Source organism: Ricinus communis, chromosome 3, assembly GCF_019578655.1.
Source record: "Ricinus communis isolate WT05 ecotype wild-type chromosome 3, ASM1957865v1, whole genome shotgun sequence".
In the NCBI taxonomy this organism is placed as follows: domain Eukaryota; kingdom Viridiplantae; phylum Streptophyta; class Magnoliopsida; order Malpighiales; family Euphorbiaceae; genus Ricinus; species Ricinus communis.
In genome coordinates this window covers 26,596,627-26,718,522 of record NC_063258.1, presented here as the reverse complement: position 1 = coordinate 26,718,522, position 121,896 = coordinate 26,596,627, and the positions used below count along the sequence as shown (strand labels likewise).

The 121,896-nt window shown below is 32.0% G+C and overlaps 9 protein-coding genes, 2 long non-coding RNA genes and 1 other non-coding gene across 21 annotated transcripts; 6 read left to right on the top strand and 6 right to left on the bottom strand.

Moving 5' to 3' along the window:
- The first annotated feature begins 12,257 nt into the window (after positions 1-12,257).
- Positions 12,258-16,047, top strand: LOC8276226 (probable inactive receptor kinase At2g26730). Its single transcript, XM_002529297.4, has 2 exons — positions 12,258-13,877; positions 15,021-16,047. Exons 1-2 carry the CDS (start codon positions 12,569-12,571, stop codon positions 15,683-15,685), a joined length of 1,974 nt encoding a protein of 657 aa, XP_002529343.2. The 5' UTR covers positions 12,258-12,568; the 3' UTR covers positions 15,686-16,047.
- A 6,487-nt stretch (positions 16,048-22,534) lies between these two features.
- On the bottom strand, positions 22,535-25,133 carry LOC8276196 (pentatricopeptide repeat-containing protein At5g55740, chloroplastic). The gene has a single exon (XM_015725486.3). The coding sequence runs from the start codon at positions 25,057-25,059 to the stop codon at positions 23,113-23,115; it is 1,947 nt and encodes a 648-aa protein (XP_015580972.3). The 5' UTR covers positions 25,060-25,133; the 3' UTR covers positions 22,535-23,112.
- Positions 25,134-25,718: 585 nt separating this feature from the next.
- Positions 25,719-25,790, top strand: TRNAG-UCC. The gene has a single exon. It is a non-coding gene; the product is annotated as a tRNA-Gly (tRNA).
- Positions 25,791-40,714: 14,924 nt separating this feature from the next.
- On the top strand, positions 40,715-44,149 carry LOC8276198 (myb family transcription factor EFM). Its single transcript, XM_002529300.4, has 4 exons — positions 40,715-41,853; positions 42,222-42,857; positions 43,057-43,133; positions 43,359-44,149. Exons 1-4 carry the CDS (start codon positions 41,664-41,666, stop codon positions 43,878-43,880), a joined length of 1,425 nt encoding a protein of 474 aa, XP_002529346.1. The 5' UTR covers positions 40,715-41,663; the 3' UTR covers positions 43,881-44,149.
- An 824-nt stretch (positions 44,150-44,973) lies between these two features.
- Positions 44,974-50,047, bottom strand: LOC8276199 (zinc finger CCCH domain-containing protein 25). The gene is made up of 9 exons (XM_002529301.3): positions 49,831-50,047; positions 49,372-49,470; positions 48,799-49,241; positions 47,712-47,778; positions 47,561-47,614; positions 47,177-47,245; positions 46,989-47,054; positions 46,817-46,885; positions 44,974-45,271 (listed from the first exon to the last, which is right to left on the bottom strand). The coding sequence occupies exons 1-9, from the start codon at positions 49,939-49,941 to the stop codon at positions 45,185-45,187; spliced, it is 1,065 nt and encodes a 354-aa protein (XP_002529347.3). The 5' UTR covers positions 49,942-50,047; the 3' UTR covers positions 44,974-45,184.
- A 6,292-nt stretch (positions 50,048-56,339) lies between these two features.
- LOC112536417 lies at positions 56,340-60,422 on the top strand. Of its 2 annotated transcripts, XR_007215172.1 has the most exons (5): positions 56,340-56,820; positions 57,888-58,042; positions 58,939-59,290; positions 59,406-59,469; positions 60,195-60,422. It is a non-coding gene; the product is annotated as an uncharacterized LOC112536417 (long non-coding RNA). The 2 variants fall into 2 exon arrangements; XR_003080442.2 differs by lacking the exon at positions 56,340-56,820 and having other exon boundaries at positions 57,672-58,042.
- Positions 60,423-64,488: 4,066 nt separating this feature from the next.
- Positions 64,489-67,595, top strand: LOC8276201. Of its 3 annotated transcripts, XM_048371615.1 has the most exons (5): positions 64,489-64,734; positions 64,867-65,097; positions 66,286-66,640; positions 67,029-67,104; positions 67,429-67,595. In XM_048371615.1, exons 3-5 carry the CDS (start codon positions 66,309-66,311, stop codon positions 67,462-67,464), a joined length of 444 nt encoding a protein of 147 aa, XP_048227572.1. In that variant the 5' UTR covers positions 64,489-64,734; positions 64,867-65,097; positions 66,286-66,308; the 3' UTR covers positions 67,465-67,595. The 3 variants fall into 3 exon arrangements, with proteins under 3 accessions (XP_048227572.1, XP_048227573.1, XP_015580975.2); XM_048371616.1 differs by lacking the exon at positions 64,489-64,734 and having other exon boundaries at positions 64,777-65,097; XM_015725489.3 differs by lacking the exons at positions 64,489-64,734; positions 64,867-65,097 and adding an exon at positions 65,104-65,720.
- Positions 67,596-73,052: 5,457 nt separating this feature from the next.
- LOC8276203 (protein argonaute PNH1) lies at positions 73,053-83,825 on the top strand. Of its 7 annotated transcripts, none has more exons than XM_048372426.1 (25): positions 73,053-73,291; positions 73,642-73,747; positions 74,988-75,077; positions 77,632-78,005; positions 78,119-78,327; positions 78,440-78,586; positions 78,708-78,841; positions 78,927-79,036; positions 79,326-79,432; positions 79,520-79,658; positions 79,748-79,864; positions 80,112-80,219; positions 80,307-80,378; positions 80,485-80,607; positions 80,689-80,848; positions 80,982-81,103; positions 81,206-81,343; positions 81,419-81,561; positions 81,738-81,800; positions 81,945-82,008; positions 82,087-82,222; positions 82,460-82,533; positions 82,691-82,785; positions 82,877-82,908; positions 83,404-83,825. In XM_048372426.1, exons 4-25 carry the CDS (start codon positions 77,634-77,636, stop codon positions 83,571-83,573), a joined length of 2,835 nt encoding a protein of 944 aa, XP_048228383.1. In that variant the 5' UTR covers positions 73,053-73,291; positions 73,642-73,747; positions 74,988-75,077; positions 77,632-77,633; the 3' UTR covers positions 83,574-83,825. The 7 variants fall into 7 exon arrangements, with proteins under 7 accessions (XP_048228383.1, XP_015580984.2, XP_015580985.2 ...); XM_015725498.3 differs by having other exon boundaries at positions 74,981-75,077; XM_015725499.3 differs by lacking the exon at positions 73,642-73,747 and having other exon boundaries at positions 74,981-75,077.
- A 1,194-nt stretch (positions 83,826-85,019) lies between these two features.
- LOC112536416 lies at positions 85,020-87,014 on the bottom strand. The gene is made up of 2 exons (XR_003080441.2): positions 86,436-87,014; positions 85,020-85,809 (listed from the first exon to the last, which is right to left on the bottom strand). It is a non-coding gene; the product is annotated as an uncharacterized LOC112536416 (long non-coding RNA).
- A 6,791-nt stretch (positions 87,015-93,805) lies between these two features.
- On the bottom strand, positions 93,806-95,823 carry LOC8276206 (DELLA protein SLN1). Its single transcript, XM_002529308.4, has one exon. The coding sequence runs from the start codon at positions 95,527-95,529 to the stop codon at positions 93,919-93,921; it is 1,611 nt and encodes a 536-aa protein (XP_002529354.2). The 5' UTR covers positions 95,530-95,823; the 3' UTR covers positions 93,806-93,918.
- Positions 95,824-103,364: 7,541 nt separating this feature from the next.
- Positions 103,365-104,726, bottom strand: LOC8276207. The gene has a single exon (XM_002529309.3). It carries the CDS (start codon positions 104,661-104,663, stop codon positions 103,476-103,478), a length of 1,188 nt encoding a protein of 395 aa, XP_002529355.1. The 5' UTR covers positions 104,664-104,726; the 3' UTR covers positions 103,365-103,475.
- Positions 104,727-108,984: 4,258 nt separating this feature from the next.
- LOC8276209 (GDP-fucose transporter 1) lies at positions 108,985-110,694 on the bottom strand. Its single transcript, XM_002529311.4, has one exon. It carries the CDS (start codon positions 110,245-110,247, stop codon positions 109,225-109,227), a length of 1,023 nt encoding a protein of 340 aa, XP_002529357.1. The 5' UTR covers positions 110,248-110,694; the 3' UTR covers positions 108,985-109,224.
- Positions 110,695-121,896: the final 11,202 nt, after the last annotated feature.

Sequence of the window (121,896 nt, the reverse complement as noted above, 5' to 3'; positions counted from 1 at the left end):
ATGGTGCTCTATAATAAAAAGTATCTTAAGAAATACTCAAATGTAAATGATAAAATATTTTGTTTAAGTCTAATAGAGTCTTTATATTTTATTTTTATAAGTATTAAAGGTTTTAATTTCTCTTTAATTTTTTTCTTATTTTTTACTAATAAAAAAATTACAAATTACAAATAACAATTAATCATGTGCATTAAAAATTGTGGTGCATTTATTAAATGTAAAGTATAAACTAAAGTTTGGCTCTTTATATTTAAAAAATAAGTATATTAAAGCATTTACCATGCATTCTTTATATATGTCAAACTCTATATTTTAAAGAGTCATATTATAATCTAACACTTCAATGCACTCTTTATTTTTTTTAATATAAGAGCCAAACTTCACTCTGTTGGAAAAAACACACATATAGTGGCGCAGCGAAAACTCTAAACATTTCACATCTAATGGAAATTAAGGTTACAAGTTGTAGTTGAAGATTTAATTTAAAAAAGAAAATAACTTTTTTATGAACATGAAGAATACAAAGAAAAAGACTACAACCTTTGAAGAGTATAATTTAATTTTTAATTGTTGATGATGTTTATGTTAGAGAATCAAATAGAGATTTGCAATTGCAAAGTTTCTAGATTATCTCACATAACCAATCACAAGTAAAGTTATTCAATCCTTGAATATGAATAACTACTCCTCTTTCAAGTTTTCTACTATGATAACCTTGTTATGATAGTAAATATGTCAAATTGTCACTCTTATAATAGGAGCAAGAAACTCTCTTATGTAGTGTTAAGGATTCATAATCCTTAATACAGTTGTGTAAACACATGTCATTACAAAACTTTTTTGTGATGACATGTGTCAAGCGCTATTGGCACATATCTTCATGAAACTCTTTTGTGATGGCACGTGTCAAGTTATACTAACACCACGTGTCAAGCTATTTTTCTAACACATATCATCATAAAACCCTTTTGGTGATAACACGTGTCAAGTCGCTTTCATAACACATGTCATCATAAAACACTCTTTGTGATGACACGTGTCGATATTCTCTCTCCATACATGTCATCATAAACTCTTTTATGATGACATGTGTCAAGCTACTTTCTCAACACATGTCATCATAAACCTTTTTGTGATGATACGTGTCAAGCTACTGTATAAATACATATAATGATAAATTTTTTTGTGATGACGTGTGTCAAGCTCTTTCAATATATAATACTTATATATTATATATTATCATAACATTTACGGACTTTAACTTCGGAAGATGCTAGTATTGCTATTCGAGGTACTAGTCAAGTCTATCGCCGTGCTTGAGTTGATCTTAACGTGTGTGGCTTTCTAAGTTCATTATTAATTAGCAATAGAAATTTAATTAAGACACTTTAATCAACTAAGGGAATAATTAATCAATTGTCCCTTAATCATTCCCATAAATTATAAATAACGTCTCAAAAAAATTATAATTTACCTAATTAATAATAAAGGTATTGATTTCATGAATTCTTTATTTATGATTACTGTATAATCTAATTCTTCTATTGAAGAATATCCCGATCAAGTAAGGATCATGGAATAGTTAAATCTACTAACTTGATTCTATGACTAAATCCAGGATACATTTCGACTAAATATGATTAATGCAAAAACTCTTTTTCCATTAATCATAATTACATCGGCTAAGAATTTTCTAGTCAAGATGCTATCAGATCGCATAGGATTTTCCCTTTATTTACTCAAGGTAATAGACTCTTTGTTGATGAACACCTGCCTCCATGCATATGCAGAAGCCACTATTTGCAAGTACCCATTATAGTTATGAACGGATATCTAAAGCATAAGCAAATTCCAATTACATATTCATGAGACAACTCTGGTACCTCGGATCTGATGATTAGTTACAATATCATAACTTAATAATGAATCAATAACTTAAGTAAATCATTCATGTGATTTATTATTTATTTAAGTCATGTTCAGTCCACTCATCTCACAAGTAACTCATAATAATTAACTTAAACATGTTATGTTGGTCTTCCGGATTAAAAATGTCCAATATTCAATCATACGACCAAGAACTATTTTATTATATTTATTCTAAGATCATTTGTCACTCATATTTTCAACTCTTGAAAATTAAGTTTTTAATAAATATTATTGGACTCATTCAATAATTATATTACTACAAAAATGAATAATAGACAACTATCATTAAATAAAAAGATATCCATTACATAATAATATCACAATGCATGAACCAAAAAGCAAAAAGTTTAATTAGTTTTTAGGACATACATCTAACACATTCTCCACTTTATATTTAATAAATACAATTAATTTTTGTAATTCTTATTTTCCTATTGATAAAAAAGAAAAGAAAAGAGAAATTAAAACTATTAATGTCTATAAATATAAATGCAAGATAAAAAAAATAAATATAAAACTCTATTAGACTTAAATAAAATATTTTAATTTATATATTTAAATATTTTTTAAAATACTTTTATTATAAAATTATATTTTTAAAAATTAAAAAGACTATTAAAATAAATATCACCATTCAAACGCTGAAATAGAAAAATGTTGCGTAATAGTTTAGGCATTGAGATGTAATTCTTGTATCCTGCAAAATGTTATGAATTTAAAAGCATACAGCTAATACTTTAACAACATGTTTTATTCTATTAGTGTTAAAATTTAAAAGATATGTAAATATCAGTTGGGGCAAATCACATATTGTCTCTTTCATTAAAACTATATTATATAGTCAACAGACTAACGTAATCATGTATACAATAAAATCATACCATACAAAACAAATTAAATGGACGAATTCCAACCAAATGTATTATGGAATGTTTTCTTGAATAATTATGCCATATTTTAAACCACATAGCCGGCAAGGCGGGCGAAACCAAACGAATTTATAGCATTTCTTTTCACATGGCCATTTATTTTTATTTGGTCTCCCAATTATTTTCTTCCAAGTAGGAATTTGAAAATTGGGTAACCAAACTTGGGTGTATAGTAGACCCTCCAATTATTTTTCTGAAAATTCAACTTCCTCAGGCTATATAAAAATGTTTTATTTTACATACATATTCTGATTCACGAGAATTTAATAACTCATTGTAACAGGTAATAATTTAAATTTACAAAAAAGATAAAAACCGCCATTTTGTGAACTAAGGGTGTTACTGAATAATTTACCGGAAGCAAAATAATATGTTACAGAGAAATGCAAATAATAAATGAAAGCCATTCCACAGTGCATGCGTACACATGCACTCATCAAAGTTTGTTTTGTCGGTCGTTCTTTTCTTTCCTTTCAAGTAACACTAACATTTCTCTGTTCTTTAAACTACAGAGCCTGTTGGATTATGGTAATTTTGCCCGCAACTCGCCCCGCTCGTGGCAGCAGGTTTAAAAGCCATCTTGCACTGACCCTGAGTATATATTTTTGTATTATGTTTTATGTATTAGTATAAACTATATTTCTTTGAATAATTTATCTTTTAGATTTAGTTTTAAATCTAAAATTATATCCAATAATTAAAATGTAATACGTTTATGTATAAAAGGAATACTTTATAAAATAAATAAAATATGATCTTTTAATTGCTATAAAAGAAAAATAAACGAGTAACATAATATATATAATGTCATTCCAATAATATTATGTGTTTATTCCGTACTTTTTCTTACTCTTAATTGGATAGTCATCTATACTCCAACTTTCTTATTTCTATTTCCATTTTTATCTTTATACAATTACTAGTCGCTTATTCATGCGTTGTACGACTGTTATTATAAAATTAAGTTGATAGAGATAATTTAATAAATTTTTTTAATATTTAACATTAATTTATAATATTCTAAAAAATTATAGCAAACTAACTATTTTTAAATATTCTTTTTAATCTTTTAAGATTTTAAAATTTTATTAGTGCAATAATATAAAAACTATTTTAAGAATATTAATGAATTAATTTTAATATTATATAAATTAATACTATCAAAATTGATATTATTTTCTTAAATTAACCATTTTTGTTGTATATCTAAAAAACTAATTTGTAATTTAATATAATATTAAAAATATAAGTTAAGATGTTATTTTCTAGAATTATAATTGTTATCTAATTAGAAAACTAATTTATTAATTAATATAATATTAAAATATAATTAATTTACTTTTTTAAAGATAGAATTAGTATAATTATCTTATTATAAAATTATTTATTAGTTAATACTATATTAAAATATAATTAATATATTATTTTTTAGAGTTAGAGTCAGTATTTAATTAGGAATGTAATTTATTAATTAATAATTTAATAGAAAAAGCTATAAAATTATATATAAGCTTGAATCTCGTATGTCAAAAATAAGTACACAAGTCAAAATAAAAATTCTATGTATAAAAAACTAAACATATATGTCAAAAAAAAATTAGGTTTCAGAAATTAATATATACTAGTTGTCTACCCATGCATTGCATGGCATTATTAATATTTCGATTATAAAATCGAATTTATAAATATAATTTAATCAATTGTTTAGTATTTAATATTAATTTATAATAATTTTAAAAAAACAATAGCAAACTAACTATTCTTTTAAATATTTTTAATTTTAATATTAACTTTATAATAATTTTAAAAATAATAACAAATTAAATTAATTATATAAATATAAATTATCAATTTATTCTCTTTCCTTTTTGCTCACTCAAATTTGATGTACATAATAAATAAAAAGAGTATCGAGTAATGACGAGATCGTTGGAGGTTTCGCAAAGTAATTACTTGATGCCAAGTTGGTTAGACATTACATAATAATTAACTTTCTTGCTTGAAGAAAACTCTCATTTAACACACTAATTGTTTTCCAGATTTCTATAATATAAAGAGTCTAAGCTTAATTATTTTTTGTAACTCCAAAGGTTAAATTGAATGATCAACATAGATAAATTGATCATTCATACTATTAAAAAAAAATATGATGTGTTTCAAATATTTATTGTCCGTGGCGTGCACATAAATCTTTTTAATTTTTTTAAAAATTATTTATTAAAAAGAAATTTAAAAGGAGAATATAAAGTGATATTTTAAGAAATAAATTTCGGTAAGAGTATTTTTCTCAAATGTAAAAAGACAATAATTTATCAATTCTTTTAAGGGTAGTTTTCAAAACTCCAAAAAGAATATTTAGAAAATATAATTTAAATTAAGAAAATAAAAATCTAAACTTGATTTTACAATAACCTACTCCCCCCTGTATTTTGACTTTTATCACCGGTAGGTAGCAAGCAGGAAAATTTAAATTCAAGAGTTGAAGTGGAGTAAGAAAAAAAGGGTATTCATATAATCACATGGGTTGAACTTAAATACAATTCAAGACATTTCATCCATGTAAGTCCTACCTTCCCAGCTTTTTAAATAGTATATATATATATTCAGACATTAGAAGAGAAAACAAAACAAAACAGAAAAAAGAAAAACTGAAGATCTGTATTGAAATCCGACCCTCCAATATTAATCTGGAATGAATTAATTAGTTCTTTCTGTTTTACAGACAAAACTGTTAATTAAGGTGATGGTCAAGGAAATTTATTAAGGTAACCTCATTTAACAAGTGAAGTTGCACTCAATTAATCGAGCAAAGTCTAAAGCATTCAAGACCGGTCATTAGAAAATATATTGAAATTAAATTATTGATATTGACCCATGAGGTATTGATGAAATGGATGCTCTACCACAACCTTTGAATTTCTCTTTTTCTCTTTTTCAACGGTATTACTTGTGTGATTCATCTAATTTTAAAACACTTTTTTTTTTTTAAATTCTACTTCTTTCTTTTTTTTCCCTTTTTAAATGTAAGTAGCGTATTTCAAGAATAAATTTCCTTTTGTCAAAACTACTTTAAAAGGAAAAAAAAAAAAGAACAGTTCATCTGCTTCTTTTAAAAAGCTATTTTCAGAGCTTAATTTTTTTTAAAAAAAAAAAACAAATCCGATTTAAAAAAATAGAACCTTAAATACAGATTATAAAAAAATTATATTATATTATATATATATATTAATTTCTGAGACTAGAATTCCTTTTGACATATATGCTTAATTTTTTATACAAAAAATTTGTGTTTTGACATATGTACTTATTTTTGACACATAAAATTTAAGTTTATGTGTAATTTTATAAATTAATAAGTTACATTTCTAATTAAATACTTATTTTAATCCTAATAAATAACATATTAATAATAAATCAAATTTCTATATTAGATAATAATTACTTCTCTAATTAGATGATAATTATTTTAAAAATAGCATATTAATTATATCTTAATATTATATTAACTAATAAATTAATTTTCTAATTAGATAATAATTCTAATTATAGAAATAATATTTTGAAATATATTATATAATAATTTCTCATTTTTAAAAAAATAGTAATATCAATTATGTTGATAGTATTAATTTATATAATATTATAATTAATAAATAAATATTTTAAAAATAATGTTTATATTATTGCGCTAATAATATTTTAGAAAAATTAAAGAGATTTAAAAATAGTTAGTTTGCTATTATTTTTAAAATATTATAAATTAATATTAAACATTGAACAATTTATTAAATATATTTATAAATTTAATTTTATAATCGAAATAATAATTATGGTCGTGCAACATACTAATAAACAACTAGTTAGACATTAATTGGTATAGATATCAGTATACCACGTCATCCGTAGACTAAATTAATTGCATGCTGACATGTGGCTTTATTTATTAATTGTAGCATTTTCATTGGTTGGTATACTTATTACCAATAATAATTTATGATTAAAATCCAACCAATGAAAAAATAATTTATTGTTGAATATAATAATAAAAATAGAATTTAAAATGTTATTTTTAGAATTAGAGTTATTATCTAATTACAAAACTAATTTATTAGTTAATATAATATTAAAATATAATTAACATATTATTTTTTAGGATAAAATTAGCATTATTATTTGATTAGAAAACTATTTATTAGTTAATGTAATATTACATTGTAAGTAATATGTTATTTCTTAGAATTATAGTCAGTATTTAATTAGGAATGTAACTTATAAATCAATAAATTAATAGAAAAAATTATAAAATTATACATAAACTTGAATATCATGTGTCGAAATAAGTACACATGAAAAAATAAAAATCTTATATATCAAAAATTAAATATATATATCAAAAAAATTTAAATCTCATAAATTGATATATATATATATATATATATATATATATATATATATATATATATATATATATATATAAATTAAAATGTGTACTTCTCATTGCTTATATGGTATCAAATCACTCCTTAATCAACTAGTCATACAGTAAATGCTAGTAATCCATGAAATAAAAGAGTTTCTTTTTTTTTTTTTATGAGAAAACAAATATTTTATTTAAGGATGGGAATTAAATTTGGATTAAATATTATTTATCCCTAAGTTTGATTTAATATATGACTCGGTTTCTGTATTTTTTTATTATATTATTTTTTTTAATTTTATATTTAGTTTAATATATGACTCAATTTCTATCTTTTTATTACATTAAAATCTCATTGATTTTTAATAAAACTAACTATTATCCTTTTTCTGTATTAGTCGAACGATTAAACTAGTTGTTTAAGAATACAATTTGATCATTAAATTTATTATCAAATATCAAACTCGTCCAAAATTAATTTTATTACCAAATTAGAATAAAATTTTATTTTTAACACAAATCAATTTAAGCGTTTAATTAAAATATTTAATTTTTTTAATTGTTATATATTTATGTACATAGTAATTTATTAATCTTAAAAAAATTTAAACATATTAAATTTATTTAATATTAATAAATTACTATATAGTTTAATTTGAAATTTTAAAACAAAATAATAGTTAAAAGTTATTATTTTCTTAGACACTAAGATTAAACTATATTAGAAATGAAAATCTTTCTCTATTAATTTCATTTGAACGATCGATAAGAAGTTTCATTTTTAAATTAAAACTCGATTGTTTAATTTAATTTTTATCTTTTTATATAGTTTAACTATAATATATGAAAAAAATAATAATAGAAGTATATTTTTTCAACTATAAATGTTTATTTTATATTAATAATTAAAATTAAATTATATATTAATTTAATAATACTATTATAAATATAAGTAGTTTTAAAATGTTTAAATTTGCTTGAATTAAATTGTATTAAAAATAAAAAAAAATTAGATGAAGAAAAAATATTAATCTTTTTAATTTAATTAGATATCGAAATTGATTTGTACTAAAAATAAGATTTTATTATAATTTAAAAATAAAATAAATTTTAAACTAATTTAATGCTTAATAATAAATTCAACAATGACAAATGTCTTTTATACGACTACCCTCCCTTCCCATTTCTGCACTTTCATTTCATTTCATGCCGTTGCCATTTGCTTAATGATCTGAGTTCTTATTTGAAAAATCATAGAAAGGGTTGTCACGCGATATCTTTTTTTCCAATTTCTCCATCTGTCTATATTAGAACCCATACGTTTAATAAATAAAGCTTTATATTATTTGATTCCAATGCATAAAATTTATATAATTTATTTATAAATTTAAAATTTATATATTTTAAATAAAATAAAAATTAATTTAGTATTTTTTATAATTAAATTTGCTTGAAAATTAATTTTAAATAAATTAAATCTTACCAAAATATATAAATTTTTTAAATGGAATTTATATTAGTAAGTTAATACATTCAATAATATTAAAATATTTTTTTAGTTTTATTATTATTTTATTATTAATTTTTTATAAATTTTAACAAATATAGCATTAAATAAATTGTAAATAACAAGTTAAATTTAAAGTTGCAACTTTTATTAAAACTGACAAGATATTATGAAATATATGATTATATTATTTTATTTATTAAAATCTAATAAAACTTAAACTGCATAATGAATTATAATAAAATATTTAAACTTGAAATATAATAATGTCAATAAATAAAAAGAAAAAAATATATATATCGTAATTTTTAAAAATTTAATTTTTTTCTGACATGTGTACTACTTTTAACACATAAGATTCAAATTTATGTGTAATTTTATAGTTTTTCTATTAATTTATTGATTAATAATTAAATTCTTAATTAAATACCAACTTTAATACTAAGAGATAGAATATTAATTATATTTTAATATTATATTAATTAATAAATATTTTCCTGATTAGATAATAATACTAATGTTATTATAGAAAATAATATATATTAATTATATTATAATTTTATATTAACTAATGAATAATTTTCTAATCACATAATAATATTAAATATATCTTAAAAAGTAGCATATTAATTATATTTTAATATTATATGAACTAATAAACTAATTTTATAATTAGATAATAAATATGAATAACATCTTAAAATATATTTTTAATATTATATTTTATAACAAATAAAACTTTTAATTATATAATAATTTTTAATCCTAAAAAATAGTAATATTAATTATTTTGATATATTAATTTATAATATTAAAATTAATTAATAAATAATTTTTATATTATTGCATTAACAAAATTTTAGAATTTTAAATGAATTAAAAATATTTAAAAATAGTTACTTTGTTATTATTTTTAAAATTTTACAACATTAAACATTGAAAATTTTATTAAATTGTATCTATAAACTTATTTTTATAATCAAAATAATAATAATGGTCGTATAACACACGGATAAACTACTAGTATTATAATAAATTTGTATTGAGAATTATAAAAGTTAACACTCCATCAGGGGTGTCAAAACGTGTTCACGAGTCTTATTCGTATTGGATTGATCTATTCAAAACACGATTAGAGTTAATACGAATACGGCTTATTTAGTAATCATATCAATTTATCTCAACCCTAACATAACACAAATTTTAATAGATGACATGAACACGACACGCATAACATGTTTATTTAAATGAATTGATAGGGGGTTATAAATCTGACACGACCCGCTTAACCTGATAGACAAAAGACATAGGATTTAATATTATTTAATATGTAAAAAAATTATATTTTTTCAAATCAATAGAGACAGACAAATTATAAATAAAATTTTCAGCTACTACAAAAGACATTTTTAAAATTCATATAAATAGTACGAATTATTTTATTAAGATTTTTTTTATGAGAGGATGTCACAAAAGTAAAAAAATAAATTTTTTTATTAGAATTGTCGTACTATTAGGATTGACACAGTCCAACACGACACGAAAAATTAAACAGTTTAAATCAACTCATTAAATGACTCGATTTAAATCGTATCATATATGAATTAATCCGCTTACTGATGCATATATGCTAAAACTCAACTCTAATTTATATATTTTTTTCATATTTAACAAATCGAATTCTTGTGTGATAATCTATTTTTACGCCATTGCACTCCACACGCTGTCTTCTCTCTCTCCACTCTCCAAGATTCCAACTGGGCATTGTCATGCCAGCTGTGTCCCTCTTCTGTCTTTGGCAAAGGACCTCTGTCCTATTGCCACATGTCAATACAGACCTTTTCTTTTTTCTAATATACGCTTAATAAACCACAATTGGCCCATTATTGAAAGGTCAAGTGTTTTTTTTTTTTTCCTGGGGTAACCTGCAAACGGTTAATTGTCTCCTCTCCACAACTTTCTATCAATCAAAGGGTTAAGAAAGAACTGTGCATTCACCAAGTCAATATGTGATATTTCTTTCTTTTCTTTTTTCTTTTTTCTTTTCCAAAAGATCATGAAAACTCCACAAAGGAAAAGAGCTTGATTTGCAACAGTCCACAGATCTACTTCACTGGGGGACCGTCTGATTAAGCTTGACCCCGCCTTTCGTTATCTGCTACAGATAGGACGTAACTGCATCATATAATATTACGCATAGGCTCTTCCATACGTACAATATAATTACAAAGACCTACCAATTCGGAGCTTTTTGTTACCTAAATGAAACCATGCTCATCGGTAATTATCCATTTGTCCAGTCTCACGCCCTTGTAGAGAGCGTGGTGTTTCAAAGGTATGTATTAGGATTTTGTCATCTGTGTTTATTTAATTTAAAATATTATATACAATTTATTAATTTTATATAATAAAATATATATCATTCGCTAAGAATTTAATCTTTTTTTTTTATAATTATTTTTCAACACTGTCAAAATATTTGCTTGAGCTCTTTTCTTCCTTTTTCTCCAAAAATAAATAGCTATTCATCCATCTAGTTAAAATTTTAAGAAATTATAAATGTCTCAAATATTAATGGAGGCAATGGTAATTAAGAGAAAGACAAAATAAACTGTGTAGTTATAAAGTGTAACTCATTTAAGTATGTTAGAGAAATCAAATTATATGAATTAATATTCATTAGCATTTTAAAAAAATTAACATAACTTTAATTCAATTAGGTGTTTGATTTAATTATTGAAACACAGTTGATAGCTATTCAAATCTTCAATAATTATAAATACTATATAAATACAATTCTAGCTCATATATTAATAAATAATTATTAATGAAAAGATAGAGAAATAAGAAATGTAAAAAATATGCAATAATAACCTCATTCATAAATGCATAAATGTGTTCTTATAAGTGCTCACATCTTTAGTATGCAATTAAATTTCTCTTCTCAATTTCTTATATGTTATGGCTAATAACAACTAAAAAGTAAATTAAAATAATATAATATATTTCATATTTTACATCAAAATTATTCTTTCAACAATACCCATTCAAAAAAAATTCAATATTTATTTATTGATCTCACTCAAAATATTAATAACAACCATTAATAATAAATATTCAAACACCAGATATGGGTACAATTAGATATTATAAATGGTTGGCCAAACAACACTATTTAACGTACTGAAATTATATATATTTTTAAACTAAATGCCATACAACATTTAGGTGAGTTTAGTATTAATTACATCTAATTCAGTTTAATTGATCTTAAAAAAGCTCACACTCTTTAGGAATATTAATAAATAAGAAATAAATCCAAAACAGTTATGCACTTTCTAATATAGAGAGTGAGGAAATTAAGAAAAAATACAATGGTAATACCCAAATAAATTAATACAGTAGTAATACAACAGGAGAAGTAGACTTAGAGAGTACAAAAGAAACAGAAAGAAAACGTTTGCATTGGTGCCAGCGAGTCACTCGGACTGCTTTTATTATAATTTCTTTTCTTCCCTCAGCTTTTACTTTTCTTTCTTTCACTTTTTGTGCCCTCGTGATACCCTTCTCTTCTACATAACCTCTCTCTTTCTCTCTCCCTCCGCACAGACACTGTTTTTAACTCTCTTTCCCTCGCTTTCTATCTTACATGGAATCTCACCGGAAAACCGCTTCTTGTTTTGTCCAAAACCGGCATCAAAGACCACCCATCAAACCCGCCTTATAAGGAGAACGTCATATTCAATCCTTTTGGCTCGTTTTATTTTCCTCGGGGGTGTTATTCCAATGGCGCTAGTTTTTGACTGTGTTTCTACTTTGTTAACTTTCCTTCTTCTATTGCTGAGTCACGGCCGAGTTAACTCAGAGCCCGTACAAGACAAGCAAGCCCTCCTTGCGTTTCTCTCCCAAGTTCCTCACGCTAATCGTCTCCAGTGGAACCAGTCTGACTCTGCTTGCAACTGGGTTGGTATCGTCTGCGACGCTAATCTCTCCTCTGTTTATGAGCTCCGCTTACCCGGTGTAGACCTTGTTGGCCCGATACCATCGAATACCCTTGGCCAATTATCTCAACTCCGAGTTTTAAGTCTCCGGTCGAATCGTCTTTCCGGTCAGATCCCTTCCGATTTCTCTAATTTAACTCTCCTCCGCAGCTTATACCTTCAAAACAACGAGTTTTCCGGTGAATTCCCGCCGAGTTTGGTTGGGCTAACTCGGTTAGCTCGTCTTGACCTTTCGTCAAACAACTTCACTGGGTCTATTCCATTTGGCGTCAACAACTTGACACATTTGACACGTCTTTATTTACAAAACAACAATTTTTCAGGCACATTACCCAGTATTAATCTGTCAAGTTTAAACGACTTTGATGTATCCAACAACAGCTTAAACGGTTCAATTCCGTCAGATTTAACTAGATTCCCAGCTGCTTCTTTCGTTGGAAATGTAAATCTCTGTGGTGGCCCATTGCCGCCGTGTTCTCCATTTTTTCCTTCACCGTCCCCAGCACCTTCAGAAAACACTTCACCGCCATCGCTAAATCATAAAAAGTCAAAAAAACTATCAACTGTTGCGATTGTCTTAATCTCAATAGGCGCTGCTATAATTGCATTTATACTCTTATTACTGCTGGTACTATGTCTAAGGAGGAGAAAAAGGCACCAGCCCCCAAAGCAACCAAAACCAGCGGCCGTCTCGACAGCAGCACGTGCAGTGCCAGTGGAGGCAGGAACATCGTCATCAAAAGACGACATAACCGGCGGTTCAACGGAGGCAGAGAGGAACAAGCTAGTGTTCTTCGAAGGGGGGATTTACAGTTTCGACTTGGAGGATTTGCTAAGAGCGTCAGCAGAAGTGCTGGGGAAAGGAAGTGTAGGAACATCATACAAGGCTGTTCTGGAAGAAGGGACTACCGTTGTTGTTAAAAGATTAAAAGATGTTGTTGTGAGTAAAAGAGAATTCGAAATGCAAATGGAGAATCTTGGGAAGATTAAGCATGATAATGTTGTTCCATTAAGAGCCTTCTATTATTCCAAGGATGAGAAGTTGCTCGTTTATGATTTCATGGCCGCTGGTAGCTTATCTGCTCTTCTTCACGGTAAGTAATTAGTTTTCTCTTTTTTCTTTTTCTTTTTTTGAATTATTGTGTTTGACTAAAATGGTGCTCCAGCTGTTATGGTAGTCTAGGAAACTGCATATTACATTTTTTTTATTGCTTTCCCAGAGAAGAAATAAATAAAATTAAAAATGCGTTTTTGTTTTTATGGAGAGAATAAATGTTTAGAACTTGGTTACGGTGTTGTTCACTGGTAGTATTTAATTTTCATGTGCGAAAACATTCTTAGAGTGGGAGCTACGCAACATGTAGCGCGCGTAATGTTCTTTTTATTGTTTAGAATTACGGTTTGCCACCAATCGCCAAGACACACTCTCATGATTTGTAGCATAAACTAGCCTCATGATTAAACAAGTGGAGCCACCGACATGTCACTCCTCTCCGGTCAATTTTCTTTTTGTTTAACAGTAAGAGGGAGGGTAGCTTGGATTCAGTGTTTACCTTTTCTTTTTACCTTATACATGACTAATGCCCCTATTGTGTCTTTCACGCCTTTTTTTTTTTTTTTTCATATGATTTACTGGAACCTTTTCCATTGGAAGGGTGGTTTAGACTATTCGCCTATGAATCAGTTCTCTAGTTATGGGGTTTCCTTAAGAAAAGAAAGAAAAAACTTGGGAACCTCGTGTATTTTGAGACAAGATATGGATTTTCATCCAAAGCCAATAAATACATCAAATAATTTCTTCTCAAATTGATATATACTCTACAGGGGAAAACTTGTAAATTTTGGATTATCTGATTTTAGAATGCTTGTGGCTGTCAATACCAATACATTGGATACGCATAGTCTACATATATTATTGGATTTTTATTGACTGCTGTAATTGGATGAGTAATATATTTATATTATATATTAGTTGTAAAGTTCAAATACTTTTTTTTTTATTGTCCAAGTATAAAATACGTACGAATCTAAGGAGTAGCCAAGATTTTTTATTTGTTACTATTCGAGCTTTCATGGGATAGTTTTAGTACGAGAGAGTCAAAACTCATTCCGGTTGTGTCAGTATTGTGTCAAAGTTCATGGCATTTTTTGTATTATAAGGCGTTAAGCAATTTGATTTGGTACAAACAATTACGCAAAAGCATCAACTGAATAATAGGAATGGTGGGTGGTTGCAGGGAGTAGAGGGTCAGGGAGGACGCCGCTTGACTGGGATAACCGCATGAGAATAGCAATGAGTGCAGCAAGAGGTTTAGCACATCTTCACGTGGTAGGAAAAGTGGTCCATGGGAACATCAAATCCTCCAACATCCTGCTCCGACCCGATCAGGACGCAGCCATATCAGACTTCGCGCTCAACCCCCTTTTTGGCACTGCAACTCCACCCAGTCGCGTTGCAGGGTACCGAGCACCAGAAGTAGTGGAAACCCGTAAAGTCACATTCAAATCAGATGTTTACAGTTTCGGGGTCTTACTACTAGAACTCTTGACAGGAAAAGCACCAAATCAAGCGTCATTAGGTGAAGAAGGCATTGACTTGCCTAGGTGGGTCCAATCTGTGGTTAGAGAAGAGTGGACAGCTGAGGTGTTTGATGTGGAGTTGATGAGGTATCATAATATTGAAGAAGAGATGGTGCAGCTGTTGCAGATAGCAATGGCTTGTGTTTCTACGGTGCCTGATCAGAGACCTGCAATGCAAGAGGTTGTTAGAATGATTGAGGATATCAATAGAGGAGAAACTGATGATGGGTTAAGGCAGTCTTCCGATGATCCATCTAAAGGATCAGACGGTCATACTCCTCCTCAGGAATCTAGGACCCCGCCTAGTGGTGTCACACCGTAAGGTAAAAAAAAAAAATAATAATAAGAAAGGCAATGTGGTGGTGGGTCTGTTCTTGAAATGTGCACATAGTGCGTAAGTAACAGTGGTAAAGTGCGCATTTGATCAAAGGGAAGAAATGTGTTGTAAGGGTTTTCTTTTTCTTTTTCATTTTTTTTTCTTGGGTTTATTTTTTTTATTCTGCAACATTTTTACAGGTGGGGAAATTTCAGAATTTGAATTGTTTCTAGAGAGGGTTGGGAATGGGGGCTAGTTCGATGGACTGATTGGAATTTGACCAATTGATGGATGTAGTTGAGTTTTATTTAATTCTTTACTTTGGTATATCTTTTTATTTATATATATAAAAAGAAGGGTACCCCACAGTCTACTGTCCTATTGGCTCTGTACAATTTGTTCTTAGTAGGTAATTTCAATCATCATTTCAGTATGGAGCTAGCTAGCTTGGAATTAGAAAGAAAACCTCCAATCTTGGAAAATTCGAGAGCTTGTTTTGTAGTAGAATTTATAATGCCAAAACAATTTGTTTTCATTTGCTAATTTTTAAAATTTTCTAATGTTCCGATAGGCCTGCCATTAGTGTGTTTTGAAACTACGCGTGCATTGTTTTATTCTACTGAGAAGGTACTGATCCCACATGGTCACGAAAGGGAGTTGTTGGTTCTTCTTGACATGCCCATGCCAGTTCTCGTTCTGAATGACTATATATATATATGTTTAATATTATCGTACAACCAGGTCCATGGTAAATCCCGTGGGTCTAGAGTCCTACTTGATTGACCGAGATCAGCGGTCTGGTGGAGTTGAGGAATGATGGAGGATGAGATGCCACGTGTTTTGATGAATAAACAAATGAAATTTAGATGGGAAACAGGCTGGCCGGTTCTTTTACTCTTTCTCTTCTCACAGTCAAGACTACTGCCCACGCGGACCCCTCTTTTAGGCTACATTGCGTCCGCTCCCTCGCCCTTCCATCACTAACATGGTTTTGGATTTTTATTTTATTTTATTTTCCTCAAGCCTCAAATGAGCATCTTTTATTCCAGTATTTAAATTTGAAAAGCTCTACCATAATAACAAGACCAAATGCTTCCCCACTTATCACATTTTTATGTTAAAACTCTCCTTTAATTACTTAATAAAATGATATAACGGATTAATTTTGTGAATATTGTTAAACTTACTACTTATTCATTTCAACATTACTTACAGATTACATAAATAAATAAATGAAATCATAAATCGAATATTCTTAAAATAACTAAATCAAATGAGGCCTAAACAAACTTAATTTCATATAAATTATTAGAGCATTAAATGAGTTAAAACCACTTGTGACCTATTTAGCTCGTTTTGGTAAAAATTGAATTGAGTTCATTTAATAAATCAGTTAAGCTCAAATTAGAAAAAAATATCAAATTATTATACTCGTAAACTACCTCGTTTGTGAACTCATAAGCTAGACTTTGTATTCAAGTATTAATAGCTTAATATTTAAATATATAATTTATTTTTCTTTTTATTTATAATAGTTGTGTAGAAACTTCAAATTTATTATTAGAATATAATTATAGATCTCATTGAATGTCCTATAATTTTTGTAATTATCTTTTAATGGATTACTAAATAATTTGAATTGGATAATAAGCGAGTAAAATTTGAATTAGCCAAAATTCAACCTAAAAATTGATTTCATTGCATCACTGAGTATAATATTTTTGTTGTTTTGTTCATTTATAATTTAATATTAGTGGATGATGAGCAAAATATTTAAAAGTATTATTGTTGTAATTTTTTCTGATTTTTTGAAATCATTTTTGTATTAAATGATAAAAGAAACTGCCTTTTCCATGCAAAAAGAAAAAAGAACAATCCCATCAAGAAAACAATATTCTCAAAATTTTCATGGCAATATAAGTAGGCAAGGACCCGAGAACCCTGGGTAAACGCCCCCGCACAACCTCTTTCTATTTATTTATTTTCATCGCCTCTTTCTTTTAGGTGATTGGGGATTGTGAACAACGCGCCGCTCTTTCCTCTGTCTCTAATTTTGGGGTGCCCTTTTGCTTTCGACACAGCCCATACGTAATCTGCCGCGTGTTAAATTCGACTTTGAATGACGAAAGTACCCTTTGAAATTGATATCCAGCGCACGAGCCACGCGGGAGAAAAGTACGCACATTTTCCTGGTTTGGTGCACCGAAAGCGGACGCTAGCAACACTATTATTTTATGTTCAGGTAGACTTACATTACAGTCTTACTTGCAAAGCTGGTTCTTTTTGCAGCAAATATCTACTTTCTTGTCTGCTTGTATTTATATCTAATCTGTCTTTACTCCTGATTTTTGTACTCGATTAAATTTAATCTCAATGAGAATATCTTAATGATTTGTTTGAACTTTGAACTGTCCCACAATGGATTTTCTAGGTTAGACTATGGTTTTACATAAAAGAATTTAAACCATTACATTAGCTTTCTTGCTTTGCTTTAGTCCCTTTGTTGGTAGAACTTTTGATGCAAGAAACAACTAAATGAAGTTTAGTTATAAGTCATAACTGCAAAGTTTAATTAGCTAGTTGTTGAAATTATGAAATTTGATAACAACTTAAGTTATCTCTCAAAAATAAAAAAGAGAAAAAGTGACATCAATTATAAACCATGATTAATTTGGTGACAGATGATCTGCATGTATGATAATATACATTAATAAGGGCAAATCATCAAAATGGTCCAAACTTTTTCCATTTTTTTTTTCAGAGATATAAAAATGGCCCACTTAATTACACTTACATCACTCAATAAGTATGCATTGCCCATTCACATCAAGCCTTTTGATACAAGACAGAAACAAACATGGAAAAACATAATTATCATGGAGTTTAGTGAAATCATATAGGAATATCAAATAAACAAATAGAAGTGAAAATATAGAATACAATAAAATAAATGAGAGAATTTCTGGAACGTGATTAAGTGACAGTGAGAAAGCTGAAGATGTCACAAGCATTATGAGGAAGTAGCAGGCAACTTAGTTTAATCATGTTGTGGTCCCTTGCACATAAAGAGTGTCTAATTACTAATTACTAATTAGTTATTAATTATGCAGACAATCTCACTCTTAATCCCTAACCCCAAGCAAAAAAAAAAAAAAAACTTTCACAAGCAGTTGATGCTCACTTTTGTTTTATTTTATTTTTTTTCTAAAATTAATATCACATTGTTGCGTTGTTATTTTGCTCTGGTAAAAGATCCGACTGTAAAATGTAAAATGCGAGCCACCATAATTTAGTGGGTGAGCCCACCGTGGGGAATTTAGCATTGATGCTCACAAGGTGCTGCTTTAGCCACCACCAGGCCGCTTGCTCCAATGCAAACATGGAATACTAGGTACATACTTTATGTCACTTTGTTTTACTTTTAATGTACAGTTAACCTAATTTCACACTCCAGCCATTACTCCTTTCATTTGAGTACAAGCTACAGTTGCTTTCATTTCCTTGTAGTTCACCTAATCGTTGTCCCTTTCCTGTAGTTAACCTAATTTTTTTCTTTAACCCTACAAGTAACTCTTTGCCAAAGCATATATATATATATATCTTAATTTAACATAATTATATCTTTTTTACCATAAGATAATATCAAAACTTTACTTGGTTGATAATCTCCTTGTTTAAATATTTATTTGCTAGACTTTATTAAACCGGGAGCTAACTTACGTAATATGTAATAGCTGTATCTTTACGATTAACACAATAGTAATTTACCTTATGGGATCGAGAAGACGACTTGGACTTAAGGACTAAATTCATCTCTTAATTTGGTATTGCCTAATATGAAATATATTTGTACAATTGATGATTTCTTTTACAGTATGAATTCTGAGTATTACAAATGAGTATGCTTTGTTATATACATGGTTGAGCTTTGTAACGGTCCTTAAGCTACCAGTTTAGCTCCTATGTCTATGTCAACGTTCATTTTTCTGATCTTGGATGGGTTGAAGCGACCTTGAATCTAAACCCCCCAGGTACGTATAAACAAGGTCTTGTTCCTCCCTTCGCTGTAATTCTTCGGGGTTGTTTGTTTGGGGTAAGTAACTCTGCAATTCTTCCCATCTTGTTAAGACTTCTGTTGCATATTCTGATGAATTTTTGATTCCTTATGTGATTTGAGAGAGCTCTTGTTTGAGCCTGAAAATATGAGCAAAATTATTTTGGTGCTCGTAGAGACCCTTCATCTTTTCCCAAATTGCTTGTGATGAATCCATTGAAATACAAAGTCGGGAAATTTGTGTTTCCATGGTGTTAGTGATCATTGACATGACCAGATGGTCAGTCGTTTGCCACTCCTCCATTTTTTCCGATTCTTCCTCTGTTGGATCCTCTGGATTTACTGGTCTTGGTTTCTTTTTACTTCCAGTGATGAAACCCAATTTCTTTCTACCGCTGAGACCGATGTAAATAGACTTTGACCACTCAAAATAATTTTGGCTACCTCTTAGCACAATATTGGTGATTTTTGTGGTGTCATTGTGAGCCATTTTGAATGCTTGATTCTGTGTTTAAGAGGGGGGTAGATGATGAGAGGTTAAACCTGCTCTGATACCATATGAAATATATTTGTACAATTATGATTTCTTTTACAGTATGAATTCTGAGTATTACAAATGAGTATGCTTTGTTATATACATGGTTGAGCTTTGTAACGGTCCTTAAGCTACCAGTTTAGCTCCTATGTCTATGTCAACGTTCATTTTTCTGATCTTGGATGGGTTGAAGCGACCTTTTTTCCTTAGGAAAGAAAGGTTGCTCCCTTTTCCTTCTCAGCTGTGATGAGTTATGCAGCTGGGGCTGTGCTAGTCCCTTTGCCCTTTAGTTCTTGTTTATTTAACTGGGTAACTCTTTCTTCTGTTGGTCTTTAACACCTAAGACAAATCATTCTACTAAGAGTTTTCAGTGCATAATAAATAAAAAAAGGGAAAAGAAAAATGAGAGAAACATCTCAATTATGATAAGGTATTAACGGTTCAAAAAGTAAATGATATAAAGAGGAAACTCATTGATAAAGTAATCCTTTCATGATAAATAATACATTGGGGTGCTTTGGTGCGTTTAGAAAGGTACTCTTTAAATTTATTGAACAAAGAATTCTATAGATGGAAAGTGAGTTTCCAGCGAAATGAACAATGATCTATATATGTATATATATGCTCATCGACCAAGTGCAAGCATGGGAAAATGCCAAAAGACAACCAACTGTTCCAACAAGTTAGCTGATAATGGATGCAAATTGTATGATCATATATATATATATATATATAGAGTGAAGCTCAAGAAATACAATTTCTTGCCTTCAAAGTTCATTCTTGAATATGTAAATGTGAGTGAGTGTTTTGGAATACGAAAAGATAAACCTCAATTTAAACTTTGGACACTTAGCAGGAGCTTTCTGCTTATAATAAATGTATAATCATACTAAACATTGAATTTTGGTTACTTTAAACTTTTGTTTAGTGTTAGTTGGATCAGTTTCATACAATTGAAAACTGTTTACAAACCTTAATTCAATAGATATGATGTCAAGTCTCAACAACCAAATGATCCAAGAACAATAATAGAGTAACTGATGATATATATGCTTTTAAAATCACATCAGAAGCAACCAATTTTATTAATAATGACAGGTGAGGTTGGGAGGAGTTTGTATACAGAACACTACTAATTAGAGAGAACAATTTTGCCTTAATAAAAATTGAGGCATAACTTTCAATTTGGTGCTGGAGGGTTCAATTGAAACAATACTTAATGGGTACTTCAATGTTTCAAAATCTTTTGAAAGTTCATATGTATGCATAGATGAGATATAATAGCGTGTTCGGCACAATCATATGATATTTGTTTGCTCTGGACATAAAAGATGTAAACCAAAAACAGTGGTGGCCATTAAAAGACTTTTTCCATGTGCTAAACCCTTCAAAAGAAGTAGTCTTGATAAATAGAAACTTAAGATAGCACGCCAGGTATTCAAACACTATATCTCCATTACACACATGCAATTCATTATCTGTTTTTGTTTTTCTTGTTTCAAAGATTTGAATCTGTTCCTTTTTATTTTCTTTTTTAAAATTGAAAGAGGCATATCAGAAATCATTGAATAGATGATGCTCATTTCTTGGACACCATGTCAAAAAAGATTTTCCTTTCTTTCTTTCTTCCTTCCTCTTCTTTATTTTTTCCATGGATAGCCTCTGTTTCTTTTAATGGCAGAGAACAATCTTAGGCACGACATGAATGGTCCCCATCCGAATTTTAGCCACAACATGTACTGCAGCTTTTTTTACATGTATGAAAAGCTTAAGGAAAGAAAGCTAATAATAATAAAATGAACAGAGGTTAGGCTTAGAGACGATGTTATAGCGATACTCGGGCTAGAGATCTTTTTATGGATATTATGTTGACAAAGACATGAAACTGAACATTTGTGCTGCCAATTCGCAGAGACCGTAGATTGTCGGCCATTTTCTTAATTGACAACTTAAGAGAGCTTAAATAGTTATGAGCATATCTTTTGTAGGATTTAAACATCCCAACTGAGAGTGACAAGTCTTGTTCAATTGGAACTCTTGGTTACTTGACAACAACGTATCTGCTAAACTCAGTTCAAGCTTGTAATCCAGTTTGAATGTCTTACTATTTTAAACTAGCCAACGCAACTCCAAAAGAAATCTAGATGCAAGTGATGCTGGGTGCTTTTATACAGATCTGGAATTGCACGACCTTGTTAATGTCAATCCTTGAAATTTAAACTAATGGGTTACAGTTTCACTCAAAACTAAAAGTTTTTTGACAGTGTGTATGTGTAAGCCAGAACTTAATGGCTTTTTTATTCAGGTAATCTTGTTTGTTCATACACATCATAGTTTGGGTTTCAAATTTCATGCATTTGATAAAGTTTTCGACTTTCTTTCCACTGCTAAAGTTATACAGACATTGCAGAAACTAGTTATTGTAGTCCTGCTGTGAAGACTTTTAGGCAAAAATGACCATCTCATACAGCTCTTGACCTTCGTTCTCACAACCACAAAGATTTGCTCAGGAGTGGTAAGGTCTCGATTAGAACATGTCTGGACTTCTCAAAAAGTCCAATCTCCATGAACTTCCATTAATTTCAGACGTGGTATGCAAGAAAGAAGGATTTTTCTTCTTTTTATGCGTCCAGATCCTTCTTTAGGTCCTTTGTTTCCTTCCAGTCCTTTTTTCATACCCGTCTTACCATCTTGACCTGCATACGCATTTTAAATGGGGTAAGAGTTCGAGTCTATATCCACGAGAAACTCCAGGCCTTCACTTGACAGCCCCTCAATCAACTTTGCAAGCAGAATATTCATCCGTGAAGGTTGTGCTATCTGGTTCTGTTTCTTCCTCCTCTACTAGCTTATGTCGGCCAGGGGTGTTTCTATACCTCCATCAGATAACGCATCTGTCTGTGATAGGCAGAGATAATTCGCATCACACATGGGTGATGCCTCACTCAGAATCATATCAAACACCCTTTTGGCTTGTCTTGTATTACCACATTTAGCATACATAGTCGCCAATGCATTTGCAACTGGAATTTGTGACCAAAGGTCATGCCTTAAGATATAGCCATGAATAGCTCTTCCGCACTGCAATGATGCTGGATCTGTGCAAGCTGAGATTGTGTTAATGATGCTTGTTATATTAGGTCTAATTCCATATTCTTGCATTTTCAGGAATATTGCGAGCGCTTCATTGCCCAAACCATTATGAATAAGACCAGAGATGAGAGTAGTCAGAGTAACCAGGTTAGGATGGATACCAACAGCCTGCATCTCTGCAAACAGCTCTTTGGCCTTGTTGACCTGGCCATTTCTTAGAAATCCCAAAATCACAGCATTCCACGATGTTACATTTGGTGGGACACTCTCCAACTGCATCTGATAGAAAAGCCTCAAGGTCTCACCAACTAGACCCAGCTGAGCATAAGCAGTCAATAGCATATTCCACAAGGTAAGATCTTTATTCATTGTGGAGTTGAAAACTTCTTTTGCATCATGGATACTTCCACATTTGGCATACATATTGACAATGGCATTTGCAACATCAACGTCAGATTCGAGATTGTTTCTAATACAGTAACAGTGCGCTTCTTTACCAAGCTGTATATTTTTCGTATTAGCACATGCAGATAGTATGGAGTCAAGGGTCACCGAGTCAAATTTCATATTTTGAAATCTCATTAGATGACACATATTGAGTGCCTTTTCAACTAGCTCACATTGAAGATAACTAGAAATGAGCAAATTCCATGTCACTACATCTTTTTCAGCCATATTACTAAATACTAACTCAGCATCCTCAATCAACCCAACCTTAGAATAGAAATTCAAAATTGAACTACCCAAGATATTGTCCAACTCATATCCACCTTTGACAGCAATTGCGTGCCCTTGTTTACCCTCTGTAACTGCACCCAAATTAGCAGCAGCAGATAGAAAACCCAACAAAGTAACTCTGCTATACTCAATGTCTTCCAACCTCATATTTGCAAACACCTTGATTGCTTCCAGATATAACCCATTTTGAACATAACCCATAATCATCGAATTCCATGTAACCACATTCTTCTGACGCATAGCATCAAACACTTTCCTTGCATCCATTAAAATCCCACATTTTCCATACATATCAATCAAACTACTAGAAACAAAAACACACCCGTCAAGGCCCATCTTCACCACATAACCATGAACTCCTTTCCCAAACCTAATCCAATACAGCGCACCGCAAGCTTTTAACGCGTTAGGCACGACAAAATTATCAGCTAAAAGACCACAATCTATCATTTCACAGAAACCCATTAAAGCAATTTCATTAAAACCCATTCTACCATTCAAACCAATAATAGCAGCCCAAGAAAACACATTTTTAACTAACAGTCTATCAAACAAATCATTTGCAATATCTAAGCAATTACATTTTGCATAAAAGATTACTAATTTAGTTTCTATATACTCGTTTCTTGAAAATAATTCACCATTTTTAATAATTCGAGCGTGAATTTGCTGACCCGTGATAAGATCTCGCTCATATACACATCCCTGGAGAAGATCACCATAAATATCTGGTCCTATAAAGAAATTTTTGAAGTCCATTTGAGTAAGTATGTTCAAAGCTAATTGAAGTTGGCCTTGTCTGCATAGAGAAGAAATGGTATGTATATAGAATTTGTATGGAAGTTTAGAGAAATGGGTTTGGTTTGTTTTGTGAAAAGTTGAATATTTTGTATGAGAAAGATTTGGACTTGGTATGGTATTAAATGAAAGAGAAGCCATGCGATAGGAGAAAAGGGACATGGTGATGGCCTCACAATGGTGTTTTCAGTTATCCAATTTTAACTGAATTTTTATCCTTTCGGCGCTAATTGCTAACCGATAATTTGAAGCCTTGGGTCTATTTCAAAAATAAATTGAAGTATTAGGCCTGGACTGTGCTGACCTTACAGACAAACATTTCCATTAACATGGGCCCATATGTTTTTGCACAATATCTTTATCAAACTATCACAATATGAGATATATATGCACGCACATATATGTATATACATCATCTTTCTCAAAGAAATATATATATATATATACATCATATTACGTTTATCTGTAATTTCTTTTACTTTGATGAATTTATCTCTTTTTTATTTTATTAATGATAATATGTTTATAAACAATTACGAAAAGATTATCCAATTTAGGATTCTGAATATCATATCTAATTTTCCCTTTTCGTTTATGTCATTGCCTTGGAAAATATACCATAAATCTTTTTTAGCTTCCTGCTTGCAGTTAAAAATTAAGAGTTGTATTTATATACATATTAAAATTTTAAGTCTTACTATTTCACCCTTTATATAAATAAAAAGATTATGAGGTTAAATGTTTAGAAAACAAGAATGATGTAAGCATATGCAGGTTGCGTGATCTTTGAAGTTTTATTCTAGGAAGTACGTACCATTCAAGCGTTTGTAGTCCAACGGTTAGGATAATTGCCTTCCAAGCAATAGACCCGGGTTCGACTCCCGGCAAACGCATTTTGTTTTCACCATTCAGGAATCCATTATTAAAATTGACCATTCCATTTATGGTTCCTTCAAGACTCATTGAATTACTTCTCCATTTATGGTTCCTTCAAGACTCATTGAATTACTTCTCGTGCAGTTTTGACTCGGAAAACTTAAGTTTGAACCTTCCTGATATGACTGAAAGGCTCAGCTTCCTGGTTTTCCAATTCTGCTGGATATGTAGCATTGCAGCTAGCATAACTATTATTGCTGCAGCTGAAATCTTGTTGAACTTGGTAGAAGCATTACCCGGACTTACATATTCAGAGTTAGAATAGGAATCCTTATACATATTGTCATAAAGACGGATAAGAAGCCTTAACAAAGTGAACCCAAGATAGTAGGTTTATCTCAGAGATTTAATATGCATCTGGCGAAACAAGTCGCTAAGAATTTGAGGAAGCCGAAAGAAATCTTCAACCATCACAGCAAACTCCTCCATGTTACTTATCTAAGAATCATCGACCATCATTTCTCTTCTTCTATATGCATTTTGAGGCTGAAGCTGTTGGCTATGTTTATTCTCAACTACTATCCATAAAAGAGACGCGAATGCGTATATAGTTAAAGAAGCTAATGGAACCAGCTTATCTTTAGACCTGTTGGCCGCCAAAAGATCTTAGATTACTTTTTGAATCTGATACTATCCTGAAAAACCTTGCAGTAAGAAGCAAGGCTGCCAACAAAGGCGTCCTTCCAATACTGTCGACGTTTTAAGTAACATTATATATCTTGGATTACTAGTACAGAGCTTATATACTTTCAATTTGAAGAGCATTTCAATACCACTCACTGATTAGTGGAAGGTTGTATCCAAGAACTTGAAGGTCAATCATGGCAGGGGATATGGAAGGAATGATATCTTCTTGTGCCCTCATGTATTTGACTTGGGTTGATATAAATCCAGTTGCTATGGCAAAATTAAAGTTCGAAGAATCCCTTCAAATGTTCTTCGATGAGCAGCAGTTTTTTTAAGAGTTGATATTTACTCATTCGAGCGTGAACACTGATTGAGCCAAAATATAAGGGATCATGTTCAATCCTGTGGCTGGTTGTTGGGTTTTTTTTTCTTTCTTTTTTTGTTTTTTTTGACCCATGAGGAAAGCCCAACCATTGAGCATATTAAAGTCTTATTTAGACTTTCTATTTTGGGAGCATATTATTATAAAAACGTCTAGGGCTAGGTTTTTTTTTTACCAAGACTTCATATATTAAAAGAAAAGAGAGAGGTGAAGAGAGGAGAATACACAGCAGCAGAAAAGTTCCGTTTCCCGTAGATTGAACCGTTGGATCGTCGTGATTTTTGGACAGCAGCTACACAGCATCTGGGCCAATATTTTGGACGGTGGAGATCGGTTTTTGAGGTCTGGAGGTCAGGTTTCGTTGGTCTGGACAGTAGCTAATTTTTTGGTGATATATTTCTTATCTTGGCTCTATTTTGATTCCATACACCTTGATGTGCTTACTTCCAAGGATATGATGATTTTGTATGCCTCTAGTATTATCTAGAGAAGACTTTGTATTGCTCCTTTGATGATGATAGTGGATTTAAGCGGCCAAAATGGTCCCGTGGTTTTTCCCTAGTTTATAGGTTTTCCACGCTAAAATTTCGGTGTCTTTGTGTTGTTGTGTGCTTACTGTTTTAGCTCAATATCTTGGTGCATAGCAGTGATATTGTGTGTGTTCTAATTGCATTAAGAACATCCTATTTGTTTGCATCCTCGGGGTTCATTCAAGTTGGAAAAGTTTAGACAAACAGAGATTAATTCGCATTTATTTGTTTCACTAGTTTGTGGCTGTTTTTCCCATCAAATTGGTATCAGAGCCTGGTTCTTCTATATTGGGTTAAACTTGTTTGAATGATGGAAGCTAACACAAGTAGGATGATTAATTTGAATGGTTCTAATTATCATATTTGGAAAGGCAAGATGGAAGACCTACTTTATATGAAGGATTATTATTTGCCTGTGTTTAATACTGATAAACCTGAGAGTAAAACAGATGCAGAGTGGAATATTTTGCATAGACAGGTTTGTGGGTATATTCGTCAATGGGTTGATGATAATGTTTTGAACCATATCAGCGGAGAGACTCATGCTCGCACTTTGTGGAACAAGCTTGAACAGTTGTATGCTAGAAATCACGGAAACAATAAATTGTTCTTAATAAAACAGGATGATGAGCTTGAAATACCATGATGGAACTCCGTCAACGATCATTTGAATTCTTTTCAGGGAATCATAAATCAACTTGCAGGAATGGGTATCAAGTTTGAAGATGAGATACAAGGCTTGTGGCTCCTGGGCACTTTACTCTGGGACTCATGGGAAACTTTTAGGACATCATTGTCCAACTCTGCAGCAGATGGTATTATCACCATGGAATTAGCTAAAGGCGGTGTTTTAAATGAAGAGATGAGAAGAAAGTCACAAGGTTCCTCTTCACATTCCGATGTCTTGAATTCTGAAGCGGGGGGAGAAGTCGGAGTAGAGGTCCAGTGTGAAAGGGAAGCATCAAAGTAAATCCAAAGGAAAGTTTGCTGATTTTGAATGCTATCATTGTGGTAGAAAAGGGCACACAATACGGTTCTGCAGGCAATTGAAAAAGGAGAAGAAGAAGAGCGATTACAGCAATCAAAAGAACCATAAGAAAGATGAGGTACATGTTATTAATCTAACTCCTTGTGTTCCTTTGTCTTTTGATGTACCTGACAGGGTTTGGAGTGGCAAAGATGTTTCTTACGGTCACTTAAGGGTCTTTGGATGCAAAGCTTTTGTGCACATTCCTAAAGATGAAAGATCAAAGCTTGATGTGAAGTCAAAACCATGTATTTTCTTGGGTTATGGCCAAGATGAGTTTGGTTGCAGATTATATGATCCTGTCCACAAAAAACTTATTCGAAGCCGAGATGTTGTGTTTGTTGAAGATCAGACCTTGAAAGATGTTGAGAAGAAAGAGACAGTTCCTCAACATAATGATGATATTACTGATTTGGATCCAGTGCCTCCTCAGCATGTAGACCCACCTCTTGACGATGATGTTCAGAATGATGAACAACATGATCGATGATATTGATGCTCCGAGCGGAGGTGGATGAAGAATTTCATTCGGAGATCTGCAGACGTGCCACCATTTGTCCCACTTAGGCGGTCTACAAGAGATCGTCATCCTTCCACTCGTTTTTCGAGCTAATGAGTATGTCTTACTCAATCGATGGGGGAGAGCCTGAGTGTTATGCAGAGGCCATGAAAGATGAGCACAAAAGGGAGTGGGTTGAAGCCATGCAAGATGAGATGAATTCCTTACATGAGAATAATACTTTTGAGTTGGTGAAGTTGCCTAAAGGCAAGAGAGCTTTGAAGAACAAGTGGGTCTACAAAGTGAAGATCAAGAGCACACCGCACAACCTAGGTACAAGGCTAGATTGGTGGTCAAAGGGTTCGGTCGGAGAAAGGGTATTGACTTTGATGAGATTTTCTCTCCGGTCGTGAAGATGGGATCTATTCGTGTTGTTCTTGGTTTGGCGGCCGACCTTGATCTTGAGGTTGAACAGATGGATGTCAAAACAGCTTTTCTTCATGGTGACTTGGATAAAGAAATCTACATGGAGCAACCTGAAGGTTTTCAAAGTTAAGGGAAAAGAAGGCTATGTGTGTAGACTTGAAAAGAGTCTTTATGGGTTGAAGCAAGCACCAAGAGCGGTGGTACAAGAAGTTTGAGTCAGTTATGGGGGAGCAAAATTACCGAAAGACTACTTTAGACCATTGTGTTTTCTTCCAGAGGTTTGGTGATGATGATTTCATCATTTTATTGTTATATGTTGATGACATGTTAATTGTTGGCAAGAATGCGGAAAGAATTACTCAATTTGAAGATACAATTGAGCAAGTCTTTTGCTATGAAAGACTTGGGGCCGTGAAACATATTCTTGGCATTCGGATCACTCGAGATAGAGCTTTGAAAAAGCTACACATGTCACAGGAGCAATACATCGAGAAGGTGCTTCGCAGATTCAACATGGATAAAGCTAAAGAGGTTAGTTCTCCTCTTACTACTAACTTCAGGTTGACAGATAAAGATTGTCCATCTTCTGAGAAGAAGATTGAAGAGATGGATAAAGTCCCTTATGCCTCAACTGTAGGGAGCTTGATGTATGCTATGGTGTGCACACGACCCGATATTGCTCATGCGGTAGGTGTTGTTAGTCGTTTTCCTCAAATCCGGTGTAAGAAGCATTGGGAAGCGTTGAAGTGGATTCTCAGATATCTACGTGGTACTTCAAAATTAGGTATAACATTTGGAAATGGAAAGCCGATACTTGTTGGTTATACTGATTCTGATATGGCAGGAAATAAGGACAACATGAAATCCACTTCTAGATATTTGATGACTTTTGCAGGGGGAGCTGTGTCATGGCAATCGAGACTGCAAAAGTGTGTGGTTTTATCCACCACCGAGGGCCGAGTATGTGGCTGCAATAGGCGTGTAAGGAGCTATTATGGCTCAAAAGATTTATGCAAGAGATTGGCTTTGTGCAACAGCGCTACGTGGTTCTTTGTGATAATCAAAGTACTATTCACCTTGCTAAAAATTCTATGTTTCACAAACGAACCAAGCATATTGATGTGAGGTATCATTGGATTAGAGATGCACTTGAAGATAAACTATTTGAACTTGATAAAGTTCATACTGATGATAATGGTGCCGATATGTTGACAAAGGTTCTAGCAAGGGAAAAGTTGAAGGTATGTTGCTCCATCGCCGGTATGGCGAACTCTTCCTCATAAGTCAAAAAGGGGGAGATTTGTTGGGTTTTTTTTTCTTTCTTTCTTTGTTTTTTTTGCCCCATGAGAAAAGCCCAACCATTGAGCATATTAAAGTCTTATTTAGACTTTCTATTTTGGGAGCATATTATTATAAAAACGTCTAGGGCTAGGGTTTTTTTTTACCAAGACTTCATATATTAAAAGAAAAGAGAGAGGTGAAGAGAGGAGAATACACAGCAGCAGAAAAGTTTCGTTTCCCGTAGATTGAACCGTTGGATCGTCGTGATTTTTGGACAGCAGCTACACAGCATCTGGGCCAATATTTTGGACGGTGGAGATCGGTTTTTGAGGTCCGGAGGTCGGGTTTCGTTGGTCTGGACAGTAGCTAATTTTCTGGTGATATATTTCTTATCTTGGCTCTATTTTGATTCCATACACCTTGATGTGCTTACTTCCAAGGATATGATGATTTTGTATGCCTCTAGTATTATCTAGAGAAGACTTTGTATTGCTCCTTTGATGATGATAGTGGATTTAAGCGGCCAAAATGGTCCCGTGGTTTTTCCCTAGTTTATAGGTTTTCCACGCTAAAATTTCGGTGTCTTTGTGTTGTTGTGTGCTTATTGTTTTAGCTCAATATCTTGGTGCATAGCAGTGATATTGTGTGTGTTCTAATTGCATTAAGAACATCCTATTTGTTTGCATCCTCGGGGTTCATTCAAGTTGGGAAAGTTTAGACAAACAGAGATTAATTTCGCATTTATTTGTTTACCATTTGTGGCTGTTTTTCCCATCACTGGTGATAATGGTTTTTACCATGGGATTCATTAATTAACCATTGCATATTATCAGATGGGTACTGAATTTTCACTTCAATCAAGGAATCTAGATCCCTTTCTGCATTAATACCGCAATTGTAATCTTCCTGCAACCAATAAGCTGCACCTCACCAACAATTAGATCACACAGACCTTCCGAGAACAACTGTGAGATGTTTTTGTAAGATGTTATGGTGCCTCCATAGGAATATGGTCAATTCTCTGAAAACAAGATGCGACGAGACATGCAATATATCCTTGTTGGTAGTCTTGCCTGTTGATTGAGTGCTATCTGGTTTGAGCTTTCTTTATAGAATCTTCAAAGCAATGGACTTAAAGACAACAACTCCATGTTGATAGAGATCCTCGACTTATAGCCATCTGGTAATTGATCAGGAACAACGTAGCCATTAACAAGAAGCTTCCCAGAGAGATGCTCTAGTTCAGCAATTGTTTCTTCTTTATCTTCCAGGATACTTCAAGAAGGAAAGCTTGAGATTGGTGAAGATATGAAATGGCTGGATTCTTCTTTTAAAGGCACTGGCCAGACTAAACATCCAATAATTGTACGACAAGTAACCAGCTATATTTCTCTATGCAAAGATTATTAACTTGAAATATGAATAATTGAAGAAACAAAGTTTCAGAAGAAGAACTTCAAGTTCAGAATTTTTCCTTATGCAGACCATTTAGTTAAAAAGACCATCAAACTAGTTTACTATTTCTGATTGACATTATGTAAGTTTGAGTAATTTGTCTAAAATTAACCATCTCTTTCCTTTTAGCAACTACAATCCTAACGTAACTGCATATTCTTTTCTGGAGTTATAAAATTACTCCTTTACGTAGAGGAGTTCTTTTAACATGAATGTTGCGTCCTCTATCTAGAACAACCATAGAAAGAATAAAGGAATTAAATCTGATATTTAGATAATTAGATTCATCAAAGGTGACTTATGAAGTCTATATATAGTTTATACCAAAGAAGATGTATTTTCGGTAAAATAATTATTTATTATTCTATCAATATGTTTAATGATTGTTTCAATGTAGTTTTTAATGTTTGATATATATTTTTATATTAAATTATACTCTTTATGTAAAAAAATGACCATAAAATTTAACTTTTTCTTTTCATATTATTATTAAGAATAAAAGAAAATTTTAGACAGTAGCCAGCAACAAATACTTTGGTTTACATGGTGTGGTATAAATGAATTCTATAAATATTTATAAAATGTGTTTCTAAAATTAATTTAATATATTAAATTATAAATGAAAATCTATTTTATTAAATTTATAAAATTTATTGTAATTAGATTAAATTAAATTCTATATAAAATTAATAAGTAAATAACTTTCCTTTCATTTTACCTCTTTTCCTTATTTTTTTGTCTTAGATATAAAGAGTTTGAATATTCGCAGGATTAAGTTGAATGTAAATGGATATTTCAATTTGAGAAATTAGACTTTCTCAGGCCTTCTTTATGGGTCAGCTGCTACAACGCTACAAAGTGCACGCCAGATGCCCATATTAATGACTATTTTTAACCTTTCAGGATTAGACCTATTATCTATTCTTAAATGCACAAGACGACCCTTAAAAAAGAATATCGGAGAGTTTTATCATTGAAAGAAACACAGAAATGTTACTTTATGGCTATAGCCTTAGTCTTTCAAGCACCTGTTGAACTGCAGTTTTGAACTTTCCTGAAAGGCACGGCACAGCTCAGCCTTGTTGGTCTTCCAATTCTGCTGATAACATAACTAATTAGCTGTTGCGACTGAATTAATCTTGCTGGAACCTCACTAGGCTTTACGAAATTCTCAAATACTTGAAACTTAAAATAGGAATCCTTATATCCAAATCTCCATTAGAATGAAACTTACATTTTTGTAAAAGGAACAAGGTTCATATATAATTTCTTCACTAGCTTTGCTGTTGCCGCTCACACTCACTGCAGGACTTGTTAGTGGACTGGACATATATTATTTTTATTGAGCAGCTTCAATTTTGGGCTAAAGCTAACCCTGTAGTTACTTTAGGCTTGTTTGTCTCAGCATCACCTCTTTCTTTCTAACATGACTTTCATTCTCATCATCTTATATACTATATATTCATCTTTGTCTTTATTGTATTCCCATTTCATCCATCTTTTCAAGCTATTGACTATTGCATCAACGACCGGACTTGGCTATGCGCAATGATTCGGATACGGCCTAACTATTCTATCCGTTTTGGATATTATTTATTCAGTAAGAATAACTTTAATAAAATAAGAAAAAAATGTTGAACATCCCACTTTTACTAAACTGTTTTTTAAGCTCAAAATATTAAAACGTAATTTAGTGAAAATATCATATGTAATATTAAATAGATAAAAATTAAAATAGACGAAGAAGATGAGCTATATAGCATTATTATTAAAATAAAAATATAAAATTAATATGTATAATACAACTCAAATACACCAAAACTGAGTTAGTAGGTAATTTTGATGCATAGTAAAATAGCAACTGGTTAATTTACAAAAATGATTACAAGTTGTGTAGTTTGCTTGGGTAGCTTCTAATATCATCTATTTGTTCTTTCATACAACTCTGTTAGAAGTTTTCTTGCATTGTATTTTGCATTCAAGGGTAGTTTTATGCAGTGAAAATAATAAAAAGAAAAATTTGATTAAATAACACTTCATATATATTATGATAATATTCCATGTGTGTGTCTATATATATATGTATATATATGCATTCTCTAATTGATATTGTGTTTGTGCATTCATCCAATGACATTATCACATAAAAGATATTTATTGCACATAATGGTTCTTTTCCAAAACAGAAGAAATTGAATTAGATAAAAAAGAATGAGAGGAGAGACTCATGCAAATACGCAAGTATAAGGGATTAAAAATAGAAAAATAGATAGATTATTTATAGATATAGAAGGGAAGAATTTACTTGATAGTGTACTTTTCTCTTGACATTAGTGTGATAACAACAGGTCAACAAATGTATGGAGCTTAAAAAATAAAAAGAAAAAACAATTATTTTCCCTAAAATTCCTCTCTTCATTGACACTACTCTAATTCCACCTTTTTGCTATTAGAAGTCATCTTTTTAGCTAAGAGGCCGACCAAAGTGATTCTAATTCCATTCTCCACTCTCTAATGCTTAGATGCTATTTCCCACATCCTTCTTATCTCTAGTCAAACACCCCTTAACCCCCAATTCCTTTTTTCAGTGTTTAATATATATTTTTGTATAATTTGTTATATATAAAGAAATGGACTGAATAATATATCCAGTTATTGTCCAAAAATTTAATAGGAGCAATCCTTATTGATAAAATACACACTATTATTTCTAAAAGTGATTCAAATGTATAAAATATTGTGTAGTTCTTTCCATAATTTGAACTATTATAATAGCTTAAATAACGGTGCATAACATAGAAAGTAATAAGGTGATGAAACATAGTATTAATTCTCTATTGCTTTACGCTGTGTTTGGTTGAAATTTATTAAAAAAGTTATTTCGTTTGAGAGAAAAGATATGAAAAAGAAAGTAAAATAAGAATAAATTTGAAAAGAATATTTTAGTGTTATAAAATATATTAACTTATTAATTAATATAAAATTTATTTGAAAAATATTACTATTTTTTTAAAATTTAATTTAACTATAAATAATTCTATAAATTTAATTATATAAAATTTTAAATTAATTTTTAATTTCAATTAAATCACATAAATTTTAAATTTATAAATACCGTATTATGATTATTATTAAGGGGGTGGGGGAGAGAAGAAAAGGGGATCAACCAAACATGGAGCTTATAAATTGCCATGGGTTCAAATACTTAAATCTTTCTGTGAGACATGATATATTCAATGTTGTCAATTGTGACACAATATAATATGGAAAATAATGGGATTAGTACTTAATTTTGTTATTGTTAAAGAAGATGCCACCACTTGTGGATTTAATTTGTTAGGTCTTTGTACCTCCTTTTGCTAAAAGAAGAAAAAGGTGAAGAAAGTGAATTCCTCTTCTTCAAGAGTTATTTCACACATTTGCTTCTCTTGCACTTTTAACATCATTCAAGCTCAGAGTAAATAGATTCTTTTTCTTAATAATGCAAATATATTGATTTATTTACTATATCATTCTTGAATAACTCTATCTTTTATGAAGGAGTTACGGTAAAAATTATATATAAATATATTATAATTTATTTATTTAAAAGTGATTTAAAATATTATCCTATCAAGTGATAAATCAATGCCCACTTTTCTCTCATAAAAATACTTAATATATATATATGAAGCATCAACACTATTAAAAAATACTAACAGCTAGCAATCAGCAATTAGGAAAAAAGAAAGAGAAAAAGAAATAATATTCAGATGCTGAAACGAGAATCAATATCCCAAATGAATTAACAAAGTAGGGAATTTAGTGAAACAGTCACTTAAGTTTATCATAAAAAAAAAAGAAAGAAAAAGCAGTGCTTAATGATTCTTATAAACACAACCCTTACACCCGTAAATGTATCCATCATTAACTTTCTATAAAGTTTTAAAGAATATTTCACATAATGCAACGTAAAGATCATTCTTTTTCTTTATTAAATTTCTTTGTTTCTTTCTCTTCTTCTGTGTACTGAATTGAACAAGAATTTCCAATTCTGAATCCTTCATCATCAATTCTTGGGATATATTATTGGTACATAATTGGATTCAGACGAATAGAATCCCCTTTTTTTTATTTTAATTTTTTAATTTTTTGGTTTTCTTGTAGAAGACTTTTTATTGATCATTCCAAGTATCCAAACCCTTTTACAAACCACACCAATATTACTATATATCAATTTACCTTTTCAAATATCCTTATGGTTGTGTTTATTTTATGCATAATAGTCTTAGCTAGTGAATGCCTGTGTGTCGACTTTACAAGAAGGCTGGACTTGAGCAACAAGATTCTAGAAGTAGACTTGAGATTAATTATTAATTAAAGCAAAAACAAATGATAATGTTGGGTTTTTTCTTTAACCTTCTTAAGATGATTTATTATTAGTATTAGTATTACTAATTTGGATGCTAAACAAGCCATTTGTTTTTGTTTGGCACAGAATATATTGCTGACTGATGTTGGTGAAGCATCTCTTAGTATGAGTTTACTTAAGAGTTGATTGATATACTATTATTAAACCTATTAATTAATCTATATGTAGATATATGAATCATCACCAACTAATAAAATCTCAGACTTTTTCTACCCTTTATATTTTTATTTCGATAATTGTTTATCATAAACTGTAAATAAAAACAGCCCTTTAATTTATATATATTATAAAAGAAAAAAAGAACGTGCATGTTGGTCTAATTTGGGCCTTTGAGGAGTGGTCCATGGTTGGGCTTTTGTACAAAAGGGTAATGTCAGGACCTGGAAAAAGTTTTACAGAGACTGTTTCCTGTAGGGATGCTTTTGCCTCATCTTATTTCTAAGGAACGAACCTCTCCGAGCAGAATCCAAAGATGGTACAACATGCATGAGTGGTCCAAATTATTATTACTATTATTATTATTATTATTATTATTATTATTATTATTATTATTATTATTATTATTATTTCTTTTTATGCTATGAAATTAAAAATAAAAATCTGTAGGACAAGATACAAAAGAAGGCAGAACAAAAACAATTTTTTTTTCTTTTTTAAAAAAAGAAAAAGAAAAGAAAAAGAAATTCAACAAAGAAAGAAAAGGTCTGCGATCTTTATGATATTTCGACCTTTATAGTATTGCAATTCGTATCTATAAGTCTGAAAAGAGGTAAAATTATACCTCTTATCAGAAGTTATTGGCTCTCTTGCAAATATATATATATATATTACGTTAGATTTTAGTTAATTATTAATTAATCTTATAATTCATGTACTATTTTGTACTTACTCAAAGATATTAATCGAATGCTTGAATTAATTAAAAAGTTTTCAAATCTAAATAATTTATACTTATTCTTAAAAATATCATACTCGATTTTCTTTCAATAAATAAGAATTATGTGTTCGAGAGTTATCACCTTATAGTGAATGAATATCACAACTCTTATTTCGTAAAAAAATTATAATTAAGTTCTTATATGATAATTTAATTTTATGGATATGAAATTTAGTTATTATAGATATTTTTCTCCTTCAGCTTGTTAACAACATTACATATTCATGTTATAATTTAGCAGGATTACTACATATGATTAGCTTTAACCTATTCTTAATTGGCTTTTAAGAGAAAATTATAATAATAATGAAATTAATTTGGATTCTAGCATCGCCTTATTATATTTTTGTGCACATTTGCTATTTGTTTCTTTTGGGTTTATATCATAAAAATAAAATTTAGTTGGTTAATACGTTTAGAAAATCTTTGTTTTTTCTTCTAAATCTATCTTCTTCCTCTTCTTCTTCTCCTTCCTATTGCGAAATTTTGATAATCAGAGTTCCTTAGTGGTATCCTTTTCTGAAAAATAAGAGATTGTCACAATTACATTTTCAGTTCAATAATATGTCTCTCTAATAATTTTTTTTTTTAAAAAAAACTAAATTTCTTCAAAGAAAAGAAAACATCTAAATTATTATTATTATTATAAAACTTTTTGCTTGGTCGGTATTTTGCATAATCGACACCTCGGTATCGATTTTCCACAAGTAAAACAGAAATGCAATAGAAGAAAAACAAATGGGAATATTCGGTCCATGTATTTAAGACCAGACAAAAGGAATATTCACAAGGGCTGATAATGAGGGAATATCAGGACACGTGTCACGAGAGAATCTTTTTCTCCTTTTCTGCTTTTTTGTTTTTGAGAATATGATTATTTTCTTACTTTCTTTCCTTTTTAAGATTTTCTCAATAGAATGTAATTTTCTCAGTCTTTTTGTTAGTTGAATGAGTGGCAATAGATTGTAATTATTATCATTACGATTTATACATAAAGCATTTAAAATTTATATATGTGTCTTCAACAATATGTATATATATAGTGAATAGTGAAATCATATGTAGAATAGAATCCGCCTGTAAATTTGACATGCAAAAACAGAAATGGAGATGGCGATACATTAGAGAAGGAAAAGAAAAGAAAAGAAAAGAAAAGAAGAAAGAAGAGAATCTGTGGAAAAAAGGCATGGGTTGGAGTCTTGTACCAGAAGACTGAGTTAGAAAGCGACCAACCATCATTATTGCCTTCTCTTTCATTCTTTCTTTCTTTCTTTCTGCTATGCCAAGGGAATTCGATGCACTTCTTTCTTTCTTGCTTGCTTTCTTTCTTTCATGGGAGATAGAAGAATGAAGGAAGGCAATGACTTGTACCTTTATCTTTCATGGGAAAGGCATTTCTAATTACTGCTGCCTGCGACTGCAATTGGGTCGGGGCTTACTGTTATGATAATTATATTTTATACATAATAAGGTCGTTGCTCATGCATGCATATTTATGTTATATACATACATATGTCTGTGTATGGAATATTCATGCCCCAGCCTACCACTTTTAATGTATTTACAGTACCCTACACACATTTATTGGTCTTGAAATACGAATTAAAGATTGCCACTGCCACATTATCTAAAGTCCTAATTTCTAAACATTCCACAATCTTTTTAATAAAAAGTTCAAGATTTGTTAACAATAACTATGCCTATGGAGTTCTCTGTAAAATAATTCATTTTTTTTACCTTATATACTAAAATCTAAAAAGATTTGAATTCTATGTATACTTTAATCAAACATGTACTTAGCATTCTTTTCTTTTATTTTGATTTAATTTCTTAATCAGTCTAAGAGTATAGTCGATAAAAAGGGCTACAAATATCATATAACAAGTAGTTTTTTATTAATAATATTTCAAAATTAAAATTTCATTATCTTTCAGATTTCCAACATTTTAATTTTTAGAATCAATTTTCTACTTATTTCTGTAGAGGCTTCCTCTATTTCAGAGAGAGAGAGTTATAGTATATATATATATATATATATAAGCTTTAATTTATATAAAAGAAATATGACTTCAGCCATGCATGCATAACTAAACAATCTTGTGGGTGCATATTTCTATTATTAGTGGGCATGAGGAAGACAATTTATAGAACATCCCAGTGAAGTAATGGAAAAATTCTTTCATATACGGTCTAGGTCAAGATAGACATGAATGAAAGACTTGGATATTATATAAACCTTAATATTGAATTATCCCAATATATTCTGACCCGGATCCGAGTTGTGTTAAGGAAGTAGAGAAAAAAAGAAAGAAAGAACTCTTGTAAATCTAGAGAGAGAGGGAGAGAATCTTCTTACCTTCCCACCCACTTCATTAAAGTTAGTAGCAGAAGAAGATTCCCAGCTCTTAGAGCTCCTTTATTATTCTTTTGGAGAAGGATTTTCCCTTTAATAAGCTGCTTTGTGGGTTGTTCTCCCTTATTAATTTAGAGTCGTAGAATTGGAACTAAGATATTCCTTTCTTAGAGGCAAATATTTTATTCTAAGATGATGAATTTTAACATTTGGATTAGATATTCCTCTCTTTCTTTTCTCTCTCTGAATGCACTCAAATTTAGAACAATTATGCAACTTTTGAAACCAAAAAGAAAGTTGCATGGTGGATTGATACTGAATGCCATTTGAATATGTTCTCTCTCTCCTATCTTAAATATTAATTAACTATTTACATTCTTTATTTGTGCTTTTCTTCTTCTCTCTAAGGGTTTGTTATATTAACTCATTCTATAAATAGTTGTACATTGATTTTTTTTTAAGAAAGAAATAGGTCATTGTGTTAGTTATTTTTATTTTATAAATATATTTTAACGGTTATTATTCAATCATTTTAATCAGTTATTCTCTTGTTTGTTTACTACTATTAATAAATTATAATTAAAAACCAACTAATATAAATATAATAATTAATAAATAATTAGTGTGGTTTACCGATGACTCCATATCTACTGCTTGCTGTATACATAATTAAATTGATCTTCATCTTAGGATCTATTCATTTTTTGGTAATGCGATTATATTAAAATTTTTGAGATAGTGTTTTACCATCTATAAAAATCTTATCCGACACGCTCTAAATTAGTCGGTCTAACTCTTAATACTAAATTAGAAAAGAATCCACCATTTTTTTTCTTAACTTCTTTAACCGTATCTAGCTATCCCTAATTGACAACTAAAACATGATATAAACGATAATGTAATGCTTCTAGTAAAGACATTTCTGATTCTATTAAAGATCTGTTCTAACCATTCGATGTGAGCCACATGTACCAAATTCACTAAAAAGATTATAGTTAACGATGTAGGAAAAAATTATAATTAGGATGCCGATGAATGGATATCTTATCTTTGATAAAAGCTCAAATGGGTGTTGATTTATAATGCATTTCGAAGCTATAAACATGCATATTGCTTAAAACCAAACCTATAATGATGAGACTTTACATGGGAAAGTTTAAAAGATTATACACAGTTGGTGAGAATTTAATTTAAAAGTAGAAGAAGAATCCTAGCATTATAGGCTAAGTTGATAAATGAAAAAGAAAAATGAAAAATTAAAAAAGGAAAAAAAAAAAAAAAAGAAGAAGAAAAGAAAAGGAGAATAACAGTGGGGAAGAAGAATCATCTTTTAAATTGATGTATTTGAATATCGTACAAAAAGACTCTTATACTACACCAAAGGTTCAAAAATCAGGCTCTAAGCACATGACCATTGTAGTGTCAGACTCTTGATTCCTTCTTTCAGAGAGAAAGAAAGAGAACCAGTTCTCTCTCTCTCTCTCTCTCATTTATTTTTATTTATTTATGTAGCTTTTTTCTGCCTTTGTTCTTTGCAAGAAGTTACCATCCCTCTTTAATAGCTTTTCCTTTTCTTCTCTCTCTAAACCCTACTTTATTCCTTCTTGAACTCACCTCTAAAAAAGGAAGACTATCCTTCACTCGATCCTCCTTGTGTTCACAAACAACAATTTCTTCCTTTCTCTCTCTCTCTCTAACTCACTTGAAACTTAAACCTAGAAAGCAAGAGGCCAGACAGACCCCATCTTTTGCTCTTGTTTGTTCCTACATATCCTATATTCTTGTTTTTAGCATGAACGTTGAAGACAAGACTGTGTTTTTTGAGTAGAGAGATCTTCTCTTTTCTTTATTTTTCTTTCTTTTGGTTTTCTTGCTGCTGTTTAATTTGTTAAAAGAAACGAAATGGCCTCTCCTTCTGAACTAACCCTTGATTGCAAACCTCATAGCTATTCTATGCTATTAAAATCTTTCGGAGATCAGAATGACCACACTCAAAAGCTTGAAGAATTTCTCTCCCGCCTGGAGGAAGAAAAACTCAAGATTGATGCTTTCAAGCGCGAGTTGCCTCTTTGCATGCAACTTCTCACCGACGGTATTGAATCTTCATTCTTCTTTCATGCATTTTGATAGGCCACAGAAACTAAAGCTTAAACAAGACAAACAAAGCTTGTGGTGATAATTTTAGAAGTAAGAAAAAAAATATTATTATACTAGAGAACAGTGGATATTCATGTGATCTGATTTTCTTAGTTCCAGACCTTTTTCTTTATCCTTTTTCATTTATAGAAGTTTGAGTTAGCTTTCTATCCGTGTGGCTTTATTTGTTAAGCCTCTTTGCTTTGGTTTTTAAAGTAGCTAGTTATTATTCATAAATTTCGTCTAAAAGAATTCAAGTCATCATGATTTAACAAAAGGAAGGTTTTGTATAGTAACATTTAATCACTATTTTCTTTTCCTCAGCTGTGGAAACTTCAAGACAGCAATTACAAGCCTATAGAGCAAATCAAGGGCCCAGGCGAATTCTTGAAGAATTCATGCCACTCAAGAACTCTACTTCCGAAACCTTAGATAAATCCTCAAACATGTCTGATAAGGCAAACTGGATGACAACAGCACAACTTTGGAGCCAAGAAAGCAATGAAATAAAGCCTCAAACAACGTTCAATTCCCCAAAAGAAACCAATATAGGATTCAATGTTAGTCCCAAGCTAGGTTTAGACACCAAGCAAAGAAATGGAGGAGCTTTCCTTCCATTCTCAAAGGAAAGAAACTTGTGCCCAAGCCCAACCCTAGCCCTTGCTTCTACTGATAAGGAATTAATGGAAGACAAGAAATGTTTAGAAACTGAAAATGGGCTTTCTTGTTCAAAAAGAGACAATTCTAGTAAGGTTAGCAATGGTGGGATCATGATTGAGCACGGAAAAGGAAATGGTAATCTAGCATCATGTGATGGGCAACCAACAAATACTGGCACTGGTAATAATAGCACAAATACTTCAACCACAACTCAAACTCATAGGAAGGCAAGGAGGTGTTGGTCCCCTGACTTGCATAGGAGATTTGTGAATGCTCTGCAAATGCTTGGAGGTTCGCAAGGTAAGGGAAAAAACCAATAAATATTATCTTAATGGCAGTGATCTTCAAAGATATAAGATTATGACTGGAGCTCAATTAGCAAAAGAAACATGATAATTAATGCATAGTCAAGTTTGTCATCACTCATTATGTCATTATTATATACTATTGTTTCTGTTATTCAGTGTTTGACTGATTTCTTTTTGCATGATGAAAACAGTTGCTACACCAAAACAAATAAGGGAGCTAATGAAGGTTGACGGTTTGACCAATGATGAAGTTAAAAGCCATCTGCAGGTTTATATTTTTACTTCAAATTCTCTCTCTACTGTAAATAAGGTGCAGCAGGCATGCATGAAAGTGGCTTTGTACAATTTTCTTTTGACCTGACAAATAAACTGGACAGTACTATATACTGTACAGTCTCTCTGCACTGCGCTGAACAATGCATATACTCTGAATATATTTTATCAATTACTCTGTAATGAACTAATGATGATATTTTTATTGATTGTGGCACAGAAATATAGGCTTCATACAAGGAGACCTAGTCCAAGCCCACAAGCACCTGGAGCCCCAACACCACAGCTCGTTGTTCTAGGAGGCATCTGGGTCCCACCAGAGTATGCCACTGCAGCTCACGGTGGGACCCCAACCCTCTACGGCACCCACCACCACCCAGTCTCCCATGCACCACCACCTCACTTTTGTGCGGCACCACCTGTGCCACAAGATTTTTACACTGCAGCAGCAGCAGCTGGAGCAACAACGCCGCCGCTGCCACCACCTCACCACCAGCTGCACCACCATACCCTCCACCACCAGCTTCATATGTATAATAAGGCCACATCACAGGCTCATAGCTCGCCGGAGTCTGATATAAGAGGCACTGGAGATCGGTCTGAGAGCATTGAAGATGGGAAGTCAGAAAGTAGCAGCTGGAAAGCTGAGAGTGGTGAGAATGGTGGAGAGAGAAAAGGGTTGGCTGCTTTCAGAGAAGATGGTGAAGAAAGCAATGGAAGTGAAATTACTCTCAAGTTTTAGGGCACTGGTAATATTAGGGTTAGGATTAGGATTTAGGTTAATTAAATTGCAAGTTTCTAATTTGTTATTATATGGTACGTATTAATTCTATTGTAATATTTTTCTGTCAAATATATTAGGGAGAGAGAGAGAGAGAGAGAGAGAGAGAGAGAGAGAGTAAAAAAGAAATAGAGAGAGAGTAAAAAGGGCACAATGAGAAATTGAGTGTTTTGTTTTGTCTTCATAACGAGCTTGACAAAGATTGAATGAAAACATTGGATTATTAGTTCTTTGGCGTCTTGTGCTATTATGGCTTTTTGGGTCTCATGGACGGATTTGCCCTTTATTTTCCTAGATAAGTTCTTTGGCGTCTTGTGCTATGTTGGCTTTCTGGACTCATTGACAGATTTGCCCTTATTTTCCTAGACAATGACTGGCGAGTGATGATGCTACTGCTAGCCCTCCTCCATTATCATACATATAATACGGTTAAGTAGATGGTAATTTTATTTAAAGATAAGCTTTTAATCCACTTATTAAGGGAGCCAACTAAAGATGGGTTTTAGAAAAGAAGAGACACCGAAAGTGGCTGCCTGATTTTCTTTCCAGCCAGATATCTTAACATGCTTTCTTATAAACGCATTACCAGCCTTTCTTTCTTTCTTTCCCGTGTTTTAATTTTAAACAATACAAAATTGCCTAAATTTGAACCGCAGCAAATCATGTTAGCAGCATTCGTACCATGTGTTTAGCTTTGCTTAAAGCAAACATTCCACTGGCACCCTTTTGGAAGGATGCAAATCGCCACATTGCCAAATGAACCACCTCCTTTATCTTTACCATTTTCTCTTTCTATATACCACGCTGATATCAGTAAAGAAGGTGTTTCTTTTATTATTATTATTTTCTGGAATGCCCTGTTTGGCACTACTGATGATAACCAACGCCTTTATTTTTGTTCATGCCTCCAGTCCAGCAAGTAAACTTGCGTAGAGTTCAAAGCAAGGAAATGTCTCAATTTGAGATGTAGGACATCATAAAAAATAAAGAAAACATTTAACACATGTATATATCAAGCACATGGATAGCAGTTGAGTTGATAAACACCCAAGTCTGAAAAGGAACGGAAATAATACTATAATCAACCATTTTAGTCGACAACAGCAAGAGATTAATAGTGGCAGGACAGATATCCTAAGTTGAGATGAACTAGATCTCCACTTAATTTCACATAAATATATACAAAAAATCAATACATCCAAACTACTGTTGCAGAGCAATTACGATATATACATGCACAAGCGAACTAAACTTCCGCACCAAAATCATGCATTGCTGTTGATGAGGAATCCATCCCATATGTCAACGTCATCAGCCAGATCGCTTTGTATCATTGCTGAATCAACAAGAGACTGCATAACAAAAGGTCTACCAGTTAGCATTAATTTAGTGTAGCACAGTGATTACCACCTCCATAGTCAGACAGATGTACCAGTGACTAGCACCTGGTCCTAGGAGTCCACTACCAAAGTCACAAAATAATCAAACTGAAACCTTATAACTTATAGGAACTTAGAGATGCACACCATACAAGCAGATATATCCTCATTTCTTAATATCAGATGCCTATCATCAACATCTCGCATCCTGGCCACTGTTGAACGTAGCTTGTACAGAGACCCATCAACAGGTTTTGCAGAAACCCGCATAAGAGTTTTGGTCAATTCATTGGCTGCTATTGACTATTTGACTCGTCAACTTAGGCAAGCAACCAAACAGATATATAACTACCTATCCCACTGCTTCTAGTTGGACTAATGAGCCCAAAGATATATGCTAAATATTATCAATGGGGTTTTCAGATTCATGAGAAAGTGATGTAGCAACTTTTGACCTCTCTATATAAGAACTTGAACTCAATTGTATAGTACTCGTCAACTTTTGACCGCTTTCACCCCAAACATTTTGACCTGATCTAGAGTTCTCAACCTTACTATCTTTCCATTTCGAAAATTGGTTGCATGCTAAATATTTGTTCCAGATTTCAGGTTGAAGAGTACAAATCTTGCATTTACTAAAAACTGTGGTTTGGAACCTTTTATCGGATAAACATTCATAATAGTCAAAGTGTTCAACTTTATTTCCAAAATTCCTTGCACACTATTAAAATAGTTGTTACTTTAACGAGACATCGTTTTAATATTCCAACAACTGGGGTTAGCCTTAGCTCAAAATGCTACACTTCCAAATATAAGAAGGTAGGGAGTCATCTGCTGCTGCTCCCAAGCCCTTCCTCAAAAAAGAATTACTTTAATGAGATGACGAATAAATATCACACAAAACTTTCTCTATCAATATGGTAGCTTGAAGAGGATATATGAAGCAGCACATAAATATGCTTCTAAATGCAGTAAAATCTCCAAGTTGCAGCAATATGTTGCTTGGTCTATAAATGCTGCAGCCATTAGGGGATTGAGGCATCTTATCAACCTTTAACAACACACATGCAATACATGATACATGTGTAGGAATATAAATGTATCCCAATGAAATTCTCTTAAAAGTACACGTGCAATTCAGGTATCACTTATTAATGCATAGCAAGAGATCAAATTGAAACAAGCTATCATGTCAAAAGATAATTGGAAATGAAGAAATCAACTCACAATTAGTGAGTGAGAAGAGAGGAGGAGTGGTCACAACAATACATAAGGAAATTAAGAAAATGAAAAAGAACCAATTACATAAGAAAGTAAGCCCAACTTCATAGTAAATTGTGATGGAAGAATTGTCCAAAATGCAAAAATGGTAAGAGTGTCACAAATAAAAAGGAATTAAATGGTCCCAGTAATTGATAAACATTACATATTTCAATTAAAATATTTAAACCCAACTATCTAGAATCTAATTTAAGTTCATTGCATGATCCAGTAACATAAAAGGTTTAGAAGCCTGACCTGAAGTTCCTTTTCACAACTCTCACGTCTTTCAGAGTACTCTTTCACTTGCAGAAAACATTTATGCAGCTGTAGAAAATCCCCAATATGCAATTATTGCATCTTATGTTGTGATAATCCCCAATATCCATTTCAAAATATCAAAAACCCAATTTCTAAATATCATAATTACCTTCATCAATAGCATATTATGCTGCGACGAGCGCTTCTTTGCCATAATCAAATCATCCTCCAGTATCTGCATTCAGCATCAAATTCTGAGCGAGGATGAAGAGCATGGTTCATTTGTAAAATTCTATATCGTTTGGAGTACGGTATAAACTAAGAAAGGTCTGCTTGTAATTTGGAAAACAGTCATACCCGAGTTCTTTTCTGCAATTTTGAAACAGATTGTTGTTTATCTTCTAATCTTTTTTCCATCTGAGAAACCTGACTAGGCACTAAAGTTGAGCTTTTTTTCTTGGCAAAATTTAAACAAAGATGTTTGACGTGAGAGATAACACAGATAACTGAATATGATGGCCCCTAAGAAAGGTTGCATGATCAGCATTTGAAAGTCTATACATCCCCTTTGGAAGTGAATCCATGAATCCAATTCCAGATATATGTATACCATCGCTGATATATGTGTGTGTGTGCACGTGTCTTCAACATTTCTGCTACATGAAATTGGACGTACACTTTTAGCCTCAAGTTAATGAGGCAAAGCGTGAAAGAATGGAAGAATCTATTTTTGTTTCAGACCTCTCGTTTAAGTTCATTGCGCCTCTGAATTGATATCTCCAATCTTTCTTCCACCTGATAACGAGAAAAGATGAGCGCTGACTGAAGTATCTCAAAATTAACATCGTGTATACTTATGCATGCATCCTTAACCAAATAACTGTGAGCGCACCTCATTATTGCCATCATCATTTGAATCTGAAGATATTTCCCTACTATGATGTTCAGTGTATCTAGAACTGTCAAAAGAAATATATGGCAGAGTAAATTTCAGCCCCAAAGTTGTAATCATGAAAAGCTTCCTTCAGTTTTCTTTTCCCCAGGAGATAGATAATTCCAATTTGCTTATCAGTCAACATAGCAGATAGCACATGCAAAGTCATAAAGCATGAGACATGTAAAAGCAGAGATCAACAGTTCTGATTTGCTTACACAATCAAACATGGAAGGTAGCAGCCAAGTTATACAGCATGATATATAGAAAAGCTACAAATATTCAGCTGCTATAACCATTTAAAATTGGATATGTATTATGTAGTGCAAGCATGATCAGGAATATTGAATTATGGCTAAGCAAACTACATCAAATCACATATAAGAATCTGATACTTTAGAATAAGCATATTCGTGGCCTAGCCATCACATATAACATCTCATAAACATGTCTATTCTGTGTCCATTTATGAACCAAATTCAAATGCGTTGCCAATCAAAGCTAAATACCAATCCTGCCTCTAGAACTCCGTGCAGGTGATTGGAAGTTGCGCACCTTCAGAATAGCAGCATCATATTGCAAATTTCAATTCCCTCTTAATCTCAAAGTGCCAAATTGAGAGGTTAGAAGCTATCTCAACCTCATAAGTTACAAACTTGCAATCAAGTTAATGAAACAAAGGCATATTATAGCATTAACTATTCAATAGTTTTTTGTTTTCACTTTTCCTTGAGGTAGCTTAAAAAGACATCAGTTTTGCAAGCATGTGACTTGCACTCGAATTTGATAGTATCATAATCACAATAATAGGGCTAACTTTTCAATTTTCTTTTCCTTTTTATAGGTGACAGTTGCCCTGATAGGAACAATGCAGGCAATTTGACATGATGAAAGACTAATTATGCTATATGTCCCATCCAGAAAACCAAGGTATGCCATGTATTATTCAATCTTGTTCTACAAACAGCACATAATTAACCTTGTACCAGTTTTTAATGAAAACAAGAACTGATAAAGAAATTGGTAAGGAACAGGGGGACCTTACTCATTCAGTTTCCTTGAATGCTGATCAGTCTCCATGTCAACAAATACACGATCACCATTGGTTCCATCATGCTCCCTTTCTTGATCCATGTGTAAATTGTGGCCTCTTTCCCAGCTCCGATCACCGTTCCTTCCTTCTACTGGTTCATTATCCACCATTACTCTGTCTTGGCTCTGATATACATCCCTAGCCCGATCATGATCATGTGCAAGTTCATGTCGTCTATCCCCATCTTCACCACGATCCAAAGACCGACCATGCTCTCTTGACCTATCACTGTATTGTTCTCGAAACCAGTCCCTATCACGATCATAATCCCTTTCTCGATCTCTACCCCTATCCAGACTCCTCTCAGTATTACATCGAAGTCGTTCTCGACTAAAATCTGTTCTCCCCCCTCTGGTTGTCACCCCATTTACTCTCACAACTCTGCCATCTATAGTCTATTTACAAGAGTCACAATGTTAAAACTTGTAACATTTAAAACTAAATATATGAAGGGAAATACAATCAGATTTACCCTGATAAACACCAGAAATTCAAAAGCCAGAAAGAAAGAAAGAAGATAAATACCTTGCCATTCATGTCATTGATGGCATCAGAGACAGATCTTGGATTTCTAAAAGTAACAAAGCAATAGCATTTTCCCCTTGTTCCATGGTCATTAATGATCTGCAGGCCAAAAGGCAATTAACAAAATCCATTTTGATTTATAGATAAACAAACTGCATACTGAATGAAAGTCACTATCACCTTATTTGATCAGTATAAAAATGCAAGAATTCAATTGTTAAATATAAACTTCTTTTCAAAGGCATCTCAGAAGAAATAAAACATGATTCGTTCCAAACAAGCACTTTAATTTACTAAGGAATTAGTAAGAGGGGTTAGAAAATCACACCGTTTTTGCCTTTCTTGTACATTGTTTTGAGGCTTTATTAATAAAGCAAAATGAAGAAGCAAATTCTAGAAAACCCTAAATGCATAATATGTATATATAGTGAAAAAAAAAAAGAAAAAAAAAAATAGTACCTTAACGGAGACGATGGAGCCGTAAGGACCGAAGACTCTGCGAATGGTGTCTTCGGTGGCAGAGTAAGGTAAGCTACCGACGTATATTGAGTTATCGTCGTCTACTCTCATTTTTCTTACTTTCACTGCTTTTCTTTTTGTTTTATTTTAACTCTTCGCCGAGGCTGTCCTTTTTTAATTCTCTGCTATATCGCGCCTGTTACTACGCCTCTGCTATTTTCTTCTTTCTCATATCTTCTACCACGTGCGAAAGCATATGGCACGTGCACGTACCGTGCGTATTCTGTTTCTTTGTCCATGCTCCATTCTTCGCCCAATTTTCATTCCTTCCTTTTTTTTAATAGAAAAGAGATAACCATTCCATAAAATTTTTAGGATTTTATGATCAAACTTTAATTTTTTTAATTGATTTCTAAAATCTGATCCTCAATTTTATTCATCAATTTTAAAAAATTAAATAATCTCCAGCATTTAAATTTTTCTTTCAATAGCAATTCTTAAGCTTTTAAATACTGTAATTCTTTTGGATTCTTTTTAATTTAACCTCCAAATTAACCTTATAATTCAATTAAATTACATTAACATTTAAAACAATATTCAATGAAAGGTAAAAAGTAAAATTTACTCAACATCTGAGTAGTAAAAAATATATTCTAAAACAGTGTTGAAGCGATTATAATTGGGTAAAAATTTATACAATTTCAATTGGACAAATGATTAATTTACTTCATGAAAGAACATTTATTTTAAACTTTTTCAGTAAACAGCCGCAAACTTATATCTAAAATCAAATATATCCAATTCAAAATTTTTAGTAAATTTTCCATGAACTTATATCAAAAAGTCAAATACATCTAATATAAATTTTTAAAAAATAAAATAATATTATATTTTTAGGTTTTAATAATTTATAAAAATTAAAAATAATATTTATTTCATTGATTTACTGATATAATATCTAGTGGTACATTATAAGGATCGTATTTGGTAAAAGATTTAAAAAAATTATTTAATTGATCCAAAAATAAAAAATATTAAATAAGTTAAATTTTAACTTTTTAAAAAATAGGCTTATACATTATCATTTTTTGGTCAATTAAATTCGAGTATTAAATTTTGTCAAATACGTTCTTATACAGCGTGTAATTAGATATTGTATCAATAAATTAATGAATTAAATATTACTTTTAGATTAGATGTATTTGATTATTTGATACAAATTTAATGAGTTATTTACTTAAAAAATTTTAAATGTATTTGATCCATCGATATAAATTCACGAGATTATTTATTAAAAAAATTAAATTAGGGGTATTTGACTATTTCACATTAGATGAAAGATTTCAATTCTTAAAACACATGATTATGCTTTCAAAACAATACTTTGTTTGAAACTAATCTTCAATTGTATCTTTTTTAAAATAGTTATGAGAATGCCTCTTACGTGACAATTAGTATTCAGGAATAGGGATGTTAGTCGGACGGATATCTTTGGATATCCGATCTGACTAAATTTTATTGAGACATATTTGAGTAATGATAAATGGGTTTGGGATTTAAATTTAATGTCCTTGTCGGGTTTGGGTTCTACCACACTGATACTCGCTACCCGAACCCGTTTATGTACACGAATATGGGTACAAAGTACCTTACCCTATTAGACCCGTTAAAAATTTCTTTTATCATTTTATTCTCCATATGTTTTGAATCTTAGACATTTTATAAAAGATAAAGTTATTTTACCATTAAGCCATTTAATATTTTTTTTATAAGAGAGACACATACATATTTATATACAAATACATATATATACATATGTACAAACATATATATATATATACATATACATATATTTACATGCACACACACATACATATATATATATATATATATATATATATATATATATATATATATATATATATATATATAATTTCTTTTATTAATCTCTTTTATAAAATCAATATTATTTCATCAATCATTATAACTGCTAACAGTGTATATATATAGTACTATTATACTAAGATATAAAAGAGCATTATACTAAATCACGTTAAAAAATTATTGTAATGCTCAACCTAATATATTAGCGTTATTAACTTATGATTATATAGTGCTAGTATGACGTTAATCATGTTTATTAAATAATCTTCATTAATTTTATATCTCTTAATTAATATGATATAAAAGAATCTTATATCAAATTATTATATAGTAGAATTTAAATTTTAATCTTAAGTTTTTAATTTTAATTAATAGATCTCACTTTTATTATTAAGATCTTATATTAATAAGTATATATATTGAGTTATTACGTCTAGAAATATAAGATAATTTTTTAAAATTTAGGTATAATATCAAAATTTAATATTTATATGAAAATAAAAATATCATATATGAATTTAATAATTTTTTATTAATAAATAAAAAAACATATTATATATAAATTAAAAATAAAACTATGTACTTTTGAGCAAAACTACGTAGTTTTAAGTAAAACTACATAGTTTCAAGTTATTCTACATAGTTTTAAACAAAATTACATAGTTTTAAGTAAAATTATGTAGCTTTGATGTACCAAATTAAAGAAAATCTAAATAAAACTACATTGTTTTGATATACCAAATTAGAAAAAAAAACTTAAATAAAATTATATAGTTTTGAGTAAACTATATTATTCTCAACTGTTGTCGTCGTTCTCAGTCGTTGCTCCGTCTCATGTAAGGTTTTTACAAAGGTTCTTGAGTAACGATTATGATTGGGGCTGTCATTTTGGATGATGTAAAAGAAGAGATTACCCAACTCTTTTTACTTTCACATACCTGATATAACTGCTTATTTCTTTCCACCTTTACACAAAAAAAGCAACCAAGAATAGAACAGATAGAAAGCATGTCATTTGAAATGCTACATGGTAACTGTACTAGGTGAAGAATACTGTGACAAAAAAAAAAAAAGATACTAGGTGAAGAATACAGTTAGCTTACATAGTGCAGAAGTGGCCCTTGTAAACTTATCACTGTCAAGATTATGTTAGAATTCTAATTAGCTGAAGAAATAATTTAGGTTTAGTTTTAGATTTTTATTTGTAAATTTTTATAAAATAAATGTTATTTAAATATTTCTTATAATAATAGTTATAAATAGATTTATTATTTAATATTTAATATGCTAATATGGTATTTCTTTTTCAAATGTGGTAGATAAGCAGTTTGAATATGGAGTTAAAGATCTACAAAGTGTAATAAATATTGTATTTACTTAGTTATTATTATTTACAACATTATTTTAAAATTTATTGAATTTATGCTTGATTTGTATTAATATATAGAACATTTAATATTGATTACTTAGACTTTATTAGTTTGTGTTTTGTTATTTTTTGTTTATTTTCATTAATTTAAATTATTGTAAATAGGTTCGGTAAATAGGTACCCATTTAATTACCCGTATATTCATATAAATGGATTTTAACGGGTAGGGTACCTGCTATCCTTTCCATAAAATTTATTTAATAATCATTTAATCTAAACAGACTTTAATCCAATCTAGATAGTTTGCGGATAATCCTATTAGGTTTTGGGACGAATTCGGGCTACAAGTGTCATTTCTTAAATAAATTTGGGACAGATTCGCACAAATATGGTTCAAACGGATTCGAGTTTGAATAGCATTAAATGGGCGGATATCCTACTCATTTCTTTCCACCTTTCCATTCTTAAAACACATTATTATGCCTTCAAAAATAATACTTTGTTTGAAACTAATCTTTAAATTGTATCATTTTTAGAGTAATTCTCAGAATGCCTCTTATGCGATAAGTAGTATTCAGGAATCATTTTTCAAAAAATAAATACTAACTTCTAATTTAATTATAGAAAAAATAAATAAAAATAATTTGCACTAAAACTAACCGGGGATGACTTTTTTATTATCAAACCATAACTTTTTTTTCTCACTTATTTGAAATTCCATTTCCGTGACTTTACTTTCTTTACCTTTTTAGATTCAATGAGAGGATTATGAAAAAGAAAAGAAAAAGAAGAGGAGTTTTGATTACTAATTAATAAAATCTTCAATAATATGAGTAAAAAATATCAATTAAGCTAAGAAAAAATTGTAAGAAATCTATACCAATCAAATAAAAAATATCAAAATCGCATACCAATCAAATAAGTACGGGTATTTGCTATCAAAATCGGATATTAAATAAAATTTAAATATAAATTTAAACTCTAGTCAAATCCGTTACTGAGTATAAAAAATTAAATTTACGTTTGTCTATATCTAATTATATTAGTTGAAAACTCATTTCATTAGAGTGGAATATCAAAACTCATAGTTCTACGGCTAATCCATTACAGGTGTTTGGTTTATAGACCATCACTAATCCATAATTAAATCTCAAAACATTTCACAATAATCAACTCGTTTTCAATCCATCGTTATTTTGTCACTCTTTAGTGATAAATTAATCCGTCACGAAAGATTTGTCACAATAGTCTGTTGCCCAAATAAATGAAAGTGAATGAAGATTAAGCTAACAATGCATGCATTTTATTTGATATCGATAGTGCTTTGAATCGCCACTCTTCCCCTTTTTGAGCTCCCGTGAGCTATTCAAAAAAAAGGTAGGATTGCATTTTTTGGTATAGTCGAAAATTGTAGAATCTTGATACTATATTAGATATTCTTTCATATAGTTTAATTAATTAATTTTGGCAATGTATGTTTATTTTTCTGAATTTTAGTCATTTAGAACCTTATATATATATAAGATTCGTGCTCGCATTGCCCCTTGAACAGCGAAAGAGAGAGAAAGCAAGATTGGACCTCCCACCGGAGAAGAAGCTCTCTTTTTTTCCGCGTCAGGCAACCATCGATTACCAGTTTGAAATGCTCATGAAGAAAAAGCGGAGTAGTGATGTGTATTTCATAAAAATATTAAATATTACTAAAAAAAAATTTAAATGTAAGATCAAATTAAAATAAAAGTATTTAAATATTAAAAAACTATACATATTAAGTTAAATCAAAAATTAAATTATAAACTACCTAATCTATATAATTTCAAAAGCATAAATATGTATTCAGTCATCCATTTTATGTTACTTGTGTTTGCCTTTAATTGATGGTCGTTCTTTAGAGATTGCACCTTTTGTATTGTTATATGGAGAGGAGCACGAAGAATAAAAACAAATCCTAATAAATGAGATCGATGGAATTGAAGTCATTCTACTATGGGAAGCATGGATAAAATAAGCCAATAGAATTAATTGCCTTTAATTTTTTTTTATATACATATATCTAAAATTAATATAGAACATATCAAATAGAATTCTTACAAGAGCAAAATATTCTCTTAAAATTTTTAACGCATCAAGATTTTAGTTAAGCTAAAAGAGACTCTTATTATATTAGCTGCATATCAAGAGCGCATAAATGAGATGGTAAGTGTTTATTCTAACTTAACTAAGGTCTCAAGTTCGAACTTTGGTATGCAGCTATATTCAAACTTTTTGAGTGAGTGTTTTACTATCCGTAAGGGTTCTATCCGACATGCTCTAGATGAGATTATAAAGATCTCTTCTAGCTCAACTAAAATTTCAAGTTCGAATTTTGGATATACAGTTGTGTTAAAACTCTTAAGATATTATTTTGTCACCTATAAGGGTACTATTCGACACACTTATATTAACTATAGATATATGTATACTAAAAAATAAATTCATCATATTATTAAAATTTTATTTTTCAAGCATATTAAATTTGTTATTTTCTTAGCTTCAGAGTTTTATTAATTTTATATGTTTAAACGATAACATTTTAGTTACGAGGATGTTAATTTAGTTTTTTTTTTCTTCTTTTCTTATCAAGGTTCATGTCCCATTAATAGATTTTATTAATAATTTTATTGAAGTTAAAATTAAAATTAATATAAAATAAATTATTAAAATCGAAATATTAAATACTATATATGTGCTAAATTCAATAATAAGTGCAAAATAAAAAAGTCGGCAATTAACTCTAGAAATAGTTTCATTGCTACTATTTTAATTATAAGTTGAATTTTTATTTAAAAATATTTATATATATATAATTTATCTGATATTAAATTGGATATATATAATAATAATTCAATGAAAGCTATATATGAAAAAAGAAAATTTAACTGATTTATTAGTTAATATATTTATTATATATAAAAAGTAAATATGTGTATCAAAAAGAATCTTATAGGTTGAATTCTTTTAGACCTTATAATTTACTTAATTAGGAAAATAATTTAATCATTTCATACAAATAAAAATAGATAAATACGAAACACAGGTCGGAAGGAAATAGAGAAAAAGGAAAAATCCAAAACAGGAGCAGCTGAAGATGAGATATGCATACACATTGTGCAGTTAGTGGGAAGACAGCTGGCAAATTGTGTTCTCACATTGTATTAATAGTAATAATATAGTAAGCCTGGACAAACTATGAATCTTAAAATCCCTAAAACCACAGTTGACTTGTACATGTGTAGTTCACTTTTACAATTCTATCATCTTCATCAGCTCACTCTCCTACGAAATTCTCTAATTTCCTCCCCCTCATTCCATGCAAAGACACCATTTTTATTTATTTTTCTGCAGCTGCTCTCTATTCTCTTTCACTAACTGGTATATTTTAATTATAATTCTTTTACTTAGCTTAATTACAAGATGTTAAAGCAAGTTTCGGAAAGTACTAAATCAAAGAAATAGTCTACACGGCAAAGGCCATTGCAACAACTCCATGTTTCAGATTGTACAAGGTTGTGCTGGGGCGAGTCTCTTTCGTTTCTTGTCTCTGGTATGGTTGACCAATTTGCCGTCACCCGACCCGACCAAATTTACCAATTTGTGGGCCTGTCTGCGATTCAGTGGCCCATCACCATTGGGCTACGTGGTTAATTATTAGCGACAAGAGAGCTGACATGACTAGCGAGGCGTAAATAAAAATAAAGTAAAGGTTTCTTCTTATCTTTTTTATTAATTTCTCTTTCTATTGAAATAAATATAACTGATCCATTCAGAAATTATTTTCCTAGAGTTGATTGCTACCTTAGCTCGAGTGCTATCATGACACGTGCATGTGCTGTTTGAAGCTATTTAATTAATATAACATAAGTAATTTTAGAACTAATTAACTCGAGCTCCTTCAGTAAGCCGCATTTTAGAATTCCTGTCAAGTAAATCAAATTAACGTTACAGAAAATGATATTACTTATGGAATGAAAGATTTGAACTTGACAATTCATCTGAAGTTGTAATTACTGTTCAATTTTTTTGTCTATGATACTAGTTTTCTGCATCCTTTTTGGTGCATTTCTACAAAACTACTCACTATTTCTTTTATCCAAAACCAATGGACTGAAAGAATTAAATTTATAATAAGTATATATTATAAATTTATCTAAAATTACTTTTTTTTTATCAAATTAAAAAATAATTAACTTTTCTATTAAATTAATTTTAGTGTATAATTTAATTTTAAATAATCAAAGTAAGATAAATATTTATAGCTAATAGTTCTTTTTTATTTTTATTTTGTTAGACAATAGAATTAAACTATAATAACAGGAGAAATTTATTCAGTTTTAATTAAAAAATTTATTTTAAATGAATTTGATACTTAATAGTTAGTTTATGAAAATGTAAGAGAGTATTAACAAAATAAAAACTCGTAGGAAGCAATCAATTTATTAGACCAGAAACGAGGATTAAATATTGATTACTCGGTTAATAATATACGCATTAACGAACTAAATTTGTAGAAGATTATGACAAGGTGAAAGAGAGAAACGCGGTGCAAACATGGACCGTTGACAAATAAACTCACCAGTTGGAAAGCTGGAATTGATTCGTACGAGCGAGTCGATGTCACTGCATCATGCATCCCTTTTTTATCCATTAGAATTGAACCCACATAAAATTCTTGAAATATGCAAAGATTAAAACTTTTTAAAACTGAGATTAAAGTTTTAATGAAGTTAATATAGCCCTTGTTTTTTCCAACTACGTTGGCCAAAGAGTTGCAGGATCGATCAGCTGTTAAAAAGGAGGCTGCCTTTAGTCTAGAAAGCAAGAAAACAAGAAAACTCAAAAATATTTTTCTAGAGATCCACTCAAGAAAGCAAGAAAACTCAAGGAAGGAGAAGGACTCTCCAAAGCTATTCCGTGAAAGGGTATTGCTATTTTTCTTCAATATCAGAACTTAATGCTTTTAACTTGATTTGTTTTTCTAAAATTCTATTTTTTCACTTTTTGGCTTGTTGCTGATGACGATGATCATGCTGTTGATGATATTCTTCTTCTTCTCCTGCTGCTCCTCTTCTTCTTCTTCTTCTTCTTCAAACAATAGCTAAATTAAGTGCTTAACAAGTGCATCGTATTAGTTTTGTGATTAAAGTGAAGTGACTGTCTGTTTACATGAACCGATTAGATAATCTATTCAAACGCCACTTGTTCTTGTTCTCACTCTCGGATGATCAGACACGCAGATACACACACACACACACACACACACACACACACCATTGTTTAGTATTGAGAGCGATTGCTGTTTGGTCTCTTTTTTACTAGTCTCTATAAGAGACCTCTCCCTACTTGAAACAGGTTTTCTTGTGGGTTCAAGTGTCCTTCAATCACTTTAATTACGGGTTTAATTGATCTTTAAGAATTTCTATAAATTCCTTAGACCTCCTTTTGGATTTCTATTACTATGGGTTTCCCTATGGATATAAGGTTTCATTGTCTCTCAATCAGTTTTTGCAAAACCTAACTATAGATTGTATCCAAGTTAAACAAATCCAGTTATAAGAAGTTAGATTTTCCTTTCTTATCTTTCCTTTTCTTTTTTCCTAAATCCTATCTACAAGTATCCCATATTATCATTTATCTTCCGCAACTAATTACTATGTGAATTGCATGGTAGGCTTAATGGAAATTGAGTTGTTAATAACAAAAGCTGTGATCTAATTGTGCAGAAATTCTTGTTTATATACATATGGATAGTGAATGATTTGGTAACAGATTGATCAACGTGCTTACTTAATTCTTTTGCTCTACTTTATGTACGTAGTCGGTCTTTTCTCAATGGCGTGTGGATTCCTGTCAATCATCACAGAGCTGGAAAATGGCTACGATCATCCTATGGTTCTGGAGGGAACTAGGCATTTGGGAATGTTTCCTATGGTTAGGATCACAGTCCCACCAGGCGAGGTAAAAGATATATGCTATGGCAATCTTTGCATTGAAGAGAATCCAGATCGTCCGATTCTGGTGTCTATTTTTCTGGACGGTGCCGCTGAAGAGGAGAAGAAGAAGTATATCCTCTCTACCCTTATAAGGGACAATGGCAAGCTGGTGCTCAATTACGAGAATAGTAATGTTACTTATATGCCTGTGGAGGGGAATATTATGACAAGGATTGGGTACATAAATCCACTTCATTTTCTTTTATTTTTGAAATTTCGTTGCTGCCTAGCTTCTTCATGTTTAATTAGTAATTAGCTTTTTCTTTCTTTTCTGTGGTTCACCATTTGATAGATGCATTGTCAATCTAAAGCGCTTTATGACAGGAATCTGGGAGAAACTCAACAACCATTGAAAGGTAAGAAACATATATATAGTCGTCCTATTTTCTTAGATATATGACATGATAAGGACATAAAAGTGATCCCATGACCAAGTCAAAGATAGAAATCTAAAGAAAAGTTTTAAGTCTTAGGCAAACCTCAAGATTTAAAGTCTTCTTACAATATCGAACTCTCATTAGGTTTGATTAAAATCCTTAACAAAAAAATAACATAAGCTTAAATTAAATCTCTAGAATAACGTCATTCATCTGTCATCAAGTAGAATGAACCACTTGCATTCTTTCCTCGAAGATTTATAAGAATCAAATTATGAGAATATACAGTTGAGAAAGTGCAGCTGCTGTTTGGCTCGATGGTCTCTGGTTTCTCTTTGCTTATATAATTTGCTACTTTCATCTGATTGCTGATTGTTCATGTGGTTTTGTCTGCGATGATTCTTGTTTCTTGTATTTTCTGAGTGTCATATATTGTACCATCTTTGCTCGGGAAATGCCAGCATCAGCATCTTGAAATTTATTTTTCCATTTTTCATTTTGACTCCAAACTAGACAATAATTGCGGCTCAGTTGTGTCTTGTTCTCTATGTTTCGTAAGAAAAGGAAGTGGTCATAATCTTAACCAATAAAAATGTCGAGATTTTAGGCTTAATCCATGGTGGGGAACATAATGATGCAATTTCTTTTTAAAGCTTCTAATAATTTAATTACTTGCTGACATATGTGTGTTAAATATTTCATAGGTTAATTATAAGGAGCATCATCACGGATGGGGCTTCCAGGCATACACAACTTTGTCGGAGAAAACATACGTTGGCTTGCTTCATAGTTAATTTGAGACTTTTATTTTACTCTTCTTTGCAATTGCATATTTCATTCAGCTAAAACTCCGTGGACTTCTGTATTTGCATCTTATCTTCTTGTTGTTGGCATTTGACAATTATTTACAATCATGGTTTTATTATTTGTTACTTTCATCGGATAAATTTTAGATAGACTAAATCTATCAATCTATATCACGTTGCCTATAAACAAAATCAATCTATATTTTATATATACTAATGTTTAAAAACTAAAAATATTTTGATAGATGCACTTATTTTTTACGTATAATCTTTAAATTTATGTATAATTTTATAATTTTTTATATTATTTTATTAATTAATATGTTATATTCATTATTAAATATTGATTTTAATTATAAAAATAGTATATTAATTATATTTTAATATTATATTAAATAATAAATTAATTTTTAATCGATAATAATTCTAATCTTAAAAAGCAAAATTTTTAATTATATTTTTAATATTATATTCATTAATAAATTAATTTTTAATAATATAATATTTTAATCCTGATAAATAATAATATCAATTATATTAATATTATTAATTCAGATAATATTAAAATCAATAACAATAAATATTTTTAAGATTTTTTTATATTATTGCATTAATAAATTCTTAAAAATTAAAAATTAAGAAAATATTTTAAAATATTTAATTTACTATTGTTAAAAAATATTATAGATAAAACATTAAATTTTATTTATATACTTAATTTTATAATTAAAATAATAACAACAGTTGTGTTAGCACTGATAAAGTCTTATATATTAATATATATAGCATTATTTATCAATTATTGTATTTATATTAATTAATTTTTAATTATGGTAGATAATAGGAATATTCTTAGATAAAATCTATTACATTATCTCCACATAATCAATTGCAGAATAATGAATGACATGAAATATTTACATTTATATTCATTAAATTTGAATTATAGACGGTCGATAATAATAAATGGTCTTTTATATCTTACACTAATATTGCCCTTTACAACTTTCTCTTTACAGAATTATTTTGCTTTAATTATTTTCCCTATCATTGGCTAATCTTGGAAATATCTTAATGTAGCTCCATCGAGGGAATTGGCAAAATCTTGATAACTTTATTCAGTATGTGTATGTAAATTGTGATTAGGTGAGATCTTAAATAGAATTAATTTTCAAGTTGGTTCCATTTTGAAGGTAAGATCATTCTTAAGAAAATTAAAATAAAACAGGCAAGATATCAATAGATCACATGAAATTCGATAATTCTAAATTGAAACTGGATAGACCTTTCCAATGGGTCCCTGGGCAGCAACAGTCCCCCTCGTTCTTTTCAAGTTAGTCTAGTTTCCTAGTTTTAGATATACATCTTTATGTTTATTTCTTTAGTAAGGATCTGTTTTCCTTTATTAATTTTTTTTTTCTTTAAGTTAATACTCTATTCTTAGAGGTTAGTTTTATTTGGGTCCTCTATTCATGGAAGCACATGATGTAAACCTTCTTGCATGGACCATCAATAGCTAATCAATACTATTCGAGCATAGGCGACCGGGTTTATGCTTGTATAGTAATATTTACAGACAAGATTGATCCATTCTCTGTTGTTCAGGGGAATCAGTTTGAAAAATATCCTAATAAAGTCAGAGGAATGAAAAACATATTCAAAAATTGCAAATAAATCCGCTGTTAAAAGATTATTCTTTACATTTGACGTCGTCTTTTTGCACGTGCAAACCACAGAGGATAAAGCAAAAGATCTGTGTTAGAAATTACTCGACGACTTTGTAAATTATTATATATTAATGGAGTAAAGTGCAATTTGACAACTAACTTTATTAGACGGATTTAATTTAATATTTTTTTTAATTTATAAATTTAAATTTAAATTTTTATATATTTTGTTCAAATTAATTTTACTTGAAAAAAATAAAATCACTTTCTCTTGAAAATAAAAAATTAATTAAAAAATTATAATATTATTTAAAAACTATGTTAAATGTTATTATAATTACTATTATTCTGGCTGAAACTGTTCTCATCTCCATTGTATTTGATACCACTGCTACTATAACTATATATCTTCATTGTCATTATTAAGAAAAAAATAGTAAGAACACTATAGTGATATTTATTTTTAATTTTTTTGTTTAAATATCAATGTATTTTTTAATTTAAATAATTTAAAATAAAATATTAATTTTTTTATTATATCCACTCTCTTTATAGGGAGTGTGACTCATTCTTTAATTTTTGTAATGAATAGAGCTAATTTGAGCTAAATATATAATAGTTTGGGTTAAAATATCTAAAAATTTAAAAAATAACTAAATTGAGTCCGAACAATAAAATTAATGGTCAGAAATGTCGGGATCGTGGACAATATGATGCCAGGGTTGCTGGTGTAACTTTTAGACAATATATATATATATATATATATATATATATATATATATATATATATATATATATATATATATTTATTACATTTCCGACATTTAAATTTTTTTTGATATGTGTATCTAGTTTTTGACACATAATATATTTATTTTGATATAAATATATTTTTATTTTAATATAAATATTATTTTTGACACATAGAATTTAAGATTATGTGTATTCTATAGATTTTTTATTAATTTATTAATCAATAAGTTATATTTCTAATTAAAAAATAATTCTAATCCTAAAAAATAGTATATTAATTATATTTTAAAATTATATTGACTAATAAATAAATAATTTCATAATCACACAGTGACACTAATTCTATCATAAAAAATAGCATATTAATAATATTTAAATATTATATTAACTAATAAATTAATTTCTTAATTAATAATAATTCTAATTTCAGAAAATGACATTTTAAATTATATTTTTAATATTATATTCAATAATAAATTAAATTATTAATTATATAATAAAATTTTAATTCTAAAAATTAATGCAATTATATTGATATATTAATTTATATAATATTAAAATTAATTAATAATAATTTTTATATTAATTAATTAATTAGAATTTCAGAATTTTAAAAAATTAAAAAATAGTTAGTTTGCTATTATATTTTAAAATATTATACATTAAATATTAAATAATAATTTTTTATTAAATAAAATCTATCAATTTAATTTTATAATTAAAATAATAATAACAGTGTATAAAATAAACTATAATTTAGAATTTATTTTTCCTGGCTTAGTTTTATTGGGATAGTTCATTGTTGGATTTTAAATACAATGTTCTAGGTTATTTGGGTTTTTCCTTCCAAAGTTATGTCATTGTAACTTTTCTTTTTCATGGTTCCCATTTAAAATAAATTTCAAGTTCTGATAACTAATATATGTATATATATATAGAATTCTTAAAATTAGTTTGTGCCAACATGTTGAATTGAGAATTAGCAACTAGCTTAGTCCGGTCTAATTAAATCGGTTAAATCGGCAGATTAAACTAAATTTTAGTATAAATATTATAAATTTTAATATTTTATTAGTTTAAAAAGCCCAACAGTCAAACTGATTATATATATATATATATATATATATATATATATATACTAGTATTGTTCGTCATGTATGTTATACATATAAATAATTATTATAAAAATTATTATATAAACATATTTGAAATAAAAAGTATATAAACATAATAGAATATCCTATTATAGTTAATATCTTTATATTTGAAATAAACATATTATAAACTATTAAAATATTTTAGTCAATTTAAAAATTTTTCTCTTCATATTTTTATATATATTATAAATATATTAAAATCTCTCGAGAGTAATACTCTATATAGTAATAATCTCTATATAATAATAAAGAATTACAATTCTAAATTAGGTAAATGGAATTAAACTCTCTATTAGAATAAATTATAAATTTTTTAAATCTTGTTTTAAAAAAAATACCTTATATAGTAATATTTAAAATATATAATTTTAAAAATATTATATATTATGTTATTTTTCATCTTACAGTAGTATTATTTTATGTTATTAATTTTGTTAATATAATATAATAAAAAATTAATATATTTTATCTTTGAATTTTATCATTTCATCTGGTCATCAATTTTTATTTTGTTATGTATGACTAAAGAGTATATATATATATATATATATACATGGAACCGAATGTAATTTCATTGAACTAAACAATGTTTAATAGATCAGACTTGCGCAAATCACCTAATACACTTTTCATCAAACAAAACCCATATACCACCAAAGGCACAACTATCATTATGCCATCTAAACACAGCTTATTCTATACCTTCCGTACACTTATCATTTCTGATTCTTGTTTCAATAACACCAGTTATGGCCTTTTTAGATTTAACTCTCAGATGCCATGCCTACCGCACAGCTCTTGGACTTTGCCATTACTCGTCTTCTTTTTAACATCATCATCAAATTCTCTCCCATAATATTGGTACCAATTTTTCTCCTTTTTTCTTTTTTACCCCATAAATTTCTTCTTGCTACTTGTATTCTCTTTACAGTTTCTAAGTTTTTTCCTCCTATTTCCTGACCTTGTTATCGTTCTTTCTGCCAATCCTCGTAGATCTGGGAGACTTTTTTTGGCGTTCAGTTGAGGACTGGTTAACCAAGTTCTTCTCTACAGTCTGTCTACCCCAGATCTTAGGGCCTCTAACATATATTGGCTTACCATAGCTCACGGCGCCGCCACTATCAGGCTGAATGGGCCCAAATGAGCACTGTCCGCCTCTCTAATTCACCGACGGAAGCATGACATATAACAAGTCCCCCTGGATGACGCAAATCAGGACATGAGGTGAGTTAATTTCTTTTCTTTTCTTTTCTTTTCTTGTCTTCTGGTGCATAAATTTAATCCTTTTTGACTAAACGATTCTGTAAAATTTAATGAAATAATATTCTTTATGTTGTCGAATAAATATTAAACTCGGTGATTAACAAGTTATCATTAAATAAAACTGGCATGCACAATATCGGTTAATTCTTTTTTATCGATAAGAGATTAGGACGGTGCATTGACAAGCACCTGAGCTTTGATTCGTACATATCATATAGTTATCCAAGTCAAATATGAATTGCGTCATTGCTTTATTAGTACCCCAAAAGTAGACATTCTAAATAAAGGTTCAAACCCCTTTGCAGAGACGTACACAAAGTTTAATGAATAATTTATAGGCTACTCTGTATTTTATATATATATATATATATATAGTGTGTGTGTGTGTTACTTATTATTATTGACGCATTTATAAAAAGGGTAATTAGATTATATCGCCGTTTTTAGCTAAAATTGAAGGTAAACGTCAAAACGAAAAAGTCAGCTCTATATAGATATATATATATATATAATTCCGCAAGCATCGTCTTAACGAAGCAAGAAAAGCCAAAAGGAAGGACTATCCAGGGCTATTCGACAAAAAGGTATTGCTCCCTACCTACGGAACTGAATGCTCTCTGCTTGGTTTGCGTTTTGTAAATTTAGTGCGAATTCTTTCTTTTGCTTACTTTGTTTTCTTGATATATATTTATATACATAGATCCTGTATTTTCTTGAGATGTATTGTTCTTTTCTTCTGGTTTGTGGCTGATGCTGATTTTGGTGATGATTAATTGATGATGATCACCTTCCCCTCCAAGTTAGCTATTCGTTTTTTCTTCTAGATAACAATATAGTGTATTACTAGCTTATCGAGTGCATGAGCATGAGACAATTGAAGTATATCTATTTCCAACAACTGGTTATTGCTTCTTGTTCTTGATCTTGACACTTCAACATATTTTTTTTGTTATTGAGTAGTTTCTCCTCTTTCTCTTTTCTTGAAGCAGGTTTCTAATGACCTCCAGTTAAATTCCTTTAAAGAATTAGTTTCATTTTGCGTTTCATTGATTTCCAATTTCCTCAGATTTCAATCATCTCTTGATAGTCATAGTGGATGATGATGTATGGAAACAGATTGATCAGAGTTTTCATTTTTTTCTTGCTCAGCTATTTATTTATATCCCAATTCAATGGCTAACGCAATTTCGATCAAGTCGGAGCTGGAAAACCGGCACACCGATACAATGATTCTGGAGGTAACCAAGCATTTGGGAACGGTGCCTTATGTTAGCATCAAAATCCCGCCCGGTGAAGTGAAAGATTTATGCTATGGCGATCTTCATATCGAAGACAATCCAGATCGTCCCCCTCTCGTGTCTGTTTTTGTAGAAGGCGCTGCTGAAGTAGAGAAGAAATACATCTTCTCTTCTTTTATAAGGGACCATGCCAAGCTGGTTCTCAACTTTGAAAATGGGAAGGTTACTGTTCTTCCTGTGAAGGGGAATGTTCTGGCAAGAATTGGGTAGGGGAAAGATCCGAACTAGGAATCGAACACTCTCCTCCATATTTGTTTAATTCTTTCATGGTGTATCCTATAATGGCTTCGTTGATTCCTTGTGCTCAGTAACCTTTTCTTTCTCTATGGTGGTTTGTGGTTGCCATTGCCAGGTGCCAATGGGGGACTTGGGGGGTTCAACTTTTTTTTTTTTTTTTATAAGATTTTTTGTCAATATCTTTTATATTTCAAATTTTACTCTATGAATTTTTAAAGTTTTTCAATGTATCGACATTGAAAAAATTTGTTTGATTTTTTTACTAATATTATTCATATTTCATTTTATATCTTATATCTCTTTTTAAAAATTTATAATCTCTCTCTCAAAATTTTAATGTTTGGCCCGCTATGACAGGTGCATTGTGAAGCTGAGGCGGACCATTTCAGAAATTGGGGAACAGATGGGGAAGAAACTCAACAAGTCCTCACAGGTAATCCTGCCGATCACTTTAATTAACTCAAAGAGGATTTCTTTATTTCACAATTTATGTATAGGTGAATCTTCATCTGCTCAAGGATATTATAGGAAAAAAAAGACTCAGAACATTAATTTATGAACCTTTTTCATTCTTGACTGTCCACTATTTTGACTCCTAGACTAGAGAATGGCGGCTCATTTTTATTGTCTTTCTCGGCCAATTCTATGCTCTAATGAATATATATACTCGTAAATTAACAAATTGAAGATAAAATAATCAATTTTTTTTGTTTTGTTTTATCTAGTATTATGATGCAAGTCTTTTATTGTTGCATAGGTAAGTTGCGGTCACGTGCCAGCTGTTCAGCCATGATTTGGAATATATGTGCCTGCGCCTACATAAATTTTGTCTATGTAATAAATAATGGAATATAGTTTTGGGAGTATGCTTGTGGTAAACATTCAGCTGAAGCTTCATTGACTCGTACAGTTTTCAGTGTTTCATTATCTTCTTATGTTGTGCTTTCTTTTACGTAATTAACTGTCCCACTGGTAAAAGGAAACAGTAAATTAAAATCAAAATGATGAATCGTAGGAGTGACCTGGACTTAAACTTGTATGTTCGCCTTAGGCCCAGTTGTCATCCCTAAAGCAGAATTAGTTTAGACCATCAATCGATTTATAGTCCTACTCTTCCTCCGGCATTTCTTTTTTGCACTGACATTTATTTGTTTTTGCCTATAGTTTTCTTAGCCATCTTTACATACTTGTAAAAACCACCTTAAACAACATAGTAAGTAATTCCAGTTATCTCTATCCGAAATACAAAGCTGGCTGAAGTTAATAATTACTAAGTAATAAATTATAATAAAATCACTTTATCAATGGCTGCAGTGGCAAATTGCCCCTTGGACTTGCACCCTAGGTCAAATTGAAAATCACGGCCTAGTTACCCCATACGGTTCGTGAAATGGCCACTATGCCCCATTTTTAGGATGTATTCCCATGCGTGACTATGACGCGCTCTTATAGACAAGTGGGTAGGAGATATATAAAACACTTCAAAAGCTTTTCCTCCCAAATTATAAATCCCTTTCTCTCTCATATCAATCATCTCTTCCTTAGCTCCACCAAACGCTAAATAATTTAAAAAGAATTCTAAAATTTCTAAAAACAATTATGAACCCCGAAATTGAATCAGGATTTTGCAAGTCCAAAAGGAAGGGTCTTCAGAAAAAAATTCCCCAGAAAAGCCAATCACTGGCATAAGACACCAACATCAACGGCAAATGATATTCAAGCATTCCAAACTCCAACAAAAAGATTTCAAGAACTCTATGAACAAGAAAAACAAGAATTTGAAGCCAAAGCCGAACGCCAATCCTCCTCCACTGCGAATGCAACTACAACCATAACAACCTCCACCTACTATGCCACTGCCACCGCATCGAAATCACTAACCGACAAACAAATAAAAACAACCTAATCCTCTCTAAACAAGAAGTAATCAGGCGTCTCTATTTGAAGGAGTCAAGAAAGCGGCAGAAGAGTGGAATAGTGAGTGAAAGGAAGAGAAATAATAGTCATAAAAAATTCATGTCAATTTCTTTTTTTTTTCTCTTTCACCTAATAGAGAGAAAAAGAGGGAAAATAGAAAGTAAGGAGAGAGAAATTGAGCATTAATGAAATTATATTATTAGAAGATATACAAATTAAGTAAGTAAGAAATTATTTTAATAATTTTTTATTCCATAAAAGAGCGCCTCATAGTCACCCCTCGGCATACATGCAGAAATGGGATATAATTGGCCATTTCATGAAATCTATGGGATAGTTGGGCCATGATTTTCAATTTAGAGTTAATTGGATATAGGGTGCAAGTTTAGGGGGCAATTTGCCACTTTAGCTCTTTATCAATCATACATAACCAAAAACTGTCTTCTCCTATGTTGAAATCCTTACTTTTTTTTCTTCAAGAAAAAAAGGTCAAAAATCATATACTCAAAAGTTAGAAATGGTCAAAATTTGGTATACGCCCACCCATCCAAAAATCTTTGAATTTGGACATATAATTCTTATCTTAAGCCCTTTTTTAATTCAAATCTAGATAAAACTTATTACTTTTTATACAAATTTTAAAATATTATTTCTTTAAAACTTGCTTGATATTGACATATTCAAACTATTTTAAAAAATCAAATATAATTATTTATGTTTCTTAAAGACAAATCAAATTTAGTTAAAATTTAAAATTTTAAACTCATAAAGACGACACAAGGTATTAAAAAAAATGTTAACCCGATTAAATTGAATTTGAGCTGCCTTTCGAATAGTTCTACTCAAAAGTATACAATAAGTCTTTTTTTTTTTTGCACAAAAAATAAACATGTGGCCAAAATTCCCACAATAACACAGTACATTTAATTAGGGTAAAATTTTGGATTAAGAATATAAGAAAGAAGCTGCAATTATTTAGAGTTTGAAAGCAACAACTCCTTAAAACTAGTTTGTCGACCACACACTGAAATAGTGCAATTTCCAGAGCGCCATCAGTCCTTATTAATCACAAACAAACAAAAGAGTAGCATGTATATGGAACCACCTCTGCCTTTCGGGTTCTCTTGTCTCCACTATATAAATAATCGTGACAAAAAGAAAAAAATCAACCTTTCATCAATCACCATATATTACCAAAGCACTTATCTTTGACGATGGCAAAAAGAATGTCAGTAAAAGCAAAAATAAAGAAGTGAAAGTTTCAAAAAAGTAATTGATGATAAGTATTGTAAATAGGTTTACTTATATCATTAGTCACTTTCTTTAGGACAGACAATTTAGATGTCAAACACCATATCTAATCACATTTTATATTTATGTAAAGTGAAATCTTTTCTTGTCTTGAGTTATATTTTGCAGATTATTTACTTTATGAGGGTTATCTGTATATTCATCCATTCGTTTTTCATGCTAAAGATAAATGATTAAAAACACAGTTTTACAATAAACAGCAAAATTATATGAGAGTGTAGCCCAATATGCAACCCTATAGATGTTCAGTTGTTTTAGCATATATTAATAGTTTAATAATTTTAAAGTTAACATTTTTATATATTTATTTAAAATATATTTATAAAATTTAAATTATATTTACATAAATTATTTTAATATGATTTTTAAATAAAATTACATGCTAAAATATTTTTATATAAATTATAATGTAAATTAATTTTTGTAATTTTCATTTAATAAATATATAAAAATATTATAAATTATATGATATTTTAAATTTTATATTTATATTTTTTACTGAATTGATTTTAAGGAATTTTTTATAGTGACTTGTTGCATTCTCGAACAAATTCCTGCAGGAGAAATGATTTGATTTGGAAAGAAAAAGGAAATACTCTCTTATCAAGTATGATAAGTAAACTTTTAAAGTAAATTTTTAAATAATTCTTATCTACTCTATTTCCATTATTGGAAAATACATTTCTTTCTTTATGGCTAAAATTATTGTTATAAAAATTATATATAACATACAATATGAATTTTAATCTAATTAATGTTCGCTGACATTTTCTTTGTATATAGTAATAAATAAATGAATTATATATATATAGATAACAAATAATTATAAAAATAGTGTGTAAATTTGTTAAAATTTAACAATTAAGTATTTAAATTTTTAAAATTATAATTTAGTGAGTGAAACAAAAAAATATTAATATTTAAGTGTATGGAACCGGTAACCTATATAAAAGAAGTTGGATAACTATAAAAAATTATATGTATATTTATTAAAATTTGACAATTAAATAATTAAAATTTTAAAAGTTACAATTTAGTATGTAAACTTAGAAAATATTTACAATTAAGTGTTTATAGTAAATCAATAATAACTACATACTTGTAATCTTAAAATATATATTATCAGTTTAGTAGATAAGAATAAAATGATAGTTTTTTTAAAAAATATCTACTTTTAATAGGTTAATACACCGTTCTTGCTACCATTATTATTATATTATTCTCACTAAATTTTTTAAAAAAAATCTCTATCTAACTTTGAGCAACTCGTCAGTACAAATACCTAAAACAAAATTGATAATTATTGAAAATTATAATATTGATTATAATATTAATTACTAATACATCTCGTTACAACATATATATTATTTATTTATATATTTTTATTTATCATTATAATTTTTATAATTTACACAAAAAATTTATCTTTTTTCATCTAAATATTTTATTTACTATAAAAATATAATAAAATCTGATTTATTTACATCATATTTGTTAACAAATTAGGATACCATTTTATAAGAAACCAATATGGACAATTTATAATTTATTATTGACTTGCTATATACACTTAATTATAGATATTTACTAAATTTATATATTAAATTTTAAATTTTAAATATTTAAACACTTATTAATTAAATTTCAACAATCCACGAACGTCTCTTTTTTGAAGTTTATAGTTTATCGATTTTTAATAAATAGAAAGAGAAGAATTTTTAATTGATCTTAATAAGTACCCATGTAATTATTGATCAAAAGAAATACCCATCTAATTAAAGAAAAAGAAAAGCACTCTAAATCTTTTTTGTCTTGCATTAACACTTTAAGCAATGACATGACATGACGAGGGGATGTGTAGGATTCTTTTGAGGGGAAAGGATATTTTCTTTTTGGTTCATGGGTTGTTGATGATATGTTTTATGCAAGAGATCAAGAACCAAATATTTGTGCCATCTAAAAATTGAGAAAAAAAGGGTAAGCTTTAATTTGGAAGGAACTTTCTAGTAGTACCATAGGGTACCTATAATATGCATCACAGGACGCAAAATTAATGTGTACTAATAAGAGTGAACATAAAATAATTGCTCAAACCACCACCAGCCAGCTTGAGGTTGTCTTCTCATTCTAGCCCCTTATACACTAATGGATTTCCAATTGAAAATGACAAGTATTTAATCAAACTAATTAAATACTACCGCTTATAATTTATCATAATGATAAAATGGTCGATTTTACTGTAATTTTTTTATTTTTTAATTTTTATCATTCTATTCTATAAAAGTAAAGAAACTTTATCATATTGATTGTGTTACCGTATATATTTTAAAAAATTATAATAATTTTTTTTATTTTAGATAAATTTACTATTTAAATTCTTCCGACAACTTAATTATTTAATGTTTATTGTGTGCATGATTATTGATACATAAGATACATAAAAATACATCTGCATAATATATATGATGCATATATACATAATATATATATTGATACATATGATGCATATATACACAATTCTATTCAATCTTAAACTGAAATGTTGGAATTATGGGCGCCGAATATATTATCAAAGTGATGTGATAAATTTTGTTTTGTGTTTGGTGAATTATGATTATTTTGTTTTTGAAACTAAATCGCGATGTACCTGAAAAATCACATTAGTAATTGCTAGCTATAAAAGGGATTCTCTTTTAGTTGGCAAGTAATGATTCTCTATATGATCATGTCAATGGTTCAGTACAATACATTTCATGAAAGGTTCATTTCTTGCACCAACCTTTTTCTTTAAAAAAGAAAAAATTGTTTTAAAGATTTTTTTTAATTTATTTTTTCATACATTGTTATTTCTTTATATTATAATTGATTTGCGCGTCTATAAAAATAATTTTGAAAAATAGTATAATTATTTATTATATAGCATAACACTATAATAATTAATTAAATATTTATAAAATATAAAAATAAAAGTAATAAAGTGGTAGCATAATTCAAAAAGATAATTATTTAACTAAATTAATTATTAAATACTCTATTTTCAAAGCTATTAAAGCTTCGTTTAATTCTTAGCCGTCGTCAACAAATTTTTGTACATAATAAACACCTCGAAGGCAGTGCCTGCCTCCTTTCTTTAAAGCCTGCTTTACACTGCCTTTAACCAACTCACTCCCTCTCCTAACTCTCTCGGTCTCGCCTCGCCGGAATCTCAATCTCCGGCCATATTTCCCTGAAGAGCGTGACATACGACTCTTTTTAGATTCTCAATTGTTTTAAAGAAAACTTGTCCGTCTAATATAGAGCTTTAGATCTTCAGAAAAGGGCAGAAAAAACCAGCTTGGAAATGCACTGAAAGCTTTGCAATATATTTGCGGTTGTGGCAGTCTATGTAACAAGTATGGAATCTCATCAGTCCCTTTATTGATTTCTTTATTCACGGCATTCATTCTTTTCATGGTTTTAGTTTCAAAAGTTCACTTGTTTTATCAAATGCACGCCTTCCGTTTCATGCTTAAAGGAACAAACTATGCAGTCTTCACAGTTCCTTTATAACATAACAACACACACTCTCTTTTCTCGTTTAAAGCTTCTTTTTCTTAAAGGTAGTGAACGTATGGTTTCTTGGTGGATGGATACGGAATTTGCATTTATATTATCCTAATGGTTATTTTAGACTCCCAATAATCATTTTATGCCTCCTCCTTGCTTTCTTGATACGTGAATTCGTGCTCTTCCTTGTCCACAGACATATTCTTTCCATCAAGATTTTCAAAAGGTTCTTTCGTTTAGGTGTACTCTTTTATCAATTCGAGCTCTCTAATTTCTTTCTTGCGTAAGGACAGATACCCGAGGTTCGTTTTCTTTTTTGCTTGCTTCTGATTAATTTGAAGTGTTCTATTGTTTTTCTTTCTTTAATATAAGTGCTTATCATATATGTTAGGCTTCTAATTAAGCATTTAAAACACTTTTTTCTTCTTCTCCTCATGCGACTCTCTTATGAAAGCAAATCTTGAAATTTACTACAACTCAACCCTAGATTTTATTCCTTTATCACTTATAACAGACAGCTTCTCTTTCTTGCATATCCCACGGTCCCGTTGCCTACGAGAAAAAATAAAAATAAAAATCTTACAGCTCTCAAAAACTAAGTTAGGGCATCTCTTATTTTTGTAGAAACTCTCGTCCACTAAATTGATAGTGGTACCTCCGATTCTTGTTTTTCTGGGATGTAAAAGTATATCTCCTCTCACCATGACCCGGCTATTCATAAGCAGTAGAAGAGCCATAATGAAAGCAATATCTACGGGCTAACCATTATGCTTTACTGTTATGACTTTTACGTTATGTTTGGGTATGGGTGCAAGGAGAGGGAGAGACAGGCAGCAGAAGTTAGATTATTTATTTATTTATTTATTTTTTGAAGAGCAGGAGAAAGGAAGGAGAGAATAAAAAGAGAGGTGAAGATTAATTAATTTATTATTTTAATCTTTAAAATATTAATATAAATTTTTTTTAAACCACTTATTTTGTTGAAGTAAAAAAACTTAAAATATATCAAATTTTCTGATTCTTCAAGTTACTTTCTCCTCATGTTACTCTCTAAATTCATACCTCTTTAGAAACAAAAATTAAGGTATATATTTTGTATTCCTTCATTTTCTCTACCCTCATTTTTCGCCCATCTGTCTCTCTCCCTGTTTTTTTTGGGTCCTAAACAAAGGGTTAATTTAATACAAGCAGCAGGAGATCTTTGAACAAGTTTTCCTTTGGATCTCCTTCTTAAATACGATCCTCGTATATTTCACCATTTGGTCATGTCCAAAATTTTCTCTCTGTGAAACCACCTAAATAGTCTATACCTCTTTTACCTGTCTGCCCCCTCCCCTCCCCATTAATCTCTAACCATCCGCATAAGTACGTGTTTCATAATTATAATATTCTTCTCCGAATCTCTTAGCCGCATTTGCAGTCAAGATTTGCGCCCCTATGTTCAGTAGCCCCAGTTACACTACACACATCCAAGCCTTTGATTTTCTTTGAAGTTTTTATAGAATAATACATTTCTGTACATAAATTTTGTTCAGATATCAGGTTTGGCGATCAGCTCCAGATACAGTTCGTGAGAAGACAAAGAACAGGAAGCATTAAATGTTAGACATAAAGAAATCGTACAAGAAAAAGGTTTGTTTTTAACTTCTTATTTTTTTTTCGTAAAAGTTCCTCTTTCAGTAGCTATATGGTTTTGGTTAAATATCAAAATTTTGATGAAGATTTAACTACAACTATGAAATGAAATTAAGTAAATAAGTGTGATCTTTTCTCGCAGTATGCAGAGAATTAAGGATAATCTTCTTTGTTACATTAATATCAAGACGTGATGGATGACTAGAAAAAAGAATAGTGTATGTAAATGCATGTCAATGTTTGGCTTTTCTTCTTTTTTCCATTATCACGAACCCTGTTTTATTTTGTTCCTGGCTTCCTGCTATGAGATCGAGATGTCTCGTGTATATATGTACTACTTGTTTCTCTTTCTTTTTGTATCTTCTAACTAAAATGATTTTGCAGTTTTCTGGATCAAATAATTTCTACAGTACCAAGCCAAACTACTTAAATTAAGTAATAATGTTGAAAATATTTTTTACAATAATGTGTTGCATATATACCTATGATTGGCAGAGAATACATGTCTACATAATATGGGTATACATATATAATCAGTTAGGCATTTTACATTCAATTCTTTTAGGAAAAAAGAAATGGCAAGATTGTAGACTGTGACAAGATGGGTACTTAACCAGTTAACCCTTTCCCATTCTACCCTAGGCACAGACCTGCCACACTAGTCGACCTCAATGCAGACGATGTGGATCATGTGGAAATCTCATCTTTGTTTTTTGGCTCTGCTTCGAATAGTGTACTGTTTCGTACCAAATCATCCGCACTCTCCAATAACCATACAATACTAATGCTCACAAATATGTGAATATCTTTGGGCTGGACTTCTGTCACCTGATTGACCATTTCTCCAACGGATCAGCCGCTAGTACAAACAGATTTTGGGTCCAAAATCCACGAAACTTTTGAAAAGAAAATTGAAACTGAATAGGGTTTTCCTTTTTATTTATTTATTTATAATTGAATATTGGATCATTTGATATTAAAAAAATAGAAATAGAAATAATTTCTCACAATGTTTTTCTAAATATTTCCCGAATATAAAGAAAAAGGTTGTTCCTCGTTGATCTTTTGGTGATTAATTAGAGAACACTGAAATGGAATAGGACAGATCACGTGATTATTCTCGATTGCCAAGTAATAAATCGTATTCGGATGAAGGCTATTACATTACCTTAGCTTCATGCATGAACTATAAATACACCCTGGTCAGGTCAGCGCAGATGTATAATATAAGGTACAACTGTCATTTTCTGCAGACAAGACCAAAGTTTATTAAACCGTGTCCGGTTCAAAGAGAACAAGAAGAACCAAATTACACTGTGAAATTTTGTATAGCACATGAGTTATCAACATCCACTTCTTTTAAAGCCTAAAATTGTTTAGTGCCCTGGCTCTGTAGCCCTAGGTAGTGCTGTTATATCTTCTTCCCTATCGCTTGAGTAATGTTGTCCAGTACTGTGGCTTTTGTGTTTTGTCACTGTTATGGAGTACATAGGGAGAGTATAGTAGTAGCTTTGGGATGAGTTAAAGCTCCTCTTTGTTCGCTGAAAAGACAGTTTATTTTGCCAAGCTCACAAGCTGTCCTGCAACCAAAGTTGGAGTAATCCAATTTACACCCCATTTGGGACCACACAATCCTAATGGGTATAGTATTGGATCTTCTCATTTTTAGCCCACTATAAATTCAGTGGTCCTTCTCCCCCCATCTTACCATTTTCTTAAAAGTTTAATGTTTTCTTTGATCATATATATTCTTGTCGAAAAGCAGCAATCTTTGTCATTTAGAGGTAAGTTAACTCAATACAAATTTTATAGGTCTTAGACTTTCTTTTATCAGCTGCTCATTAGGCAGGAAATCTTATTAATTTCATATGGCTCTAATAATAAAATCAAATTATATAAGAATAGCGACTCATTCAGACTTGAATTCGGGACTTCATACATTAATAAAATACATTACAGCTTATTAGTTAAGAATAATTAAATGGTAACTCTGAAAGTTTAATACATTCTTTAGTCTAATGATTGGATGGAAACTCGGGAAGAAAAGAAAGATGGGGAAAGAATTAATTATGTATTAATCATTGTTTATTTGGCTAGGGAAGGGGTTGGAGTTTTATGATGTGGAAGTGTCAGGGGGCAGTGGATTGTTTTACTTTATTTGCATGTATGCACGTCTTCTTTGTTGAATACTTTTCAGAGAATATACAGCGCTTTGAAAGTAAAAACACTGTCAAGATCGGATGCTATGCTAATGCTATCCTTCTCTGAACCCTGTTTTTTTAGCTTCTTTTTAGCCTAGCAGCCGTTACAATGCTGCGTGTCAACCCTATGTTCATTTCAACTTTATAACCTTCAATTATATTCTCAGGAAAACGTGGAAAATGTTAAGCCCATTGCCTAGCTCTCTCTCTCTCTCTACTCTTTTCATTATCTGTCATCATCTCTCTTGTAAATGCTTTGTTGTTGAACTTGGTTTCCAGAGCTTATGTACATGTATATACTATAATATGTTCTTGAAATTCCCTAATGTAGAAGTTTTATTTTCCTGCAGATATGCCTCTCATGCAAATGAAGGACTTTGAAGAAAGCTATATGGTGGTATCTATGCAATCTCTTCAAACTTGCAAAAATCTTGAGATTCCCTTTAGTAATGGAGATGATAACTCGGAAACTGCAAAAGAAAGCTTAGGTAGGAAAAGAGCTAATGGAAGGAGATCAAGAGGAGGCAAAGGACTCAAAGTTGAGTCCAAGAAAATATTATTTCAAGATTATAAGCTTGATTCAAGTGAAGAGTCTTCTCCTTCTTCATGCAAGAGCCTTATGTTTCATCGTAGGCCTGGACATGGACAATTGGGTACCAAGTGCATAGTTAAAGCTAACCATTTTCTAGCTCAGATGCCTGATTCAGACTTGAGCCACTATAGTGTAAGTTTTTTAACTTCAAATTCCTGTTTAAACAGCTTTACTTTACTAGTACATTCTTTTTCAGCGTTTTGTGTGGTTTTGGATTTTGGTTCTGAGGCTTGTTGTTGCTGCAGGTTGAAATAAAACCAGAAGTAACATCTCGCAAATTAAGCAAAGCCATCATGACACAGTTGGTTAAAATGCATAGGGAAACTGATTTAGGAACGAGACTGCCTGTTTATGATGGAGGCAGAAACCTTTACACAGCAAGATCACTTCCTTTTACCTCAAAAGACTTTACTATAACCTTGGTTCATGAAGATGAGGCAACAGGCAATATCAAGTAATCAATCAACATCCTCCCATTTTTATTTTTCAGTCTTGGAACATAACCATGTAAGATTTGCACCATGCACTATTACTACTTGCGTTTTGGTTAATTGCATGTATTACAGGAAGAGAGATTTTGAAGTGACAATAAAATTTGAAGCACTTGCTGGTATGCTGCAATTACGTGAGCTTCTTTCTGGAAAACCAGTTGATACCCCTCAAGAAGCAATTACTGTTATTGACATTGTACTGAGAGAACTTGCAGCTCAAAGGTGGGATTCTTACTTCGATTATGAATAAAAAGGATCAGAAAAAAATAGGTCCCATTCTCTTGATTTCTTTGTGAGTTTTTATTTTTGGGTAATTGACTGTTGCTCTTGCATATATTATTAGATATGTATCAATTGGAAGGTCATTCTATTCTCCTGATATCAAGAAACCGCAGCAGCTCGAAGGAGGATTAGAATCATGGAGAGGTTTCTACCAAAGTATAAGACCGACTCAGATGGGACTGTCACTAAATATTGGTAAAGGGCTCTGCTATAATTACGTAGAACTGGACGAAATTTTTGATTTTTAGATTTTTTTATGTTCATTTTTCCCATTGCTCAGACATGTCAGCAACGGCTTTCATTGAACCTCTCCTTGTCATCGAATTTGTTGCTCAAATTTTGAATAAAGATGTGTATTCGAGGCCATTGTCAGACGCAGATCGTGTCAAGGTATTCATATAGTGCAGAAAGTAAACAATCATTTTCTTTTACACAAGTACAAGGGTCTCAATTTATTCTGTAGATATGCATGTGTAATAAATTACTTTTTCGGAGAACATAGGAAGCCAAGAGATGTAACCCTATATGTTACGGTTTGCACACGTGCAGATTTGGTTTCATGCAGATTCAAAGTGGATCACTTATTAATCTGTCAACTCGCTGCGCTTTATAATTTCAACATTAATTAGCTCACCTAAAAAAGAAATCATTAAATTGGTATGGTGTGTTAATATTGCAGGTAAAGAAAGCACTCAGGGGTGTAAAAGTTGAAGTCACTCACAGAAGAAATGTACGGAGAAAGTATAGAATTTCAGGATTGACGACACAGCCTACAAGAGAGCTAATGTACAATTATCTTCTCCTATGTGTTATTGTTTGTAAGCTTATGTTAGAAGTTACACATCTTGATTACCTTTCCCTTCTAATTAACAGCTTCCCGCTTGATGAGCATATGAACATGAAATCAGTTGTTGAGTACTTTCAAGAAATGTATGACTATACCATTCAATATCCCCATCTACCTTGCCTGCAAGTTGGAAACCAGAGGAAGGTTAACTATTTGCCGATGGAGGTACTGTGATCACTTGACATTTGTTAATGCATTTTGTACGATGCCTACGAGATTTCTGTAATCTAATTTTCATGCGAATGTATTTCCAGGCTTGCAAGATAGTCAGGGGGCAAAGATATACCAAAGGCCTCAATGAGAAGCAAATAACTTCTTTGCTAAAAGTTTCATGTCAAAGGCCGCGTGATCAAGAAATGGACATTTTGCAGGTCAGCATCAACAATCCTCTAATTGTCTGCGACTTTCTTGATCAATACAAAAATTAGAAAGTGACTGTATACATATACTAAGATACGGTTTATATCATGGCGTCCTTCGAGACCTACTTATTCAGCTTAGGAAGCTAGAGTTTTTATGTTCTTGCATTGAAATGAAAGATAAATGTGTCTCGCTAAGTATAAAGATAGAATATACACAAGTCAATCTTAAATTTAATTCCGTGGTCCACTGCTGCAGACAATTCACCAAAATGGTTATGAACATGATCCCTATGCAAAGGAGTTCGGCATCAGCATAGACAGCAAGCTTGCATCGATTGATGCTCGTGTTTTGCCTGCTCCGTGGGTACTATTCCTAATCATTGTTCGCAATTTACGTCCAGCCTTGTCCTGCTAGCAGCATAATTCATTTTATCTCTTTCCCAATTAATAGCTGAAGTACAGCGATACTGGCAAAGTGAAAGAATATCTGCCTCAAGTTGGTCAGTGGAATATGATGAATAAGGTCAGTTCGTGAACACACAAATGTATTTAGACTTTAATTTAAGTTTTGTGAAGATGCTGATTATTGGCGTCGAGAGGAATAAGAAGTCTCTGTTGTTCTGACGCAGAAAGTGATAAATGGAAGCATTGTAAGATATTGGGCTTGCATCAACTTCTCACGAAGCGTTCAAGAAACCACTGCTCGCAGTTTTTGCCAACAGCTGGTCCAGATGTGCCGAATTTCTGGCATGGTAAAAATTCTTAACCTTTTAGTAATTCCAGGACTGGATTACTTGAATGCTTGATTTGATGCCTGTTATTTTCTATTACAGGATTTTAACGGTGAACCTGTAATTCCAATATATGCAGCAAGACCTGATCAGGTAAAGAAGGCCTTGAAATATGTATACCACGCTGCTGCAAAGAAACTTGAAGGAAAAGAATTAGAGTTACTCATTGCCATTCTTCCAGACAACAATGGTTCATTGTATGGTATGTAACTCTTTGCATTCTGTACTCATTCCTACCATATGAAGTTAGATCATAGACGGACCATAAGAAATATTTAAAATAATTGATTAGCAAACCATGGATTCTTACAGTAAGTGGGTGCTCTGCATTTCAGGTGATTTAAAACGCATTTGTGAAACTGATCTCGGGTTAATTTCTCAATGCTGCCTTACCAAGCATGTCTTCAAGATTAACAGACAGTATTTGGCAAATGTGTCATTAAAAATCAATGTTAAGGTACCTTGTATATATGTGATGCTTTTATGACTTAACAATACCAAAACTCTGAATCTAAGACAAATTTGTTGATCTTTTTCCTCTTTTGTCTGCTTTCTTCAGATGGGAGGAAGAAATACTGTGCTTTTAGATGCTATATGTTGGAGGATTCCCTTGGTTAGTGACATTCCAACCATAATTTTTGGAGCTGATGTAACACATCCAGAGTCTGGAGAGGACATCAGTCCGTCTATAGCTGCTGTAAGCCAATTGAAATTGTCTCCTGGAAAGCATACAAGTGAAATCTATGTTTCAACTTTGATGCATTTTGTGCAGGTTGTAGCCTCCCAAGACTGGCCAGAAGTTACAAAATATGCTGGGTTGGTTTGCGCTCAGCCTCATCGGCAAGAGCTTATTCAAGATTTATTCAAAACCTGGCAAGACCCTCAGCAGGGAACAGTTGCTGGTGGGATGATCAGGTAAACATTAAATTCCCCATTAAATATTAAAACAAAATAGAAGAGTATAAGTCTATATCAGAAGCTCCATAAGTGAAAAATTCTGGGATACACTTTTGGTTTTGAAATCTTGTTCTGTATCATAATTATGTTGAAACTTGCCAATGTGAAAGAATTTACAAGTCATTATATTGCAGGGAGCTCCTACTTTCATTCAAGAAGGCCACCGGGCAAAAGCCATTGAGGATCATATTTTACAGGTACTTTTCATGTTACAATTTTTCTCCTTTATAAGTTTAGTTGAGGTCAGGATTTAAATCAAAAGGTTAATATTTGACTAAAAGAAATGGTTAATTAATAATTCAATGATCTAAATTTTCTAATGCCATATTGAAAACTTTCAGGGATGGTGTCAGTGAAGGTCAATTCTATCAGGTTCTACTGTATGAACTGGATGCAATTCGAAAGGTTGGTCAACTCAACCGCCTGGTTCCATTCTTTAATCAAAGTGAACTTTCTTGTGCTTATACTTTAAGCAACGTCCAGGCTTGCGCATCACTTGAACCTAGTTACCAACCTCCGGTAACATTTGTTGTTGTCCAAAAGCGGCATCATACTAGACTTTTCGCAAGCAATCACAATGATAGAAGTAGCATTGACAGGAGTGGAAATATTTTACCTGGTAATTCTTTTAATTTATAACCATACTCTGATACGATAATGTAGCCAAAAATCCTAGTCAGTTTATGCATGAATCATGAGAATATTAACGAATGCAGTAATAAGTTTTGTGAATAAGGCGGCTGTATTTCTTACTTAGATGGTGATGTTATCACATTCCTTAATTAGAATCCAAGATTCGTTTCAGGATTAATAGATTGGAAGGTAATATGCTACAACTGTTACATTTCCAATGTAGGTACTGTTGTGGACACTAAAATATGCCATCCGACTGAATTTGACTTCTATTTATGTAGTCATGCAGGAATTCAGGTACACAGTTGATAAGACTCGTATTAAAAATTTACTAACACAGTTTATATTTATCCATTTCATAGAAACTTTGAGATAGCAGACTGCAAATAAGTTCTCGAAGTTTGAATTTAAATATATACGCGTTTGCATTGGAAATGAAAAAACAAATTGACAGGGGACTAGCCGACCTGCACATTACCACGTGCTGTGGGATGAAAACAACTTCACCGCCGATGAGATTCAATCTCTGACGAACAACCTTTGCTATACGTAAGAAGTTCGGTTCTCATGCTGTTCCAATGATCCGAATCAATAATATTTATTCACACTTCTGTAATCATATTCATCGTCATTTTGGCAGGTATGCTAGGTGTACGCGGTCGGTTTCTGTAGGTAATCTCTAAATTGCGGTCTTTTAACCTTGTTGAGAAATTACGTATATAAATTTAAAAAAATAAAGAAAACGGAGCTATATATAGACCAAATGGATATTTACGCCAATGTACTTTTATGTATTAGTCAATTTATATTTAATTTAATAGATATTTAAATTTTATTTTGATAAATATTTAAATATATTTCGAGTAATATATATTGACATATTGATCGAATATATATGTCAAAAATGTTAATATATTATAAAAATAAAATAAATTCAGATATCTATTAAATTATATTAAAAATTAAAGTGTTAAACTGATTAAAAAAATTAAAATTTATGAACATAAATATATGTATTTATTCTATATCAATATATACGAGTCATCATAGATGACAAAACCTCAACGAATAGTCTCATGAGATGAATATCTCAAGCGGCATAAGTTGTCTACTATACGGTACTAGTTAGTACCTGGGCATAATATTTTTGTTTATAAATTTGTGCAGTTCCTCCTGCGTATTATGCTCATCTGGCAGCTTATCGAGCTCGATTTTACATGGAACCTGACGCATCAGAAAATCCTAAAATTTGCCGCACGCTCACAGCTAATGGATCGTGTGTCCGCCCGCTGCCTGCATTGAAAGAGAAGGTGAAGAATGTGATGTTTTATTGCTAGAGTGGAAAAATGAAGGAGCACAGAAGAAATAGCAACAGAAGATATTAACCATTTTCTACACCCAAGTTGTAGAGAATTTCCGCTGAAAGTTTTGACCACTAATTCAGCGTTAATGACATGGGTTATATTAGCATAATTACACTAGTGTATTAATTATTTCTACTAGAGGTCAAAAATATCATAAAAAATGTACATCTTCTGAAATATACGCCAACAAATATGAATCAGAAGTCCCTGGACTGCATTCTTTTATTTGTATTTTTTTATTTCTTTGGTAAAGGCTATAGTGCTCTAATAATTGTTTGCTTAGATACTTTAATCATTTCCTTTCCTGTATAAAAGGAAATAATCCTATGCAAAAATTTACCAACGTAATCAAGCTAATTGTAATATTATAGCTATGATCAGTTAATCACTCCTAACATTACCCCTAATCCAGTTACCTTACGTTATTCGCATTTTTATCAAACAGAAAACTAGAGGGGTTAAGTTATTCTAATTTAGAATGAAGAAATACTAGAGGTCCTTAAATTTTAAAAGGCACAAAAGTAATTTGAAGTTTTTTCTTAATTAGTATGAATTATTTTTTAATATCATCAGACTCTGAAATGCTCCAGAAACTTTATAAAGCTTCAGGTAAGAGTATCACATCATAATTTTAGGAGTAGGAGCAGTCTGAATAATGAAATACATTAGACAGGGAGTCTAAAAGGTTGAACAACAGAAACAGGCAGGAAGATGCGTTAACTAAATTTTATGACGGAATTGACATGTTTGAGTACTAATGGTGTATGCCACGTCAAATTACCCACATGCTGCTAATGGTGTATGCCACTTTGGCTACAGTTGAAAACGATAATTGAAACTTTTCCATGTAATTTAATAATACAAAATAGGTAATTATCCAGATCTTAACTTTTATATGATCTATAAAATGGCTGTAAATTCGTTAACCACAATAAACAGATTCCATTTTCTGGTGTGGATGCTACATAAAAATATTAACAATTAAAATAACTAAAAAGAATTATAATTCTCAAATACCCTCTCATAAAAAGAATTACAATAATGTATATGTTCTTATATATATTTTTATTTTTCTTTTGGAGTCCAATAATGTAAGATAAGACAATCATTAATATTTTTTTTTTGTCATAAGACTATTAGTGGTTGGTTATACGTCTGCCCTCGAGAAAGCTAAATTATTGGAATTCAAAAAAATAATAATAATTAGGGGAGTGAGTAGCATCGAGTATCAATCAACCTATACTATCACTAGTGGTCATATATTATTAATCCATGTATTGAATATATGTTGAATCTTAAATGAGGTAGTTTGGTTAGTGGACAGGTTAAAAATGTTTTACATATATGTATCACAAGGGGGATTAAGATATTCAATTTTTCATGCAAAACTTATTGAGAGAACATAAAATTTCAACATGCTTAAATTCAACAAAAGGAAAAGGCAGATCTACTTATTGTTTGCCTGAAAAAAGGCAAAATAACCCCATGATACTCTTAACAAGTAATTAAAACGTGAAAAGAATAAAAATATGGCTTAACTAAATCACTTGGTCATGTCTCTGTTACTTGTGAATACTCGGCCGGCTTTGGTGCACAGGAGCGACTGAGCTGGCAGTGTAGATTTCCTGCCTTTTCTTAGAACCATATTCTTTCTTTCTTTCTTTCTTTCTTTTTAACCTCGATCTCCAATGTAGGATGGAGTGCGGCAACTCCATCCAAAAGCCTTGTATTCCGCCTTCATTGCCATATTCAACCTTTATATTGTGCACGATAACAACATGCTCTGGAGATAGGAGGCAGTTGGCTATGGCTTTGTCAATGTTTGTGAGCCTAAACCCTTCTCCTCCACTTTGCTTTGCCTCTATTCGTGTCTTTTCTGAGTCTCCTTCTCCAGCTTCAGATTTTCCAGCCGCCCATGCAGCCTAACTCTAACGAATGCTTCGAGTCCAACATCTCTATTTTGAGACAATCAATATCTCTACTTTATACAATTGGGAGGTCACCTTTCTCTTTGCACTAGGGTCTTAGCTGGTTGCGGAGCTTTGTGGTAGTTTTTCCAACTTGCTCGCACGATTCTCCTTGGTAGCTAAATCCCTTTCAAACTTACCAGACCTAACAGCCATTTTCTCTTTGGCTTAAAAAAGTGTTCTTGGTAAGTTTTCCTCTCCAATCCATATTGCCTTGCGCACTCCCAAATGAAGAAGAACCCCTGTAAGAACATGCAAATGCAAGTCAAGAATGCTAGAAACCGGCAACCTGAAAGAAAGCTGAATGTCAAATACTTGGGCCTACTTAATAGAGGATCAAAATCAAGAATATTAAGCTTTTATATTTATAGAAATCAGTTAGTTTGTTAGAGTAAGTTAGATAGTTATAAACGGAACTCTAAGTAGTTAAGACACTGTTATAACAGAGTTAATACTCTGTTAACTTAGCTTAGCTGCCAATATAGCCATTAAATTAGTGAAGGGGCTGTCTTTTCTTGTTGCTAAGCTATGATACCAAAAAAGAATTGAGAAGATGAAGAAGGGAACTGTTGCTATGAAAAAAGAGTAAATTCTTATTAAAAAACTTAATAAATTCTTACAATCCTTTTATACAAGAAAAGATAGCTCCTTCACTAATCTAACGGCTATATTGGCAGCTAAGCTAAGTTAACACAGTATTAACTCTGTTATAACAGTATCTTAACTACTTAGAATTCTGTTTATAACTATTTAACTTACTCTAACAAACTAACTGATTTATATAAACATAAAAGCTTAATATTCTTGATTGTGATCCTCTATTACTACGGCTTTAGCAGGCTCTACAGAAATGATTATCATCTTTTACCTTTTTGATAAATAAAAGAAGCTTTTATGCACTTCGCAACCTAATGAAGCCTAGGGATAGGATAGGATAATATCTCCTACCTTCTCCTAGTGAGACTCGTGAATCAGCTCCATTCTTTATCAGAGCTTTAATAAGGTTCTCTTGGCCTCTCCCCCAGGCTCTTTTCAAGCACAGCTCGATTCTGCATGTATGTATTCACACGCCTGTTCTTTGCCTTTTTTCCATCCAAGGGTAACCCCGCAAACCAGCTATTGCTCTCGGAACCCGAAAGTAGAGCAATATAGGATTCTGACGTCCTCAATTGAGTGGTGGAATCCAGCACCCCCAAGTTGAGAATTTCATTAATTTTCCTACGTAGGACCTGCGATAGGAACATTAAATTATATAAGAAATGAAATATCCTAGTCAACATTGAAATATTGTGCAACTCTAAGGACTTGAGGCGTAATAATGAGACCAGTTCCTCCCTTTCAATTTTTGAATGGGAATTTGGTCATCAGAAGCCCCTCCAAAGATACAGCAATTTCTTGCACAAAGCAGCCTATAATTCTTTACTTTTTTTACTTTTTATAAATTGGGACTTAGTTACTTACTTGCAAGTGGTTCTTTTTCATCGTGCTTTGTCCTAAAATGTTGAAAAATCAATTGAGCATCTTTATGTTTTCTTTTTTCGTTTGAGATATTAAATGTTCCTCATGAGATCATTCTGAATAAAATTACCGCTGGAGATCCAGTAAATTTGCTGTGATAAATTGGTTAGCTTTAGCGATTTTCTTTTCATAAAAAAATGAAAAAGGATATAGACAGGTAGTAGGGACCATACAAGAAAAGTGGGACCCAAGAGATTAATGGGTTTGATTTTATGGAAATCTTTTAATTAAAGATAGGTCACACTCATAGAAAATTGACCCAAGAAAAAAAAAATATTATCAAAAAGGGTGAAAAGAAAATTAGAAAAAAATGTTGATATGTCACTTTCGAAACGTGGTACTCAACATGCTCATAGCAGTCTACCGCTACTACATGGTCCCCAATGTTCTGCCTGCTGCCCACATACTTCATCTAACATCATGTGAAGCTGCTTATCAAAAAATAAAGTAAAATAAATTATAATTAATAATTATAATTTCTTTTATAGTGTAGAAATTAAAAATATTTGCACCCATTGAAGGAAATTTAATAAGGGAACATTACTGGAATTCTTCCACTTAATGAAGATTTCTCTTTGATAATCTTTTTCTCCTGACAGTTGCAATTAAGAACAGATCTTTTTATTTTGTGAAATCTTTTATTTGAAAAACCTTTTGAAGTGAAAGGAAATTCTAACATCAGATTTGTTATATTAGTTGTCACATCATCTAGAAATTTTTCAGAAAAGCAAAAGGAAACTCTAACATCAGATTTGGTTGATTAATTTTAAAATTTCTTTCTTTTAGTTTAACAGAATTAGCACATTACAAACTCCAATTACTAGCTCAATCCACGAGAGATTTAATTTGTTATTTCTATTTGTTGATCAAATTTTTCATTTCGAAATCAGAGTCTGGAAGAATTATATCCTGATTGGAAAAAATAATATATTGAAAGATTATAATAATAATAACCCAATTAAAATGAAAAACAAAAATAAAAGTGTAAGTACATGTAATTAAGTTTGTTGGATCATGTCAAGGTGTGTGTTATGAAATATTTGCAAAAAGGTAGTTCAATAAAGGCAGTGAGAGTGAGTGGTGAGTGAAGAGAAAGACAGGAGAGGGACAGCTACAGTTTGCAGGGGAGCTGCAAACTGGCGAGACAGATCCTTTGCCCTGCCCCCATCATGTGACCGCCTTCCCTACCTAAGCTGCCTCTGCCCACATTATCACGGGGTAGCTGCCTCAATCTATTTACAACTGCCGCTTTATAACTCCCTAGAGAATGAACTCTGAATTCATATGTTTATATAGGATTCAGTTTATAATTAAGGCTTATTCCAGAAAAAGAAGAAGTTTATGATTAAGGGTCTAAGTTCTAGGCTAATTTATAGGTGCGGTTCATTACAGTTCTAAAGTCTGTTTCTGAATAGAGAATTAAAATGTTAATCATGAACTAGACCGCGATTAATTGCGGTCCAAATCATAATTTGAACTGGGACCGATTCTAGTCCGATTCACAATTGGTTTAGCTAGATCTAGCCTTTCTTTTATATACAAACCCATATGCAGATGTCCTTTAATTTTCTTATTTTAAGAAATCAGAATAAAATTATTGGAATTAAGGTATGCATCAATAGTTCATTTTTATGTATGCACGAGATACCTGATTTTATATTTTTTGTATGTTTACTTGAGGAAAAATGATTATCAAGTTTAAATTGTTACCACCCATAAAATTGTTTGTTTGGTCACACGTAATAGTTGTACTTGAGGATTTTTTATTATTATTTATTATCATACAAATCAAGGTTAGAAATATCGATATGTATGCCGATCTCTAAATGAGCGAACTAGTTATAATATGAAATCTGCAAAATAAAGATCAGGTGAAGAATCTCATGTGTGGTGGCCTAGAATACTACTCCAACGGTCAAGTTAGTATTTGTCTAAGGATTTAAGGAAAGGTGTTCAAAGGATACAAATTGTCTTACCTTACTGATATCTTTCCTGTGATATTTATAGTGTGGGAAGCTTTGGTGTCTATCATCTGATAGGTAGTGCTTAGTAGTGCCGTAGTGATAGGAAGAGTGGATTCCTATATTCACAAAGGAAGTGCTAGTCGTGGATGTAATCAAGTACACTGTGGAGATCCAGTTATCCTGACCTTTCCGCACTCACTGCCCCATCCACATGCATTTCCCATACTTTCATCTCATCCTCCTGTTGCTTCCCTGCCAAAGGAGTTAACACCCCCACAAAGTTTGCCAAAACCCGAGCCTTCATTGACTTCTAGGGCTTGTATTGGATGCCAATACTCCCAATTCTCACAGCCCACTCGGCAATTCTGCAGGTTGTCTCGGCTTTCTGCATGATCTTTTTTAGAGGGAGGTCGGTCCGCACCGTGACTTGATGTGCTTCACATTAATGCTTGAGCTTTTGGCAGGCGACATATAAGGCCAATGCTTGCTTTTCCAAAGTGGAGTATCTTAACTCGGCATCGTGCAACACTTTGCTCAGGTAGTATATGGATAACTGTTCTCTACCTTCTTCTCTTAAAGTACTGCTGCAACGGTCTCAGGTATCGTAAATGGGTATATGTAAAGTGTTTCTCCTGAAATTGGGTGAGGAGATGTGAAGTCCTGAAATTGGGCGAGGAGGCGAGGTCAAAAATCGTTTCAACACGATTATTGACATTCCACGCTAAACTCAAAATCCCTAAGTTTTTAAGAGCTATGAAGAAGGGTTGACATCGCTTGGCAGAGCAAAAGATGAATCTTCCCAGCGCAGTTACTCTTCCATTCACTTTTTTGACATTTACCGAAGGATTCATCTTCAGGATGGCATTAATTTTGTCGAAGTTGGCTTCTATCCCCCTCTGCGAGACCATGTAGCCTAGAAACTTCCTCGCAGGGACTCCAAACACACATTTCCCTGGGTTGAGATTTAAGTTGTAAGCGGCGAGCATCTTCAGCACCATCGCTATATCTTCTGGGTGATCCTATTCTTTGTCACTTTTTATTATCATATCATCCATGTATACTTCTACGTTTTCTCCGATCATGTCCCTGAAGATTCGATTGACTAGGCGCTGGTATGTTGCTCCTGCATTCTTGAGTCCAAATGGCATCATTCGGTAATAAAAGGTGCTTTGATCTGTAATAAAAGATGTTTTTTCCTCGTCGAACTTGTGCATCCTTATTTTGTGATATCCTGCCTCGGGATTTAAGAACACATATAACTTGTGTCCCGCTGTAGAATCTACCAGCTGATCAATACTCGGTAATGGATAATTATCCTTCAAGCATGTTCTGTTAAGGTTAATAAAATCCACGTACATCTTATACTAACCATTAGGCTTCTTTACCAGCACCACATTCGCGACCCACTCAGGGTAATGTACTTCTCTAATCACATTTCCTCTTAGTAATTTGTTGATCTCTTCTGCAATGGCTATCTGCTTTTATTGTGCTTTCTCCTTTTCTGCACCACTAGTTTGATAGAAGGATCAATGCTCAGCTTGTGAGTGATGACGTCACGACTCACCCCTTTCAGATCCTATGTCTCCCAAGAAAAAGAATTCATGTTGCCTTCAAGGATTTTAGTGATTTCCCGAGCCAAGTTCTTTGCCATCGATGCCTCTATCTACACTTTCTTTCCTTTCTTTAGTTTTACCTCAACTGTTCCGCAAGCAGGCGTCTGTTTGCTTAGTGTCTTCTAGAGCTACCAGTAAAGTTGGAAAGACTCCCTTAAGAGCATTATAATAAGTTTTTCTAGCAGCCTCCTACGATCCCTTTACTATTGCCACTCCTTTCGAGGTTGGGATTTTCATGCTCAAGTAGGTAATGCATACTGAAGCACAAATATCCATTAAGATTAGTCTCCTAATAATGGCATTGAAAGCAAAAGGGATATCAGCCACCATGAATTTTGCCATGATCTCCTTCGTGACCTCTCCTTCCCCTAGCTCGACCTCCAATATTACAAAGCGCTCAAGAGGTACAGTTTTCCCACCTAGGCCAACTAGTGGAATTGATATAGGTTTCACTGAGTTTCTTTCAAATCCCATCTTTTGAAGACCTCTAGGGTGATTATATTGACGAAAGTCCGGTCATTAACCAGCATGCGCCAGAACTTACAATTATTCAAGTATCCAGAAATAACCAAGGCATCATTATATGGAGTAATTACGTTTGTCTTCCTCCAAAAATGTGGCTGATCCAAAATACTGAGGTGGTGGTGGTATTTGTTGGACCGAGTACACTTCCCGGAGTGCCAATTTTCGTTTAGATGAGTTGTCACCTCCCGAACTTCCCCTGAAAATGACACCAATGAACAATCCTTCCCTTTGGGCTGTCTTCTAGTTAGTTCCTCCATGTTCCTCCTTTCATTAGCGATCCTACTCTTTCTGCATGAACCGCCTGATCCCTGCTACTCACTTTCGAATCAACTTCTCAATTTCTTTCTTAAGGTGCCAACAATCCTCTATATCATGGCCTTTATCCCGATGGAACTGACAATAACGATTATTATTTCTTCTTCCAGCTGAAGAAGCAGTCAGTTTGTTCGACCATTGAACTCGTCCCCTCGAGTCCTTAATCCACATAAGGACATGAGTCCTTGGTACAGCTAAGGGAGTGAAGGTGTTACGGAGCTTACCTGAATCAAATTCCCTCTGAACCTTACCACCATTAAAGGATCAGTTAGTTGAGTGATTTGTTGCACCATGGTCCCGCAACAAATGCATCCTCGAAGGGGCTCCAATGTGACATTCCTTCATCCCATCATCTTTTTTTATATGCATTTTTATTATGGCTATCAAAACAGGAATGGATTGAGGTGGGTTGGATAATAGCTCCTTTAAATCAGGATTGGTGGTGCCTTTTAACATTTCCGTGTAGCTAATGTTACGACTCAGATCCTCAATTTGAATTGCTTCCTGATTGAAGCGCTGCACATATCTTCGCAAAGTTTCCCCTTCTCTTTGCACCACCGTTAGCAGATTGGTGGAAATCTTTTTTGGTGCAATCGAAGCAATAAACCAAGCTTGAAATAAACTAGATAGTTGGCTAAATGAAGTAATTGACTTTGGGGGTAGAGTTTGATACCAGTCTTAGGCGAGACCCTTAAGGGTGGTGGGGAAGAGCTTGCAAAGGACATGGTCCAAATGGCTCTGGGCATTAATGATGGTTCGATACTTATGAACGCGACTCTTGGGGTAGGAAGAGCCATCATAGAGATCCATGTTGGTCGAAATCTGAAACTTTTCTAGGTATGTAGCCATTATTATAGTGTCACTCAAAGAAATGAAAAATCCATTTCATTCATCCATACACCGATTTTGGACATTACCTCTCGAACTCTTCTTTCCAAATCGGAACAATAAGTCGCCTAATCTCGCTCTACATCAGACCAAGGTGAATCATGGTAAATCAGAATAACTTTATCTGCATTAGATGGTGCTCCTAGGCTTATAGAGTCCTTTACATTACCTGAAAACATTGGTTGCTTTCCATTATCCAAGGCTCTAGGATCCTCAAGCAGCGTCGGAGGATGTTGAGTGGGTCACTGAGTGATGGTTCGGGCCAGTTTCTTAAGCTGGGTGGTAAATTTAGAAAAAAAAGTTGCGAGGTTGGCATTATTATTGAGACCTCGATGGTTCAGGTTGATTTTGGGGTTCTGGTTTAGTTGTGGTTGAGAATTTTGGATATAGCTGTTAGGATAATGAGTGGGGTTAATAAGGATTTCTTTATTCTCAGAATGAGAAGGAAATAGGTTCAATCCTAATCCTCCAGAACTAGAAGAAGGGTCCATTAGAAAAATTTCTACATAGTGAATGTTATGAAGACACAAGAAATCCACGCTCACTGCACCAATTGATACAGACCAAAGTTAAAAATATCTATCTGTATGCTGATATCCAAATGGATGAACTAGTTATGATACGAAACCTGCAAAACAAAGATCATGTGAAGAATCTCAGGCGTGTTGGCCTGGAAAACTACTTCGACGGTGAAGTTAGTATTTATTTAAAGGTTTCAGGAAAAGTGTTTAAAGGCTGCAAATTGTCTTACCTCACTGGTGTCTTTCTTGTGATATTTATAGTGTGGAAAGTTTTAGTACCTATCGCCTGATAAATAGTATTTAGTAGTGCCGCAGTGATGGAGAGAGTGGGTTTCGATATTCACAGAGGAAATGCTAAGCATAGCCTTGGAGCGACCTTTTTATTCCGAATTGTATCAATTATTATTATTATTATTATTATTTTAGACAAAATGAAAGTGAAAAAATATTAGGGCAATAAAGCAATTCCCTATACGGAAAGTGCGAGGATAGCAGCATGTCCTCATTTTACCAATATTGCGAATGCTGTCAAAGGAGCACACTACTCAAAGTGACATATATCCTGTGACCAGCTGCTCAGCATTAACTCCGTTTTCTAGATTCTCTCTAGTCTACGCTCCACTGTACGCTTGCTTAATTAGATAAAAATTGCCATTTTCACAATATTAGACAAGCTTTCTTCTCAACATTTCTTTTTTAATTTTATTTTCACTCCTAATTCCTCAATCTACACCTACCCTTATTATTAGAGACTAAAGTGGACCTCAATTTTATTTTTTTTTTAATTTTTTTGAAAAAAAGACCTTCTCTTAATTTCTCTGACTAAGCCCTCGGGTTGGAAGTCCTAATCATATACATCAATTATCATTTTTCTTTTTAATATCATAAGCAAAATGATAGAATAATATATCTACTTTAAGTAAAAAGCTTCACTCATGATACAAGCAAAGAAGTGAAAAGAAAAAAAGCTCTATAACCCCAAAAATACCCCCACCAAAATCTAAAATTTACATTCCAACCCCATCGGTGATATTACCACTGATGATCCCAAGTGGCGAGCCAATATCGGGCACAGCTTGCCAAGCTGATGCTGCAATCAAAGGTCGGCTATGCCAGCCGAGAGTAAGACAGCCATCATTCTCCTCTACACAGTATCCTTCAGAGGAGAACAGAGTCAATAACATACTGGCTTGCTTAAACGCATTAGACCCCAAATGCAACGGCATAAACCCAGCAGCCGTAAGCCGCGATTTCCACTTAGCCAAAGGCTCATGTCGCTCGAGGCGAGCCGATCCTTCACAGCTCACAACGTTGCATATTTCTCTTTGTATATACATCTCGGCTACAACTTTCTCTGGCTGGAGCGCACAAGCCCCAAGCGAATCAAACATTGTTGAGTAATAATATAACGCTTCAGTGAACCGATCTAAGAAACCGGGTTGGTTATGGTTCGCTTCTTGCTCAACAACTGTCATGATTTTCGGGTTCAAATTTCGGATCCAATTAAGAACCATATCTATTGAGGGATTTCTATTCGGGTCGGATCCTAACAGTTTATGTAACTGCATAATTGAATTAACGGCAATAGCTTCTTTAGGATTTACCTGTAACATCCAAGGTTTCACGTCTTCAAGACGTGAAGCTGCAACTCCACGGAAAGCGAAACGGACGTTTACAGAGCGAGCTAACTCAGCGAGTTTTACGCCAATTTCACGGAGAGAATCACGGCCGTCGGGTGACGGAGGACCAATGCCTGTTAGCCTAAGTAAAGGGGGCCCGCCTGGACGTAAAGCTAAAGCTTGTATCAGCGCAGGCCATTGTAATCCGTGCATCAAATTGAAATCAACCACGTGGACACAATCATGACCGTCAAACGCTTCAAGTATAGCTTGATTAGCTGTGAAATGAGCAAATTTCAAGTACGGACACGCCTCATAAAAGTGATGATACAAGAACTCGTTTTCATAGGCAGAAGCACCGACGCCGACGCCGACGCCGTTGACCGGAGAGAAAATCCGGAGGCTTAAAGCATCAATAAAGCAGCCGGCGACCTTTCCAATACCGGAATTAGTATTGACGCGAGTCAACAAAGCTTGCATATCTTCAACTAAAGAGCCAGCCAATGACAGGTCACCTCGTTGGATGGACTCAGCACATGTCATCAACAAATGAACAAGTCTTATAGCTGAATCTTCCTCCGTGGCAGTCACAACTCGCAATTGGTTCTGCGGGGATAAGTTTTGATGTTCTAAGTTCCAAGAGTTATTATCGACCGTTGGATTAGGAACGATGAGATCGGAGAGATCCGGCGGTAGAGAAGGGAGAGGCTGAGATTGGTTAAATTCGGTAAGGAGAGAGTCTACCCATGAAGAAAGATCAGATGGGTTGTATAAAACGGTGTCGGATGCGAGGACTGAAAGATGGGAAGAAGGAGAGTTGAGCATGGCGGTTTCGAGGCGTTCCAGACGCTGGGCAACATGGCGGAGATCTGAGGAGCGGACTTTATAGCCGGCGCCGGCGAGGAGGTTGTCAATTTCGGGAGGTTTGTTGGTGATAGAGGAAGATGAGGAGCTAAGAGGGTTGCTGGTGGAGGAATCGGAGGATTCGTAAAGAACCATGGTGCTGGGGATAGTTAGGGGGAGATGCGAGATGGAAGTTTAGAGGGGAGAAAGGGGTGGTTCGTTAGTTTTGGTGTTGGTGGTGGTGATGTGGGTTGGTCATGGTCTACGATTATATTAGGGAGAGTGAGTGAGTGAGTGAGGAGTGTGCAGTAAAGAGCAGATAGTGAGGGGGAGAGAGAGAGAGAGAGTGTGTGAAAAAGTGAAGAGAGGTTTGGTTAGGAAAGAGAGGTGAAGTTGAGTTTTGATTTGAGAGAGGAAAAGAGATGGGCAAGGCAGACAAGTAGCAGTAGCTGTAGTACTAACGTACGACTCATGAAATATTATTATACATGTCACTTGACTCCCTTTTTTTTTTTAAATTTTTTTTAATTAATACAGTATAATTATAAAAATTACTAGAGACTAAATCGATTAAACAGTAAAAAAAATTTAATTTAATTAAAATTCTAAATTCTAAAATTTGAACATATAATTACATTAAAATTGTTAGAAAATTATTTTGTTCTCTATAATAATCTTACCAAAAATCCTCTAAATTTATTTTAGATATATATGTATACTAAAAAAATTATAAAAATTTAAAATATAATATTGAATTATCATTTAGTATAGAAATTTGTCACTAAACTAGAAAAATAATTTATTGATCGACATTATTAATTATATATTATTTTTATAATAAAAATTATTATTTTATTAAAAACTAAAATATTATTTAATGTATTAATTATATTATATTTATTAGTATAATAGTTGAAAGATTATATATCAATATTATACTTATATATTGAGTTAAATTAATGAATTTGAAGCTGTTGGAATTAAAATCGAATCTCATTTAGCATTCTCAATTATATAATTATTAAATCTAAATTAATTAATTAATTTTACTATCATCAAAATATATAGATGATGATCAATATTTATGTAAAATCATATATAATTATTAAATATATATCATATATATAATATTAATATGAATTTATTTTAAATCTAAAAAATTTTATTACTATATATTTATATATTTTAACAATATATATATATAGTCCAGGGGATAAGGATAGCACATATCCCAGTGAGCTTGCAAATTAAAATCTTATTTTTCATAGAATATTTATATATTGTTAAGCTTAATTAGATTCACAAGCTGGGTCAAGTGAGTATTATGAAGTTTGAATTTAGCTTACTAAACTACTCGAGTTAGACTGAATAATATCAATATGTTTTAAATTAATTTCGAATAGCTAGTCTGTGTAATTTCATTATGAGGGCGGCTTTTGGTCCTCCTCCTTCTGTTAATTTAAGGTGAAAAAAAAAAAAAAGGAACCATGGCAAATTGGTTTCACCTAACATTCAGTAAAATCAGAATGTGATGCATGGTGGCCCAGAATACAATAGAAATTAATGGCAAAAGGATTCTTTGCACAGCTTGTGCAGTTGATTTTGAATATATTTAAAATAATAGAAAATCATATGGATCGAGATTTGTACTACTTCTGACTACCATACAGTAATTCTTAATGCTGTGATTTTCTCAACCAAATCATGTGCAAAATGCAGGCTGCATTTAGAGCCTGGAGGGCTTAATTTGTTAATTTTAGTAGCAGGGTGCAAATCAAGAAAACTTCTAAAATTGCAGGGGTTGTGACTGCAAATAAAATGGCAACAAATAATACCACTCCATTGCGAACATTGTATTTTATTTCTCTTTGGACTGAGTTGAAAATGACCCTTTAACAGGATTGAAAACTCTAATACATTATTATTATCGGATAACCATTGTAGTTTTCCTTAAGTATCATATTTATTCACAAATTTTGCTATATGTGACTGACAAATTGAAAATACATATATGAAATGCCCTCATCTTCTTCTTTGGAAGAACCCTAGCCACCACAACTGTAAATTTTCTCCCTCATTCTTCAGTCCTATAATTGAAATGGGTAATGATTCAAACATACATTCTTTCCATACTTAATAGTCTTGCTAATTTGCCCTTAGTGCCATCAAATTAAAGAGGAAGAGTTAAAGAAGAAACCAACAATTTAACCATAAAGCAAAATTCAAAGATAAAACAATATGAAAAAGTGTAATTAATATCTATACATAAAGATTATTTTGAGATATGTGAAACAAAATTCAATAATTTGGGTTTCATCTTCCAAAGCAGCTTCACTTTTTGCCTTTATAAACCTGCATAAGCTACCATTTTATATGCATTCAAATTAACTAACTCTGTTAGTACTTATATCCAAAAAGCATTATAGTTCGACAAATTAAAAGAAGAATCAAAGAAAGATTAACATCTCAATAACGGATCTTTCATTTTTCTTTTGGTTTGAAGAGCTAGAAATGAATTAATTTGGTGGAAAGGGAAGGGATAGAAAATTTATGGGTTTTTCCAAGGAAGAAAAATTGGGAGCATTTTAGACTTTTTTAGTTTGTTAGTCTCACGACATGGCTAAGATTGTGAATAGTATAAAATAAACCACATCAATTAATTTGGATCAGGAGAGTATTTGGTTAAAATTGCTTTAATTGGCTAAATATGACTATTTTAGGAAAAATAAACAAACCAACGTCATATCAACACATAAAAGTTTAAGTTTTTTTTTGAAGTTATTATGCCTGTTTTGAAAAACTATTCCGAAATGAATACTTGCAATTAGGTGATATAATGACTTAATTGCAACATATTTTCGTATGTAATTAAAAAGCAAATTATTTACCACAACACTCATCCATAAGAAACACAAAGTGTATTTCTTGCCAATTCGGCCAACCAAGTAAAGGGTGCAATTCTTAAGACTATAATAAGACGAAACTATGTAAAATCTCAAATGCCATGGAACCTTTATTTACTTGAATAGCAAAAAACTTACTTAAATCAATAGCTTTTGATGTTGAATCTCAATGCTGATCTTATTAAATGTGAATTATTGTTAAATAGAGTATCAAATTATCGACTTTATAATAAAAATAATATCTATAATCAAGATAACGATAATAGGCCACAATACGAATGATAATAAATTTGATAATTAGTCAAATCACTTTTTAAGTGTGATTTAATTAGTTTGTATAATTGAGACAACGAAAGGTTTTTATATTTAATTGTATGATGAATACAACTGCCGGGCACTAAGTACGCGTCCGTATTGATTAAATAACTAATGCCAAGTATTTTATAAAAATAAAAATAATTAATTAATTAATGCCAGTATGTATAAGTTAAAAAAGGAAGAGGGAAATAATTGATACTGAAAATTTAATTCTGACAAAAAAGGGAAAACGGAAGCAGTTGGTTTCATTTTCAGTGGCGTTGGGCAGTTCAATGAGTGTAATAGTATGAAATGGGTCCTCCCTCACATCTTTCTGTGATCACATGGCTCAATTTATTCAGCCTCAAAATAAAATCGAAATTTAGCAAAAAGGAAAAATGAAAGAACTAACTCAGTTTAGCCTTTTTGATATTGTCACTCGACCAGAATGAAAATTGGAGAAACTATAAAAGAATAATTTTATAATCATATAATTTCCATAAAAATTAGAAACTATTAAATAATTAATAGTTATTATAATTAGTAATTTATGAAAATTTATTACATTTATAGAAATTAACGAGCATTATATGAATTATATAGATAATAAATTAAGAATTACTATAAAAAATTTTCAAATAAATTTGGCACATTAAAATAAATAATTTAAAAAATATAATTCAAAGATTATTGTAACGAGATTTAATTGAAGTCTAAGACTAAAAATATTATTGATTTATTATTTTAATTAGAAATTAAGATTAAATATTGCTAAGATATAAGATTTTGTTCTAATTTTGTAAAATATAATCATGGATAATTTTGATAATATTATTTAATTAAAAATTCTAAATAAAAAATATATTTAATTGTTTTTATTAAATATGAATTATGTTAAATTTGAATAATTTTACTTAATAATTTTTATACAGTTGACATTTAGTGTGAAGTTTAATGCCTAAAATTGGATATTTTATAAAATAATTATTTAATCAAAATAAATTGGTCACTTTCGATAAATTAGTCAACAATCAAAAATTTGAGCTAATTATCCATTCACCGTGAATCCAGGAGGTAAAGGGAGACTTCAGCTGCATTAATGTGCCAAGAGATAGAACCCGTCTCCTAATAATAAGAGATTAAAAAGAAAAAAGTATATGATATTATTATTTCAGTATTATTCTTTAGATAAAAATGCATATAGTGTGAATTAAATATTTGAAATATGAGTATATGTGTTGGGGAATATTACAAAACCTATGACGAGAAGTATAATTAATTTAATTGGTAAAATTCCCTTATTAAAATAGCCTCACATGCTCATGCATGATTCTCTTGTAATTGGGAGGCAAAGATGCATACATTTACTCTCATCCCCAAGTCTTAGGAAGTCAAGAAAGCTTTCGCATTTCAGACTGGTCTGCTCGTATCGGAGTTTTAAGGATATTGATATGTTGGAGTTTAAAATTAATATTAATAATAATAATACTTTCACTTGAGATCTAGAAACCAGGAAAACATTCAGAATAATTATTAAATTAAAGTGAAGTGGGGGGTGACGTGGTCCATTCATATTATTGAATTTGGGACCATTTTTTATTTTAAAAAGAAGCTCATAGACGCTCAAAATGATAGTGTACATTCAGGAATCTAAAAAAAATAAAATCAAACTCAATCTAAAAATAGTACGTAAAATGTAACAAAGGTATTAATTTAACTCCACTTTCAATTTCCACTACTTATGATGTGAAAATGGGATTGAATTGAAAAAAAAATTACGTTAATGGAACTGATAGTTTTCAATTATTTTTGTTTGATTTTAAAATGCCTGTCTATTTAACTTGTTCCATTAATATGATTTTATTTAATTTATTCATTTGTATTTTACATAATTTTTCACATTCTTTTGGCTTTTATTTAATTTTTTTTAGATTATTTGGTGTCTTTAGCTTTTTGTTTTATCAATTATTTAATTAGAGTTTTTTTTTTCTTTTCTTAAATAAATCAAAACCGTGGTTGACTAACGGATTTTTTAGTTAACCAATTAAATATATTTTCTTTTTTAGTTCAAACAAGTTCTAGACTGAAACTAGTCGGCCTGGGTTTCATTAGGGACGACTAAATCTAGTACTTCTAGAGTTATCCTTAACTGAATTGAATCTGTCTAGGAAGAAATATGAAGATATACATAGTTTGTGTGTGAAAACTCATAAAAAGAAATATTGTTTTACTGATGATTATATGTTAGTATTTTTCATATAATAATAAATTGTTTGAATAAAAACACCTTCAATCCAATCCAATCCAAGTACATAGAGAAAGAAGGGAAGTAAGAGTTAGATTAGATATCCTTAAAAAGGGAGGAGCAGCCATAGAGGTGGTATAGGAGCAGAGGCAGGAGTGGTCCAAACAACAATAACATGGCAAGAGATGGGACCATTTTAACATCAAGGCAATTTGCATTGCGAGGCCCCAAAAGAAAGAAAAAGAAAAGAGAAAAAGCACGAAATTTAAGTGTAAAGGAAATGTTACAGTCGAGGGAGAAGAGGACCCGGAATCACCATTGGGGAATAAGACGTGGACACGTGCAGGAATGAGAGAGAATCCCCACAATTTTCAAGCATACCCACCTCAGCTGTGATGATTTTGATGTTTGTTGCTGCGGGTTAGAGAGAGAACTGGACTTGGGACCAGCATTCTCGTATAAGAACATGTTGTGTTTGGGACAGACACCTCAATTGAATGCCCATTCCGTTCTTTTAGCTGACACTATCACGTTATGGCACCTCACCTGTGATGTTATAACTTGCAATGTTTTTTCGCTTACGATTATATCTATCATATAATTTATATACCGAACTTACATCAGATAATTAATAAATAAACAGCCCGTCTCCTTCTTTTCTACATTTTACTACTGATAAATTCTGGATTACCATAATTCAGGTGATACTCTCACTTTGACACCTTTTTACATTCTCTTTCATATAATATATAGCCTGAGATTATTCATGATAAGCTTTATTACTAAAATTCAATTCTGTATTTTAATATGTAAAGTCTTTATTCTTTTTATATTAATAATTTACTTTAGCATTAATTTTAATTTTATCCTTCAACAAAATTATCAACTAAAATATGCTGCCCTGACTGTAATTTCAATGATAGAGAAAAGAAAATTACACCAGTATTAAAGCTGCTAAAATTTGGTTCCTTATCATTTTTGTTTAAAATCCTAAACATCTAAAGCTTTAAATACTTTTAGCTGCAAAGAAAAGTAAGCCATCTTTTAAATCCTAGCAAGAATGAGTAAAATATTAGAGAAAATATATATTATTAAATCACTCTGTTTATTTATCTAAATGACATTGTTTTTTTTTTTGTTATGCAATGAATCAACAAAACTCTATTTTTTTACTTATTATTATCACTGGAATCACAGCAGCATTTATAAATTTTGATTAATAATTTTTCTAGAGGTTAAAATTATAGATTAATATCATTGCTAAAATTTAAAAATCAAAAGTTTCATGCTAAATTTAAAAATAAATTCAAATTACAAAATTTACTCACTAATTAAGTAATACTATACTATAATAATCTAATAAAATCACTAAAGCCTAAAATTAAAAATCATGTAATTCAATAAATATGATTTAAGCATAATATTAGCTTGAATTTAAGTTAAGTTTATAATTAATTTAATTATAATGTTATAGACTTTTTTCAAAGAATCTTTTTACAGAATGAAAAAGATTTATCTTAACAATGATCATAGAAGTGGGGATTTATGCCGAATGGCATGAATTTCCCTATTAAGCAACTGTCTCGTACTTATTTCGCCTCACTGCCTGTTTTCTGCTCAAACGCAATGTTTGTTTAAATTTGTATATTTACTTAAGTAACCTTGTGTTATAATTTATTTGTATAATATTCATACAATTGAACTGAGGCAACACTCTTTTTTATTTTTTTTTTGCAATTGAAGATAGGTAATTACTGAAGTGGTGGGTGTGAGATGTTACTAATCCACACTTAGCTGGATAAGTAAGGAGGTTTGCATGTGAGTTAACTTTTTTATTGAGAAATTGGTGTATATTTTTATTATAAATAATAAATTTCTAATTATAATAGAATATGTGTCAATTAGTAAATATTAAAATATAAAATATTTATAATATGTGTCATTTTTACATAATACCAAATGTACTCGGTTTCAGGATATAAATTGCCAACCACACGGGTGATAGAGGAAAATGTTATCTAAAAGGTGGATTAGTTAATTTTATTTTTCAAAGGAAGAAAGCTGCAAAAACTTGGACTAGTACTTACTTGATAAAGGACCAGTAACTGTTATAACAATAAGAAGTTAGTTATTTGCGAAAGGATTGTCTACCTACTAAAATAAATTAGGAATTTATGAGATCGCTCCCCACAACATCCAAATTATTAATGTCTAATTTTAAAACTAAGTTTTAATTATTTGAAAATGTTAGTTCAGTTGGTAAAAGAATGCATTTGTATTTTTAAATTTATTAAGTTGATATAAAGAATATATTATTAAAATATTTGAAAAGGAATATAATCTCAATTATCATTAAAAGAAAAAAATATATTTTATTTTATTTGTCTATTGAATATATTATTTATTTTATTTTTTATACGTTGAATCCGATAATAGAGGAAAGGCCAATATGTAATTATTAAATATTATTTTTTAGGGAAAAAAAAGAAAAAAAAGGGAACACCATATATATACATTAAAAAGGATGGAATTAACACTAATTAGAATTAACTTAACAATAAATATATATATATATCTCGATTTGAAGTAGGTTAGAGATTCGAGCATACTCTCTGAAAAAGAAATAAACAAAAAACAAATGGCATTAAATTAACTTTTTACAAAGTAAGGCCAGAGGAAAAGGCAATCCCAGCCATATTTAGGCCTTTCATCTTGCAAATAGGAAGTGGAACCCAAGTCCAATAACACCTCTGTAAATTATAACATAGCCAAATTATATCCCATAAACCCTCAAAATTAGACAACAAAGCTGCCCTAATTACCCCATCTCTATGCTCTAAACACCCCATAATCACCCTATAAGGCTTCTTAATTGTCTCCATTATTTCACTTGGAATCCTTGAATTATATTCCCATCTCCTACCACTCGACCCCAACCCCCATAATTCAATATCATTCAACACCCTTGCTCCTGTTTCCGCATCACCAACACCGTTGGATTTGATGACCAACATGTACCCGTCACCGTACACGTATAACCTATCTGTCACATTTCCCCAACTAAATCCAACGGTTAGTCGCTCCCCGTCATCTCTTTCCCCACCAAATCTCAACCGTACAACTAGTGGTTCATCAGGTGATTCTAGTGCTATGGCCATTACAACGCTTTCATAAGGTCCATTAACAACATTGAGATATATGTAATCTCCTACTCTTTGACTCCCACGTGGCAACTTATCAACATGTTCTTTACCTTCCATGGACCTCCATGTGTCAGTTTCTGAAGCGTACACAAACAGAACCGGGCGGGTCTCCACTAGCTCCGCGAACAAGAATCGGAAACTATTCGACCTAGAAACCAGTTTCATCCCGGATCTTCGCCAAGAAGAAGTGCCACGTGGACCAAGTGGGCTTGGCGGGATCTTTTTAACAGTCTTGCAAGCTAAATTAACGGCAATAACTTCCTTGAGAGAATTACAAGAAAACAAGAAAAAATTGCCACTTGCTGCCAAAAAATAAACGCTATCACCTGTACAAATTATGGGTTTTAATAAATCAGCAATTTGTAACTTGAACCACCGATCAGAGTGATCGGTGAATCCGTGAAGGACGGCGTCCCGGTGCCACCGTTTCTTGTAGACAAAGAGCCAATTGGTTGACCTTGACTTTGAGTTATACTCGCGTACAAAAACTTGATCAGAAATTATATCAGAAATTGATTTGTTAAGAGACTTGAGACCAATGATTTCAGGTAAGGCTAGATTGAGGAGTATGTGTTGTATAAGCTCACAAGGAAGGAGGCAAAACCCAATGGCGTTTGATGAAGAATTTCGAGGATTTTCCATAGTGGGTCAGAAGTGTCTTGAGTTATAGGTTATATATAGAAGCTACTCATTTGTTTGTTCTCATAAATTATGATTATTAGTGAAGTAAGCTTGTCTAAATTATGTAATTAAAGGACAAATAATCCTACAAAACATCTAATCTCAAGCGTGGGACTCATCGTCATGATCAAGAAAACAGACGGTGCGGGACGGTAGAGACATTTGCGTTTGTTTAATAGTTTTGACTTATAATAATAAGCTTGTGGTGGAGAATGGTGTGTGGTCTTTAACATGCCTATAGTACACAAACCAAAATAAGCAATATATTCAAAGATTAGTTTAGTTGTTATATTATATATGTATATATAATTAGATTAAATGAGAGGGATGAGTCATTTTCTGGGCCTGGTGACTGAGACTATTGATGTAGACCTACCTTCCTTTAATGGCAGTGGATTAGAACGTTTGTAAGATACACGAAGGGTTTTGCTTTTCTTTAAATTTTCATTCGTGGGTAGTGTGATTTTGAGTCTTTTCTTCCAACTTTCCACTCTGTGTATTGGTTTTGAGTTCACTAAAAAAACAGCATATATTTTGGTGGGTTTTAGATATGTGGTTGGGAAGGCAAAAGATTAGAATCTTACCAAACTCTGAAAATGAAACTGAAAAGGCCGAAGCTTAAATTTCAATGTTAGATTTTGCTCATTGGATGACAAAACACTCCAGTTTTAAGAATTTAGCCACTTTTCTCTCTGTTTTTTTTGTTTTTTTTTCTATTTTCCTTTTCATTTTTGGTGTTTATTTTGGCAACTTCACTAAAGCCTAGTTGGTTAGGTGGCTACATAAATTCAAGAATATAATTATATTGCTGGGAAAACCTTTATTCCATAATTGTTTTTTAGATGAGTTGTTTTATTTTCTCAGCTTTTATGCAAAACCATCAAACCGAACTCCCCTTAATCATTCATTTATCATAACAAAACATATTTAAGCATGTACAAAGTACCTTTTTTTCTTTTTCTTTAAATTATAATAGCGGTGCATTGATATGCTAAAATTGCACATAATTTTGAAGACAGATTTCATGAAATCTGAGTATGATTGCCTCTGACCAATGTCCTTTCGTGTTTATGAAGAGTCATATGACTTCCAGCCACTAGATGCCAGTAAAGGAAATGATGTATCGACTAGATTTGCAGTATTTTATGCTCATATTTTAATCTGTATTCTGTCAAGGGATCAGTAGATGCAGGCATCAAATTGCATCAACAGTTCCCTGAACTGATCTGAATGAATTCTCTGATCTTTCTTGAAAATTTGTTTTAAGCAAAAGGCTAGATGGAAACTGGCCCAATAACTTGGTCTTTAATGGGCTGAATTTAGGCACCATTATTGATCTTTGGATGTCAGTGCTTTATCATCGGTTATAGTTGTATTTTGGTTTTATCGGTTTCGTATAGAAGCTGAAACTGATAAGTATTCAGCATTTGATATTTTTAGAGAAGGAAAGATATGGTTCTTTTAATTAAAACTGATAAGCACGAAAGCTGCATCTACAGATTTCAAATGGCAGATATCTTCTTTGACCCCTTTGAAGCAAGTAAAATTGCAGTTTGCTGCGCCCACCAAGAATTAGAAAGCCTCCACTATGCTTTTCTTGTCTTTCTCTCAAACCAAGAAGCATACTCCCTATGACTATAATGCGATGCTACACTGAAAAGAACTTGAAAATTAAGTAGCATATATCAACAATGATAATTCAACCTGATAGATTCACAATAATCCGTCATTGTTCTAGTCTGGTAGGAATTTTATTTGAAGAAAAACAACTTCATTGTCACTCCAGAAAGCCTGGTTTGCTTCTGATTGCTATATTCTAATAGTGTCAGCTAAAAAATGTTTCGTGGGCGACAATGCTTGGTGCTCATGCACAGGAGGATCAATCACATGAAGCACTGAAGCTTTTTGACAGAATGGAGAATCAAAATATGTAGCCTAATGAGGTTACTGTGGTTAATGTGTTAACTGCATGCCTGTGCAAGGGAGAGAGAGAGACTTGGCAATGGAGGGTTCATAAGTATATTGATGAGGATGGTTCTGGGTTCCACGAGGTACTAAACACAGCTCTTATATGGATGTTTACTGCAAATGTGGTTGTCTATCACTTGCAAGACGTTTTTATTTGATAAGATGCAGGAAATGAATTTGTATGTTGCAATATCATAATTAATGGACATGTTGAGGATAGTGATCATAATTAAGGAGGCTTTGCTACTCTTTCGTGAGATGCAAGTCCAAGGTATCAAAAGCAGCAAGGTCGGTATGGTGAGTTCATTGCCTGCTTGCAAGTTGCATCCATTTTGGTCTTGGTAAGTGGTTGCATGCTTATATGAAGAAGTGGAAAAACAAAGGCGGATATTGCCTCGGCAATGGAGTTGGTGAATATCTATACCAAGTGCGGAAGCATTGAAGACGCGTTATGCATTTTTCAGAAGCTGCCTGAGAAAGATGTTATGACTGGGACAGCGTTCTTTTTTGATCTTGCTGTGTCTCAAGTATTTCCCTGACATGCTGAGCGAGCGAATAAGAACCGGATGCAATAACTTTGTTGGGTTACTTGCTGGACTTTTCGACTAAGGGGATGTATTTATATTGATTGTTTTATTTATTATTATTAATCATTATGATTAAAAATCAATTGATATAAATGTAAATTTAAATTCAACAATTAATAGATAATATCTTATTGCAGAATGACTACCTAAAAATTTTTCTCCACTTGAATTCGATGTTCAATAACTACGGCTTTTAGCCTACCATAAAGCACTATCGTAGTTTGACAAACATATTAGGCCTAGCGGTTGCACAGCTGAAGCAGAGGAATTGACACCATACATGCCAATGAAATCAGACCATTAAGTTCTAAGGCCGGTTCAAGGCTTTTGACGCTTGGCCCAGATGATTCTGGATCATATGTACTGCTATCTAACATTTTATATCGTCAAAGAGGTGGGAAGAAGCTAACACAATCAGGGAACTGATGGCAGAAAGAGGCATGTAACAAAATAAAAAAAAAAACTCGTATGAAAGAAAATACAAGTCCTGGCATTCTGCTTCGAACTTGTGAAGAAATTTCGCACGTGCAGTGAATGGCACACTGCAATGAAGCTAATCTCTCAAGTTTACAACAGGGATATAACCGTAAGGAACATGAACTGATTTAATTATTTTAGAAAAGGATTTTGTTCAGGATTTCTGGTGATAAAACAAATAATACATTGTATTTCTAAAATTTCCACACATTCAGCACTATATTCACAAAAGTCCATTGCTTTTTTGGGTGCATAGAGATGGTTAGACAAGAAAACACGATGCTCCAAAAAGACAATGAAAGTCAAATCTAAGAAACTTCACCGAAATATTGTCAAGAATCTAAAGTATTTCGTCGCAGAACCTTGTGTCTACAATCTGAAGTACTACATTTTCTGGAAAAACAGGATGGCCTTTGCCGCAGGTGCAACTGATGCAGGTCATAATATGCATCAAGTAGATAATGAGAGGTTAATGCCTTCAAGACACCCTCAAACTCTACATCAAACTTTGGGAGTTATATAAATAATCTTAAGTAAGAAACTAAAGCTGGGATGTTCATTCTGATTTTTCTCTCAAAAGGCATTAATGTGACCCTAAGACCTGTATCAAAACTTGTTGCGGTCGTGCAGTTGCAAACCTCATTTATGCCATGGACAAACCAAATTTAATCACTTATAATGCTTAGAGAGAAACTTTTGGTGAATACAAAAAAGAAAACAATTACAAAAATAAAAGGCAACCACTAAACCAGGCCCTCATGTTTTTATGATGAATTAAACACCAGGTATTCTATTAGACACTAGAGAGCATAGAAATGGTTAAAATGGATGTAGCTGGAGCTCATAAAGAGTCAAGGAACAGTAGTATATGCAGAGCATATGCTCACAATATTGAGCATACCACACAACGGTTTGCTGATCTGTTGGGTCAGTAAACTGATACAGCAACAAGCTAACTCCGATTCATCTCAGTTATACAAGGAATATTCCAAATTCAAACGTAGAAATAGAGTTCCAAAGCCTGCAGAAAAAGACAGAATCATAGAAAATAACTCCTAAAAGTACAGACTTTAAATCTGTAATCGGCCATAAAACTCCATCCATAAGGAGTTGAAGATTGGTCAACCTGTCCAATGGACTTTGAATTCTAATTCTGTTGCAACAAAATCCCATAGCTTTGCAGAATCTGAGTAATTAGATAAAAGTTAAGAAAAACATTGCTCCATGAAAGCCATATACAACAGCAAAAAAAGAGGAAGGACCAAAGCATTTATCAAATTAGTAAACCACAAATAAGGATACATAGATTGAAAATAAAATCGTTCTTATCTTATACAGCTAAGATACTCTTTTAACCCCTAGTACTAGAGATAAAACCTCCATGCATCACAATAACCCTATTTGAATCATCATTAAGGATAAACAGACTACAAAACCATATGGAATAACAGTTTTCATACAGAAGCGTGTTTACCATATATGCTCCTCCCTTAGTTCTCCTCATCACCATCATTTTTTTTTATAAGTTCACTCTCTTCATCACCATCGTTTTTACTGTCTGCCTGCTTATTAACAGGCTCATTTCCGGTTCTAGTTACTGACTGCTGATAAACAACACCTCCAGAAAGTGTGAAGAGGAGGCAAAGCAAACCGAATGGAGTGGCATGCTTATCCCAAATGAGCACATTGATCACAACTGTAAGGAACTTATTAACCACACCAGTCACAGTAAATGCAGTTGCGGATATTGCCCTCCTTGCCGCAAATCCGAAGAAACTAATAGCCAAACCAAACACACAAGACAAAGACACTGCAGAAAAAGCATCGAATTTGAACCAATTCCCACCATTTGAACCTAAAGCAGCAAACACCTCACTATACTCTCCTGTGAGAACCCAAAACACAGGAGCTATCATCAATGACAACAAATTGTTGTAATACACAAGACCCCAAGTGTTCAACCCAACATTTGAAACAATGTGTTTAATATAAACCATCTCAGAAGTTATAGTCACCAGATAAGCAAATGCCCAAGAGTAAGCTGTCAAAGTAAAAGCAGAATCTGTAGCCACATATCCAACAGCACCACCCAATATGATAAACAAGGACAAGAATGTAAGCTTTGATGGAATAGGTTGTTTTCTAAACATAGTATCAGCAATAGCAACCAAAAGGGGTGTCAAAGATCTGAATACTATAAAGGTATCCACATTGGCATGACGCAAGAGATTGGTATTAGTAAAGATTGCCAAATAAAAAACAATTGCCGCAGGTAAGAACTTCTTAGCAGTTTCGTAACTGAAAGCATCATGATGCAAAAATCCTAACTTTCCAAAAATCCAAACACCCAATGCAGAAGTCAAGTACTGCAATGCAGTTAAGAGACCGGGATAGTTAAATTTAGTAATAGCAAACTTGTTAATCACAGCAAGTAAGCTTGAACAAAGAGCATAACCCAGCACAAGACTGCTCGTGGCTAATTGCTTTGAAGAATCAACTCGAATTGAAGACATTTTGAGATACCCTTTTGTTTGTTTAAGCTAATTGGGATATTATAACAAACAACTCAGCAGATCTTTAACAATCTAAAGAGAAAAGGAAAGAACTTCAAAAATAAAAGAGGCATTTTGGTCCATTGAAGCAAATGGGTAACGAAAGACAGGTCGATCTATGATAAAAGAACCAAAGAAGTCGATTGAAGCAAATGGATTCAATGAGATAAAGATCAGATGGCAACTTTGATAATATAATGGAATTAAAACAGGAAAAATAAAATCAAGAATGGAGGGTGAGTCAGATATAGGAATCACCGATACAGCGCTTAAGGTAGATCTTCAAGGAAAATGGGAGGAGACTGACAGACTTCTGATTGGCATCAAAACGAAGACAAAAGTATACACATTTGATTTGAGAGCCAATTTTTCACATTTTAATAGAGAATGACCTTGGACGCAAATGAAAGCGGCACCGTTTTCAGGATTGTACTAGGAATGGTCAAAATATCTGCTCTTGGATTTTGTGTCGGTGTTGCGTGTTAATTTAATTTACATTTACTGCGAGACTGAGACGCTACAGAATTCGCTGAATCTGTGTTAAATATTTTAGGGCTGATGGGGATTGCGATTTGGTCTTGAAAAACACAAAGTCAAAATTTTCAATACTTGTTTTTTTTACTTTGCAAGTGTTTAATTTATATGTTTATCTTTTTGAAATAAAAAAAAAATGGTATTGACTGCTCAATCTCAAATAATGCTTTAAACCTCCTACCAGACCCACTGACCTTATTGAAGGAGTAATTGGACCATATTTCCCAAATGTTTATCTATTTTTCTTAAAGCAATGAATTTTGAGCTTTTCTTAGGATTACAGGGAGGGGGACACCCTAAACCTCAATTACTCTAAGCCCGGCCACGCCCAACACATCACTTTGCAGAAACGGCAGAAGATCCTTGGGAGGCACATGAAACTCCAAAATACCACGCGCAAACTTCAAGGCTTCATTGGAGAGCCAGTCAGCGGCCCGATAGCCTTCTGTATATATAGGAATGGGCAACATCAACATTCTCTTTAAGTTTTTCTCATCAACGTCTGCACCAAATTCATACAGTGGCCACTGTCACAAAAAGGATTAGTTAAACCACCTGGGAGTCAACTTCCAGATTAAGCTGACACAATACTCTTATATGGACAAACCATTAAATCGATACTCATCATAGCCTAATGCCGGTATAAATTTATAAAATAATTCATTTTATTTTAAAAAAAGAGAGGTAAAAAATAAAATTAAAATAATATTTTGATATTATGAAATGTATTAATTTACTAATGTGAAATTCATTTAAAAATTCTATCCAATTTGTTAGAAATTAGCTTAGTTATAATCAATTTCACACAAATTTAATTATATAGAATACTAAATTAATTTTTTTTCTATTTAAAATATATAAATTTATTTGTAAATAAATTTTGTAAATTTTATGGATTTCAACCAAATACTGTATAAGTTTAGAGTTCAATTATTCTTCCAAAACAAAAAATGTATACTTGAATTTATACATCTTTAGCCTAATAACGGCTACCCATATTTTAATATTCCAAATGTTATGATATTGTTATTTCTCATTTCAAAGACATTGTGCCTTTACTCATAAATAATACATCCAGAGAGTCAAATAAATTTAACATTAATATTGTTCCAACACAATCACTTGTTGATAATGTTGTGCTGTTGGGGTTAGTTATTTTTCTTTGTAGCGGTTAGACAGTTATCTTTTCTTGTTGTGTGCAAGGTGTTCCTTAGTTTTTCTAGTTTTTCCTTTCGATTTGTCTTCATTACTTTGATCAAGATGACTTTTTCCCATTCAACAATGCTAGACTTTGCATCTCTTAATCCTCTTGAAACTGAATCAGAGGGGATGATACTCATAACCCCCAATCTAATTAGCCGTCGTTTCTCCAATTGGACCTTGGTATTCCGTTTCATTAATGAACGTCCATTCAATTTTAATGCCATGAAGCAGACTTTTGCATCACTTTAGCGTCCAATTAAGACAATAATCTTTTCTTATTCGAATTCTACCATGAAATAAATATGCGTAAAATATATATGGTGACCTGTGGACCTCTGATCAAAATCTGCTACTCTTGAAACATGTAACAGGGACTGAACAACCGTCTCCTGTGGAGTTGTACCAAGTTAGTATGTGGGTGCATATCTATGATCTTCCTCTCTGTCTCCGAACCAGGGAAATTGTTAATTTCTTTGTAAACTCAAAGCAATCAAAGAGAAAAAGAAAAAATGATTCTGGAAAAACTTGTTGTGTTAATTAACTAAAACCAGAAAATATTTATACAACCTAACTTAGAATTGCAGAGAAGATGAAGAGCTTGTACACTACTACAAGCAAGCTTCTATATTACATGCATTGGCTAAGAACTTATAATCCCACTTGGCTAAGTTAAACTAACAGCTTAAGCAAGCTATTCTTGCATCAACACAAGTTATCTATATGCAACAGAGAAGACAAAATTAGTAAGACAGAAATTCTAATCATGTCTTCACAAACTCCTTCTTTGGCTTCACATTGTTGTAGGATTTTAATTCAAGCTGCAAACGTTCAACTTATTCCTTTAACTCTTCAAACCTTCCTTTAGTCAAAGGCTTAGTTAGAATATCTGCTAGTTGATCCACAGATTTGCAATGCAGTAAAGAAATCTCCAAGTCTTTTTGTGCTTCTCGAATGAAATGGAATTTGATCTTGAAGTGCTTTGTTCTTCCATGGAAAACAAGATTCTTTGCAATTAGGAACAGCAGATTGATTGTCACATTGAATCTTGGTAGGTTTTCAGTATTGATCCGAGATCACTAAGAAGCTTTCTCAACCAAATAGCTTGATTGACAGATGAAGTGGCAGCAATGTGTTCTGCCTCTGCTGTTGATTGAGCCACCAATTCCTGCTTCTTAGAACTCCAACAGAAAATATTTGAATTAAGACAGAATAAGTATCCAGAATTGCTTCTCATGTCTTCACTGGATCCTGCCCAATCACTATCACAATATCCTTCAAGTTTTAATTCACAATCAACTGCCTTACCAGCAAGAAGAATGATTCCATAATTGACAGTTCCCTTGACTGACATACCTCGAAACCCTCTTGGCAGCTTGATAATGCAAAACTGTTGGAATAGGAAATATTGACCTAGCTGTAAATATAAGAATTCTAGGCTACATTAAAGGAGATTAGGCAAATCATTAGACAGATTTCTTATATAGGCAGATTTCTTATATAGCTGTGATTATGTTCTTTCTTTATTTAGGTGATGTTTGTACCTATATAGATATACAATGTAATACATGTAAATTAAGAAGCAATACAACCTATCTTTTCTATTTATTTGCATGGTATCAGAGCCATCCGAAAAAAAAAAAAACCCTAGCCTCCTCAAAGAAAAATCTAGCCACTGCAATTCCACCATGCCTGCAACTCCATCTGATGGGTCAGTCACTAATCCTACTTCTGAAATACCTACTTCATCCAATCAACAAAAAATCTTAGCCACATCTGATTCTCATTCAGTCCAAATAACTACTGTTAGGCTGAATGGAGAGAATTTTCTACGCTGGTCTCAATCTGTGCGTATATATATTCGAGATAGAGGGAACAGTGGATACTTAACTGGTGAGAAGAAGGAACCAGACATGGATGACCCATCCTATTCTTCTTGGGATGCAGAAAATTCCATGGTTATGACATGGCTAGTCAACTCCATGGAGGAAGACATAAGTTCCAGTTACATGTGTTATCACACAACAAAGGAGCTTTGGGATAATGTTAATTTAATGTATTTAAATCTGGAAAATCAGTCTCAGATATATGAAATCATGCTAAAACTAGAAAAAATCCATCAAGGTAAGGATAGTGTCACCAAATATTTTAATTCTCTGAAACGTCTATGGCAAGACTTGGACTTGTTTAACTTTTATGAATAGAAATCCACTGATGATTGCAATCATTACAAAAAAAAGGTAGACGATGATCGCATTTTCAAATTCCTCATGGGACTTAATGTGGAGTTTGATGAAGTGAGAGGGCGAATCATTGGGAGGCGAGCCCTTCCATCTATTGGCGAGGTATTTCTTTGAGGTTCGACGTAAGGAAAGTCGCGGGCTGGTTATGTTGGGGAAAAAGGCTCAAACAACGACCGAAAATTATGCATTAGCGGTAATTTGAATCCTATGCAAGAAAAATGAAGAAATTTGATGAAAAGCCCCGTGTTTGGTGTGACCACTGCAACAAACCAAAGCATACACGTGAAAGCTGGAAACTTCATGGAAAACCAGTGGCGGAAGGGAGAACATGAAGGCAAGTTCAATCGGACTCCTTTTCGCGAATGAAGTTGAAGCTGTCCCTTCACTCCACAACAAGTTGATCAAATACTAAAGCTGCTGAAATCTAATTCTGGATCATCTGGTACTCCTAATGCTTCTTTGGCATAAACAGGTAGAAATTTAAATGCCTTATCTTGTGTGAGTCTAATTGCTCCATGGATCATATATTCTGGAGCATCTGACCATATGACAAGTGTCTCAAGTTTATTTCATACTTATGTTCCTTGTTCCGGTCATGAAAAAATTCGGTATAGCGGATGGTTCTTACACACCAATTCTTTGGTAAAGGTACAATTAGTTTGTCAAAACCTTGACTCTTAAATCATCTCCATGTACCTAAACTTGCATGTAATCTATTATCTGTCAAGAACTGTCTAAAGATTCCAATTGCCGTGTCATCTTTTCGCGACTCTATTGTGTTTCGGGACCGGGTCGGGAGGAAGATTGGCGGTGCTAGGATGATAGATGGGCTCTACCATTTTGAAGGCCGAAGCCTCCAAAGATGAAAAATCTCATGGACTAAGTAGTGTTAGTTCTATCTCTGTTAAAGATAAAATCATGCTTTGGCATTATAGATTAGGGCATCCTAGTTTTTTCTACCTTAAAAGGTTGTTTCCTACTTTATTTAAAGGAATAGATTGTTTTTATTTTCATTGTGAACATTGCATTTTATCAAAAAGTCATAAGCACATTTATCATTCAAAGCCTTATCAACCCTCAAGGCATTTTTATTTAATTTACAGTGATGTGTGGGGTCCCTCACGGATCCATACTTATTCGGAAAAAAAATGGTTTGTCATATTTATTGATGATCATACTCGATTGTGTTGGATTTTTTTAATGACTAACAAGTCTGATGTTAAGACGATCTTTCAAAATTTTTACGCTATGATTGAAAATCAATTTCAAACTAAAATCAGTACCCTACATACTGATAATGGTACAGAGTATTTCAATGAAATGCTTGGGAAGTTTTTAAAAGACAAAGGTATTCAACATAAATCTACTTATGTTGATCGCTGACAAAATGGTATGGTGAAAATAGACACTTATTGGAAGTGGCTTGTGTTATTATGTTCTCTATGTATGTACCTAAATATTTATGGGGAGAAGCTATTTTAACTGCATTATATTTGATTAATAGAATGCCTACCCGTGTCCTTGATTTTACTACTCTCCTTGAATGTTTTCAACGTTACTTCCCATAACATCGTCTTTCATCCAATTTACCTCTTAAAATTTTTGGTTGCACAACCTATGTCCATTTATCTAGCAACAAGGATCAATCCAAACTAGATCCAAGGGCTGAGAAATATGTTTTTGTTGGTTATGCATCAAATAAGAAGGGGTATAAGTTTTTTAATCCCCACAATAAAAAGGTCATAATTTCTATGGATGTTATCTTTCTTGAAAATCTGCCTTATTTCAAAAGGAATTTTCTTCAGGGGGAGCAATTAGAGGAAGAAAATAAATGGGACAACATTATTTTACCCAAAATTGTGGCTTCTACACCAAATATTTTTAAAGATAAAACTTCTATTTTGTCAAGCAATATTGAATCTATGACAGAGAAAGAAACACTTCCAAATAATGAGCGTGAGGTTCTTGTTTATACAAGGAGAAAGGATCACAAAAAAGGTAGAGAACTCATCATCTCCTCAGCACCTAGTCAATCCACTATGAATTCAGGTACTCAAGATTCTCCTCAAAATGATGGTTCTTTTGATAATCCTAAAAAATTACATGAATATTGTGATCTTGATGTCCCTATTGCACTTAGAAAAGGAACCCGTTCTTGTACTAATCATCCAATTGCAAATCATTTATCTTATAATAAACTCTCCAAGAGTCATATGGCATTTGTGTCAAAAATCTAAAATCTGTTTATTCCAAGAAATATTTCAGGAAGCACTTGATGATCCAAATTGGAGGATGGCAGTAATAGAAGAAATGGGTGCGTTGAAAAGGAATAGGACATGGGAAGTGGTAGAACTCCCCAAAGATCAAAAAATTGTTGGTTGCAAATGGGTTTTTACTGTAAAATGTAAAGCAGATGGCAATGTGGAGAGATACAAGGCTAGGCTGGTGGCTAAGGGGTTTACTCAAACTTATGGTATTGATTACTAAGAAACCTTTCTTCCAGTAGCCAAAATTAACTCTATACGTGTTTTATTATTTCTCGCAGTTAATTTCAGTTGGCCACTACACCAACTAGATGTGAAAAATGCCTTTCTCAATGGTGATTTAGAAGAGGAAGTGTTCATGAGTCCACCTCCTGGATTTGAAAAATCTGTTGGCAAAAACAAAGTTTGCAGACTTGAGAAATCTTATATGGCCTCAAGCAATCCCCAAGAGCATGGTTTGAACGATTCTGGAAAACAATGAAAAATTATGGATACAATCAAAGTCAAGCAGACCACACCATGTTTTATAAACGTTCTAAGGAAGGTAAAAAACAGTGTTGGTTGTGTATATTGATGATATGATTTTAACTGGTGATGATGAGGATGAATTAACTAGTTTAAAGAAAAAGCTAAGTCAGGATTTTGAGATCAAAGACCTAGGGGCATTAAAGTATTTTCTAGGCATGGAGTTCGCAAGATCACGAGAAGGAATTTTTGTGAATCAAAGGAAATATATCCTTGATCTGCTAAATGAAACAGGTCTTCTAGGTTGCAAAGCAGCTAAAACTCCAACGGAGGTGAATCTCAAATTAAATCCTGCAAAACCAGAGGACATAACTGAAAAGGAGAGGTTTGACGTTTAGTAGGCGGGACTTATATATCTGTCACATACTCGTCCTGATATAGCATTTGCAGTAAGCATGATTAGCCAATTTATGCACTCACCATGCCAAGAACACTTTGAAGCTGCCTATAGGATACTTAGATATCTAAAGGGAACACCTGGAAAAGGATTGATGTTTAAAAAATCTGGTCATTTGCAAGTGGAAGTCTATATCAATGCTGATTGGTCAGGTAGCACTACAGATAAAAGGTCAACATCAGGGTATTGCACTTTTATTGGAGGAAATTTTGTTTCCTGGAGGAGCGAAAAAACAAAAATGTTGTAGCACGTAGTAGTGCTGAAGCTGAATTCAGATCTTTTGCACATGGAATTTGTGAAGCAATGTGGATTAAAAGTTTACTAGAAGATTTGGAACTACCTATCTCCCTCCCTATGAAAGTCTATTATGACAACAAAGCTACTTGTTCCATTGCACATAATCCAGTTCATCATGATCGGACTAGGCATGTTGAAGTTGACAAGCACTTTATCAAAGAGAAGATTGAAAGTGGACTGATTTGTATTCCTTATATTCCTACATCTCAACAAATAGCTGATATTTTTACCAAAGGACTACCTGAAAAGACAATTTGATTTTCTAGTAAGCAAGTACATCGATGGGAGATATTTTTCAGCCCGAACGAGGGGAGTGTTGGAATAGAAAATATTGACCTAAATTTGTAAATATAGGAATTCTAGGCTACATTAAAGGAGATTAGGCAAATCATTAGGCAGATTTCTTATATAGCTGTGATTATGTTCTTTCTTTATTTAGGTGATGTTTGTACCTATATATATATATACACACACATATATATATATATACAATGTAATACATGTAAATTAAGAAGCAATACAACCTATCTTTTCTATTTATTTGCAAAAGCATTAGGACAATGCATGAACCTCGACAACATACTTACAGTGAACACAATGTCTGGTCTTCTTGATGCTAAATAAAGTAAACATCCCACAAGACTCCTGTACTTACTTTCCTCAGCTGTCTCATGTCCATCATCTTTAGATAACTTAACATTCTTCATTGACGGCGAGCTTACTAACTTGCAATTCTCCATATGAAACTTCTTTAGGATTTCCTTTGAATACTTCTGCTTAAATGCAAAAATTCCTGCAATAGTTTGCTTAATCTCCATTCCAAGGAAATAACTCATTTCTCCAGGGTCAGACATTTGAAATTCTGCCTTCGTTTGAGCTTTGAAATCCTGAATCATGGTAGTTTTGTTGCCTGTGACCAGTAAATCATCTACATATAAAGAAATGATTAAAGAATCATTTGCAGCAATTTTTACAAACAAAGTTGGCTCACTCAGGCTCCTTCGAAATCCAAGCTTGGTAAGCGTTAGCTACAATCTAAGGCAGTGTACCTATCGATGCAGTCTAGCACTAATGGCGAATATCAAGGTCGTATTCCTCAGAAAAGTGAAAGCCCAGAGTTACTTCTTTGTTCTTTGTTATATTAACCTAAGATGAATGATGAATAATTTCTAAACTAACTAATAGCTACAAGCTAAGTTCTAAGGAAGATGCAGGAATGAATGGATAAATGAAATAACCAAGACAAGAAAGCAAACCCAAAGGGAACCTAAACTAGTTGGTGATCAAATAAAAGATAAAGGATTGATGAATTCAATTATGCTACCCGTGGACGAATTCTTAACTGAATTCAATTTCTCTCTCTCGATAACCGAATTCGTAAACCTAATAACCTAAAGTTGGAATCTCTTCCTAATGATTGATTCTTAAATTAGCATTAAGCTTTAATCTGCCTCTATTAAGCTTTGTTAATTCTTAATCCGGCTAGTTAATTATCCTTATCTTTAAGTGATTATTAACCAGTTTTTGCTATTCAAAATTCCAATTGCCAAATGGACTTCTCAATCACACAAAGCAATCTAAACACCACAATTCACAACGTCTCATGAATAATACTATCTTATTAATACTGAAAGCAAGAAGAATACAAAACCAACTCAAACAATCCAACAATATAATATTAAGCCAACATAGTAAAGAAATCCCAATGGATTTAATCAGGAAATCAATTACAATGAAAGAATAATGAAATTAAAATATGTACACCTTTTTCTCTCGAATTGGATGAACAACTCCAAATCTGGATCTACACTTTGATTAATTTCCCAAATTGCCTCTTGAATTGCTCCACTACTGTTTTGCACTCGGAACCTTGCGATTCCGGGATTCTTCCTCCCTGCAACTCTCTCTCGCACTCAATTCTGTGCAGAAACCAAACCAGCCGCCAGGGCTCTATGTCACTCCTTCCCCCTTTTTCTAACCCTAAAAAAATTCATTTTCCTTATATATTTTGTTTCAGCACGACCGGACGGAGTCTAGGCTGTGCTGAAACTGTGGATCTCACCAAGTAGGTTTTTCACCATGGCCGTGCCCCCGTGGTGGCCTCGAAAACCATGCCCAAACCATTATTTTGAAGACCAAGTTTCGATGGTTGGTCACGGTCGAGTCCGTGCAAGGTGATGGTCGATCGGCCCTTGACTCGGTGTGATGGTGACGGCCTTGACTTAGGCCGTGATGGTCAGCACGGCCTTGACTCAGGCCGTGCTCAATGTGTGCAACGCGAGCTCTTATTCGATCTTGATGAATTCTCATCCATTTCCACACGTATTGATCTATAATTGCTTAAACACTGATGACGGTCCTATAAATGCTCCTGAAATGCAAAAGAAGACAAAGCATGGGTGATCTGGTAATAAAAGCATAATAATTGCTAAGAATAATATGCAATAATATGCAAGCAAATATGTGTAAAACTATGCACATCAATAAGATAGTCATCAATTCTGCTATACCAGGCTCTGGGGGCCTACTTCAACCTATACAAGGCCTTCTTTAACAAACATGACTTGCTTTCATTTCCTGAGCTTATAAACTCTTCTGATTGCTCAACATACACATCTCATTAAGCAAGCCATTAAGAAAAGCTGACTGGACATCCATTTGATGAACTCTCCAATGTTTCTGAGCTACAATTACAAGAATTAGCTTGATTGTATCAAGCCTTGCCACAGGAGCAAATGTCTCTGAGAAGTCCACACCAAACTGTTGTGCATAGCCCTTCATAACAAGTCTAGCCTTTAGCTTGCTCACTGAACCATCACTGTTTAGTTTTGTCCTATAGACCCATTTTACTCCTATGACCTTATTTTCTGGTTTTTTAATAAGAATCCATGTTTGATCCTGGTGAATCATGTCCAGCTCCTCCTGCATTGCTTCCTTCCATCCAGGAAGCATCATTACTTCTTCATAGCTTCCAGGCTCTATCACAACAACATTGCATCTCTCCTATATGTCATCAATAGATCTGGTCCCTCTTATTCCCTCACTTTCTGCTTCTTCAGAGTCTGTAGTAGTTACGTCTCGTTCTTGGTGTCCTTGCACCTTTAGAGATGGTGATTCATGACCAACACCACCTTTTTCCTAATCCCAGCTAGCTCTTTCATCAAAACAAATATTTCTACTAACTAGAATATTGTTAGTAAGAGGATTATACACTCTATAACCCTTAGTTTCACTACTGTAGCCAACCAAGATACAAGTTTCTGATTTCTCATCTAGCTTCTTTCTCTTTTGTTCTGGAATATGTACACAGCAGATGCTACCAAAGATCCTGAGGTGCTCCATTTCTGGTTTATAGCCAAACCAAGCCTCAAATGCTGTCTTACCATCCGATACACTAGTTGGTAGTCTGTTGAGAAGATAGACTGAGATGCTAACACTTTCTGCCCAGAATTTCTTTGGCAAATTCTTCTCAAACATTAAACACCTTGCCATTTCCATGATAGTTCTGTTCTTCCTCTTACACACCATTTTGCTGTGGTGTGTATATTGTAGTAAGTTGATGTTGCACTCCAGAATCACTACAGAACTGCTGGAACTTTTCTGACTTGTATTCACTCCCATTGTCTGATCTCAACACCTTTATCTTGCTATTAGCTTGATTTTCAATCCAAGCTTTGAATTTCCAGAACACTGCTGCCACATCTGCTTCGCTCATCAAGAAATATACCCAGAACATCCTTGAGTAGTCATTAATAAAAGCAATAAAGTATAGACTGCCATTCAAAGATGGTGTGCTTATAGGGCCACACAGATCAGTGTGAATGAGTTGGAGTTTTTCAGTTGCTCTCCAAGATTGCCCTATTGGGAATGGTAATCTCTTTTGCTTTCCCTTCTCACATACCTCACATACACCACCATTGTCAACTATAGCAGGAACATTTTTCACAAGAGATAGCTTATGCATCTTGCTTAGAGAAGAGTATTGATTCATCAACCACAGTTGAGAATGCATGAGCTTTAGGATTTCCATGACTCCATTCTAGATAAAAACTCTTGTTTCTCATCTTGACAGTTATCAATTCAACACCAAGAGGATAAAAAATTATGCATCTCTTATCTTTAAACACCAGAGAATAATTCTCTTCTAGCA

What these genes read in the sequence shown, in the direction of transcription:
- LOC8276226 (XM_002529297.4), top strand. Translation starts at nt 12,569, where the DNA reads ATGGCGCTAGTTTTTGACTGTGTTTCTACTTTGTTAACTTTCCTTCTT. An exon ending in CTTATCTGCTCTTCTTCACG is followed by an intron (nt 13,878 to 15,020) that starts GTAAGTAATTAG and finishes GGGTGGTTGCAG; the next exon opens with GGAGTAGAGGGTCAGGGAGG.
- LOC8276196 (XM_015725486.3), bottom strand. Translation starts at nt 25,059, where the DNA reads ATGTCCCTTTTCTCCTATCGCATGGCTTCTCTTTCATTTAATACCATA.
- LOC8276198 (XM_002529300.4), top strand. Translation starts at nt 41,664, where the DNA reads ATGGCCTCTCCTTCTGAACTAACCCTTGATTGCAAACCTCATAGCTAT. An exon ending in CATGCAACTTCTCACCGACG is followed by an intron (nt 41,854 to 42,221) that starts GTATTGAATCTT and finishes TCTTTTCCTCAG; the next exon opens with CTGTGGAAACTTCAAGACAG. An exon ending in AAGTTAAAAGCCATCTGCAG is followed by an intron (nt 43,134 to 43,358) that starts GTTTATATTTTT and finishes ATTGTGGCACAG; the next exon opens with AAATATAGGCTTCATACAAG.
- LOC8276199 (XM_002529301.3), bottom strand. Translation starts at nt 49,941, where the DNA reads ATGAGAGTAGACGACGATAACTCAATATACGTCGGTAGCTTACCTTAC. An exon ending in GCTCCATCGTCTCCGTTAAG is followed by an intron (nt 49,471 to 49,830) that starts GTACTATTTTTT and finishes TTTGGCCTGCAG; the next exon opens with ATCATTAATGACCATGGAAC. An exon ending in GTTGTGAAAAGGAACTTCAG is followed by an intron (nt 45,272 to 46,816) that starts GTCAGGCTTCTA and finishes TTTGTTATGCAG; the next exon opens with TCTCTTGTTGATTCAGCAAT.
- LOC8276201 (XM_048371615.1), top strand. Translation starts at nt 66,309, where the DNA reads ATGGCTAACGCAATTTCGATCAAGTCGGAGCTGGAAAACCGGCACACC. An exon ending in AATGTTCTGGCAAGAATTGG is followed by an intron (nt 66,641 to 67,028) that starts GTAGGGGAAAGA and finishes CCGCTATGACAG; the next exon opens with GTGCATTGTGAAGCTGAGGC. An exon ending in AACTCAACAAGTCCTCACAG is followed by an intron (nt 67,105 to 67,428) that starts GTAATCCTGCCG and finishes ATTGTTGCATAG; the next exon opens with GTAAGTTGCGGTCACGTGCC.
- LOC8276203 (XM_002529305.3), top strand. Translation starts at nt 77,462, where the DNA reads ATGTTAAGCCCATTGCCTAGCTCTCTCTCTCTCTCTACTCTTTTCATT. An exon ending in TGTGCCGAATTTCTGGCATG is followed by an intron (nt 80,608 to 80,688) that starts GTAAAAATTCTT and finishes TTTCTATTACAG; the next exon opens with GATTTTAACGGTGAACCTGT. An exon ending in TCAGTCCGTCTATAGCTGCT is followed by an intron (nt 81,344 to 81,418) that starts GTAAGCCAATTG and finishes CATTTTGTGCAG; the next exon opens with GTTGTAGCCTCCCAAGACTG.
- LOC8276206 (XM_002529308.4), bottom strand. Translation starts at nt 95,529, where the DNA reads ATGGTTCTTTACGAATCCTCCGATTCCTCCACCAGCAACCCTCTTAGC.
- LOC8276207 (XM_002529309.3), bottom strand. Translation starts at nt 104,663, where the DNA reads ATGGAAAATCCTCGAAATTCTTCATCAAACGCCATTGGGTTTTGCCTC.
- LOC8276209 (XM_002529311.4), bottom strand. Translation starts at nt 110,247, where the DNA reads ATGTCTTCAATTCGAGTTGATTCTTCAAAGCAATTAGCCACGAGCAGT.